Below are 124891 nucleotides of genomic sequence, written 5' to 3'. Positions count from 1 at the left end.
GGAAATCAGCAGGAGGTGCCCCAGGGTGCATGGTGGCTGTCGCCTTCCCCTGCGCCGTGCCGGGTGCCACGGGGCTGGTGGGTGCTGGAGGGTCAGACAGCAGGTGGTTTGCTCTTACTTGAGGCTAAATTTATGACCTGGAGTTGTTTGTTTCCGAGGCAGCGTAACTCTGGCTCCTGCTTCTTCTAGTGCCTTTGCCCTTTGGTTCCAACCTCCACGACTCATCTCGGTCCTGCAGCTGGCTCGCTGTGGGGCTGGTGGCGTAAAGCAGCTCCGGTGCCAGTCCGGTGGGCGGGGAGGGGACCCCCGGAGCTGTTGCGCTGGTGGTGCCTTTGGCGTCGGGCTCCTGTACGGCACCCGCGTGAGATGCTCCCGAACAGAACGGTTAGAGTAGAATAGAACAGAGTGTTCCAGCTGGAAGGGAGCTATACACGATCACCTACTCCAGCTGCCTGACCGCTTCAGGGCTGACCAAATGTTAAAGCATGTCGTTAAGGGCATTGTCCAAATGCCTCTTAAACACTGACGGGCTCGGGCCATCCACCACCTCTCCAAGAAGCCTGTTCCAGGGCTTGACCGCCCTCTTGGTAAGGAAATGCTTTCCATGTCCAGTCTGAACCTCCCCTGGCGCAGCTTTGAACCATTCCCAGGCATCCTGTCCCGCATCCCAGGCAGAAGAGCTCAGCACCTCCCTCTCGACGCCCCCTCCTCAGGAAGCTGCAGAGAGCGATGGTGCCACACACAGAGGCAAAACACGGCCGGGACCGCGGCGCCCATCGTCACACGGTTCCACGATGCACGTGGCCGAGCTGGGCAAAGTGTCGAACGCGGGCCTGGGGAGGGGGAGGCAGCGGCGGTGGGGGCACCGCCGGCCAGGGGCTGGCGGCCCCGTGGCCCCTGGGCGGCTGCAGCTGCAGAACCGCCGGAGCCCCCGCGTGTCGCAGTGCTGGCACCGGTCTGCAGCCTCCCCGGGCGAAGCGGGGCCGTTTGTTTATGAAGGGAGAGCGGGCGGCCAGTGATTGAAGGTGTTTACTGCCACGAGTAATATCTTTCCTTCGTGCCGATGTCTTTCCCCTGGAAGAGAAAATCAATACCCAGGCTAAATCTGGAGGCTTCAATATTTTTCAGAGAAGTGCAAATCAATATGGATTTCTTAACAAGTTTAATTTCAATACTTGAAAGTGCACATTCTGCCTATTTCCTGACCTTTCCAATCCTTCGGGGAGGAAGATTAAAAAGATTTGTTCAAATTCAACGAATTGAATCAGCAAATGCCCCATTACCTTGTTTTCTTTCCACCAGACCTTGATAAACAGTGTGATAGCCCGTCGTCATCGCGTGGCTCCCGGCGCCTTGCCCAGCACCATTCCCGACACCGGCCGTGCCATCCCACGCCAACCCACGAGCGAGGGCAAGCTGGGGTGTGCATCCCTATGCCGATGCCCATAGCCACCTCCATCACAGGCACGGCAGCCCAGGGTGGTGACAAAGGGGCCGGGTGTCACACGCAGATGCACCCGCTCCCCCTTCTCCACGTCCCAACGGACCCCCCCATCACAGAAAAGAACCCAGTTCTCCACTTGCTTCTGAGCAGCCTGATTTAAGGGTGCTGCAGTGCTCTATATTTATCCTACAATGCCTTCATGCAGTTTTAGATCATCGTGTGATCACAGTAAAGAGTGCAAGATGAGCGCAAGCTCGTAGGCTCCCCTGGCCAGAGCAAAAGACTTCAGGTAATTTAGTCATTGCCCTTGGGACGATCCCGCTGGACGGGAAAAGCAAAGACCATCTATCCAGTTGCGGCACTAGAGCAAGCGAGCTGCTAAGGTGAGCACCTGGTGTTTCAATGCCAAATACAACAGCGGCTGTCGCCACGGGTTACTCGCAGGGGTAAAATGGGACCCTGCATTGCGGGGACGCCGGCGTGGCTGGGTGCTGGGTGCCGCCCTGCGGCGTGGAGGGACCCACGGGTAGCGAGGGGAACTGGAGATGGCTTTCCAGTCGTTGCCGGGGTTTTGTTTGCTGGTCATCGTGGGCTTAATGTTTGTCTTTACCTCTCAAGGGAGGTTTTTAATTGCTGTAATAGAAACCCGACGGCGAAGCGCCTGCTGTCAGCCTGCAGAAGCTGGCACTCGCACAAAGAGCCACGGAGGGGAGATGTCTTCTGGGTTGTGTCTGTGGCAGATAGCTTTTCTTTTCACCCTTTTTTCCTCAAGTACAAATGTACATCAGGATAAACATACAGATTTCACCACGGTTTGCTGCAAGGGAAGCTCCCTCAGCCCCGTTCCTGCAGAGCAGTCGCCCCTTTGGCTGTTTGTTTCTCGACATTGCCCTTTGCCCTCTCTTGCTTTGATTTGTTGGGAGTTTTTTACCATTTGCAATAGCTCATGAAAGACTAGGTAAGTCCAAGCAATTTATATCTCGTGTTTATTATTTACTTGATGGACAGTAATGACTTCTGCGGTGCCATTACTGTATGTCATCTAAATCCAAATGCTGAGATGCTTTAAAGGGCAGCATTTAATTTGGGGGCTGGAATAGCTTTTCCAGCATCGTTATCAGCCGCCCTGAGTGCCTGCGCACCCGCAGATCTTCAGCTGAACCCAGCTCTTAAAAAGTCCCCAGAAAATTTCCAACAAATAAGCCTTTCACCTGCTTGCACGTTAAAGTCTCTTGGCTAACAAAGTCTTGCCCTTCTGGCATTAACCTCCCTCTAGCCACTAGAGGAGAAAACCCTCCTTGACCCACCTGAGTTGGTGTTAGAGCAGGGCATTTAGGGGCTGGGGGTGTTTTAGGAGGACGGAGGACGGGGGGTGCATGCCTGCGGCTGCACCTCTGGAGCTGCCCCGGAGCCAGGGAACACCCCCCACGCTGCTTCCTGATGGGTACCCTGGGAATGCCATGGCAAAGAGCGATGCAGGTAAGTGCGATTAGGAATCAGTCGTTGCTGGTTCTCACTGCCTGCCCCCCGGGGAGCTGGCAGCCCCCTGTGCCAGGGGAGGGCAGCTGGCACTTGGTGTAGACCCGCAAGTCCTCAGCTATGGCAACGGCCAACACGGGGCTGGGGGCTCGCGGTGGAGCTCTCGCCGCACTCTGTGCTACACCCCTCGTGCAGGTTGTGGTCAGGGGCTTCCGGGAGGTCAAATCTTTGAGGAACCAGCCCCAAAGAGCAGCAGTGGCCCCCGTGGCTATTGCACGCTGCTGGGCAGTCCGTAGGCACTGCTGCAGGAGCCCCCTCGGGGTCCCACGAGCGTGGGTGTGCGCTCCCGGAGGGGGAGAACGGTCCGGCCACGTGTCGGCTGGTGTCCCTCAGCAGGGCCCTGCCCAACCCCGTCTCGCCCTGCTGGGAGCCCAGCGCAGGCCATGCCGCAACGCTGCGACAACGCACGGAGTTACTGGCGTTGGTGTCCCTGGTGACGAGTCCCCAGGCAGCATCAGTGAGCAGGTTTATGGGAGCACGTACACGTGCCGCTTCCCTGAGGTGCCATCTTGCATAGATGCCAGCTGAGATTTTTCTTTAAATCAAGCAGAATCTCCCCTTTTTCTTAATAAGCTGATTTCTATCATGGGCCAAAAGGAACCCGCCAAAGATAAATTATTGCAGGCTTTCTCTCACCCCACCTAGCACAGGACAAGGTTGGAAACAGTGCTGGGATTTTGCAAACCATCCTCCCTTTCCATCTTTTTGCGGGTTTGCCATTACAAGCCTCGGACGGTCTCTGTCGGGTCAGCAGCCTCCTGGCGCGAGGCTCAGCGATGGCTGGGAGCACCAGCTCGAAGCACCCACAGACTGAGCCGTAGGTGCAAGGAAGGACAAGAATATGCATTATATATAGTACAGATGATCTGATTTGCAAAGTTTGTGTCTAAATGAACAGAGGATCAAATTTGCCGGTAACTGAAGTGAGTGGAAGCCTCCACATCATCGCTTGCACGAGCCTCCTCTCTAAGGCTGGCTGGCTGCACCTTTCTGCTCTCTTGTTATCCATTTACAGCGGGTTTTAGCTCTCTTATTAGGCAACTTTCTTTCCACCCTCTTTGGTTTCCTTAGTTACTCTCATTCCTTCCTGCCTCATTAGCATTCACGCCGCTGTCACAGCACTGTCCGTCTCCCGTGCCATCAGCGTCTCGGTCGGCACCAGTGCCCATGAGCGGGAGAGCCGGGCCCCGCAGGGGTGGCCACCGCCAGCCCGGTGTGTGCCCTCGCCAGGAGACCGGCCTGCCGAGGCGCGAGCGTGCACGTCCCGGCTGCCATGGTGCAGGACGACCCAGGGGCTGTAACGTCTCCAAAAAGAGCCTGGGGGGTCCGGAGAGCTTTTGCCCAGTCTCTGAGAGTGCTGCCGCGGCGCCTGCTTTGCAAACCCTCTGCTTCTGTGGGTATGTGCGTCTCCCTCGCCCCGAGAGCCACCGGGTGAAGGCTGTGCCCGCAGCGGTGCTCGGCAGTGGCTGCGACAGACACACGTGTCTCTGCCCTGGCTTGGCCTTTCTGCCTGGGCAAAGGCACCGTTGCAGTGCACGGCAAATGGTGCTGCTGCTTTCTGCCTATTTCCTCCAGCAAAGCTGGCCCCTGCGGATGGGCAGGGCTGGGTGCTGCCCCAGGGGCGCGGGACCCTCCGGTGCCAGGGGCTTCACAGCGCCGGCACCCTGGCGTTGCGCTATTGGCTCCAGCAACCAGCCTGCAACCCACAGCTCATTAATGAGTTGCTGCATCTCTGGCCTGTGATGGCAAACTGGGGAGGGGGGCTGGGGGTTCTCCTGGGAGCCGTTTGGGAGCGGAGGAGAAAAGGAAGCTTGAGTTCTCCAGCAGCAAGGGAGCTGCCGCCACCGGAGCAGCAAAAGCAGCCGCGGGAGCCTCTGGCTGCCCGGGGCCAGGACCAGACACATGGGTGGGATGGGAGCAGCACAGGCAGGACCGGCTCAGGGCTCCCGCGGGGCTGCTCGGCCCGGTGGTGATGGACGTGGACCGAGCAGCCTCAGCGGGTACACAGGGACTGAGCCGTGTGATTTGCAGTCGAGGGGACGAGCGGCCCGGGGGCTGCGGCGGGAGATGACAAGGTGCCGTCTCCTGCGATGGCAGGTGCCTGCGCTGGGACTCTTGGCTGCTACGGGGAGAGGTGGCCACTGCTCGGTGGCAATGCATCAAGCGCAGGCGTTACCGGCGGGTTGGGATGCGGTGCCAAGTCAAGCGCTGGGCGAGGGTGGGCGAGGCCAGCGTGGGAATGCCGCTGGTGCTACAAAACCCTGGCAAAGACAGCAGGTCTTGTGTCTGTAGACTGCAGGTGGTGCTGCAGGGACAGGCCCTGCTGCCCTGGGAGCGCAGGGCAGGGGCGGTGGCGCGGGAGCCTGCCATCCCCCGGGAGGACTTGGCTCCTGCTGCCCCGACCCTTCAGGCACCAAGTTCACGACTGTGGTGCCGCCCTCTGTTGGGACAACTAAAGTTTCAGCTTCTTTAATAACCTGTAGGTCTACTAGAAAACTGCAATGAGTAGCATTAAGAAGCAACTTGGTAAGTTTATTTTGATGAAATACAATAATTATCATGCTTAGCAGCTGTTGCTATTTAAAATAAGAAAAAACGGGGCTTGCATTGAAAATGTTTTGTAAACCATGTGCACCAACAATCTGTTCCAATGAAACCAGCCATTATGGAAACGGTATAATAGCAGGAGCTCATTATGGAAAGTTAAATTGCAAATCATATTTTGTTTCAAATGAGCTAGATGAATGCATAATTTGCCTCAAAGAAATAGTTTTGTAGTTCTGATCCTCCTGCCAGGAGCTGAAGCTCTTGGGCTGCAGCTGCCGGAGCGGCCTGATTGTCCATTTCAAACTACAGGAAGTTTTGGCTTCAAAGGAAGATTTGAAGCGAGAAGGAGGAAAAAAAAGAAAAAGGCAAAGGCAAAACCAGCAGCACGCCGCCACCGCCTTCTGAGCAGAGCAGTTGCGAGTGCTCAGCTGGCTTCCCGCGCGACATCCCGGTGCCTGCGGGGCTGTGCAGGTTGGGTTTAAAGGCAAACACGCCAGAGGAAGCATCCGCATGGCCGGAGCGAGGTGGGGGACTGGCCATGCGTCCCGGGCGCCGCTCTGACGGGCAGAGCCGTGCCCCGCGTGCTGCCGGGGGGTCGGGCAGGATGGAGCCCCCCTGGCAGCTGTGCTAACGGGCTGCGCGCTGTGTCCGGGCACGGCGCAGCATGTGCTCGGGTGCTGCGGGCGATGCTGCGGAGGCCGCCGAGAGCAGTCGGCTCCATCTCGCCTGGCCGCTGTAGGCGGGAGCCAGAGCAGCATCTCGCAGGCGGGGGGTCTGGGGGGTTCGCCCTGCACTCCCCCATGGCGCAGCGCTGACGTGTCCCCTTGCAGAATAAACCCCACATCCCTGCGGGACCTGCTGCAGGAGTGCGGCTGCCCGGACCGTGGCAGCTCGTGCTCGTTCAGAGCTTGCAGGGCTCTGGCGCTTGGTGGGTCGGAGGACAAAGCCATTGGGGTCGGGATATCTGACTCCAGAGCCCCCCAGATGTCCAGCGAGAGCAGCCCGAGCGCCCTGTGCCACGGCAGCAGGCACCAGCACCTCACGGAGCCGCCGCCGGTGGGCTCCCCTCTCCAAGCCCCTCCTGTGCGTTGACAAAGGGGTAATTGCCGCAGGATGCTCCCTTCGGAGGAGCAGAGCCCTTCCCGCACCGGAGCTCGCAGCACCAACTTCCAACCTAAAAATATTCCTCTTCCATATCAAGGGCATAATTTATAAATGTGAAAGCAGTTATTATCCTTTAATCGCTGGCTCTGTCCCAGTGACTCGTAGCAATCCCTGCATAGCTAGTAGGCTTGCAATAAATGCCATCGGAGCTCTGTGTTTGGGCTCATCCATTTTCACCAATTAAAAACAATAGTAAATACTCCAATGAGTCTTCAGAGGCTCATCTGCTCCTGGCCAAGGCCCGGGGGGAGCCAGTGGTCCGTTCCCCAAGGGAGCACAGCGCTTCCATGGCTGCCCGGGGAGGCAGCGCTGCCCTACTGAGCGTGCAAGCGCTGCTGAGCGTGCAAGCGCTGCACGTCCCCCTGCACGCCTCGGCAGCCTGCGGGGTCGGAGCAATCCCGCTCCTGCTGCAGTTACTCGTTAACAGCACGGAGGAACAGATGAAACAGCTGAGAAGAGCCTCCCCTGGAGCCCAGTTCTGCATGACGGGGATGTCCCCTGCATATCGATGTAAACTATGACCGCTGTGGTTTATTACCAGCCTTAAAAAAGACCATATGTAGTAATGAAACTTGGCAGGAGATCCTGACACTCACGTATAAATTCTGTGGCTGAATGGGAGCTGAGCAGCGATCCCGCAGCCTGCGAGACCCCGGGGACGGGCAGCCAGCACCGGGACGTGACGGTGCGGGGAAACGCGTGACTCCAGCCAGGAGAAGGGCAGTAGCTGGGCAGATGCGGGTTACGTTAATGGCTCTCACTAAATGCTTGTCCCAGCAGCTCTGGGCCCCAGGAGGGCTGGCCCCCCACAGCGGCCGGGCAGATGCATGCTGGTTGCTGACGGGCAGTTTCCAGCCTTGCAGCTTGTTCCCGGGAGAAGGCAGCAGTCGGGATGGCCCAAGGGTGCTGATCTGGAGGGCTGCGGGGTGCCCCCCTGGCCTGGCACTGCCACCCCGACACCGTAAGGGGCTCTCTGAGGAGCCCGTAGCACGGCGGCATCAGGGCAAGAGGGATAAAAGGGGCAGTATGGGCTGCAGCTGCACCGAGGGGCTGGGGCACCTGGCGGGGGTCAGACCAAGCAAACACAGCTGAGGCTGTGGGACCTGCTACCACCCCACAGGCTGAGGTGGAATTGAGCTTGCTGCACCCCCTTGGGTGCCCCCCCCCCCAGGGGCACCCCTCATCCCAGGTAACCCCGCTCCCCGGCGAGCTCTGCAAGCACTGTCGCTACCGGGGACGCGGCTGAGCAGAAAGTGCCAGTTTAACTCACCCCGGATAGAGGAAGCAGAGAAGCAAGAAACTGGCAGCAGGTAAAGGGTTGCTGTTTGAACCTATAAAATCAGGGAGAAAGCGTGAGCACAACGAGCAGCACTATCACCAGCTGGGATGAATGAGGAGCACGCTCTCCCCAGCGCCCCGGGGAGTGGAGACGAGCTTTTCAGAGACTCCTTAAAGGCATCATATACCTTCACAGAGAATTTCAAGCCAGTTAACCTAGCAGCAAACCAGGAAAAATAATTGAAAAGGCTAACGAGCGTTCTCTAACCTCCAAGTAAATAGCAAATATTTAAAACTGCAGGCTCTTTTTATTTTTTTTTACCTTTCTTTCTTTTTTAATGGGGGGCTTTTTTCTTGTGCAGCCTGGAGCTCGAAGGAGGTAGGTGATTTCCCTTTGCTTCCCAGTCTTAATTAGCCTCTATTTCCTGCCCCTTGTCAGCAATATGCAGACAGCTAATTACTTTTATTGCTGTCAGAGTCCTCACTGCCTGGGCAGCGTTGCAAAGACAGCACCTTCCTCCTGTCCTTTGCTGTCCGTAGCTCTGACCGCAGCGATGTCCCCTGTCCTCGTCATGGGAACGGCTCCAACATGTCCCGCTCCAGCCACGAGGCTCACGTCCCTCTCCCGTCACCCTGCAGCCCCAGGGGTTTGGGGCGAGGTTTGGTGTCACCCCAATGCGTGCAAAGCCCGCGGCTGGTGCCCGGGGGCTGTTGAAGGCAGCAGGGAGGCTGCGCAGCACAGACGGAGCGAGCTGCAGGGGCAAGGCGGTTGCGTTCGCCCCATGCGGCTGCATCCCCCTGCCCTTCGGGTGGCCGGGGTTTGGCGTCGGAGAGGCTGGGTAGCGGTGGGATGCAGGTCGGTGGCACGGCTGGAGCGGCTCGGCGGGGGGATGAGCAGCCACCGTGCTGGCCGGGAGAGGATGGGAGGGGACGGGATGGGGACAGGCACCCGCGGTGCTGGCACAGGTGGGGAGAAGCACCCTGCCCCTGCCAGGGGCGTCTTTCCAGTGCAGGCTACTCAGCCTTGTGAGGTTTGGTGCTTAAAAGTGAAATTTGGCATCTGACAGCCCCCAGCCCTCGTGGCTCCCCCTCCCAAGCCAGCGCAGCCCTCGTCACTGCTGGAGCGATTTTCTGTGCTAATCTGATGGGTGCGAGACGCGAGGATTAAGGCCCAGATCTGCCAGGCTGAGCCTCGCGCTGCAAAGACCTGACCTACAAACAGTGGCACGTGAAATGCTGCGGGTTAACAGCTGATCGCTCTTCCTCGTCGCCGGGCGGCTCTGGCGACGGGCGCTGGTGGCACAGGGGACGCGGCGCCTCTGCTCGTGCCACTGTGACGCCACGTGTCGGGAAGCGGCCGGCAGAGAGGCTGCTGGTGGGTTTTGCAAGCAGAGAAGTCCCGGAGCCTGGCGGGGAGGGCTGCAGCTTGCTGCAGGTGACCCCATCCCTGCAGGGGCACGTGTCGCACCTACCTGCACCAGGAGCCTGGTGTCGTGTGCCGGGGTCTCTCCCCAGCTATGGGTGGCTCTGCAGGACAAAGGAGCTGCCCCTCTCCCGCGTCCCTGACCGTCCCCTTGGCTCACCCAGTGCAATCTCGGGGCACTCGGGTGCCACCCGGCTCCCCGCGGTGTGCGGAGGAGCCCACCCCCTGCACCCGCAGCACGGGGCTGCCGCTGCATCCCAGCCCATCCCAAAGACAATTTCATTAAACATTAAAAACAACAGCTGCTCGCAGTATTAGGGGATGGTTAAAGACAGCAGAAGCGATTTGCAATTAAAATGTGTTTATCTTAGGAAAGAAGTCCCAGAAACTTGTAATTAAAATGTTTATACAAAGGCCAAGATTTCATAGCCCGCTTTAAAAACTTCCCTTTTGAAGACAGCAGTAGCATGGGTTAAGTTGTCACTAGACAAGAGACTAGCCGTGGCTCTCTGGGCGGTGCTGGGGACCTGGGACGGTGGTGGGATGGTGGGGCACCGTGTCCTGGTGTGTTGGAGCATCTCACGGGAGGCTGGAGCTCCCAGAGCAGCCCCATGAACCTCCTAATGTGAAAGCCCTCACCCGGCCGCTGTGCCCGGAGGGTGCTGGAGGGCGTCAGCCGATGCAGCTCCTTGCGGGGTCAAGCCGCTGCCAGGCACAACCGGGGCAGCCAGGACGGCTCCTGGCCAAGGCAGCCTGGGCTTCCACGGACGCTGCACAAGGAAGAAATAACGTGTCACTTGTGCGGTGCTGGGATGTGCCTCAGCTCGACCCCGTTGTCCCTTGGACATTCGCTTTCACCTCTGTGGGTCTGGGCTCGTCTCCAAAGGCTCTTCCAGAGGTGAGAAGCCCCTGGAGCTGCCCCCAAGGGTGGCCGGCATGTCCCAGCAGCTTGGCCACAGGTGGTGGGCTCGGTGCTGGGGGCACCCAGCCCCTGGGGGCACTGGGGGTACCCACCGCCTGGGGGCACTGGGAGCTCTGGGGACAGTTTCTTGCATGAGCAGCAGTAAATGTGCAGTGGGAGATCTTCGGGGCTAGTCTGGGCAGGAACAGCGCTCGTCCTAACTCCTGGGGGAGCAGGGCTTGGCTGCACTCCAGAGGTGTGAGTTTGGCCAGTTCAGAGTACCTGGAGCGTTGCTTTGATTTGTACCAGCTCTGCTCCTCTGCAAATCCACTGCAGCGCTGCTCGTCCATGCCGGCAATCCGTCTTGCTGCTTTCACAGGGTTTTTGTCCTTTGTTGTTGCTTTTTCTTTTTTTTTTTTAATTCTGCTTTTGCTGCTGTTGAGGTTTGCTGTTGCTTTCCCTGGTGCCCTGCAGGTGCTCAGGACACAGTGGGGTGACCGCAGGCCTGGCCAGCGCAGCCCTGGCCGCTCGCCCCATGCCCGAGGGGCAGCAGGAGGAGGCTGAAGGCTGCAAAGCTGATACCAGAGCCCAGCACGCTGCAGCCGCAGCCGAGGAGCTCAGCTCCGGGGGAGCTCTGCTTTGCTGGGACCCCTCATTGATGGCTGGCAGGGGAATGGAAACCAGCCCCCCAGGCAGGCACCGCCTGCCTCGCCATGCAGCAGCGGGGGCTGGCGTCCCCCTGCCCATGCAACCCACTGCCCGCAGGGCCGGGACGGCCACCGCCAGCTCCCCTCTGCCCACAGCCATCTCGGCCCCAGCCCTTGGGGGTTCGCTTCCCCCTGCGCAGCCCCTCCACTGCGGGAGTGAGAATGGAAGCCGAGCCTCCAGACTTGCAAACTTCTAGAAGATGCAAATACTTGCTGGGCTGGCCCTTCCTCTGCCCCACCACCAGCCTTCCTGGGGTGTTTTTACATGCTTCCAAGCCTATTTTTCATCCAGTTATGGCAGGTAGGAACTGACCTTGCAAAGCAGGTAATATGAAAACATCTCCTGATTTGGGAAGTTGTAAAACCACGGCCCCCTAAAGCTGCCCATGCTTTGTGGCTTGCCCTGTGGCAGGAAGGTCTGGGGCAAGAGCCTGAATTTTAAATCATCTTTATACTTATTTCACAGTGATAACGAGAAAAATAAATAGAAGCAGAAGGAGGGAAGCAAGCTGGCTCTGGGCAGGCAGAGAAGCTATAAATCACTCTCAGAGAGCATCCCAGAGGCTTTCACCTCAGGGTTCAAGTGCTTTTTAACCTCTCAGATCATGGAAACCCTGCAGGAACTCTTTGGCTCGCTATCATGAGGTCTTTAAGTGTCTCACAGCCCAACAACAAGCTGCAAACCCTCAGCGCAGGCTGCCTGGGGATGCAGGATCACCTCTGGCGCTGGTTAAACATCCTAACAGAAGGGATGAAATGCATTTTATATAGTGTGATCCTTTTAGCCAGCAAGGAAGGCAGCCATCCCAGTTCTCCTACAAACGGGAGCGGGCTTTGAGCAGCAGGCCAGACCTGCAGCCTGTGCTGCTGGGCTCGGAAAGGCGCCTTTTGGGCAGTTTTTCTCAGCCTAGGAAGGACGAAGAGAGCGAGTGACCCCAGTGAGGCTGCGGCCGCTGTGCCCGTCCCTGCGGGCGCAATGAGCGCTGCTGCCCGTGACCGGACCAGTCCCTCCAGCACCCTCTGCTGCGGCCGTGCCGTACCTGGGGAGCCACGCCGCTTTCCTCCCCATTCCTCGCCGCTGACTCAAGCAGCAGAGGGGCTTCCTGAGACGCTGGAGCTGACCCTTGCCCTGGGTTACCCGAGACCCCCTGGATGCCGGGGCGGTTCCGACATGCCTCGATGGTGCCATCAGCGGGGCAGCGGGCAGGCAGGGAGCCGTGCAGAGCAGGCAGGAGCCTGTCTGCCCGCAACGGGAGCGGGAGGGTGGTTTCTGCAAACCCTGTCATGTCCTTACCTTACTCGCTCTTTTGATTGATTTCCCAGGCTGGGTGTATTTAGACTGTTTATTCAGTGAAAAAGGCAAATTTGGGAAGACTTACTATTGTGCTGGCTCTGATGAGAAAACCCACTTGTCCAAGATGGCAGAGCCTCCCCTGGCACCCGCGCCGATGGGCGAGGGCTGGGCTCTGCTGGGATCTGCCCTGCGCCCGCGCTGATGGGCGAGGGCTGGGCTCTGCTGGGATCTGCCCTGGCACCCGCGCCGAGGGGCGAGGGCTGGGCTCTGCTGGGATCTGCCCTGCACCCGCGCCGATGGGCGAGGGCTGGGCTCTGTGGGCGCTGCCCTGCACCCGCTCGCCCCCCTGGTCCTCTCTGGCTGGAGTCACAGCGTGATCGGGAGCACCGGCACCCAAGGGACGCGACAAGCAGCTTCCCGGGACACACGCTGTAGAGGTGCTGGGGGTTTGGCCGAGATGCTCGGGTGCAAAGCAATGAAAAGCCGCTGCACTGGAAGCCCCTATCGATTGTGGTTACAACCTCTGCAACTGGAACAATTTGCCTTCACACTTTGAGACAAAACCGGCAGAGGTCAAGAGGCTGCAAATAACCGGCCCGGCCCCGGGGGAGCGGCGGGACTGCACAGACAGGCCCCGGGAGGAGCTTCCCAAGCAGGTGAGGCTGGCCCGGCTCGCCCTGGGTGAAGGCTCAGCACCCCACAGCCCCTCCGCTGGCAGCACCCACCCCGTAGTGCTCCTTAAGCCATCCTGGCAGCAGATGCTGGCTCCAAAACTTTAGTGGATAATAAAGAACTGCACCTTTTTGGCCTGCAATTGATGTTCATTGCCTGAGGTCGGTGCCGCTAACTGCTGTGCTGCAGCCACCACATTTTTCGCTGGTTTATTCCAGTTGCTCCATTAGCACTTTTTCCCAGCGTATGGGCACCCCTCTGTCCAGCCGTTGCTGCTCATGGGTCCCTGAGCTCTCCCGCAAAACAATTTCCCAGGGAAACAGGACAAGGACAAGGACAAGGTTCCTTCTGCCATCAGGATTACAGGTCTGCAGCGTATTCTGTTCTTTCACCCCCCCGAGAGCCAAATCACCTGCTAATTGGCATCAGACCTCAAGGCAGGGGGGAGAGCTGTGGCCCGGCAGCGGGACGGATGCGTTAGGGGCTGGTCCTGCCCAAACCCCGCTCGGGTCGGGGGCTGCTGCCCCGGGTCCCCGTGCCACCGCCTGCAGACACAGGGACACCTCAGTGCCCAGCCGATGTCGCGCTCTCCGGGGCCAGGAGCGCTCTGACAACAGAGGCACTGAGCACCGAGAGCCAAAGCCTCTCTCTAAAATCGGCATGACATACACAGGACTTGCTGCAGCTGCTGCTCATCGCTCTGTCCTATTCCTAGGTCTGACCATTATTTTAATGAGCTGCAGCAACTCATAAAACCCAGCACAGAGGAAATTATATTGAACAACTGTGAAAAGAAATCGTTTATTTCCATAACGTCTGTGTTTTGGACTGAAGGAAAAAACCCCACAAGTCCAGCAATATGACTTTTCCTGCCGAGCCACAAAGTGGCAGGCTGCTCATTAGCTCAGATCATTGCTGCTCAAAATGTAATCACTTTTAAAAACAATTAAAAATATAAAACCCCCCTGATAAGAAGTGGCAAAGGGTTTTGCACTTCCAGCGTGCCACCCACCAGCGCCCTGTGGTTTCCACTGTCATCTCTGGTCTGTCCAGCCTGCAGACACCCTAGAGCTTTACAGCGTGATTGCTTTCAGCCCTGGGTGCCTGAGGCGCCACTGAGCCTCCAGACCTTGTCCCGTGCCCCGACCTTTCCACCTCCTTTCTCTTGCCCTCTCCAGAAAAGCAGCTCCAAGAAGGGACTGGAGAGCAGGAGCCTTTCCGTGTAACGCAACTGACGGGCACAATTGAATTAGAAGCTGAAGAAGCTGCCACATTTTTGCAGGGCCTTCATAAAAGTCAGAAGTTTTGGTCAAGAACACGGATGCATGCCATGGTTACCGTTTGAGCCGGGTGTTGGACCCTCCCAGTCTTAATTACTGCGTGATCCCGCGACGGAGCCGGCGTGGAGCCTCGCAAGCTGGACTGGGTTTGCAAGGGAAGGTTTTGGTAGCGCCGGCTGCAGCCGCGGCTGGATGGAGAGAAGCGGTCGGCCCAGGAGCCAGCGCGACGGCGCATCTGCTGCAGCAGCGCACGGCACGCTGCTCCGCTCCCTCGCTGCTCTCATTAGCGGAGCCCATTAAATCTTATGCTACACAAGTAATGCGTGAAGCAAGAAGGGAAATGAGCATGAAATTCAGTTGCAAGGTTCATCAGAGCTGATGGACCTGGGCAGCCGGAACCGCCGTACCTCGAAGGAGGCTCAGCCGTGAGCCGTCAGGCTCTTCCAAGGCATTGTTAAATAATCATCTATAAGAAATGATTATTCATGAGCACAATGAAGATTATAATTTAGAATTCTTAACAATTCAGCACAGCTCCTGTTTGATGTGGTGGGGCTCTCGCAGTGCATTTGCATTAGAGAAAGTATTACTACTTCCGATGGAGGAGAAGGATTACAGGAGAAATCTGCATAAATTTACTGGTAAATGTCATTTAGCATATGTCCAAATGTAATTTATCATGGGTTTGTAGTGCAGACTGTCTGACTCACACAGGGCTTTTTATTTTTTCAATAGACAGATAAATAACCCTTGGGACAAAATTACCTCACTGAAAGGAAACTGATACTAAATCATTATTGTTCCAGGTGACCAGAGCCTGCTTGAGGCAGCCCCTTCCAGGCAGCTGCCCACAGCCCGAGGCAGGAGGGGCCCAGGCTGCGACACGGGAATGCACGGCCAGGAGGGGATGCTCGGAGGAGCCCATGCCCTTCTTCTGCCCGCCGAGCTTCGCCTCAGCTCCGCACGTGTGCTGGCAGCCTCCCCTGCACGGCAGCCCTCTCCATCTGCCTCTGGAGCGGCTCCCCGCTCCTGGCACAGAACTGTGCTCAGGGTTTCATCGCAGCTGCCGCTCTGGCCGTTGAGGACACCCCTGTGCTCCTGGCTGGCCCCTTCCCTCCCTGAAGCCTCCACGAGCCCAGCCCAGGGCCAGCCGCTGCCCGGGGGCACCGAGGGACCGGCGCCTGTGGCGGCAGCAGCCAAGCCCATCTCCTTGCAAGGGTTTCCTTCCAAGCCAGCAGCTCTCTGTTCCTACAGACCCTTTCAAGGTTTCTGTTTGGGTTAATTTCACAGCTGCTGGGGCTCATTCTGTCCTTGAGTAGCTCTCCAAAGGGATGTGTGTACCCACAGAGGCTGTTCCAGCTGCCTCGGCTTTGATCTCTTTGGTTTTCCCTGTGTGATGTAAGGCTGTTTAACACGTTGGCTGTGAGAGGGCGAGGACTTTCTGGCAGCCCAGCACTTGCCAGAGCATCAGCGGCAAGCTCTGAGCAGGTCCTGCTGAATCAGAACAGCAGCCTCATGGCTGAAGATGGACATCCATGTCCCTCCCCGGAGCCCCCAGCGTGTCCCTCCCCACAGCCCCCAGTATGTCCCTCCCCACAGCCATCAGTGGTGTTTTAATTGTGATACCAGCCGGGCAGAGGCGAAGGTTGCTACAGCAGCTGCTTCAGATGTGACAGGTGTGATGGCACTGTGACAAAGAGCTCGGTCTCCTGCCCCGTGCCCATCCTGCTGCCTCCCTGTCACTGTCTGGAACATCTCAGGGGGGCTGGGGAGAGCGGCTCTGGACAGGGATTAGGGAGCTGCACCTTGAGAACCAACTGGTCATTGGCTTCTTTGACTGTACTTTTGATAAACGCAATAAGATACACTCAAACACCCTGAGACAGGGAGGAGGGCCCGTGCACACCTTTGACAAAACTGGTCTGTAGTTGCATACAGCATGACCTTGCAAATGTTCCTGTTTTCATGAGGAAGTTAAGCCTGAGAACAGGAAATTTCAGCCTGCTTTAAATTCCAGCCCTGGGCAGGCTGAAGGCTTATGCCAAACCCCAGCGCTGCCACAACAGGCAACGGCTTCCAGCTGTCGGATATCTGTGTCTGCAGCGATTTCTGCATCTCGCCCCAGACACTCCGCTTCCACACATTGCTCCTGAGCAAGCAAATACATGCTCCATCATGACTGCCTGATATGACTTATCATCTTGTTAGCAATTAATATTAGCATGGTAGAAATTGCTAATATGTGATAGACAATAATTAGAATTCAATTTAATTGCTCAGTAGCTTTTAAACTCTGCATACAAATGTGGCTTCCACTCCCTGGATTACAGAGAATGGCACAGAAGGAGAAGGGCACCCCTGAGAGACGGGTGAGGCCAGCGCAGCCCAGCTGAGCTCTGGGGAGCCCCTTGCAGGCAGGGTTCCCCACCCTCCAGGCTGATCAGTGGGGCTGGGGACTGGCCGAGCAGCCTCACCGGGGTGCTGAGCCCACTGCCAGGGGCGGGTGCCGAGGGGAGCGCAGGTGGGCTGGCATCGGATCAGGCAGCATTCGATGCTCAGGTGTGCCTTATTGCCACAGAGGACATAGACTTTTCTCCTGCCTCTGGGTCTCAGGTGAGACTGGAAAGAGATGTTTCTCCTGCAAACAGCAGAATGCTTCATGTATACCTGCAGGTACCAGAAATAAAAAAGAAAGAGGGACCCAAAGAGCATTTCCCAGGGGTCGGCAGGGACCCATGCAGGCTGTGCTCTGCTGGTGCAGTGGAGGGGTGAGGATGCGCAGCCTGGAGAGAGGGGCCAGGCACAGGGGAGCGTGCCCTGCCGAGCCACGGCTCTGTGCAAGGCTCTAGGGCACGGGCGGGTACCGGCTGCGCACGATCCCAGCGTGATGCTGTGGCTGATGATTCCTGGGTACCAACAGGGAAATACCAAAGCAGTGTCCACGGAGAGGACGTTGTCTCTACACAGCACCAGTGTGACCAGTAACGTGCTGTGGCTAATGCTGGTGTCTGTGCTCCCAGCAAGTGTTAAGAAGCTGCAGAGTTCTGGCGGGGGCTACAAGAGCTGCTCGAGGTCTGAAAATCTGCCACAGAGAGAGATTAAAGAGGTAAGCCTGTGTATCTTGTCAAAGAGGGGGTTAAAAGATGACTTGATTGTGCTCTCCAAGTACCTGTGTGTGGAAATCTTTGATAGTGGATGGCATAACAAGTTGTTTAACTGAGACAGATTTAAGCTGGAAATAAAACATTTTAACAAAGGGTGAAATTAATCTGGGAACAATTTATGGAAGGATGTGCAGAAGGTTTTAAAATGGAGGCCACAAATAATGCTTGATTTCAGCTTGCCCTTACTGAGGGCAGTGTAGCAATGTGCACAGCGCGGTCCTGCTTCTGGGGGTGCAGAGCCGTGCTGGGGGAGGCAGGAGACCCGTGCCTCCGGCGGGGAGCAGGCTCAGGCAGGGTTTGCCCACAGGACAATCTCACACAGGCAGTGGTTCTGGGGGGGTGCAGGAGCCCCCGAGCCCGTGGAGCAGGGGATGCTGAGAGCGCTGCCTCCGGCAGTGCTGGCTGCACAAGGTGACACGAGTGCTGGTGTGACGAGCGACCCCGCGGCGTGTCCTGGAGTGCTCCCACCAGGACCTCAGCTCGCGCGTATTTATTCCCTTTTTTGAAGTGTAAGCTCAGAAGGAAAAGTACCTGCGTAGAAAGAGCTGGATGAGGCCGTTATCTCTAAGGGATTAACGGCTGCTGGTGACTCAGAACTAAGATGACTCAAAGAAAGGCAGCATCCAAGGGATAAAGTCAACCACCACGGTCCCATCATCAGCCAATTCCACAAACTCAGCACCGTCTCCTGAGTGCTTAGCGCGACCGCGCAGGGAGTTTGCAGAGGAAAAGTGCTCCATTTTGGCTCGCCCTCTCCTGAAGCTTGGCATCTGTACGTTGTGATAGCTGCCACGCACAGCCAGCCGGGCCTGGCCGGGGCTGCAAAAGGAGGGCTCGAGAGGATACAGAGAAGGGGCCTTTGATCCCTCTAATTAAATCTGATTTTAAAATGTATTATGAAGCTAAGAATTAGGAGGAAAGCTGGGCTTGCTTTCATGTGTGTGGGTGGATGTGGCTGAGAGGCTGCACAGAGGGCCGCGATTAGGGGAGGCGGGAAGGGTTTGGGGCAAGGACCTGGGAGCAGAAGGGGCTGATGAGCAGCGATGGGGACAGAGCTGTTGGTGCTCCCATGGGAGAGCCCTGGAGGTGCACGGCAGCACTGGGGAACTGCGCAGCAGCTGCCTAATTCCCTGTGGGTTGCTGCAGCAAAGCCATGGCTGCTCCGTGCCAGCAGGACCTTCACGCTCTCTGTGCTTGCTTGAGCGAGGGCACTGAGAAAGGCCACATGCGTGGGGCTGTGTTGTGCATCATCCGTTACCGGTTTTACTGCCAGATGTGACCGTGTGCGTTAACAGGGGACGTTTCCTGCCCTTGCTAAGGGAAACAACCACCCGTAACGGGCACCGGCGCCGTTGCCGGCAGCAATCGCCCCAGCAGCCGCTCGCAGGGACGGCCGGTGCCCGCAGACCCGCTGCCCTCGGGCCCCGCGCTCCGTGGGGCCGGAGTCCGCCGAAGGACACGGGTCTGCAGCGGTGACCCCCCGGGGCCACCGGGGGGCGAACTCCCACCCGGAGGCGGGGGGCTTCTGCAGCTGGAGGCGGCGCTTCGCTGGGTGCTGAGGCCAGAGCCCCTGAACCCGCCGCGCCCCGCATCGCCCGCCGCCGCCGGTCCCTCTCCCGGTGCTAAAATGACCCCTAGTGGCGGGCGGGGCCGGGGCCGGGGCCGGCCCGCGGCGGGGTGGCTCGGGAGGGAGGGAGGGAGCCTGGGGCGGGGAGGGTCGTTTTCTTTAAAAAAAAAAAAGAAAGAAAAAAACAACAACAAAAAACGCGAAGTGCGACCCCCCTCTCCGTGGTTTCCAGTTGCTGTAGAAATTCTTCCCCTGCCCAGGTTTGGGAGCCTACAGAAACACCAGCTCCACAAACCATGGCTTCTCTTCGCTTGCCCCAGTGCCATGGTGACTCTGGAGCCTACTGATGGCTCCGGCAGCAGTGGGGCTGGCTGTTGGTTGCTTCACTGGGGAGCGTTTTGGCGTACGTTTATCTGCTCGAGTAGCATCAGCCTGTTCTGCCCAGCTTCCCTCCTGCCAGCCAGGCCCCCGGCAGGAGGAGGAGGTGGACAGGCACCATCTCCTCCAGGGCCTGCCTGGTACTCCCCAAACTTGGCTTTGGGCAGTTGCGAAAGTCCTTCCCCAGTACTGCTGCGATGCCAACAGAAATGAGGTGATGGGAAGCGCTGCCACGTGTCCCAGCACAGGCACAAGTGCCACAGGGGCTGGTATTGACCAGCAGCACGGTAGGAGGCACGTCTCCGTCCTTGCTCCAACATCCCCACCTCTCTCCTCAGCTGGGTGCAGAAGTGACCCTGTCCGTGCAGGAGGCAGGCAAGAGCCCGCTTGAAAGCGCAGCCTCTGAACTGAGTGGTGACGTATTTTGCATTGCTTCATGACTGCTACTGAAGTGGCAACACCTTTGCCTGTCCCTCTCCCCAGCATCACAGCAGCCTTGAGCCTCAGATGCGAAAGGAGAGAGCTCTGAGTCACCACCATGGCCATGGGCTAAACGTGGCAGGTCTGGCCTGCTCGGCTGGGACACTCTGGGTGGTTATCTCCATCTCCTGAACTTTGCATTGCAATGGTCCTTTAGGGGAGAAGCCCAGGAGCCTGTACCCTGGACCTTCAGGCTCTTCCACGTGCCGGAGAGGCCTCCATTAGCACACCACCTTCCAGCCAGCGGGGGTCCCCCCGTCAGGGCCATGGCAAAGCTCTGCGAGCAGGGGGACAGGCAGAGGTCCTGCCTCTAGCACACAGGAGGTAGGGAGGCAAAACCCTAAAGTGAGAGGTAAACCCAAAACCCAGCCCATGGAGCGCCCAGAGACATTTTCTCGCCGGTGCTGACAGTGTTTGGAGCAAGGGCAGACCCAAAGGGACAGTCCTCTCCTCCCAGCCGTGAGCCGCCATCCTCCAGGCTCAGCGGGGCTGCAAGCCCCTAGAGCCGTTTCGTGCTGCTGCCTTTGCTGAAAGGCATCAGGCTCCTTCTTTCACGAGGTGGCAATGGTGAGTTAGTTTGGTCTTTTCTTTCCCTGAGCAGAATAATTAGTGACTCGAAATTCATTGAGCAGCAAGGTCACCCCTGGTGCTCTCCATGCTGAGAGCAGGGATGAGGTTCAGAGGTAGAGCGGTGTCAGTGACGGCGAGATAACGAGCCGGCATCTCCCCAGAGCCAGCAGATTCCCCGGAGGAAGGGGAGACATCCCTACCAGCAGCATGATCCCTCTCTGCGCCCACGATTCCAGGCACAGCGAGCGGCGAGAGGGCTGAACTCTGCCGCCCTCAGAAGAAATGCTGGCGTGCTTGCTTCCAGACCGAGCCCTCTGCTCCGCCGCTTGTCTGGTGGTCGGGTCGCAGAGGTCTGTGCTGCGATGCCAGCCCCAGAGGTGGGATCATCTCATGGCATCAATCTGCGATAGGATCAAAGGAAAAACCTCTGCAGAGGAGATCTTGCTTTAAGTTGGGATCCTGACCCAGGGAGAGCACCATCCCACCAGGACAGTCTCCGCTGTGGGGAGCATGGTGCTGGGACTGTGAGCTTTGCCTGCTTTCAGGCATGAGCAGGGGTGGTCCCAGGGCAGGCTTGTTAGGGGGAAACCTACTGATTAAGTTCTTTATATGGCTTTTATGACTTCTTGGATCAATTAGCTCTGATTATTACAGAAAAAGTTACTTTTAATCCAGAATACTGGTGATATAGGGAGGAGGTGTTTGCCCTGCTATACGTCTCCTGATTAATTTTGTGACGATGGCAAACTCCTGCTGAGGAATGAGTGCTCATCATCTTTCTGACTTGTTGATAGAGTCAATTTTCTGCCCCTTAGTACAAAGGGTAATAAATTCAGACATCCATGTGAATTCATGGCAAAGCATAAGCAGACTGAAAATTGCTGGCCTTCGCACTGAAGAGTTTTACTGTTTTACTTCTGTCCATCATGGCTCACATCTAGGGCTTTTATACATGTATATTCCTGTGAACACACTGGTGTGGTCGCCCCAGGGCTCTCGTGGGCTCAGGCAGGCTTGGCCCCGTACCCAGGGCTGAGCGATGGCATCTCCCGCCCGCCGCGGCACTGCCCGGCGTTGGGATCCGCTGCAATCCGGGTCAACGCAACTCCGCTGGTCTCCTCTGCGGGCGTGTGTGGTTTGGGCTGTGTTGGAGGGTGCAAGCAGAGCTGTGGAGGGAGCAGCTCCCAGGACCAACAGGCTCAATTGGTAATTACAGGCTGGGGTTTTGCCTGTTTACTTCCTTGTTTGTTCATCTCCCATGACATAAAAGCACAACTTTTGCAGTTTCCCTCAACTCTAAGTCCCTCGAGCCTAAGGGAGCTGGCAAACATCAGAAACTTGAAGTGGGTTGCAAATTCCAAGAGGACTTTGGAAAACAACTGAGGAGGCAAAGCAGATGGGCTGTGCCAGTGCTTGCAGACTTGTGCTGAAAGAATTTCCCAGTGTTCCAGGACACTAACACCCAGACATGCTCTGTCCAAAGGGACGGCTCTTCTGGTCAGGTTTCCACCGCTGGTCAGCTGTTGGTTCTGTGTTTCCTTGTACTTCTAGGATTTTTCCTCATTGCAATGGGCCTCCCTTATTCCCTGCCTGGTTGTGGGAGAGTTATGGGGCTGACGGTGTGCAGCAGCCTTGGTTTTCTCCCCAGAGTTCTTCATCTGGGGTTCAAACACCTGCAGCACTGATAGGCAGGAACGATGCACAAAACATGGGCTTTATTAAGATACCAAAGTTTTCTGACAAGAATTAGGGAAAAAAAGGCAGCCCGGCTGTGTAAGCCCTGGGCTGGGTGTCGCGGGGTGGCTGGGCTGGGCGATGCCCTCCCTGTTTAGGGGCCGTCGCTGTGCGCTGCTGGCTGGGCACCGCAGCAGAACCTCACTTCATCTTGAGCTCACATCTGAACTGCTGAGAGACTCCTTGTCTCCTGCTGAGAGACTCTTCTGCCTCCTAAACCTCTGGTATTTAGGTGACATTTTTGCAAAGAGATGTAATACATGCCTGTCTCTGCCACAATGGCATGGTCTAAAGTTAAATTATTAACTTAATCCATGATAAAATGTCTCTTTTATTTTTATTATTATTATTTAAAAAAAGAAACCAGACCTTTGCACAGTGCTACCCTGAGAGCACCCTGGGGGCAGTGAGCTCCGGTCTCGCCAGTGGGCTGGTTGAGGGGGTCTGTGCAAGCCCAGGTCTCAGGTGGCCGCGGGGCTCCAGGACCACGGGTGGGAACATGCCACGCGGTGAACGAGGCCTTGGGCTCTCCACGTCTGTGAGAAGATCCTGACTCCAGGGTGACACAGAGCCACCAAGGTGTCCGAGTCCACCCCCGCTCCCTGGACCTCCTGCAGGCAAGGCGGGGAGAGCCCATGCCAATCTTCAACCAGGGCAGGACGCTAACCACGGTAAAAGACACTACCTTACAAAAATCCAAAGTATTGTTTGAGCAGCGCACCTGGGAGGGGGTGGGTGTCCCCAGAAGGCTGTGGCAGCAATTGGCTTTGAGCTGGGCACAGCATCACCGCGATGCTCACCGGTGGGCGGCCAGGCTGCCCCTTCAGCCAGGGCACCGGTGCTTCCCAGGGCTCGGAGCTTTCCCAGTCCCTAGATGGCAACCTGTGCCCAGCTGGGGCTGGAGTCTGGGCCGCTTGCTCACTGAATCCTCCAGCTGAGGAGGCTGAGGCAAAACCATGGGTTTCGTTTCAGCTGGTGAAGCCGCCCAGGCGAAAGGAGCAGGGGCTGGGAAGCGAGAGGCTGCGAGGTGTTTCCTGGGGAAGGCAAGAAGGAGCAGCAGGGCGATGAAAGGTGTCGCTTTCTTTGCACCCAGGGGCTGTTTTGCACAGGTACACGGTACTGGTGCCACGTGGGGTGGCAGGGAGTTGGGACCCCCAATGTACAGGCTGAGGGAGGCACGATGCAGAGCCTGGGAACCCTCTGAAGCTGTGTGGCACTGCCATCTTACACCTGTGCCTCTCAGCCCTTCTGGAGTGACAGGCTTTCCTGTCTTCTCCTGCACTTCAAGGCTTAATTAACGTTTGAGAAGCAATTTACAGATGAAAAGCACAAACACGTAACAATCCCAATAAACAGGTTGGCCAGGAAGATGCTTTGCTGGATGTTTTATGATGGGAGGACAAGTTTCTGTGGCACTGGGGTCTCCAGCAGGGACAGAGGTTGCCTGCCTGCAGCAGGGACGTGATCTGCCCATGCAAATACAGCTGGGCTGAAATGAGTGTCTGCTACCACGCAGCTCCCGCCTGCCTCCGTGCAGTAACAGGACAAAATCCACCCAAAATATTCTTCAACGCTGCCTGGGATGCCAGACTTCCGCGGAGGCATTGTATTTTTGTTGACATGATGCACTGCAAAGGAGCTGGAGGAAGAAGTGACCCCAAGGCACGCGAGCATTTCTGGTGGTCTGTGAGAGCAGTACCAAGTCTGTGGGGAGAGTTAAATCCCTTGTTAATCTTGGGAAATACCTGTGGCGCTGCCAAAAAGACCAAAGACAGTCCTGTGAAATCAAACTGCAATTCAGTGTTGTCGGATCTCTAGGTCCTTCTCCTTTGCCTGCTGATTATATCTTCCCCCTTTCGCTTCATAAACTACAGAACAGTTCCTTGCAGATATCCATAATACTTATTAACATTTAAAATAATGAATAACACCTTACCTGTGCCCCTGGGCCCATTCGTCGCGTCCAGTGCCACCCCAGAGCCATACCTCAGCAGAGCAACAGTAGCACGAGGATGTACGATGCTGCTACATCACCGAGCACCGGCACCCTGATGCAGCGCGGCTATCGCTCCGGTTATAGACGGCTGCTTGGTGCTGCAGCCCGGGCTGCTACGGACGAGCCGGGTGGATCCTGACCTTTAATGGATTGTCCTGGAACTCTAATGGATTATTTTTTCATTAAAGAGTAACTGGGTAGTTTACAGTTCACTGGTGGGTGACAAGGCTCTGAGGAGATTTAACAAAACGAGTTTCCACATCTGGGTCATGAATTTGAATTCGGACAAGTAGATAATGGCCAAACTGGGCAATCCACTGGGCAGCCGTGGGGTAAAAGGAGCTTGCGGTCTTTCTCCAGTTCCCAGGCATGGGTACAAAGGTCATAGCCGAGTGCCTCTGCACCCTCCCAGCAGAAGGGCCAGTGATGCAATTAGGGGTGGTGGCAGGGCACAAAATAAGAGAAATCTGCTTCTTCATCCCATAATTATTCTGTATTGTTCTGAGAATAACTGGAGGATTCAGAGCTCCCCAGCTGGGCACTGAGGCCCGCACATTTCACGTGTATTCACCAGGCAGTGCCCAAACCACCATTTTTCAGTCTTGAATCACAGGATATTTATTAAAAACAAGAGGATGTGTTCTGATTAGCTTTGGTCTGTTTCTGGCAAAGTTCCTTTTAGCTACAGTGGCAAAGATAAGGAAAAGTCTGGATTTCTTTCTCAGCTGATACTGTTGTCTCAGGAAAGATATCTGGAGGGGTGGGTAGCCTAGGGGTGGTCTCACAAGGTGCGTGCCTCCCCTCCTTCGTGCCGCACTGGCATCTGGGATTCTCCCTCTGCCCTTGCAAAGGCCTTTCTCTCTTGGGAAGCTTTGGGAATCATGAAGCCAGAAGTTAGAAAGCTTTATGTCCTCTGCAAAACCAGAAGGATCCAATTCTGTCTGCTTTTATGCTCTGTAGCTGGAAAGGTGTGCTGCACGGGCAGGTGGGGACCGCAGCACGTGAGGGAGGTCCTGCCTGCACGAGGCTGGCTTAGATCTGGGATGAGCAGGGGTTTAAGCTTGCGGGTGAGAAGGGAAATAACAGAAGTGTACAGAAATTGAATCCCACAGCTACAATATGGAACTGAACCAGCTAAGGGTGGGCACAGCCCAAGTGCAGACCTCCTCGCAGAAGACCACAGTGCCATATCCGTGTGCCAGCTTTCGTTTCAGAAAGGAGTAGCACCAAAACCTTTTGGAGTCTTTGAATTACCCTCATCGTTCCCGAGGGACCAGACTTAGAGGTGGAAGAATACAGCCAAGACCATGCGTGATTCATCCACTGCTCTGAGTTTTAATGCAGTATGCCGAGGATTATACTAAATTATGAGGATTTGCTTCTTATTCTTGACATCTGTGAGCATTTGAGCAAAGTCAGCCAGAGTTCGAACAACGGTGGGGGTGCCACGCTTGGGAAGTATGTTGGTTTATGGCAATAAACGTAAATGGTCTGTGGATATAAAGGCTAAAATGGAAATTTGGTGAATGTGATGTGCTTACTGTGTACAGATAGACATTGGCGTGCTGGTTCCAAGATCAGCTTTCTTCCTTTATACAGCAATGCAAAAGTGCAGACTTTTGCATGATATTCCTCTTGTCTAATTAGACGCCTTCATTTACCACCTTCTAGGCTCCAAACTTTGATCATTGTGCTCAAAATGTAATAATTAATCAATGGTAATAACTTGGTGTGATGTGGTGGTAAGACATGGTTTGGTGTGTCTGTGCTGCACGTGCATGGGGCAGAGAGAAGCTAAGCAGAAGAGAGCAGGAGCAGATAAGAATCAGTTTTGGGGTTGGTTTGGTTTTGGTTTTTAAGCATATTAATGACATTGTCATCCTTAATTAAAGCTTAGCTTTAACGAGTGCCTGCTCACAGCAGCTGTGCTACCTCGGCAGCTGCACTGATGACACCGAGCTGGGGAACTGTGATTGAGAGAGCAATGTGGATATTCCAGCAAAACTGGCCACGTGGGCCCTCGGCTCTGCAGGCGGTGATCCGGGCTCTCAGGCCCTGCGTGCTCGTGGCAATGCAAGGTCCTCTTCTCTTGTACAGACTCACAGCTAAAGTTAAAAAAACAAAAAAAAAGAAGTAGAGCCTTTGCTCCTGACAAAACAATCCAAAGCAGGAAATGCAAATACATGCCTTCCCACTATGCCAACCTGCTTATTTGCATGCCCTTTTCCAACAGACCTGCTCCTGTGGCTACGAAGCTGTCAGAAACAATTTGTCCCTTCCGGTTTTGTGGGGGGGGGTTTTGATTCTTTTTGTATTGCTTAGCTGTACAACAGGTACTTTGCAGACACTCAGGAACAATTCTGGCTCAGGCAGCCCTCAGAATTTCAGGATTAAGGCAGCACGGACAGCTGCGCTCAGCAAAAGGTGCTCAGTACAGCACAGCAGGACTGCACAGAGATAATCTGTTTCCTAATCAACAAAGTGGTAAATGAGATGAAGTTCCTGACACAGCTCCTAATAATCTGTAATGGTAAAACACTGGAACTGCATTTTTAAGCTACATTAAAACAAATAGTTTGTCTTTATTGTTCTTTTTTAACTAATGTGTATGACCTAAAGCAGCGACAACAAAACTTGGGTAACCCATTTTAGGTTGTTTTTGTAGAACTTAGAGGACAATTTACTGCTGAATGCATTAGAAAGAGTTAAAAGTCACGCAATGAACTTAAAGTTACAAAAATAGTCTTGATGCCAACAGGTGTGTGGAGAACACCAAGCCTTAGCGCTGCTCTCGTTTTTGAATGACTTTCAGAACAGAGCCCAGCTCGCTCTGAAAGCCACAGGGTATTTCCTCACCTCCCTAGGAGTTCCCAGTTTGATTTTTGAAGTTATGAATGTGAGTAACTGAGAATATTTTCTTATGTGCTGCAACAGCAAGCTAATTGCTTGTTATGACACGAGCATTTCTGCTGAGTGTGATAAACATTGTTTAACAAGCATGTCAAACCTTTTGTGTAAGATGAATTTGTCTAAGTAGAGATACGGCAGCATTGCCATGCCGGCAGGATCTGGTCGCACATCCTCCTCTGGGTGCAGCTGGGCGGCTGCTGCCCTGATGGCCGCCTTTAACTGCCCGCACCACCCTCCTGCCAGAGGTTACTCCTCCGACCTCGCAGCTCGGCTGCCGGAGGGAGCATCCCTCATCCTGCTTCGGTCTGAATGAGCAGTGGTAGCTTGAACAGCCCGAGCAGCAGATCATCACCACGTCAGGCCATTTTGGCTGAGATGCTTGAGGGAGCAACCAAGCAGGTTCTGCTGGACTCTGGAGGGGGTTTAACCTTGGGCAGGGCAGGGCTGGGCAGTGCTGCGGAGAGCTGGGAGCTGTAAAGCCATCGGCCACCTCGGACTCATTATCTCCTGGCTGTGAGAGCAGACCCTAAGGCCGGGCTTCATCAGCCACTGCGTTCATTTTAGGACACCTAACACTGGATCAAAAGGGCTGAGACAACACGATGCAATGTGCTGACCTGGCACAAACTCTGCTGGTACAAATTTGTTCTGAAGTTTATTGAAGACGTAAGCGTGTCCCATCAGACCTTACCCAGATAGGCATCATCTGCCGTCCAGCAGCCCTCAAAAGCCAAAGGGCAGCATAAACACGGTATGGAGCGTGCTGTCTGAAACGACGCGGTATGGCTGTGTCCGCATCTGATTCAGGACAAAGTTACACAGCACGTGAGCCACAGCACACAGGTCTGGCACTTATGTGGAAGCTGGTTCAAAAAACGGTAACCTGGGTACACTGACATTCTCAAATTACTGAAAAATAAACCCAAGAAAATCTACTCCCCCCTTTCTAATGGAGACAAATCGTTTCACCCAGACCCTGTGTAGTTTGGAGACCCCATACACCTGACAGTCTTCTTGTTCATGCAAATCCTTTTTCCCCTGGAGTGGATGAAATCCCATAGTTTCCCGTAGGGTTCAGCTATCAGAAGTTTCCTATCCTAAAATTTTAGATGGGAAGTGTTTTTTCCCAAGCCTGTTAGTCTTCACTATTTTTACTTTAAAAACATACTTGTCTTTGTATTAATTTTTTTGAGACAGCACTGTGCCGGCTGATATTCAAAAGGTTTTCTCTGTAAACACTTGCAGCCAGAGGATTAGAAAATAAATATTTTTAAAGTGAAAGATTGTACTTTGTAAGTTTGAATAAATGGGTTGGATGTGCAACCAGTACATAACTTTAAACAGTTGGGGGTATAACCATTACATTAATAAAACTATGAAATCCAAAAGAAGGTGACTGATATTAAGTGTATAATTTTCCGCAGTATATTAGCGGGGAAATAACTGGTAAAGGAAAAATGAGGATTCATACAGAAACGTGCATGGTATAAATTACTTGATCATGTAAAAAACTTGGATGCCTGGAAAGACAGTAAAGTATGCATCTTAGATTTGTGGAAATAACAAATAGCTCCTTTACTAAAAAGCAATAATCTGCATAATGAAACATTAATAGACATTTTACATTGCAGTCATTGCCTGCATAATGAAAACTGTAAGATGATAATGATTTTTCTGTCCTCACATAGTTTATTTTGCTGTTTACACACAGCGGTTAATTTCCTCATTCCTGCTCCTCAAGTTCTATTCCCTATTCTAATTAATTTCTTTCTCATTTCTAGTCCAGACTAACCATCCTTCCCTTGGAAAAAAAGATCATTATCTAGCCCATTTGAAATCTGCTTTCATCTGTTTTATCGGTCACCCCATCAGACACATCTGTGATATCGGGGTGATGTTTGGCTGTGTGTCAGTAGCATAACTGCTTTGTAAATTCAGTCATTTATGTTTTCTTGGGACATTTTGAGATGCAGACACAAAGATACAACAGTATTGTTGTCATCCGTGCACGATTCACCAGTGCCAACGCACTCCCAACATCTGCAGAGCAGTGCAGGACGGGGGCGTGTGTGGCGAGGGGGATCGCTCCTCGGCCGGGTGCCTGGCAGCAGCGGGGCTTTACCAAACTGTTGCTTTGGTGTGGCCCCTCCGAGCAGAAATGGAAACCGAATGACCTGCTGTGTCATTTGTTCGCTAATATAGGAAACAAGGGAAACGCTGCTGTTGTTTCTCACAAGCAAAGTGGGAGGTTGGAGCCCCCAGAAGCTCGTGTGGTGCCAGGAGGGATGTCCCCTCCCTTGGCTGGCCCTGCGGCGCAGGCAGCCAAGTGCCACACAGCAAAGCTGCTGCCTCTCATGCAGGCTGTCCTGCCCTGGCTGTCTGCTGCAGGAGGGGACAGCAGGTGGTGGCAGCCTGGGGGGTGACAGGAGGGACACCGGGCAGTGGCAGGCCCGAGGGGTGACAGGAGGGACAGTGGGCAGTGGCAGGCCCGAGGGGTGACAGTAGGGACAGGGGGCAGTGGCAGGCCCGAGGGGTGACAGGACGGACAGAGGGTGGTGACAGTAGGGACAGCGGGCAGTGGCAGGCCTGAGGGGTGACAGTAGGGACAGCGGGCAGTGGCAGGCCTGAGGGGGTGACAGGAGGGACAGTGGGCAGTGGCGGGCCGGGGTACAGCGGCAGTGGCGCGGGGCAGCGGCGGCGCGTGCCGCCCAGCGCTGCCGGCCCTCCCCTAGGGGGCGCTCGCCGTTTGGACGAGGAGGGCGGGCCTTTTGTCATAATGCGCTGGGTCACGTGAGGCGCCCGGGGTGAGGGGGGTGGTGGGCGGGCGCGGCGCGCGGTGGCGCGTGCGCAGTGGGGAGCTCGCGGCGGCCCGTGCGATTGTCGGCCGGGAAACCCCTCGGCGGGAGACTGAGGCGGGGGCGCCCGGTCGCCATAAGCCAGCGGTGGGGCCTGGGAACGCCGCGGGCCGGGGCGGGCGCGCAGGCCGAGCCGGAGCCGCTCCCTGTCGTCCGTCCCGCGCCGCGAGGAGGAGCCCGGCGGGCGCCGCCGCGGGCCAGCGACGATCGCCGAGGGCCGGAGCCGTTGCGGGGGCGGGGGCCGGGGCCTGGCAGCGCCGCCGCCGCGATGGAGCCCTGAGGCCTCCGCCAGCCCAGCCTGCCCGAGGTCGCGGGGCCTGGCCATGGCGGAGGGCCGCGGCCTCTGAGCGCCGCCGGCCCCTCGGAGCCCAGCCTGCCCCGGCCGCGGGGCCTGCCCCGAGCCGCCGCGGCCCTCACCCGCCGCCGAGGCCGCGGTAGCCGCCGCCGTCGCGGAGCGAGGCCACCGCCCGGCCCCGACCATGTCGTGCGTCCATTACAAGTTCTCCTCCAAACTGAACTATGATACGGTCACCTTCGACGGCCTCCACATCTCCCTGTGCGACCTCAAGCGCCAGATCATGGGCCGCGAGAAGCTGAAGGCGGCCGACTGCGACCTGCAGATCACCAACGCCCAGACCAAAGAAGGTGCGTGGGGGGGGTCGGGGTCGAGCTCTTTGTGGGCCGTTCCCCACCCGGCGTGAGCCGGCCCGGGGGCACCGCGAGGGCCGGCGGCGCCGGGGATTACGCGGGGTGGGAGGCGGTAATGCGATTTGGCCGCCATGGGTAGCTGTGGCTTGTGTTGGGGCCTCGCACAGCTGCTCTTCGGGAGTTGCTGTTGTGGCGAGCGCCTCCGGAGCCGTGTTTTAGGCACGGAGCTGGGCGCAGGGGAGTACGTGGTTGGTGTGCGACGTGTAGCGCTTACAAACGTTTTGGTTTCCTGGAACTCTTCTGGGTGAAATGATAAGGAAACGTGGGAGGATATCTTATAATAACAAACTGGCCAGATTTCTTTGAAATCTGGCGGAGAAAGCTGAAAGTGATAGAAATAGAACAGATGGCTAATTTGAAGAAAGTGGTTTTGGTGACTTAATGTTGTCTTCAACTTCTTTTACCCCATTTCACTGGAAAGCTGCTTTCGTGCCCGTGGCAGAAACTGCTCGCTAGCAACATTTTGGATCAAGAGTGTATCTGTGAGTTATGCAGACCCTTTAAAGCCATCTTGCACATAAGTGTTCTCTGTATCTAAAAACTACGCTTTGGAATTTCTTGTTAATGTAACTTCTTTGCTCTGCAAAGACATTGTCATTCAGAGGCAATTGAGCTTCGTCCTTCATTTCTAACCTTTTGGCTTTTTTTCCTGGTACTACGTGTTAACCATATCAGGGCAATAGTGAAGTTGTATGACAGAACATCTGTGGTGAATATATGTAAGAAATGTTCTTGGAGAAGTCATAAATTCTTTAGAATCTAATAAACGGTGCTTGATTCTCAGAGATAACAGTTTTGAATTCCTTTATGATATTTCAGTTTGGTAGTCTGCCACGTTGGTAAGTTTGAATGTGATTAAAGACTTTGGGATGTGACTTTTTGGAAATAAAAAAGAACTGTAAAGTGTTTTCATTCCTTAAAAATTAAATTTTTTCTCCACCTGTGGTTGTGTGACACACTTAAAACAGTTGTCTTTTTAAAATGTGTACTGGTGGTTTTGTCTTTTCCTGTTTCATGTATTAAAGCTTAGAATAATACGTACACAGCAGTAACTGTAACTTCAGCCCTAGCCTTTAAAGTGGTCAGACCTAGAGCTCGCTCCTTATCTTACAGGTATCTAAACTATTTTCAGGAGAATGTCTGTGAAGAGACTTAATACCCCAATCTTAGGGACTGTAGGTATATGCTGGATTGCATGACGTGTAGGTAGAGAAACATTTCAGCAGCCTTGAATTTTTCTAGTAGCATTGAAAAAAAAAACACTAAGAGCTTTTGAAAAATGTTAAATTTGCTGTCAGGGCTTTGGTGCAGAAGGGTCTGTGTGTTTTGTCTCCAGCTGCTAATGCCCTTTCAGCTTCACACATGCTAGGAGGCTGAATGACCAGCTGGCTGATGTCACTGCTGTGACAGTTGGGCCTATGTAAAACAGGGCCTTAAAACCTGGGTGTTGGATGGTAATAAACTGCGATGGAGCCCAATTATTATCACCAGGAGAAAAAACCGTTTGAAATAGGCCAAACACGTGGATTCTGTTACAGCAGGTGAGGAACAGAATGTAGAGCTTTAGAAGAAATATTTGTGCTCATAAATACGTTACCCTATAAAGCAGTACTCTTAATATGCATAATACCAGTTTTACCAAGCGCGTTGCTTTGTTCTCGTACCTAATCAGAACCCAGTGAAGAAAAAGTATCTGCTTCCCCAGGTCTGTTAAATGTGGGGTTGCCTAGAGGTGAAGTTAAGAGAACTATCTTTCATACTTTAAAGAGCATCACTCTGGTTTAACAGGGAGAAGATGCTCCTGCAGGTAGGTTGTGTTGGACTTTGGCCTTTGTAAAATGAGCATAAAACTTTAAATCCTATTAGTGACGTAGATGCTTACTGAAGTAGTCGTACGGGTGTTTTCCATGTGAAAATGCAAAAAAAAAAAATCCCCCAGTGGTTTTCAGAGCAGACCTAGAGAATTCATTTCAGTGCAGCATATATGTATGCCAAATTTTTGGCTTATATGCATAACAATGAATTTCAGTTTATTGATGAGATGTAGATGCTTAAATTCACTTTCAGAAGATACAGGAAAAATCTAGACCTGGATATTCTGCCGAAATGGATTGTTGGGAATTCTTACATGTGGACATAAATTGTTGGGGTTTTATAACTCTGTCTGCGCAGGAGTCCTGACTAAATGTTAATGGGATCTTGGGGAGAGCAGAGTGAGCCGTGAGTGAAGGTAGCCTGCTTGTTCAGATTTTTCCAAGCCCTCTAACCTTTCACGGTTCAGTAACCGTTACTTTTCACAGTGGAAATCTAGTAATAGAAGCAATACTAATGTAAGCTAGAAATAACCAGGATTTTAAATACCAGTGTTAAAAAAAAAAAAAATTGTGATGGACTCTAAGATGCTGGGAAGGCAAAATGGGTAGTTGGGACCTCTTTTAAAAGGGAGGGGCATGTCCTCTTCCATACTTACTGTAGAGGCATGTTCTCTAAAGGCAGAATTCCCTTTGAAAAGCCTGTGCTCAGGAATGATGCACTTGGACTTGTCGCCTTCTATTTTGATCTGAATTTCTTGACCTGTCTTTTATCATAGACATTCTCCCAGTATTGCAGAAGGACTGCAGACTCCAGAACTCGGGTTTCTTGAGTGCTCTTTCCTGCCCTGTAACGTTCTGACTCAAAACACTTGGAGAATGTGCTGGTCTGCTTATCAGGCAAAACACAAAAATATAAAACCAAAAATGTGACTCTGAACTGGTCTTAGATTAACAGTTTGAAGCAAGAATAGTGCTCTTCTGAGACTGCCTCTTGAACTCAGAACTTGCCCACGGTCAGTGTTGCAGCATGCGCTTCACAGTTTAGTAGTACCATGATGCAATGTCTTCAAAACAAACTCATGCTAACTCGGAATGAAATCAGTGGGCCTCACAGCTGATGTCTGTCTACTGGAATGTCTTCAACACTGTGCAGACCTGGCAGTTTAGAGAAGACATTTAAGCAACTTTTAAACCTGGCCCTTCACTGTGCCATTTTGTGCCGTGGTGCTAGTGTGGGGGATTACTTTGGTTACAGCTCAAAGCCCAATTAATTCTTGGGCTGCCATGCAGCATTATTATGTAGAGCTTTCAGGAAGGAGATGGAGTTCCCCATTTCCCCGGTCGAGTTGAGGGTAAGCCACTGAAAAAAGATGATTCTCCAGTGGAGCTGGTGCGCTGATGGACTGGGAGTCAGGTGCTCTGGCTCTGTCAGCAGCAGGTTTGGGGCCTCTCGGGGCTGTGCTGTCAGCTGAGTTCATATCCCTTGGCCAGGTGCTCAGGGCAGGCTCAGTCTGGTTCATTACCACTGTGTCTCCAGCATTGCTTTCGCTTTCCCAGTCCCACGCTGAAACAGCAAGCGGTGCCAGTGAGACATTAAGGCATTGGGTGGTCTGTATGATCAGATCAATGATTGAAAGTGCGCTAGATTTGATTGACTCATCCTCTCAAAGCAATGTAAGTGCTCTTTTGGGGCACAGCACTGTATGATAATAATACAGATGAAAGTTCTGTGAACCGCTTGGCCTGTGGAGCTAGCTAACTCAAGGAATGATTATACACCAGTTGTAGGCGAGATCGCTAATACCTATTCTGGTGGAAGCTGAAAATTCAGAATTAGTAGTCGAGTCTGTTAATGAGGATGTTTCGAGGCAGTGCTTTCAGTGCCAGCTCCACAGACGACGTGTTTGTTGCAAAGCGTGCAAGTGGTGTTGATTAGAACAGTTAAAAACTCACATAATGAGAAAGCATATTTTTAAGCGCTAGGGAGAAAACGTGTTCTTGGGAGTCACCCTGTTTTCTGGTAGCAACAGTCTGGCACGTTAGTAGTCATTTTCATCTCTTATTCTGCACATCTTTCCCCCAGTAGCAGAATAGCTGGATAGGAAGGCATCTCAGCCTAATAAAGGCTTTTCTTTGTCATTTCACATAGAGTCTTGCCTTCTGATTTACTTCTGTTCTCATGAGCTTCTGTACTTTATCTGGGTGGAAATACTTGCCTAGTTAGCGCTCAGAGAGGCGCTTTTGCGGTGCTGTCAGACTCAAAATGGTGGATTAAAGCAGGCCGTAAAATAAACGAGGAACTATTTTCAGTAACTCATTTATAGCTTGCACATGACACAAATTATTAAAGCTAGCACATTTTCAGAATTATAGGTGAATTTTAAAATTGTGCATTAAAAGTGAAGCAGTATAAACTTCAGAGCATAACCTGAGCTGTTTGGGTTTTTTTGCAGGAAGAAGGTTGTGGACACTGATGCAACTGTTGATTTAAGATTTCCAAGTCAGTAAGAGGCAGCAAAGTAGCTATTGTTTAACTTGCCTGCCTCCATTCATTCCTTGAAGTACTTCCTTCCCTCGACTCTTTCAAGCATACTGTTTTCTTGTAGATCAGTTTTAGACTGTTCTGTCTCTTCTGCTCTTGACTTTAATATAACATCCAAATCTCCCTTTGCTTTTGCAAGCTTTCTGAGTTAATTGAATCCTTCTTTTTAAGCACAGGTCAGATTGACAAAAGCCCAGGAGCCAGATCCTGGCCATCACTGTCAGTAAGTCAAGTTCTGTGCTAAAAGGGAGTAGGAATCAACAGTGTTGTTACCTCCAGCTGTGTTTAATGTTTCCATTGCAGCTCTGCTCGGACGAGTGTGCAGAGTAGCCTTGTTGGGCACGGTGTTGCAGCTCCCGTTGCAGGTGTTGAGTCACGTGGCGAGGCAGAGTGACACAGCTTTGCAGGTCCTAGTAGATGCCAAGTCCCTGCTGCGGGATGTTGCTCCCCGCAGGGAACAGGTTCCGGCTGGGAGATGCCAGTTTAGTCTGAGAGCTGTTCGACTAAGCTGGCATCCGTTAAATTCAAATCAAGCAAACAAAAATTTCCAGAAACTTCAGAGATAGTGCTTCAGCTTTAGTCCCTTCCTATAAAAAAAAAAGTTAACTTCTTAGTCTACATTGTTTGACTTCACCTTTAGTAAAATTTCATGATCAAAATGAATTTAATAGAGGAGCAGGAAAAATAAATTTATTTAAGCCAACTGATATCAAGTCCCTCCACAGGATGAACTCAGCAATGTACTCTGCTGTATATAAACACTCTTCCACAAATTCTCTGACTTGGGGACCAAGCTAGTGTGATATTTCAAGTACCAAATACAAAGAGGTGCTGTGACAAGTGTCCTATGCAAGTAAAGCCTTTACTTCAAGCTATTGTCCCTCTTCAGCTGATCTGTTTAAATGTGTAATGATTGACTTTTAAGGTGAATTCCTTTTTCTATCAGTCTGTTACTGGAGGGCTGGAGCTCTCTTCACAGCGCACTTAGCAAGCGGGCTGAAAACAAGCAGTATATACATATACATGCAAGGATAGGGTATTCAGGAGGCAGGTGTTAATGCTTCTCTTCTAATGGTCAATTAATTGTCACAAAATACTGAAAGGACTTGCCTCTCTCTTTGTTTGCATCATACACCTGTTGTGTGTGTTTAGATTGACCTCTGCAGGCTTGCATAGGTTGTGAATAAAAGCACTCTTGCTGTCCTCATCTGTACAGCCTCTTTCTAGGAGGGATGCTGCTACTTGTAATCTTCTGCAGGGGTACTGCAATCCTCTGTTCTGCACCAGCGTAGCAAACTACTGCCTTTTTGTGGAGCCACTGTTGCTTATCCTAGATCTCTGAAGTCTCCCTCCAGCGGTTTGTGACCTGCACCAGAAAGAATACTCTATGACTCCATTCAGCAGGTAGCAACAGCTGCTTTGGGCTTCTAGAACTGCAGCCAGCATGATCTGCGGGTTGTTTGTCTGGGCCTCAGAACTGTTTGAGCTCCTTCTCCACCAAAAAGTTCCAGTGCAGGCCTTTCTTGAGAGGTGGCTGTGTAATGGTTAGATTTTTCCTTTTGAGAAGAGCCCTAGGGGCTGGTTTCAGGCTATATGAATTCTGTAAAAGCTTCTATTTTCATTGTTAGTAGGCCTTCCTCCATTGTTAAACTGCTCTGTAGTCCAGAGGAAGATTGCTGTTTGGTTCCCTGGGGGGAGGTCAGGAATTAGTTTCAGCTACACGATTTCTCACTTCTCCGAAGAAGTGTTCTGTCATTTGGAAATAGAAGGAAAAATTTCATATCACTGTTGAAATGATGTCTTCTGGTAGGTATGTTTTGCTCTAAGAGAGGTTCCTGTCCATAGGAATAGTATTCTCAAAAATGGAGCATAAACTGTGAAATGTTCATGTTTTGTGTGTGATCACTGGGCAAAACCACCCTGACAGAGCTTGACTAGACATGCAGCATCTTTGGTTTTCAGACCGTGGTTCCGATTTGGTCTGCAAAGGTAAGGGCTTTTAATATTTAAAACTGTAGGCAGATTGCAGGGAATGGCTGCAGATAGTGCTTTAAAATATTTAGTCATACCCAGCTTGTATAAGCACAATACAAAAACTGGTTCTCGTGGAGATCTCTCTGCATTTTAAGCTTACTCACTCCGAGTGTCTCAGGTAGTTGGTTTTTTTTTTTTTTTGCTTGCTTGCACCTTATGTAAAAGGTCTGAATGCTTTCCTCCTCTTCGGAAGGTTAATGTGGTGTAAGCCAAAGCAAAGCACAGGTAGCTTCAGGCATGTGCTGTTTTCAAAAGGCTTTTCAAGGCTGTCTTCATAAGCAGTTTGGTTTGAGCGTCTCTGCTCTGCAAAAAGTTAATCAGAAGAATTTGTGTCCCTTTGGTTAATTCGAACTTGATGATTAGCTTAAGAGGGAAGATACCACTTCAGCTGGAGCTAATTCTGCCCTGCTTGTGAACACAAGCTCAGAAACCCCGCGGTGTTTCTGTGATCCCAATTCTAGCGCTGCCTGTTTTGTTTCCATTTCGGTGTAAAGCCCTGAGCAGCTGAGAAGTGTGGTTGTTGATGGATTAAGCTCCCAGAAACAGACAGCGATGGCAGGCTCTCTTCTGTGTGCTGTCAGTTGTGAGCACTAGCAGCACAGGTGAATCGTTTGTATTAACAGCCCTGAAAGCAATGGCGCGGGGTTTTCCTGCTTTAGCTAAGTGCTTGTCCTGTTGCAGTACAAGCTAGTCACACTTTAGAATCTGGTTTATGCCGGTGAGACTTTGCTGTGGTTTTTCTCCATAGACCTATTGGTTTTGTAGCTCAACAGAAGCAAAAGCAACTTAAGCTAGATCGGGAAAGAACCTCACGCTCTCCTTTAGTGACCTGTGAGACCGTGTATTTTGCTGTTGGCATGCAAACTATTTAAAGAAAAAAAAATTTGCTGTTTGTGTTTAATTCTCAAACCTGAAAATTTCTTGAAATGTACTGTGAGTGTGTTGAGACGATAAAAGCACAGTGTTACATCTGAAATTCTGCATTCGTACCTGTAAAGGGATTCTCTGAAGTGCTGTGTAATGACATACTAATATGCATTCTTACGAACGGACTAATGTTTTTTCTGTACTTATGTTGTTTTCAGAATACACGGATGACAGCGCGCTGATTCCTAAGAACTCGTCGGTGATTGTTAGAAGAATTCCTATTGGAGGAGTTAAAGCTACCAGCAAAACATATGTTATGTGAGTATCCATAAAGCATTGTATTCTCTGTTAGGGGTTTCAGTGTGTTCAATTTAAATGGATACTAGTATACAGAGGCATTCAGGTTCTAGCTTTCTTGTTAAAGCTGCTGTTATTTTTATTGTAATGGGGTAGATTTTAATGGGTCTGTGCCAGAGAAGACCCACATTTTTAGGCCTGCTGGGACACGGGGTTTCAACTCCCAACAACAGTTCTAAGATGATTCTCTCGGTTTGTTCTTGGGGTTGGTTGTTCTGAGACCCAAGTTATAGATCCTGTTTCCTCTGGGTGGAGAGATTGCTTATTATATGTGTCTGCTTTTATTGCTTTAATAGTAAAGACAGATACACACTGTAGTGTAACTTGGAATTTGTTCCATCTCGGAAGTGTCTGATTGTCAGTGTTTGACTATTTCTTGTATTTGGGGGAGAGGGGGTGGGATATGGCAGATATTCTTGCCCCGCAAATCTGGGGGGGTTGCATACTAGCTATAGAGGAAAGACCAAGGGTTGCCAGCAGGCGAACCATGCAAACAGCAAGTTCCATTTGTAAGTGATTCCTACTAGTTTCCTAAAGACAACATCTGTTTCAGGCAAGAGAAAAAGAGTGATAACCTGAAGCGTGTTGCCTTTTGTGCAAGTATGATGAAGGAATAGTTAATCCTTTCCAAACTTGAAACTCAGCAGTTTATCATGTTACCAAATGCTACTAGTTATCTTTCTGACTCTCTACCCTAAGCTGATACCTGTGCTCCAGGTTTTAATTCTGTATTCCCAAGGTTTATGGAGCACAGAGAATTGGATGTATTGATCCAAGTTAGAGCAATTCAAGTGCAATCCTGGCTACAGGATTGTTGCTGTCGCTTATGTACTCATACAGACCAGTTCTATATCAGCTATGTTAGCGTTGTTTGAACAGTCATGTTTTCCAGCCTTCTTAAAGATATGCCTCTCCACCACAGTTAGTAGATGTTATTAGCCTGTGGTTTTGCCATGTCTTTCTAATGTTGGCTCTCAGTAGAGTAGACTGAGTTACAGTGTGTCTTGAACAAACAGTACAGCAGCATCCAGGTACCCATGAAGCATTTGCAAGCAAAAAAACCCTGGAATTTATGTGGCTCTGCATGTAAACTTTGAGTGTATTTCTGCAGTAGTTGTTGCAGTGCTTTCAGATGCTCCTTATTAATTCTGGACGCCACAGCGTTGTGCTTCTAAACATGGCCTTGTTTCAGGGGTTAATTGAAATATGTATGTCGATGCATCATCCTCCATTTCTGGTTGGGTGGCACCCTCTCCTGGTATTGTAATGCTGCCCTAAAATGAGAGGAGAGGTGTAGCTAGTGTCAAAGGCCAGATAAATACCGGTATGTGGGGAAAAGGAAAGAATGGCACTGCTGTTCTAACACGGAACATTAACCAGGCAGATGAGCTTTCTGTTCCTTCAGCTGGAGACATTGTAGAAACAACTGTTAGAGTGGCTCATGTCTGGGAATGAGGGATTTATGTGTAATGGTGGAAAGGCCTTTCAAAATGCATTACTCGCCTTGTAGTGTGTTCTTCAAGGTAAACATGTGAAGAAACCCTTGTGTGGTCATCTAAAGTGCTTCCTTGTACTTCCTCACTGTCAGGAGGTACGTGGCTGTAATGGCGAGCCTGGGGGTGTTCTAGCAGTGGCAGCAAGCACGAGCCTTTCTGTTTGTGCATAAATTCCACAGCAGCCTTTGAACTGCCTCTGCTCATGGGACGCTTTGGATGATGTATGAATTGTTTGTTAATGCTGTCAATGGTTGCATGTCTGATTTGTGATGAGTAGCATGCATATACAGATCAATGAGTATGTGGAATCTCAGGAAGTTTTCAAATGTATTAAATATTTCCTAAAATACTGTAGCATTTTCAAGATTATCATAAAGCAAATTCTGGCAATTAAGACCTTTTTTTTTGTCACAGGACTCCTAAATCGCACAAAATCGTAGAAACTGCTTTCAGGTGACATTTCTACTACTATTTTTAGTCGATATAGCATATGTAACACGTTTAGTATTTTGACACTTCCATGGCTAAATGTAGTAGATATCTGAACACAGGGCTTGGGCTTCCACAAAGAAACACTGTTCTAAAGACGATGCTGCTGACACTTCTGTTATTCCTTTGTCAGATGACTGATTTTTTTTTTCACTCGAGTAAACTTGTGCTTGGAAGTGTCTAGACTATCACTGTTGGTTCTTAGGAACTAAAGTACGTTCTGGTGCCTGTTTGTAATAGTAGGGATCTACAGACTGGCTAAAGGTACCTTTGTATTCTGATGGTTGATTATTTAAGAACGCAAGAATTGTAGTACAGACTCTGTATTTTTGATAATTACATAGCAGAGACAAAATACATGAGGATTTCCTCTTGCACTGTTGTGTTCTATAGCTGTAAGTCTTAGCGTAATTTGTGATAAAGTAGAAATGTGAAATTTTTTTGGTGTTTTTAAGTTGCACTGAATGTACCAAGAGAGAACAGTTTATGTATATGAATAAATTTCCACAGTCACTAGACGATCGGAGCATAATGTTTTGATGTTCAGGTTTTATAATGTTTTCACTGCTTGATGTTGGGTTACGAGTGCTTTATTTTAAATTCTGATCACCTTTATTTCTTCTTCTAGAAGTCGAACTGAGCCAGTGAGTGGAACATCAAAAGCAGTATGTAAAAACACAATCTCACACTTTTTTCTACACACTGCACTTAATTCTAAACAATGTAGCCTTTTATTAATTTTCCAAACATTAACTTAATATATTTTCCAGTAAAATATAGTATATGTTGTGAATACAATGTATTTGATTCAGCATAGTAAAAACTGAGTAATGCCATCATTTGCACAGTTCTAATGTGAATATTGGTATTTGTGCCCAGTAATGCATTGTATTTCATCTTGACTATGACTAGACTATTTCCTGTATGACTCTGTGTTGTACAGATAATGTATGATCATTTTTAGATCATGTAGGTTCAAGGTTTGCACAATTGAACATGGTGCCATGTTCTACATCTGTCTGTCTATAGCTAGTAATATGTATGTTTGTATAGGTTGTTGTGTGCTTTTTGTTTCTTGCAATAAAAATTGTTTGGAGTGTATTTTTTGCCATTTTCACATTGTATCACTTAGCTTTTGTTTTTAAATACTTTTTTTGCCTAATGGTTTTTGAAAATGTTATCAAAAACCACTGAGAAACCATTATTGTTAAACTTGGTACTGTTTCTTACTTTTGACTTGGGGGTTCAAACAAATACCAAACCCAACATATCCCCTACGTTTTGAGGACAGTTCTGTGCAGCTAAACAATTCCTTTTCATGTCCTTAAATATTTGGGTATTTGTTCCTGTATCATTGAAGTGATATTGTTTGGGCCCCTCTGAGTACATAAATGTCTTTAATAGCTTGCCGTGAATTTTAAGTATCGTTGCTACGCAAAGTGGTATTCTAAAGTTCTGCATTTGCTCTTTCCACTTTATCAGATGACGCCGTTTAGTTTAATAGTTCGTCTGCAAATGAAAATACCTAATGCAAGTGTTGGCACAAGGTTAGAGCCTGGTGCCTTTGTGGGACAAAGCCCTGTGATTTTTCTTAACTCGTGCCTGCAGTCCATTTTTGGATCTGGGTGACCTCAGGGTTGGATGCTGCTGTAATTCCCTAAAGGCTAAGCCTTTCTTTAGTATACCACCGCTTTGAATTTGCATTTGGAAGAGGGGCAGCATTTTTCTTCAGGTCTGAAAACTCTGTTGTCCTGTTGCTAGAATATAAATGAGTAACGCACGGAAATACTTGACTGGTAATGGTCTAGATCTTGATTTGCCACTTGGGTTGAATACTGTGTGTAACTACGCATTTCAAAACAATCCTTACAGTTATAAAACTTACTATTTGGTCGTTTTTATTTTTCATCTTTATTTTAAGTATAACTGCTTTTTCTTCACTAGAACGGTGTGAGGCATTACACTAACCCTGGATCATTGGATCTGATCTCTTGATAAGCTGTTAGGGTAACTTAATCTAGAAATTCATGAACCCTGGGTCTGTGTTCTGTGAAGAATACAGCCTCTGATTCTCGTGGAATGGTATACAATCAACTTAAAATTGAAAACTCTTTGTATGTAGGTCTAAAACCACTTAAGTCTAAATCTGGATCTGCAATTCTATTGCTGATTGATTCTGATTCCTTTTTGGACTTGAATGCCTCTCATTGTGAGTTGGAGTTAGTTTAACTGGCCCAGTGACCCTAGTAGTTAATGTAATGCATTGATGTAAACCACGTTTATAGTATTTGATCTAATTCAGATGGGTTTTTATTTCTTGAAAACAGTTATTTTTCTTTTTGTTTACTAGCATGTGTATAAACACAAATCACATGTTCATAAATAAAGTTAACGTTCTTTTAGCCTCGTGTGTTCCCTGGCATGTCTGTATTACATTTTGAAGTAGCATCTTACCATGAGCTGACGGAGATGTCTCAGAAAAGAAAGGAAAAAAAAAATCCTGGAGTGGGAGGGAGGAGTTAGTGTTAGAACTCATTAAATTAAATGAAAGGCAAAGCAAAACCTCTCCCTTCTTGTTTGCTCAGACTGTACCGGCTTTGGGCTGTGGGTAGGCATAGGGAGGATGGAAGCCTTGCCTCTCTCTTGACAAGCCCTTTCTCTCTCAACCCTGTAAAAGCACTGCAGCCTCGGGTGCTTCTAGTGCTGGAGGCACAATTAGGTTTCTCTTAAAGCTAACTGAGGTCTTGGTCTGAAGGGTGGGGGTTTTGTTTGGTACACATATTTCTGTATCTAGTTCAGAGCAGAACCTGGATCTTAGTGTGGCAGGAATAAATCACTGGAAAGCTTGCCAATTGTTGTTGAACAGTAAAGCAGCAAAATTAAAATTAGTGAAGATTTTTTTATAAAGGATGCACAACAGCTCATACTTTGAATATTTCTTCATTGTCTTGCTTTTACGTTAGCTGTCATTCTACACTTGCAAATTTGTGCTGCTCTCCTGCTGTAGCTACAAGCAGATTAAGGAAGTGGATCTCCTTTGTTGTAGTCTTACTATTTCAGTTACTGCAAGGATCTCTGATTGGTGTTTGTCCTCAGAGACTGCAGAAATGCAGAGTCATGCCCATTGTTTTAGCGCTGTCAAGCAGAACTGGGATCCTTCCTGGCTGAATCTTTAGTTTAGCCAAGCTATCTATCGGGTTTTAGGAAACCGCTGTAATTTAAATGTAGCACTCGAGCAGTGAGATCAGCCATTTCCTCCTATCTTCTGTCCGTTTCCCACTTGCTTTGTGTTAGTTTCTGTTTAGACTTCTGTTTGGAATGGGAGTTAATACATTGACTTATTCTGGGGTTTTTGGGTTTGTGTTTTTTTTTTTGTTGGGTGGGTTTTTCACCCCAGATCTTCTGCAGTGTTATCTTAGGGTTGTATACAAGTTTCATGGAGATGTTGTTTCTGCTTGACTGATTTGAGGGATTGGCAGGAAATACTTCAGTAGAAATTTAAAGGGGGGGAAAAAAAAAGACCCATGAATGTAGGATCTTTGGAAGACAGCTTTGGGCAGTACTGAACAGTATGTTAATGATCTATTTGCTGCTTTTGATAACTGTTTAGTAGAAAGGAGTGCTATCACCTCCTTAAGAAATCAGATTGTTGCCTGCAGGCCGTATAACAACTGCTTTCTTAAAAAATACAAGAACTGATTAAGAGTTTGTGAACTGCTAGGTTTCAATTACTGGTCAATGCTAGAGTGTTTAATGCCAGACTCCAATAGGGAGCTTTCCTAGTTTCTTGTTTGCTTCTGAAAAAAACACAGAATGAGGGTGGTTGTGCCTGCCGTGAGAGAACATAGGCCTGTTTTTCCACATGTGAAAAAGAGTGGCATATGGAGCATGAAGCTTCAAAATACTTGATCAGACTTCCTTCTTAACAGAACTAGGTACAAAATGTTCTGAAAAAGGAGAGTTGAGTCTTATGGTAAGACTGGCAATGGAAAGAAGGTCTCTTTTTTCCAGCTCTGGCTGTTCCTCTCCAAAGGCACGTTTTCAAGAACTTTTTGGTTAGTGATGCAGTCATGTTATATGTGCTTTCCTAAACATACAGAGCAAGAGTGATAACTGGAGGGAGGAATCATCTGTGCGTAGGTACTTTTTCCCCAGTGTCTGCTAAAACTTGAATTCTTCCACTACATTAGGTAATAAAGGACTAGAGCTTTTTCCAAGGAGGGGTATTAATCTCTTCTGATTAATTTAGTGATCTTTTGAGGAGAGCTGTTTGGTTTACATTGTGAAATTTTATTCGACATTTCTGAACAACTTAAGACATAGTAAGCAGTGATGCGATTGTCTTTCTGATCATGTTTTGCTAGTGTAAGCTTAACGGCTGCTTGTGACATAATGTAATTCAGTATACTGGAAAAGGAGCTGGAGAAGGGTTTACCCTTTTTACTTGTGGAAAAACTGCACTTCAGCCTTAGTTCTCAATAAGCGCAGCAGTCCGTGAATAACTAGTGGACTTCATTCCTGCAAGCTGTGCCAGTGGGTAGCTGGGAGGGAGGAGTGTGGTTGCAATGGAGAAAACAAATACAGGATCGTGCTCTGAATCCATGTTTTCATTGTCAGGAGTATGCTTTATACTTTCTTGCTTTTGTTTACTTAGTACTGGGCTGCTATTAAAAATTGGTTTTAGTCTGATAGCAAGGAAATTCTCACACTTCCCAACCTGATTTGGATAGTATGGCCTGTGGTCTAACAGAATACGAGAAATCGGTTTTCTCAGTTTTTATAGGCTACTCTGTCATGATAAACACCTTTAAATAATTTAAGCAGGTTTGTTTTTTTTCTATACAAAGTGTTGGGTTCCTCTTATGGCTGATGTTTGGGGTTGGTGGGGTTTTTGGGGCTTTGTGGGCTATGGTGAGTTGGCATTTTTAAACTTCCTGAGAGTATGGGTAGAGTTCATGTTTCAGGGCTGATATGCCTGTGCTTTATTCTGACATGCAGCTACTGTGTTCATAAAAGCATAACCATGTGCATTATAAATGATGAGACATGAACTGATTAATTTACAAACTACACTGAAAATAAGTTTCCTGTAGTGATGCATCCTTCTCAAACTCAATTTTTTTTCATCCTTTTTAAAGGATTAAAAAATTGACAACTTCCTTGCCCCTTTGACGTTTAAGCAGTTGTGAGCATTTGATAAGGGCCCCGCTCTGAGACACTCTGGAACAATAAGTTGTTCTCAAGAGGGTTTGGTTATTAACCAGATAGGCACTCTTAAGCTGTCATAGGTTTGGACTTTGTTTTGAACAAATACAAGTTACGCTAGGTTGGAAATGCCTTTCAGTGACACTCAGTGGATATAGCGCAGGCTTTCAGACTACAGTAGAGGTTAACTGTTGCTATGTTTTGATTGTAGAACTTGAATATGTGTTTAATTTTTTGTGAACAGATTGATGACTCTTCTGCATCTATTTCTCTGGCCCAGCTTACTAAGGTATATATATATTCTTGTCAAATACTTTAAAAAAAAAAAAGTGTTTGCTTCATATTTTTAAATATTACACTGTGATCTATAGCTGGATAACTGTTGTAATTTGAACAAAAGTTTAATTTTTAATAATTTCAAGTATTTTAACTTTAAAATGTGTGTATATTTTGATACTATCCTGTAAAGAGTAGTTCCCAGTTTGGGAAGATAGAAGGGGAGTACCTTATCAGCCTCAACATAATGTTGCAGTATTACTCATCTTCAAGACACAAAGAAGAAGCACTTCAGAAGCTGTTTACCGTTTTTCATACGTTTCGTTAATTTTGCGTTGGAAACTAACACAATTTTTACAGAAGAATTTAATTGGCTGTAAGTTATGGACATTTCAGGGGGTTGCAACAGCCAAAATAGAAGCATTTCTGTAACATGGACAATTGCATGGCTATTTTTGAATTTCTAGTCATTATAGTTATAGATCCAGTCTTTGAATGCTGCACAGTTTCATAAATTGTAGTATATCTACAGTGGACAACACAATCTAATTTGTTTGAACGCAGACTGTAAATTGTGTAAATGTACCTAATTGTTTATAGGAATATACCAATGTGTATGTGTGGCATATTAGCAGATGTGACCTTCTGAAACTGTTGTAATGCCATGTTTTGCTCTGGAACTGCTTGCATTTTTTGCTCAACAATGTGTAACTCTGTCTGGGAAAGCACTAGTGATTGCACTTTGTGAAAGGCGTAGTGCTAGCCAAATAAATTATTAGTCCTAAAAGTCACCAAGATTAGAGAAGGCAGGGCCTAATGCACAGGAGCTAGTTCTTTCGTCTGAAAATGAAGGCTGGAGTTCATTTCCAAGAAAGAGAAAACTCTTCCCACTGGTAACTTCTTCCCTCTCTCACTGCAGACATTAAATGGTGGACATTTGGCCAAAAAAAACCCTAGTTTGGAAGGTAGCCACCAGCAGAAATTGGTCTCCATTAGTGCTGTCCCTAAACGTGTCCTTGGTTCTGTAAACTCCTGTGTAGTTTTACTCTAAAATGTTAAAAACTGTCCAAGTGCTGTACACAACTAAGCTTTTGAGAAATTTAAGTATTTCAGAAAAATACAGGATCAAAACATAAAGCAGCTCAAAACTGTTACTTCAACCTCGCTAGTGCAGGCTGGCTCAGCATGGAGGCGATGTGTTAACAGTTCTCTGGTTTATTATTACTCTGTATGAAATGCCATCTTTGAATTTTGGTCTATTCCTACTAATGTTTTTGTGGTTTTTGATGTGTTTTGTAAACCGTTTGGGTTCAAACAAATTAGTCAAGTATCTGTAAAGTTTTCTGTAAATGTTAATGGAAATGATTTCATAGCTGTTGATCTGGATTATGTTACTGTTGAGAAAAAACTGTGTATATGAAACAACCATTTAATAAAATGTTGAAACTAGTTGGTTGCTTTTGTGAATGAATGCATCTAAAAACAAATACATGAGTGGCTGATCTGAATGCTAGGTGCTTGAAGGTCCAAATAATTTACAGTCACTCCCTTAGACCCTGCTTGTATCTGGACTAGTGTGTAATAAAAACATGTGAACAAGTAATACTTAAAAATCAGCTGTCTTCAATAATTTGAAGATCTAGTTCTGCATAAGGTTTATATTGCAGTTTGCGTGTTAAAAGGACACAGCTAACTGGAAAAAAACCGCAGGTTTTGCTTACTGTAGTTAAATCACTTAACACGAAGAAGTCGGGGGGGGGACCATGCAGTTTGGACTGCCTACAGCACATGGTGGTCAGATTTCTGCTGAAAGGAATCTCTTGTCTTGCTGAGGGATTATGGAAAGCTTGATTCCTTGTAATGCGTCTGTGTCTGAAGCTGAATTTCAGTAAGCAAAAACAACTTCCCCGACTCTGAAGTTGTGTGTCCTTTTAACCTGCAAAATGTAAATGCCGATACTTGCCTGCATCTTTATCAATTAAATGTACAGTGGATATATTCTCCTTCAAATAGTCTGGAGCTTCAAAATCCATTTAAAAATACCGGCTAGAATATTTTTTCTACACGTAGCTTCAGTCCACTTTGAAGAAAATTGGATTGGTTACACGAGTCTTTGTGTAAGGTACAAACAGAGCCTAAGGTTTGGAGTGCCCAAGAATGTTCTTTTCAAGTAGGTTAACAGGCACATAAACATCATGTAATGGCGTAAGGACTCCCCAGAATCTTCAGGACAAATATATTTTATATAAGCAGCTGTTTTCATGCAACCTCAGCTAGCGTTGTGCTGCTCTTTACAGGATTGGATGAGTGGTGTTGTCTTTGGCTGTGTGGGCTTAAATGTGTTTCTAATGTGTGTGTCAAATAATTACCTGTTAAACAGACTGCCAATCTGGCTGAAGCCAATGCTTCCGAAGAAGATAAAATAAAAGCTATGATGACACAGTCTGGCCATGAATATGATCCGATCAAGTAAGTGTTGAGAATGTCAAATCTGTTTTTTGAAGATCATGGAAAAAATTGTACGGATGTTTGCTTTAACAAGAGAGACACATGCATCCCTTTTTCTTTTTTTTTTTTTTTCCCCAAAAACCTTAGTTACATGAAGAAACCCTTGGGTCCACCTCCACCATCGTATACTTGCTTTCGTTGCGGGAAACCTGGCCACTATATAAAGAACTGCCCAACGAACGGGGTAAGACTGGGGGGGACTTCTGGTGTTACTTCATTTTTTATTTTTTTTTTTTACCTTGCAGTTACTTAACCAATACATGAACATTCATATTACGACTTGTTTCTCTTGGGGTGAAATACAGAAATTATATGGCAGTGTTGCACAGTGTTTCAGAATTCAAGGGAAACCTGGAGTTTTAGATGTGAAATTTCCTTTGTTTTTTCCCCTGTAGGTCGTAGGCATTAAATATGCCTATAAATCTTCCTCTGAACTTTCATGTATACTTTGATATATTTTCATATTATTGGAAAATTTGCTCTGTTTTTAACTCTTTTTAATGGCAGTTCACAGTTTTTAGTATTTCTTATAAAACGAAGATGTCTGTTGACCCCATCTATTGAACACTTGTGCGTTTTAATTACCCAAGCCTCTGGCTGGGTATTTGTGCCGTTTAATGTTAGTCACTGAACGTGTGTGTATGCACGAGGTATGAATTCAGCCTTCATATCTAGATGGTGAACACAAGTTTCTCGGTGACTGATTCAGAGCACTGAATTAAGCTCTCCCTCTGAATCGCGTTGGAGGAGGAGCAGGTTTGTGTCTCTCCTCTGAGCGGATGGTGAGCTGAGGGGTACGTCACCCTTAAGGAAACAGAAGTGAAGCCAAAGAACGTCGAATGAGTTCGAAACACTGCTCGGGGCTCTGGAATGTCCTGGCTATATTCACTTGGGGGGAAAAAAGTATTTTAGTTGAGCAACGCTTATGCTAGGTAAAAGGAGAAGATTAAAGGTATTTGCTGCTTAAAATCATTACTGAAATCTCATTTTAAGTGTGGGTCTTGAGATATGTCTGCATTTCTTTTCTTAACAGGACAAAAATTTTGAGTCTGTTCCCAGAATTAAAAAGAGCACAGGCATTCCAAGGAGTTTCATGATGGAGGTGAAAGATCCCAACACGAAGGGTGCTATGCTGACAAACACTGGAAAATACGCGATACCAACTATTGATGCGTAAGTATGGAATTAATCGGGCTGACCAAAAAGTGAGCAAGGGAAACCACGCATAAACACCTGAGTGGCAGCGCAGCCAAGCTGGCCAGCATTTGTAATTACAGGGGAGGAAGCATCGTCGTTGTATCTTAACCTTAAAATCTGTGATGCTTTCTGATACTAAAATAGGGTGGTCCAGTTGTTCATAGCCTGGCAAGTTGGTTGACCTTGTGGTGTGCTAAGAGCCTGTATTTCTGCAAAACCTTTGTGGTGTTTATAGTCGGAATTGTTCTCTTTGACAGCTTGTTTTGCTTGTTTGGTGTTTCAAAGGCTCCTTGCAAAATTTAACAAATAGCTGTTGGACTGAGATTTCCTTCCCCTCTGACTTTTATCAAATCCCATGTGTAGAACAGACTGAAGTTTTCCTGTTGCTATAGACGTCAGAAGATGGTACTGTGTGCTGACAAGAGTGGCTGTTCTAAAACACACCTGGTAGCGCTTCTGTTTTTCTGCCTCGGATCTCCTTTTGTAGAGGCTGTAACATAGACTCCTTCTATTTATAAAATGTAATTACTCGGAGATGACCAGCTTTATCCTGAGCCTGCAATTTACATTCACCCTCTGGCAAAGGAGAACTGAGATTCATTTCACCTGATTTCTAGCTGTCAAAAAAATATTGTTCTAGTCTGAGCTAATTTCTGAGTTGATACAATGAATGGGAGAGTTCTGCAGCAGGAAAATTGTTCCTCCCTCCCTCTTGTAGTGTTGTGGGTATAGAGAAGTAGTTTAAGCTAAATGCCTGTGCTTTAGAAGGCTGGTGTGGAGTGAGAATTCCATCTGTTCTCTGCCTTTGATAAAATCCAAAGCTTGGAAAAGTTTCCCTTTACCCATCTTTAATTTTTTTCTTTTTTTTCCCCACCCTCTCTCCAGGGAAGCTTATGCGATAGGAAAGAAGGAAAAGCCTCCCTTTTTACCAGAGGAGCCGTCCTCCTCCTCAGAAGAAGATGATCCTATTCCAGATGAGTTGTTATGTCTCATCTGTAAAGATATTATGACCGATGCAGTTGTTATTCCCTGCTGTGGGAACAGTTATTGTGACGAATGTAAGTGTGATGTGTGTCTTTGTTAATTTAAAACATCACATCTGACATTTTGAAAGCAGAAATAGGAGATAACAAAATTACTGTGTTACCAGGTCCATTTAATACTTAAGTATACTCTGAACAGGAAAGGACTCTTTGTATGTATTTAAAACAAAAAGAGGCAGAAAGCCTTTTTCACTTTTTGCGTATCTAGTTAAATCCTCTTTGAATGCGGAAGAGCGAGTATAAAAGCGCATAACTGCGCAGGTGATTACAGTAGTAGATACCGAGTGCATTTTTTTTTGCTCACAGCCCTTTCTCTCATGCAAAGTTACGTCTCCAGCTCTGGTGACTTACTGTTGTCTGCAACAAATGGGTGGTTGGGCGTTTAATCCGCGTTCTGCTCCGCAGGAGAGTTGGTTAAAGCCTTCAGAACTCAAACCTACAAATGTTTTTTTTGAAATTGTTTAATTCGTTAACCTTGAGGTTGCTGGCGTCTCACTGCACTAGATAGTGGAAAAAAAGACACGGCCTACTTTGTGTTGTCAAATGTTACCATAGTGAAATATCAAAGCTGTGTAGTTATTTGCTACATACTAGAAGTTTTTTACACTATTGAACATTTATAGCTTCCTGCGCTCAGTTAAAGACTGTATTCACCCATGAATCATACATGTGTTTTTGTATTCGATTACAACCCCAAAATTTGCCTTAGTTTGGCTAAAAACTGTTTCGATGATTCTAATTATTCGCAGGTATTAGAACAGCATTACTGGAATCTGAGGAACATACGTGCCCAACGTGTCACCAAACAGATGTTTCTCCTGACGCTTTGATTGCCAACAAGTTCCTACGCCAGGTAACAGGATGGCTTTTACGTGAACAGTTTGTAAGAAAAGTCTATTTATAAAAAGCTGAAAGGGAAGAAGATATTAACTGACATCCCCTTAAGCAAGGGTAAATTGAATTAGGCTAAATTTACTTTTCAGATACACTATCTGTTGTTACAGAAGCTTACAACTCTTTAGCGACCATCTAGCGAATTCGGGTCACGCTTTTGTTTAATAAGGTTGCCTTTCAAATTCGGTGTTAGCACTGAAGTACTTTACAAACGGGAAGCCTGAGTTACCAGACATTAATATCAGCGTTTAATGTGATGTGCTTCTATACCTGTGTGCTGCTTTATTTTAGGATTAATAGCATTTACAGGAATGCGCGAGTAATTTTGCTCTCGTTCATCCATCTACCGAAGTTTCATACTACCTTTTTGTAAATGTTTTTCTGCCTCTAGGCTGTTAACAACTTCAAAAATGAAACTGGCTACACGAAAAGGCTCCGTAAGCAGATTCAACAGCAACAGCAGCAGCAACCGCCACCTCCGCCACCTCCACCACCCCTAATGAGACAAACGATAACACGTAACCTGCAGCCTCTACTCCGGCCAACAATTTCCAGACAGCAGGATCCACTAATGATACCATTAGCTTCTCTGGCTTCTCGTTCTGCTGCTTTGTCGTCGCTGGGCCCTGGTCAGTCATCTGTGGCAGCTGGGCTGCCAGTAAATCCGTCTTCTGTCGTCGTCTCTGATCTCCCTCCAGCAGTGTCCCTGTCTCTCCGTGGTGAAAAGCCAGATGGACCTTTTCGGTAAGTAAGTCTGTAGATGTACATGAACATAAAAGACACCAAAACACTTAAGTTGGATTCTTCGTCTCGAGCTTCTCTGCTAGCGATCTATATATCATTAGTGACAGTTCCAGATGATTGTGGGAGTTCTGGTTTTTGTTTTTACTTTGAATGAGAACACTTTAGTAAGTGCCTCATGCAAGAATTTTCAGAAGTACTTCTTGTTTGGTTCCTTTATCCGTCATTCAGTACAGGTTCACCTTGAAAGAGGAACTTTTTTCCCTAGGAGCCCCTTGCTTTTAAGTGGCTAGCAATTCCTAAAGCAACCATGTAGCTATGTCAAACCATCTTGGGTGTGGTATTTTCTCTTTAGTACTGAGGAAATAGTATTTTCACGAAAAGTCTAAAAGTATGATTGTAGGTAAAATTGACCAGGTGTTTTCACGTAACTTTTTTTCTACAGTATTCCTGCCATCAATATGATAAGTCAGAGTCATCCGCAGTAATACACGGTGTAGCCAGGGACGCGTAGTAAACATTGAAACACTGTAAATTTGAGGTATTTACAAACATGAAGGTGTAAGTTTGCAACCCAGTGAAGTCATATGAAAATACATGAAAAATCTGTACTGTTGTTTAGGGCTTATATTCTTTCAACTTCATGCCTTGCACACAAACAGCCACTCTGTCCAGAAGACTGTCAGGCTCAGCTGTACCCTTGAACACAAAGGATCACAATTCAAAAGAACCTCTAAGGCAGCCTCTGAATTAGCACATAAACATTTCCTAACAGCATTTCAGTTCTTGCATCTTCCAAAACTGAGATTCAGTGTGTGGGTGAACCATACTCTAATCCTTCCATGTGCAGTTAGCTCCAGAAAATATTTTTTCAGCAAGCTTCCTCTTCAAAGGCCACTAGTCTGCGGAGACTTCTCGGCACGCTTCATTCGGAATCAGCCAACTTCACTTTTGTAAATCTGATTAAGATTATTTTTTCTTTTTTTTTCCATTTACAATAGTCAACCTTTTCTCACCTTAGACTTTGTGTTTCCAGCAGCACTTCAAAACAGTGTTTGAATAATAAAACATGTGGGTTTTGTTGTAGTGATGCCGATACGGTCATACCTCCTGCTGCTCTGGTGACTGCCGCCGAACTTTCTAAATCTTCCTCTCTGTCAATCACCAGTTTGTTGGAAGAGAAGGTAAATTTCATTTCAACATCTGCAATGATTCTTGTATTTTAGTAGAGCTTATTTTCTAACTGTTTGCATTTATGCACAAGGGCTATCAGGTTCCGGTACTGAGACAACCAGCGTTACCAAGTCTTCTGGGCCCCCAAGGACAATCAATTCCCACAACTGGTGAGTAACTATAACTTGAGAATTTCTTCTGAAAGATTATCTTCACATAAACTGAGTAGGGTTTTTTCTTTTTTTCTCTCCCCACTCCAAAAGGTCATCCAATGAGAGCCAGTACAATTCGCTCAGCAGGTGGCAGACCAGGCTGGGAACTGTAAGTATTCCACAGAAATTCAATATATTACTACTTGTAACCTCTTAAATTAGGCCATAACACATAACATACACAACAGCTGATTTGTGATGAAATAAGTATGCACAGATAGTTGTGGAGAATACAAGTGGTAATTAATTTTTAAATGGCTTAATTTGAATTAGCTTTAGCAAAGGAGACCTGTGCTTGCAGTAAGATTATTTAAAATAAAACTCCAGTACATAATTGAAAAGAGGACTCTGGAAAATGAACGCTTTTTGAGGAAACCATAATTACATCTGAAAATCAAATATAATTAAAAGATCAGATGGAAAGCCCCCCTTTTGATTACTGGCTGAATACGGCTGAAGAAATTGATTTCCCAATAGAAATCAGCCTCCAACATTCTTTTTTTAACAACTTAGTTGATACCGATTGAGCAAATTATTGGAAAAGTCAGTGCTGTTAATTTATGACAATTTTAATTTCTTCCATTTGGTCATCTCAGACAGCCAAGCTGCTTTCTCTCAGATGGAGAGAGAGGAGCCTGTTCTTTCTGTTATTGCAGTGTCAGGTTAGCCCTTCCTTTTGGTATATATTTGTTATGGGTAGATCGTAAGGGTGCATTGTGCTTTTAAAATCTTAAAGGTAAATCAAAACAAAACGCAGGATCCATCCCACAGATTATGTAAAATCTCAAATTCTGTAAGCAAGAAGCTAACAATTCAGGGATAAGAACAGGGAACGGTTTTGGGTAGGGATGCGGGAGGGCAAGTATGAGGATCAAGAAATGAGTATAGTCTCCAGTGCACAGAAAGCAGGGAAAAAATGCTTGAGAACCAGAAGTGCTCGCCACCACGCTCCCGCTTCATTCGCTTTCCTCTTCAAGATCGGGGCAGAGTGTAACAGACACGTTTTTGGATTCCTTTAGTTCAAATCGAGGACGCCCGCACAGTGAACGTGCCCAGAGGACTCAGGCCCCGACACTACCAGCATCAACACCAGTCTTTGTGCCTGTGCCTCCACCTCCCTTGTATCCTCCACCACCCCACGCACTCCCTCTTCCACCGGGGGTGCCACCACCACAGTTTCCTCCTCAGTTTCCGCCTGGTCAGCCTCCATCTGCTGGGTACAGTGTCCCCCCTCCAGGATATCCCCCAGCTCCTGCAAACATGTCATCAGCCTGGGTACCAACAGCTGTACCAGCGGCTCATTCAAATACCATCCCAACGACACAGGCACCTCCTTTATCTAGGGAGGAGTTTTACAGAGAGCAGCGGAGACTTAAAGAGGAGTAAGTATTTGGCTCAATGAAGCCGCGTTGTTTTTCATTTTTGTGTTTCGGTAGCGTGTCAGACTGCGGTTACACTAAAGTGCATCTGGCATAAAAAAAAAAAATGACATAGTGGTTTTTCCGATATACTTTTTCGTTGCAGACGGTAAACATGCAAAGCTAAACCAAGACAAATGTAATTCTAAAACTTTCCCTAAAACTTTTAGGAATTCTAAACTGTTTTTGCTTAAATAGGATGTTCACCTTTTGCATTTGCATGCAGTATACGTTTTCTCATATTGGCCATGTTTTGTTTCTTAATGTCTTTTTGTAATAAAGGTCAAACTATAATTGTAATAAAGGTCAAACTTATTTTAACAGGGAAAAGAAAAAGTCCAAACTTGATGAGTTTACAAATGATTTTGCTAAGGAATTGATGGAATATAAAAAGATTCAAAAGGAGCGTAGGCGTTCGTTTTCCAGGTAACTGCTTTACATGTCCGTAATGGAGAAGCAGATTGTCTAGAAGAATCAGGAGGAGTTCCACTCCACCTCTCTATCGTTAGATGGATTGGATGATGCGAGGGATTAGCAGTGATCGCTAGCTCAAACACGGCAGAGGTTACAGCTGGCTGAGAGTTACAATTGGGCAGCGGTTGTTAAGGAACAGGTGTCTTTTCCTAAAGCTTCTCTGCAGTGACACCCTTCACCTCCTGCCAGCCGTGAGAGGCTGGAAACTGAATAGGTGGAGTTGCTGGATTTTCTGCGTCTCCCTATTCTGATTGTAACCATTACCTGAAAGCACTTCGGAGGAGATGTGCGAGAGGAGTTGTCTTCATTCCCTCTTTCGTTTATCTCATGTGGATACATGGAGAGATCTTAACCTGGACTGCAGACTGGTGGCTTTCGCTAGTGTTTTGTTGACATTGTTAAATTTTTCTTAGGAATTTAAAGATCAGGCTTGTTTGTAAGGAAATCTTAAACTGGTGAAGGACTTTGAGAGAAGGAACAATGCTAATGAGCATATGTGGAATAATGTGGAATTAAAAGAAAAAAAAAAAAAAAACCCAAAAACTTGTGAAGAAAAGACTCAGGGTAGCTGATGTTTTCTGTCCCCAGAAATCACTTGGGCAGGAGTCTGAGTAGGTCTCTCTTAGTAATGCTGTCAGTATCTTTCCTAGAGTAATGGCACTGAGTCCTCCTAATAGAGGCTGAGTTTAGAAGCTTTTAGATACGATATTTCTTGAGAGCGGTCACTAGCCTTGGTTAGAGCTAGAGGTGTGTGCAAACTTTTGCTAGGACATCTGGCTAGAAACGTTGCTTAAATAGCCCTGCATGTAGGATCGCAGTACAAGTATTTTGCATCCTGTACAAATTGCCAAATAACTAGTGAAGTTAAACAGCCTAAGCTGGCATTTTAAAATTGAGCTTTACTGTCTTCAGGCTAAATCGTGTTTTCTTGATGTTTGATACTGCACTGTAGCCACTGAGGCTTGCTCTTTTTGCGTCTTGCTGCAACAAAAATGATTTGACTGCATGTAGTTGCTGAGTAGTGAAAGATGTCCGTGTTCACATACCAGTAGAGGCCAGTATACACCACCCTAAATCAATCAATAGCTATGGCAGTTCATGTGATAGAAGTGAGTGGAAATAGACTTACCCTTCCTGTATGTTTTTACACTAACAAAGCAGCAGCTGTTCTGTCTTGTAAGCAGAAACTTTTACATGTTATCAGTTTCTTCAATTTGCAGTAGTATTATGTCAGCAGCTGAAAGAAGCTTTGACATAAGCATATGGAGAGAGGAAAAAAAAAAAAACCAAACCAAATTTGGGAGGAAGAAAATTGGGGAGAGTGACTGTTTAGAATTAACTTCATTTATGGGTTTTTTTGTGTTGTGTTTTTTTTAAGGTCCAAGTCTCCCTATAGTGCTTCATCTTACTCTAGAAGTTCGTATACCTACTCCAAGTCAAGATCAGGTTCTTCCCGCTCTCGCTCCTACTCTCGATCATTTAGCCGTTCCCATTCTCGTTCCTACTCACGATCGCCACCATATCCAAGGAGAGGCAAAGGGAAGAGTCGTAACTATCGCTCTAGGTCCAGGTCACACGGTTATCACCGTTCAAGGTCAAGGTCACCCCCATACAGAAGATACCATTCTCGGTCAAGGTCTCCAGTATTTAGAGGCCAGTCTCCCACTAAACGGACTATACCTCAAGGGGAAGGAGAAAGGGAATATTTTAACAGATACAGAGAAGTTCCACCCTATGATATGAAAGCTTACTATGGCAGGTCTGTTGACTTTAGAGATCCATTTGAAAAGGAAAGATACAGAGAATGGGAAAGGAACTACAGAGAATGGTATGAAAAGTTTTACAAGGGCTATGCTGTTGGTGCTCAGCCTCGACCTCCAGTAAACAGAGAGAACTTTTCTCCAGATAGGTTTGGTCCACCTGGGACCAGGCGAGAGAACTCGCCGTACGCTCGGGGACGTAGGGAGGATTATCCTGGTGGGCAGAGCCACAGAAATCGTAATATTCCTGGAAATTACCCCGAAAAACCTTCTGGAAGAGAGAGCCATGGCATCAAAGATCCTACAAAATCAAAAGAGAAGGAGGTGGAAAACCCACTGGGAGATGGCAAAGGAAATAAACATAAAAAACACCGGAAGAGAAGAAAAGGGGATGAGAATGAAGGATTTCCCAATGCTGAGTTGTTGGAAGGCGCGAGAAAACCAAGAGAGCCAGCTGCGGCAGAAGACGTTAAAACAGACTCTCTGTTCATGCTCCCAAGCAGAGATGATGCCACCCCTGTGAGAGATGAGCCTATGGAAGCAGATTCTATTGCTTTCAAACCGGTGTCTGAGAAGGAGAAAAAAGAGAAGGATAAGCCAAAAGCAAAAATTGACAAGACGAAGCGGAAAGTAGAAGTGGCTGTTCCTCCGAAGAAAGACAATACAGTAAAACCAGCTAAAGCCTCCCAGGAGAAGGCGGATGCCGAGCGTGAAAAATCGCCTCGAACGGAACCTCCTGTGAAAAAAGTGAAGGAGGAGTTGCCAAAGACAGACAGTGTTAAAACATCTTCCTCTCAGAAGGATGAGAAGGCTCTTGGTACCCCACGGAAAGTTCACCCAAAAGTGACAAAAGATCACCCAGAAACCAGACCAGCCAAGGAGGAAAAGGCAAAGAAAGACCATCCAAAAGAAACCAAGTCAGAGAAGCCCTCCAACAAAGAGGACAAGTCAAAAAAACCTGCTGAAAAAAGCAAACCTTCTGATGCAAAACCCGAAAAAAGAAAAAGAAAAGCAGATGAAAAAGTCGATAAAGAACATGAAGCCACTTCTGTAAAGGCCTCTAAACCAGAAACCGCTGAATCGAAAACATCGCCGAAGGGGAAGACGGAGCCCGATGGTGAAAAAGGAGAGCGAACTCCAGAAAAGGATAAATCTGCTTTTCTTAACAACCCTGCAAAAAAGATTAAACTTAATCGAGAAACTGGCAAAAAGATTGTGAGTGGAGAGAACGTGCCACCTGCAAAAGAACCTGCTGAGAAACCTGAGCCCAGCAGCAGCAACAAAGTTAAACAAGAAAAAGCAAAGGGAAAAGTGAGAAGAAAAGTAACAGCAGCTGATGGATCTGGTTCAACTCTTGTAGATTATACCAGGTACCTCATCGTTTCTTTTCCTGTTCTTCCTTTCCTCCTCCCCACCCAGAACATGTAAGATTCTTTATGGTGACTAATGAAAGGCACCGCTAAATCCGTGCTAACTGAGCGAACAGTCTGTGATCTTCCCTGTTAAACTGTAGTTGGGTCAAAATCCAGTTCTGCTGAGACAAGCAGTCAGCGCTGCACAGAAAGCGAATGAGGTTAATTCATTGGTGGGCTCTTTGACCCTTAGTTCTGCAAGTTTCTTTGCCCTCTTCTTACTCAATATATGTTGAGTACTCCTTTTTGAGGGGTCCCCTCTACGTCTTCCTTCAAATCCAGCTTACTGCTGAAGGCAGGCTAACAGACACATATATATATATATATACACACAGACACATATATAAAATATACCGTGCAATATTCTGCGTCTTAAAAATTGCAAGGTTTCGTCAGCACGACATGAAATTATACCTTGCAGAAATAGCAGCTTGGTTGCCAATATGTTGTACTGATCTTTGCTGTGACCGCAGTGCCATGTTGACACTGCTTCCAGCTCAGTGCCAACTTTTTTTGGCATTTACCTTGGAGATGTCTCTTCTATATTCCTCCTTGTGACATGGGGAGGGAGGAAAAAGCGTTCTAGTGTGGACCTGTTACTACTTACATTTCAGTGTCTAGAGAAGCAGGACTATGCAAAGTCAAAACATTCAAGACATTGCCGGAGACTTAAGATAGTGTCTTGATAATTCTAAAGGTTTTTAAACCGTACATTTTTTCTAAAGAACAATACTGGGACATGAGGATAAAACTTTGGTTGTGTATCCCTCTCCATATTTGCTTGCTTACATGTTGCAACAGGAATGTATATCTAATTTATCTGCCATTGGTAGAAGTAGGACATGAAGGAATTACCAGACCAGACAGTCCGCAGTCTGATAATCTTGTGTCTTTGTTAATTAAATGTATAGTAGGAAGATACTAAAGATACTGATTGCTCATAATCTTAGCTAGTGGACTCATCCTTTCTCTTGTCTGTTCCCTTAACTGAACATATTTTGGAAAAATACTGAAGATTTAGGATTGAAACAAAAGCCGTTTATAGAACGTTACAAAAGACGGCGGTGTGTCTCTCTCACCCATCAGTAACGTGTGCTTTTTCCCTCTTAGCACTAGTTCTACTGGAGGAAGCCCCGTTAGAAAGACTGAAGAGAAGCCAGATACAAAACGAACTGTCATTAAGACCATGGAGGAGTATAATAATGATATAACAGCCCCTGCTGAAGACGTCATTATTATGATCCAGGTCCCTCAGTCAAAGTGGGATAAAGATGACTTTGAGTCCGAAGAGGAAGACATTAAATCTACCCAGGTGCCTGCAAACGTAGGAAAACCTGCTAGTGTTGTAAAGAACGTGAGTGCAAAGCCAGCGAACCCCGTAAAACACAGTGAGAAGGAGACGGAACCTTTGGAGAAAACACAGAAAACAACAAAAGAGGCAAGTTATGAAAGCTCCCAGCATGATGCAAAAAGTTCAAAAAGTTCCGTGTCGAATGAGAAAGGAAAAACCAAAGACCGGGATCATTCTTCGTCAGACAAGGACACTTCTGAGAAGAGAAAGAGCAGTGTTCAGCCAGAAAAAGACCACTCGGAACGTGCGACCGAGCAAGGAAATGGAAAAAATGTTTCTCAATCTTCCAAAGACAGCAGGTCTTCAGAGAAACACGATTCTAGCCGTGGATCCACTGCTAAAGACTTTACCCCGAACCGAGACAAAAAATCTGACCACGATGGCACCAGAGATCATTCTGGTTCCAAGCGGAGAGATGAAAAGAGTGAATTAGCAAGGAGAAAAGACTCCCCTTCTCGAAACAGAGAATCTACATCGGTACAGAAGAGTAAGCCGAGAGAAGAACGAGCAGAGCCGTCCAAAAAGGGCGCTGGAGATGCCAAGAGGAGCAGCTACAGCCCTCCGCGTGAGCGGAAGCAGACTGACCACAAAGCTGCTCACGATTCCAAGCGTACGTTGGAGGAGCACAAACCTCCGGATAAAAACCCAGGAAAAGAGAAAGAGAAGCACGTGCCAGAAGTAAAGAGCAATAAAGAGAAAGAGCCAGCTGGTAATAAACCACCTGTGAAACAAGAATCCCCAGATGTAAAAAACGAGAAAGAGAATGTGGCTGGACAAAATGATAAAAGCGCTGTCAAGCCCAAGCCTCAGGTAAGCAGCTCCTCACGGCTCTCTTCTGATCTGACTCGAGAGACTGACGAGGCAGCGTTTGTACCAGACTACAACGAAAGTGACAGTGAGAGTAATGTATCTGCGAAAGACGAGGATGCGGCAGGAAAAAATGCGAAAGAACTGAAAGAAAAGGCTGTTGAGAAGGCGAAAGAGGAGACAGCAGCGCCCGCTGCGGCTGCCCAGCCCGAAGCCAGCCGAAGTCAAAGCCAGAGCAGCCCCAGCGTTAGCCGCAGCCGGAGTCAGAGCCCTTCCGAGAGTCAGACTCGAAGCCACAGCAGCAGTGCCAGCTCAGGAGAGAGCCAAGACAGCAAGAAAAAGAAGAAGAAAAAGGAGAAGAAGAAGCACAAGAAGCATAAGAAACACAAGAAGCATAAGAAACACATTGGAAACGAAACGGAATTGGAAAAGAGCCAAAAACACAAACACAAGAAGAAAAAGTCGAAGAAGAGCAAAGATAAAGAGAAAGATGACCAAAAAGTGAAATCTGTCACTACATAGGATGACAGATAATTAAAAAATGACTTAATTCCTAAGTCATCTGTATTAAATTTTGTTAAAATGTAAACGAATTCAAGCGTTGTAAATAATGACATGAAAGACCCTGTGCTGCACTTAAAATATTGCTGCTTGATTATTTGATTTTTACATCAGAGCTTTATAAAAGTGAACATTTTGTACAGAATTGTGAGTTGTGACCATGTAACATGAAAGGTTTTGCTGGGGCATCTTATTTTTAACCACCGTTAATTAGTTTGGGTGGAGTTTACTGTACTGTGAAAATTTTCACATTTGAATTTTTTTTTAATTGCCTGGCAGAAGAAGCTGGTATCAGTTATAAAATACCAGCAGAATGATTTGCAGAATACATTACAGCCCTGTTATGTCACTTTTTGATTACAATAAAAAGTTTTCAGTAAACTACCCAATGTGCTGAGGTTTCCGGTGGTAGCTGAACGTCAGCAGGGAAGGGACCCGTGACAGACGGCGGCCTCCCGGGAGAGCTTGCTGGCGGCCGGCGCGTACGGAAAACACCCCATCAGCGGGTTTGCTTTTCGAAAGGCAGGTAGGACTTCGCAGCTTTTGAAGGGGCGCCGCGCGGGGAGGGGCCGCCAAGAGGCGCGGGGTTTTTCAAGGGGCCGAGTGGACCTTTTTTATACTGGAAAAGGCGGCGTGTGGGCCCCGAGCGTTCAGCCCCCCGTGGCGGCGGGTACCCGCTGCGGAAAATAACGTTGGGTTTGAAGCTGGCACATCTCAGCATCGCTCCAGCCTGTTTAGAAAGCTGTGGTCATTTGCCAGCAGGCATCTACGCACGTTTTAGGGTGCCCCGTCCTTTGTGCTTCCTCTCATAACGATGCTGATCTCCAAGAACTGTATGGTTTTTAAGTAGAAGCTTTATGAATAGCATGTTCATGTAGTGGTGCTACACGATACAAAACTACCCTTCCATTAACCGTGGGCTTCAGGGCATGAGCGTGGCAGCCAGAAGAAAGCCCCCAGGAGAGGCAGGCTCCTGCTTTAAACTGCTTCGAACAATGACAGGGAATCTAGAAAATGTAGATTTAATGAGCTTCATAAATTTTAAGACGGGTGTAAATAAAAAAATAAAGGGGAGTGGTGGGTGTTGCCCACCTGTCAGCCAGCACGTTAAGAAATCCTTCTCGTGCATTAGGGGCGTAACATCCCGGTAATGACCAAATTCGGTAGTGGGAACCCTCGACTCTGGCTTTGGGATTTGCCCCAGGAGGGCTCGGTTTGAAAGTTCCATAAATTAAAGCAGCATTTCAGGGCTGCCTGCTTGTGGAGGCTGGTTTGTTCAAGAAGTGTCGTCGTCTGCAGGTGCCGTTCCTGGGGTGTTGAGCAGTACAGAAATAGCAAATTAATAATTCATCTTGCTTTCCAGAGCGGGTGGCTGTCACATTTTAAAAACGGGGTTAGAGACGGAGCAGCCTGCGCTTCTGACGGTTAAAACAAGAACAAATGAGAATTTGCACTGGATTTCACGGCCTGGAGTTTGTGCCTTTCCCTGTCGAGGCGTTCGTGGTGGGTTTCGGGTGTGCAAGGTAAAGCAGGCTTCCTGATAAAGCCGCCCAGATTTTCACATCCTGGAATCAAAAAGCACACGTCCGTGAGAGCCGTTAGCTGCGCTCGTCCGGCTCTTCCCACGCGTGGCCCGGGGAGCTCGTCTCACCGCAGCGAACGCGTGCCGGGCAGACGGGGGTCGGAGGCAGCCTCCCGCTCTCCCTTGGCATCGTCTGTGCTTGTCGCGACGACGCCAGCCAGGATTTATTTTGCACCTTTCTCGATGCACAGGCTTTGGCCTAATGAAGTACAGAAAATTGAGGGCTTGGTGGAACGGGGCGCTGGCCTCAGTTGGCGTGTGTTAAGTGTGCTTTGTTGTCAGGCTTCAGAATAGTGAGTAAATTCGCACAGAAATAAAATTTTTTTGATGTTTCTTTATGGAATAGCTCTGTAAAACCGGGCAGAATGGTGTATTTTTATATAACCTTGTGCTGAAAAAGCTGTAGCCGATGCCTGGCTTAATCTCAACCTCTCCTCCGCCTTCAGAGCACTACAGCAGCATTGCTGGTGATTTTTCAGTCCCCTGTGAACTCAGTTTACCCTGCACATGGAGTTTCTCACGATGACTTTTTTGCCAGTTTTCTGAGCTGAAGGCACCTGGAACGCGGTTATGCTCAGCCTGAATAGGTGGGGTTTGCTTACAGTCGCGTTTCACAGCCTTCCGACTGGGTTTCCGAAGTTCCTGTGCAGCACCTACACATGGGGCAGGTGCTGGCTCAGCGACTAAATGTAGTATGTTCCGTGTGGAACAAATAGCGCGTGGCCGCCTGCTAAAGGCGAGCGATCGATCGCAGATCCTGCGTCTGCCCGCAGAACCCGAGGGCCAGCCCATCTCCCCCGCCTTCGGCTGAGGGTTTGAGCGTACCGAGAGGCAGCAGCTCTTAAGCTGGAAGAGCTCAGGTGGGAAAGAAGGTGCTGTGAAAATCTTAATGACCGAACAGGAGCTACCCCGAGGTGGGCGACAGGTTGTCATCCACGACTCGGAAATAAAGGAGCTGGGGAAAAAGAAGGCGAGGGCGTAAGGCACAGGGTGGTGTCGTGTGTGGGTAGAGGGAAAATTAAACCTAGGACACAGTGGATTTTAGTTAGGACCCCTAATTGTTTTGCATTTTAAAAGTAAAGGCCAGGAAGGAAGAGCTTCTAGCCCTTGTTTAAGGAGAGAGGAGTAACGTTGAGAACAGTAGTGGCAAATACGCCTTTCCTTAGCCTTCACCAGAAAAGTTTGATTGTAACTGGCTTTAGGGGAATTCAGTTTAGTAAAAGGCAAGGATCACAGGCCGGAGAGAAGAGCGTGTTACACGATGTTCGGGTAAAACTCTGCTTGAATGGTAAAGGTACCAGTCGAAGTGCTTTTTTTTAAACTGAGGGATGGCGTTGTGTCTCGGGTGACTGAAGAGCAAACCTCGTGCCTGCCTTCAAAGGGGAACAGGATCGGAACGTATTTACGTACTTGTGGTACTATCAATCCAAATTTGCCTGAATATTTTATAGCATATAAACACACAGGAGGTAACAGGGTGAAGAGCGGTCGTTACCGAACCGAAGAACAAGGGCCGGAGCTGACCCTGTCTCCGCAAGCCCTGGTGGCTCTGCTGCAGGGGGGCACGCCGAGGCAGCCCTGGGCTCCTGCGAAGCTGCTCGGTGTTGGAACACCAAGGGGATCGTGCCCGGGGTCTGGAGTTTGTGCCCTCAGCCCGAAGCTTCGCAGCCCTGCGCTCCCTGCGCCGCCAGGGACGAGGGGCTTGCAGGGAGCTGGGACAGCCTCGCTGCGCCCGCAGGGCACGGGCACGTTAAGCCTGAGCTTTGACGTGGCACTATTAAGCCTGAGGTGCAGGAAGGGAAACCAGGGGCTGACTTTAATACTGATGCTCGGTGAGGGTGGTGAAGGGCTGGCCTGGATTCTGCCAGCGGCTGCAGACCCTCCTGCGCTGAGCACGAGGCAGGCATGCACCGGCAGGTCTGGGAGCTCAGCCTGGCGGGGGGCACGTGAGCCGAGTTCTTCACAGCTTCTGCAAGTGCTTTTTCTGATTCAAAATGGGGTTTTGTAGGTGTGATTGTGAAGAGGGGGGTGGTGTTGGTCGTTTGCCTAAGTTGTATTGTCTGATGGGAAACTGCCAAAGTGAACAGTGGGCACGGGGGGATGCTGTGGGAAGCATGAGGGTTCCTTCCTTACAGGTGGGGAAGACAAACGTATTGGGCACCTGATCTGCCCCGGAACAAAGAATGAAACAAGTAATTTGAGCCTATGACTGACTTATCACTGGAACAGAAATGGTAAGGTGCGAAATCCCGAATGCCCCCGCTTAGCCAGAACCACCGGAGGGGCTGCACGGTACTTGCCTGCAGGCTGAATAACTGCAAGACCAGGTCCTCAGGTCAGAGCAAGCTGCAGAGGCCAACCCTGACGCTGAGAGCCGGTTAAAGAGGGGCTTAGTCTACAAAATCTTGACGTTTACTCTGGGTGAGAAGCATCTGGCTGTCGGGGCTCGATGCCCCTCGCAGTCGTGTATTCTTTAGTAGCTTTTAGGTTTTCTTAAATAGCAAAAGCAGCGCGTGCCTGCCCAACCTAAAGGGGTTGGACGTGCAGCTCACCCCGCTCATCATCAGAGCAAATACTGGGGTTTGTGGAAGGAGGGCGATGGAGATTAATTTCTGTATGCAGCCTGGTATCCTCCAGGACTGTAGCGTTTGTTACTGAACTTCTTTGGAAGTTCCTGATTGAACCTAAACGCCAGGCAGAAAGCACGGCTTTTGAAGAAATGGTTGCCAAATTGTTTCTCGTATTCTTGCCTGGCAAGCTGAAGGGCTCGCTCTCTAGCGGCTGGGTTTTATGTTGAAATGGGATCAACTGAGATTTGCTTTTTGCACCGTTGCCCTGGAACTGGGTTCCATAGGAAGAATTTTAATATAAAATAATCACGTTGTGAGCTTAGCCGTCCGCTCGGCACGGATCCTGCGTGAATACAGCTGCCGTCAAGCCGTTCCGTCTGCAAAGCCGCCGGAGCAGGGCGCGGGGCTGGCGATGGGGTGCTGGGGAGCGGGGCTGGGTCTGGGCAGCGATCGCACCCCAGGGCTGCTCCAGCGCCGGTGGCTGGTGAGGAGGGACCTGGCAGGGAAGGTCACCTCCTCGTGGGCACCAGCCCGGGGCGGCGGGGGGCAGCTGCTGCCCCCTGGGTTCAGTTAACAGGTCAGGAAGAGAAAGCAAAGGCAGCCCAAGGTTGAAGGAGGCGACACCTCTGAATGAGACTAATTAAAAGGAAGAGATAATCAAGGCCTGGAGCTTTCAGGAGTCCCGCTGGGCTGGGGGATGCTGGGTGAGCTGGTGGGGGAGTGCACCTTTCAGGGGAAGGAGGCTCCCTAATTAAAAAGGGAGAGCAGCACTCGGCGGTGGGGGCTGGTGGAAGCTATTGGGGCCCCGCCGGCTTTGGGAGCGTCGCTGTCACGTAGCTGCTCCGCTGCGCGAGGGTCCCGGCGCGGCTGGGGCAGGGGAGTGGAGCCGGACCCCTGCCCGGGGTTGATGAATGATTAACTCGTTCAAGAAACAGGCAGTAAAGCTCATGCCTGGTTGGAGGACGGATTCACCTGCTCTCCAGCTCCAGGACGATTAATCCAGGGCTCGCACGGGGAAGCTGGGCTCCGGCTGAGAGGGTGGCTGTGGGGTGCCAGGGTACTGGCCCCCGGGAGGTCCGGCTGGGCTGGCAGCACGGCATGGAGCTGGATATGGAGGCAGAGAGAAGGGTGCTCCTGGGGCAGAGTTCTTGTCCCAGCCCCGTGGGGGGACCTGGTGGGGACATGGCAGCCCTGCCCCCCCGACCCTGGCTCGCTTCCGGGGCCCCACCGCCCCCAGGGAGGAGGCAAGGGTGCAAAAGCGCCGGGGCCGCCTCGTCACACTGCTCAGCTCCTAATTACGGCCCGTGGTCTAAGAGGTGACCCACCAAGGCAGGGTCCCCAGTCCTGGCTGGGGGAGCAGCCCCCCACCCACGGCCGGCGTGGGGGGTCCCTCTGCTCCCTCCGCACCTCCGGATGCACGCCCCGGCCCCGAGCAAACCCACTACCCGCCCAAAGCCCGCCTTGTGACGCGATGCGGCGGGTTTTGCGAACAGAAGGCGTTGGTTTTGCCAACTCGACCGCTGATCTCGCCCGTCCTGGGCAGACGCAGCCTCCTCCCACCCTGCCAGGAGCCCCCCTGCCCGCGCCCACACATGACACACTGCTGGAATTACCTGCGATTGGTCCTGGAGCTGGGAAAACTCCCCGGAACAAGTTAGTGATTTTTGAACCAAAGCTAAAAATTGCAATCAGTTTTGTGTTTGGGACACTTTAGGGCTTTTTTCCATTCGCTATTTAATTTCTAAGCTGTTTAGCCCCATTTGCGGCCGTGTAATTGCGTTGTGTGAGCGATTCCTGGGTTTGCAGAATTCCTCTGTGGAGGTAATAGAAACCTCCAGCTTTGTGACCGCTGCGCTGACCTGCCTGGGCAGAGCCAGCCCCTGAAACGCGTATGCTTATAGCGTGAGTGTGTGGAAGAGCCGTGGTTTTTTTGTAAGTCTTTCTTTGCAAACGATTAAGATTTTTGTTGCAATTTACATTTTGATCGGAATCTAAGCCAGTACTTTAAATTGTTTTCACAGACCTGGATGAAATATTGCTGTGCTAGGTTTTGATTTTATTTTTTTAAATACAATTTTCAGCAACAATATTGATTAAATCTTTTGTGATAATGCCAGAGAATCAAATACGTGAAGAACAGGAGAAACAGCTCAGACTTTCCCATTCCCACAGTGCCCTGAGAGGGGCAGGTATTTAATGTGCGTGAGCCTGTAACTTCAGAAAGGACACGGTCTTTGCTTCCAGTTATGAATTTCACATCTTATTTTCTATTTCCCATATCTATTTCTATTGTCCAGACCCCCCCAATCCCCATCGGTGTGCTCAAATTATTCGTAAATATAATCTGATAGGAAATATTTTATGAAGATAATGCCTCTTCCTTATCTCTTGTTTATTTTCTACTGCAGCTGTGGTCCTTGCAGATGAGCTGCATCTGAACGATGTGCTCTTACTCCTGAAACGTGCATTTATCTTTATCTGTTCCCTTCTAGCTGAAAAATACATTACACGTGAGGGCAGAATAAAATAATACAGCAGTCACTGTCTCTTCCAAAATACATTTAATGTTTTAAATGTCTGCAGATGGGTTTCTCTCTCTCTGGATGCCGAAGAGGGGAAGCCGTGGGCTCCTCGTTATCCGTCACTTCTTGGTTTTTGACACCGCTCGCGCTGAACACATTAATTACAGTTATTTAAAGCTCCGGGAGGTTTCTCCTTTAAACATCCAAACCTTTTTGCTGAACTAAAGCCGTTCGTGAGGTTTCGCTGGCGTCTGTCGAGCGCCCTGCCCTGCCCTGCCCGCAGCTGCTCCATCCCCGCGCAGAGCCGGCGCTGCGCGGTGAGCTGACACGCTGGTATTTTCTTAAAGACAGCAGGTAGAGCAGTTTGCTTGGGTGTAATGTCTTTCATTTAGCCTCCCTAATGTATAATCTTGGAGTCAATTTCAATTAAAAGTGAAATGTTTTGATGATTCCCAGCCTTATTTTAATTCCCCTCTGTGTAGAATATGCTGTAAGTTGATAAAGCATAAAACCAGGCACCGCAAAGCCGGCGCAGGTGCTTCCTCATTGCCTTGTCCAGGGGGGCACCAGCTTATAAAATTAACAAGCTTGCTTTTGTCCAAAATCTACCTTTTTGGGCTTTTATTTTTTGCTAAGTATTTGGTGTCTCTCCAAGCGTTTACCTGCAGCCCGTCCCGGCGTTAACACCGCTTCTCCAGCCATGTTCAGTCCCGTTGGCTTTTGGCTCTTCTCTGGCACAAAACCAAGCCCAGACAAACAAGGAAACAAGGCAATGGCACCAACCCCGCCGGCCGCCTCAGCCGGGCACCGGCACCCCCTTCCCACCGGCCGGGTCTGGAAAGGCAAACCGGAGCGCTGGGGGCGCGGAGGGGCCGAGCCCCCTCCCGCGGGGTCTCTGTTCATCCCGGGGAGGTGCTCCCCCAGCGCTGCTCCGGGGCATCTTCTTTGTTTCCCATCGGCGCAGTGTTTCTTTGCAGGAAACATATTTTCCCGTTCCTGGCCTGACTTCCCAGATGCTGTGTGACACCTTCAACCCGCCTCGGTGGCTCGCTTCCTTCCGCCGGCGCGCGTCTCCCCGCCGGGCACGCCTCGAGGACGCGGGGTGTCGGTGCCTCTGCTCGCGGGTAAGAGCGCGTGGGCGCAGGGCACCGACTCGGAGCCGCCGTGTTGCACGTGGGCTCCCGCAGCGTTCACGTTGGCTCGGTGTGTGCGGCAGATGAGTTGGCGGCGCCCGCCCGGGGTGGGCATGCGGGGCATGCGGTGCCGGCAGGACGGCTGCTGGGTGAGCCACGGTGCCCTCGTAGGCAGCCCCAGCTCCGCAGCGCGGTGGGGACGACGCCTTTCCAGACCCATTGCGGCTGTATCCATCGTCCGTGCAACAGCAAAACAACGCTCTGTTGGGTTGGGCCGGGCTTGTCTGGGCGGGGGAGATGGCGGGAGGGTTTTGGAGGAGGACAATGACGACGGTGATGAGGAGGAAGATGCTGCATGGAGGGACAGGGTGCCTGGCAGGACTACGGGGCTTCGGCTGCCTTTGCAGAGCTGCGGGGGACGCCTGGCACCGGCGCTGCCCCAGCTCGGCAGGGCTGACGTCACCGCCCGGCACGAGGGACCGATCGCGCTCGCTGCCGAGCCTGTGACCCGGTTTCCCTCCCCGCGCAGCGAAGGCTTCGCTCACAAATTCAAAGCCCTAATCCAGCAGAGCCCGCCCCGGCCGGTGCCTCCAAACGCCCTCATCCTCCTCCGCGAGTGGAAATGCCTCCGCGAGGTCCGTCAACGCCCGCTCCTTCGAGAGGTAAACGAGAGTTGAATAATTAGCAACGATGCGTTCGGCGGCGAAATTCCTCAGCTTTAATTTATATCCGCTCCACTGTTGCGCATCCCAGCCGGGCTGGGCGGGGGGAGGCGGGATGGGGCAGCTCTGGCCGGGCACTCGCCCGCCCCATCACCCCTCCGTGGGGCCGGGGCAGGATGAGGCTTCCGCGGGCGCTTTCCCCATCCAAATTTCATGCATGCGTAAGCGCGCACGTCTGGGCTTTGTCACCCTTTTGTGAGCGAAACGGTTGTTTGGTAGCAACGAGCAAGGGCTCCTTGCCAAGTCTGCCTAATTAAGATTAAGCATATGCAGATTTGCCTTGTTTTCGGCTAATGACAGCTGCAAACAATTATTTGTCATGCTCGCTGACTGTTGATTGGTAAAGGTGAGGACTGAACGCGGTCTGCCTTTGCGCGGCGGCGCTGCCGGCCGCGAGCGGTGTCTGCCACCCCGGCGCCCGGTTGCTGCTCGGGGCTCGGCCCGTGACCTCGGTGGTCCCCGGCGGCGCGGGTCAGCCCTGCCCGAGGGCTGCGGGGCGGCTGGCTTGGGCATCGCCCCCGTAGCTGGGTTGGGATCGGCTGGCGGTGGGATTGGTTTATTTGGTTGTGTTTTCAGCATTGCCATCGGCGTAGACGCATCGTGACGTTTTCACAGGAAAAATAAAGATGTCTGCAAACGTATCTGACGTCTGCAGTTGCCAAGCCAGCAGCCTTCATCAATTTTCTGCAAGCTGAGAACCAAAGCAGAGACTAAATGAGGCGGGAGGCTTCCCGCCCGCAGTCCTGCTCTGAGCGCAGCTCAGGGAGCGCCTTGGCATCCCTCCAAAATGCCTGGGCTTTTTAAGGACATCCTTAAAAAGAGCCTGATTTCCTTTTATTTTTGTTATTATTATAATTACGATGATGAAAGGAGAGCGCCTTTTTGACAAAAGGATGCCTGAGCAAATGAAATACTCTGTGTCGCAGATGAAAACACGCTGCGTTGTTTTAAGGACGGCGTGGAAATGAGGACGTGGTGAAAAAATAGTCACTGCCGAGGTATAATTATGTTCTGTTTGGCACACGCCCTGCTCGGTGCTGTGTGCCTCGTGGACGCGTGCGCTCTCACAGCCTCCCCTGCTCCGGTCTGCAGCCCCAGGCCCGGCAGCCGAGCCCGGCCGAGGTGGATGCACGGGGGTCTGTCTTCAGATGCATTCAGGATTCCTTCCTGTGTGTTTCGGCTGATTCCTGTAAATCTCTGTTTCTAACCCGGGGCAGGGGTGGGACCCCTCCAGCCCCAGGGGACGGCCAGGGCAGCTCCGGCTCTGCCCCACAGGCTTGGGGCAGCCTGAAAGGTGGGTGCCGGGGGGGGGGCTGCGCCCCCAGAGCTGCTCGTCTGCCGGCTACGCTCAGGCTGCCCATGTTGGGAGTTTGTGTCCTCGACCATGAGGGCCAGGAGCAAACTGCGCTTGGAAGCAGAGACAGGCTGACAGGCAGCAGCCCCGAGGAGGGGAGGAGGCAGAAGCACCCCCGACCCACCCGCAGCCCCAGCCCTCCAGCCGAGGGCACCCCGTACCCAGCCCCGGTGCTCAGTGGCCGCGTCTCCTGCCCACCAAGTCCTCCGCTCTGACACGAGCCCGCGCTGCTCCCACGAGGAGCCGAGTCAAACGCTCAGACGCTTCTGAGAATATTTTGGAGCGTTCCTGATTTTAATTGGGTTTACTTAATTATTATTTACTTTGACTGAAGAAACTGTTGTATTTAAATAACACTGTTTTTGCCAAAACGCTGTCACGGAGAAGCTGCTTTCCCTTTAGGAGCCCTCAAACATGGGCTTCCATCCAAGCCCCTCGGCTCGGCAGCGCGTGGAGCATCATCGTTTGTGCTCCTGCTCCTTCCCTGCCGGGAGCGCAGCTCTGTGCTAAGGTGAGAGCAGGCAGTGGAGAGGGCGAACGGGAGCTTTGTGCCGTTTCCAAATGCACCTTTAGCACTTCTTGTTGGAACCTGGCAGGGCTGAAGGTCTCGTCTGCGAATGTCCTGCGGCTGGTCAGACCCTGGTGTGCCCTGAGGAGTTTGTGAGGCGAAGGGAGAACAGGTCCACAGGGCATCTGCAAACGCGGGAAGGATAAACGACTGCACTCGGAAGGCTGGTGGGGAAGAAAGCTGAACCTCGAGGGGTGAAAAGCAGTCCGTAATTATAGATAGCAGCAATAACCAGCAGTTGCACTGAACTATGAGCAGACACATTCTCATTTCAAATCATAGCGTGGGGCTGCTCTTTGTTGCTTCTTTTTTTTCTTGTTTCTTTTTTTTTTAAATCACAGTTAAACATCATCCAACTCCTCCTTGGAGCTGGCAACGCCAGCTCTCAACAGCAGCGACTTCCACCCACCGCCGATGCTTTGCCATCCCGCGGTGCGGGGCAGAGCCAGGCAGGCGACGCCCCACGGGGACCCCCGGCGCTGCCGCTGGGCCGGGGGAGCGGAGGGTCTCCTGCGCTTCGGGATTTCTCCACTGTGCCGTGGGCAGGGCAGCCCCAGGCAGGCGGTGTGAAATCCTGCCTCTGCTCATTTGGGCATCCAAACTCGTTGACCCAAGAGGGGCCAGGGTTACATTTGGGATCCTTGTTTGACAACGGGGCCCCTTCCGTATGTCAGCTCATGTGCCGTGAGGGCCCCGGCAGCTCGGGAAGGCTGAGGGGAAGCAGCGGGTAGGAAGGTACTGGGCATCTCAGAGGATGGAGCCCAGCAGCCCTGCATTAGGTTATTGAAACAGCCTTTCTTTTAAAAGCTATGAAAAAAACTAGATCCTGGGATAAATGCATGTCTGCAGCAAAGCGGTGCTTTCCTCCCTGGTCAGGGTTGCTCTTCAGTGTGGGATACGCTGAAGCTCTGATGTTTTGACGTTGGCTAATGTGCATCTTGTATCGTCCTGCTATCGCTGCCTGGCGTATCGGCAGGAAATCTGCAGCCGTTACACAGAGGAGGCAGGAAAACCGTCATTTGTATGTGACTGTTTTCTGATTCAAGCTGCTGAATATTCAACAAAAATCATTTGTGACCTATATTCAGCGTAATCGCTGTTATTGCAGGGTAGGTAACGGAAACGTCGCTGCAAGCACCGCAGAACGCGGGCCTTGTCTCTGCATCGCGTTGTGCAAAAGGTAGTTGGGAAGGGGAAGGAGGCAGCGATGGTGCAGCAGCCTCCGGCCGCTGTGCCGGCCTCTCCCTGCTCCTGAGCCTGCCCTTGGGGAACTCCTGCTTCCCAAAATCTGGATGTAAAGAGCGTGCAGTTCTGAAGAAAATACAAAGTAAATCTGAGCGTTGGAGGCAGTAAATCCCACCGTGGCGCTCGGCGCGTGGAGGACCTCCGTGCCCGGGGCTGCCCAGGGGACGGGGCGTTTGGGGCTCCCCAAAGGTGTGTTTCTGGCTGCGGGGCTGGTGCTGGGGAGCCTCGCCCCCCACCCCTCAGACCATTTTTCCCCCCGTTTGCTCAGATCGGCCTGAGCCGCGCTCTGGCAATGGGTGTTGCTGCCCCTTGCAGCCCCCCGGCCCTGCTGCTGCCGGGCTCGGGGCTGGGGCTGGCGGGGGGCTGCGGCAGCGGCGCCTTCCCCCCAGCTCGGCAGGGCTCGGGCTTTCCCAGCCTCGCAGGGACGCACCCCTGTGAAAACACCGTCCCTTCCAGCATCCGTGAATGATTTTTGCACCCAGGAACACCACTTTTCTATCATTTGGTCTCCTTATTTGGTATTTCTTTAATAATTAGTGGCAGATTTTGTACTTATGTTTGCAATTATCTAAATGCCTTTGGGACATGTTCTGCCAGATAATTGAATCTCCTTGGTATGTGACTGCAAAGATATTGTTAGTGAGCGCGGGCTGGAGCCGAGGAATGTTTTGCTGGCTTTTGGTGTCACGTTAAGACAAATTAGCCTTTTTCGTTTTAAAAAACTGATGGAAACAAAGCATTTTGCTCCGCTCTCCTCAGCAAAAGCTTTGCTAGAAGCCTGTACTGGAGAGGGAAATACGTTATTATTAGTAATTAACTGGATGTACGTTTTAATTCTATGCCGTGGTTCTTTCCTGGGCTGCAGCAAGTCCTCCCCGTGCCCGACTCGCAGCTGCAGTGACTACCGAAGTGCGAGGTGCCGGCAGGGCGGGGAGGAGCGGGCCCTGCCTTGGCAAGACGGTGGAGCGGGAAAGTGGGGTCTCCGGCCGGACAGACGGATGCCTGCACGCAGCCTTGCTGGCGGGAGCAGGAGGGGGCCCCCCGTGCCCGGCACCCCCACGCTGGCGCTGCCCGGCCCCCCGGCCGCTGCCGGGTCCGTGCGGGGCGCACGACCCCGTCCCTCGAGCGCGCTCCTAATGTTTCACTTTTTCTGTCTTAGCCTATAACATCGGGATTTGAAAGGAAACCTCCCACCTCAAGTGCCGTTCTTGAGAGTAAGTGCGAGCTATTTGGTTTCTAAACCATGCTAATTTAGGGCGATTCGGTGAAATCCTTTCCATCAGCATCGCTGTTTCTCGTAGGGCCTGGGGAGGCAGGGGATGCGGAGGCTTGGCGGGATGCCCCGCGTTGGCCACAGCCGGGTGTGATCCTCAGCCCGAGCTGCTCGGAGCCGACGTGGCCTCCCGCAGCACAGAGCCCACGTTAAACGCTTGGGGTTGCTCAGAAAACGTTTTTCTCACTTTGCCAGGTTTCGGCCAGGTCAAAGCTGTGTGGTCGCTGGCCAGTGAGCTACGGAGATGAGGCTTTGGGGTGTTGCTGCTGCTTTTCTGTGCCCCAGGCTGGAGGCAGCTGGCAGGGCTGGTGCTTCGCGCCCCTGCGAGACCCTCCAGCTGCCTCTCGGGCTGCAGAGCCACCGGGGCAGCTGGCGGCAAGGGGAGACCCACCACGCTCCAGCCGAGTAAGCTTGTGTTGTGCTTCGACGCAGGTAATGGAAGAATTGTCAAATCGTGCCCAGGAAAATGTAACCGGGGATCTCGGAAGCGGAGAGGAACAGGTAAGTGGTGCGACCCACGGCTCTGCCTCCGCCGAGCCCCTCGGGGCAGAGTGGGAGGAAGGGTCCCCAGGCGGAGGCAGTGGGGGAGCAGCTCCTCGCAAGCTGAGCCTGCCGGCCATGGCAAGTGCCACAGGGGGATTGGAGAAACCAAAAGGCTATGGTTCCCTTCACTCGTTGCACCTTGGCTTTATCGGATGTCTTCCCCATCCAGCTCATCCCCACTGCAAAGAGGGCCCTTTTTGCAACGCCTCAGCCGGGCGGGGATGGCCCCTGGCTCCCTGCGGGGATTTCTCATGCCCCAGACCGCCCCAGGTCCCCGTTGCACAGAGGCTGTGCAGGGTCGGGAAGGACGGGGCTTTTCCTGCAGGGCCGAGAAGGTCCCCGCCGGCAGCTCAGGGTGGGTCTCCCTGCACCGGGCAAGGGGCGCATCCCCCCGGCCGGCGGCTCCGGCCTCGCTCCTCTGCCCGCTCGCACGTGGGGTGTTGAGGAAGGGGGGAAAGGCATTTTGTGGGGAGGGACAGCACAGGGCTTCTTTGGTTGCAATTTGTTTGCAGGCTGATTTTAAAATTGATCTCGGTCTTGCACGAAGGCAGTCAGGGCAGGCGTCGGCTGTGACAAAGGAATGGCATGATTTCGGGTCTGGCTGCCGCTGGCTCGGGCGTCGCGGGGGCCGAGATCGCTCCTGCGGGCACCCCCGCGCCGGACCCTCGCGCTGCTTCGGTCCCTGGGTGAAGGCAGGCGGACGCGTGGCTCCGGGGAGGCTCTGTGCAGAGGATGTCGTCTGCTCCTAGTGAGGGCTTGAATTCATAAACAAAAAGAGAAACTGACACAAATCAACCCATAAAAATTAATATGGACAGGCTGGGTCTGCCCCAGCGATAGCTCAGCACTGCGGATGTTGAACCAGCCTGCTCTGAATGATGGCTCTTCTGAAGTGTCCTTAGGGTTGCCAGGACTATTACTCATCTCACATTACTTTTTCCCCCCAAATATTGAACGTTCTCCTTTTTAAAATACGGGTGCAATTTGCCTCATGCTGCACCCGTCTCCCTCACAGCGCCGGGCTGGGCGGCCCCGCAGAGCGAGCGGGAGCTGCTGGGCTGCTGCGGGCAGGGGACGGGCGCTGCGGGGAGGCTGAGCACGCTGGGGCAGCGTAAGGCACCGGCGGCCGAGCGGGTCAGGCCTTTTCTCCTCTGGTCTCCCCCCTTAGCGGGCTGCGGTTCGCTGGGAGATGCAAACAGCAACTGAGGGCTGGCCCCAGAGAGGGTGAAGGTGCAATTTGCTGTGAAGCACAGTTACCGGGGGCTGATCTGGGGTGGTTTGTCCCGTGGCACAGGACGGGGTGGGGGATGAGCCTACGGCTTGTCCTGGTCCCGGCTCTCACCGTGGCCGTGTGGGCTCTGCTTTGCCAGGCGCCCGGCAGCCGGCTGATGGGGATCTGAGTCTGTTCGTCAGTGCAGGCAGTGGGAGTGGGCTTTTCTCCAGAGCTTGTCCTCCCCAGAAAGTGAGGAGGGTGCAACAACCGTAGAAATCTACTGAAGCTTCAGTGCCAAGCAACAAAAAGTAGAGAACTCTGCAAGGAACACTTCTCAACACACGGCTGCACAGCTGCTGGCCTCACACCAGTGGCTGCTCTGGAGCCGGAACCTGGAGGGGTTTACGCTCCATAAATTAGGGAAAATTGCCCTAAATTAGGGAAGATTGCTCTTCCTAGGTTTCTGTGGGAGAAAGGGAGCAGGGTGTATGTGCAAACCCGCCCTGCCTTTGCAGCTCCCTGCCTCCGGCTGCCGCCTGCCCTGTGCCCTTGCAGGGATGCCGGGATGCTGGCAGAGGGGCTGGCACTGCCCCTTCCCTCGGGAAAAGCACTGGTGGTCCCTCTGTGCTGGATGGCTTCGCTCCTCCTTCAGGTTCGGTGCTTAGTTTGCTTTTCTTTTAATCTCCCCGTGGCTGGGACGCTGGTGGGGTCCTGTACACCGGAGCTGCTTGTTTGTGGCTGTGCCAGCTCTCACCCGCGGCCGGGATGCTCTGTGGCAGTGGCTCGGCTGGCGCCACGTGAAGGCGAGGAGGAGCAGGGGGTGGGTACCCGCCCTTCAGCTGCTGCCAGAGGCTCGGGGATGCCCCTGCAGCCTGGGACAAACCCTCTGGGTGTCTCTTTGCTCATCTGAGCAGGTCAGGGCATTTGATTCCCCCTTGACAACCTGACCGGTGCACGTATCCCTTGGATAGCTTCTCCTCCACGGAGGTCCCGTAGCCACCGCCTGTAGGGCAGCTGTGGGGAGGGATGCTCAGGCAGCCCTGTGTGCCCAGATGGCCTCGGAGGGGATCTGTGAAACCCCACAGGGCAGAGCATCCACAAGCACCACTGGTGCAGAGGCGGAGGCCTCTGAGCATCCGTGTTGTGTAGCCTCGAGGCGCACCAATGCTCCGTGTCCTGCCAGCCCGACCGAGACCTGCCGCTGGCCCCCGGCCCGTGCGTGGGAGCTGCCCTTGCCAGAGGGATGCCTGGTGCGGGGTTAACAGCATCCCAGTCCCCCGGCTCCCTGCTGAGCCGTCCCCCCACGCACCTGCGCTTCGTCCCAGCCACAAAGCAGTTAATATTTGTTGATCTCGGCGGCGTGCTCGGTGCTCTGCGCGGCTCTCGGATGCAGCGCGATACTCCCCGGTCTCCAGGGATCTCGTGGCATTTTGCCCAGATGGCATCGGTCTGTGTCTCAAGGACATAACACGGCGCCTACGGCTCAGTGCAGCAGCGCTGGAGTGACAGATGAAGCCAGGGCGCTCCTTCGTCTCTGCCGAGAGGGAAGAAAAGCTCCTGAAAATGCCGGGTCTCCAGCCAGCCGCTCCCTTTCGCCTCCACGAATGAGCCGGTACTCGGCGTCCGCCCGCGTTGCTTCGTGCAGGGGCAGCGCCGGCCGAGCACGCGGGGTCCCCTCTCCCCGCGAAGGAGAGGGCACGCTCTGCTCCGTCCCCTTCCGCTGGCAGAGCAGGTAGGTGAGACATCCCCGCCGTGCCCAGGCCACCGTGCGCCCGCCGTGCCCTGCTCTGTTGCCTGCCGCATCCCAGCATCATCCCTGCCCTGGCCCACGTCCACCCGTTGGCGGCGGCGATGCCAGCATCCCGCCCACAGTGTGCAGGCGGGCGGGGGAAGGCGCTCCTGCTCCCTGGGGAGGGCAACTCCTGCCCGCTCCGCTGCCCACCCTGCATTTAGCCACAGGCAGGGCGGGCGGCCCAGCAGGCACCGGTGGCCTGGTGGTACCATGGCTCTGCGGCAAGAGGCCGGGGTGTGGCACGGGACATGGGCAAAGCAGCTGGGTGTGGGGCAGCGGGTGCAGCTGGGGGGCTGGTGTGGCTGCCCGGGGCTTGGGTTGGGGCAAAGGCGTGGGCTGAGCCCACACGTTTGTTTTCGGTTGTGTCTGCCACGTCCGGGGCATCCCAGCAGCTGCGCGGGGAGGGGGGCTGCAAACCTGCGCCAGCGCAGGAGCTCCTGTTCCATCCACAGCCTGTCCATGGGGGGAGGCCGTGAGCAACGCCCTAGGGACCCTGCTCTGTGGGCTCTGGCTCCCCCCGTACTGGCTCACCCTGACGCTGACAGCACCAGCGTTGTTAAATCCTGCCCTCCTGGGCCTTCGAGCATCAAGATGTGTGTGATCTCAGCGGGTGGCAGCACGAGGGACAGCGTGGTGTTTCAGGGACAACCAGAGAAGTGTTTTGCCGCACTTGTACCACAGCCATGGCTGGGTGTGGGGGGTTTCACAGGGCACCAGGGGCTGTGCGTGCACGTCCTTCCCACCTCGTGCCCGCAGCATGGCCGTGACACCAGCCGTGTCCTTCCTCAGCTGAGCTCTCTCCGTGTATTGGCCGGCTGGAGCCGGCGGGGAGGTGATGGTGCGGGGACAGGAGCGGCCCGGCCCCGAGCAGGAGCGTGCGGGAATGAGCTGCTCCCGGGTGGGAGCTACAGCCACGGGTCACCCGTTCAGTGGCAACGGTGTCTTGGGGAGGGACCCACCATCAGACGATGGGTGACAGCCACTTGCGCTGCTGCGGGGTCCCGAGGCTGATGGTTGTCCCTGTCCCTGTACAGGTGGGACCCTGTGCTACAACAGCGCGTGCGGGAGAGCTGTGTTCCCATGTCCTTCGGTGGGCGCGGGTCTGAGTCTGGGGGGGACAGCGGTGACCCGGTGTGCGGGGTGGCTTCTGCGACCCCCCCGCCCCTGGGGCCAGGCTGGCACGGCAGAGCTGGCCTGCGGGCGCTGAGCGCTGCAAGTTGCCTGATCCCAGTGGTTTTCCACCCGTTTTGGATCTCCCGGAGCAGGACAGTGCTGGCATTGATTCCCCTCCCCGTCGGCTGAGCCGCCTCCTCTTGCACCAGCTCAAAGCCCCCCACGATGCTCAGGGAACCGCGGCGAGCCCCCGTTACGGCAGCGGCACACTCCGAATTAACCAAGCGCATCCCGCCAGCGGCAGCGAGGCACTGGCCCCCCTCGTGCCCTGGCATGCGGCGAGGTGCCGGCACGGCCACCGGCACGCTGCCCACACCCCGTGCCGGCAGCGTGCCGTGCCGGGAGCGGGAGCTGCGGCCGCCCGGCACCCCTGCGCAGGAGCCACTGCTTCCCTGCTGCGCACGCAGCTGATTTAATACAAAATGAAAATTGGGTTTGTTTTACTCTTTCCCCCCCCCCCTTTCCTCAGTGTGTGTCCAATCGAGTGTTCCCTCGCCGCGGTTCGTTAGAGCCTGGCACAGCCGCAGACACCGTTCCAGTGGCTGCCGTGTGCCGGGAATGCCAATGAAGCTGCCGGCACGCCACACGCAGCAAACTGCGGAGTGTGTTTGTCCTGAATGCAGAATAATTAATGGTTTAGGGGGATCAAGTGAATTATGCTGGAGCTGTTGCCCAATTAGTTAAACTAATTGTGAAGTAAGGAGGGCTACCAGGGAACCCGGCGTCCCAGGCGCCCCGCGGCGGCCCTGTCGGCGCACAGACCAACCCCGCCGCAGGGACGGGGCCGTACCCGGATCCTCTCTGCAGAGCTGAGGTGTCCGGGTTTGCCGTACTGCTCGGTTTTCATAGCGGAAAATTGTCTCATTTCTGTATCTGGCTTGTGTCGCTGTGTATGTGCAGAACTAGATTTTACGTCCCAGCCCGTGGATGCCCGGCGGGGCTGTGGCTGGGTGGGAACCCACCCCTTTCGCGAAACACCACATCCCCCCTTGCCAGGTCTGGCCCCCCCGGGCGGCCGCAGCCCCTCCGCGCGGGGGATGTCGTGACTCCCGCTGTCCTTGCCGACAGCGTGCGCGGCGCCCGCCGGTCTCACAGGCGTCCAGGGGGAGGTCGTGTCGGGGAGGGGAAGAGATGTTTATTGGTGGAATCACAGAAATGCATGCGCCCTGCTACTCTCTGCTTGAAATTAAGAAAAATTTCAAACAATGCAAAATTCTGCATTTCATATGGCAGGAGCGAGCCTTCCGAAGCTTCCTGCTGCTAATTCTGGCTGGAAAAATACGGCAAAACCATATATGTATTTTTATATATATACATACACACATTAGGGTCTCTAGATGGGTGGGGGAGCGCCCTGCGTGCTGCGGCACCAGCCCTGGGCTTTGTCCGGCGGCGCGGCAGGGACGGGTGGGCGCTCATTGAGTTGCGCTCCCCCCCCCCCCGGCCCGTATTCGCCGTGACAGATTACAGCTTGATAGAGCTGCAAACACCGAATAGCAACAGAGGCGTCAATTTAGTTATTAACAAAGGATGGTATTCAAATGGCGCTGGCACGGCTCCAAGGCGCGGGAGCTTATGAGGAGCGCGGAGGGTGTATTAAATATTCATCGAAATCTTGGCATTTCATTCCCATCTCTCGCTCTCCTGCCCCCCTCCATGCGTCTCCCCCCCCCCCCCAAATTATTTGGTTCTAAAGGTTAGAAGCCTGCTTCAAAAATTAATTATTTCATTAACGCGTTATAAATTAGATTTTTACAGCGAAGTATTTTAGGGTCGACACGAAATGGGTCGTAGTGGCACTTCATCAGGTTTGCTCGTCACGTGAGCCCTGACCCCGGGCACGTGACGGTGCCGACCGATGCTCACGAAAGCATGTGACCCTAAATGCTACGTGAGCTCAAAAAAAAAAAAAAAAAAAAAAAAGAAAAAAAGATTTAAATACAAAAATATAAGCAGGTTTGTCTCCTGCCTTCACCTGCCCTGTTGTAGTTGAGCCGTCCCTGCCACCCGGCGTCTGGCGGGCGCGGGGAGCTCCGTGCCGCCGCGGCGCTGCGAAACCCTGCCCTCCGATTCGGCACCACGGCTCCCCGGTTGGTAAGTTAACAGATACTTCCAGCAATTAATTGGTGCGGCTCTGCCGGCGCTGCTCATTAGCATGCAGGGCGCGAGCGGGCGCTCCGCCGCGTGCAGCCTCGCGCCGCCGCCGCGCCACGGGAACCGCTCGCCGGCCCCGACAGGCCACGGCACTGCCCTTGGCGGGGGCTCGGGGCGGGAGGTCGTGCACCGAGGGCTGCGTGGGCTCGCCGGCCCGTGGCGGCGTCTCTGTCCTCCCGCATCCCACTGGCTGCCGCCGTGCGAACATTGCGATGCTCCACCAAGGGCTCCTTGCGGGCGGGGGTCAGGGCGCCCCGCGGCCGACGGCTTTTAGTGCCTCCACGCTAGGATTTAAAAAACATGTCCTGAGTGGGGTGGGTTTGGGGGGGGGCTCTTTCCCTTTCCTTCCACAGCCGAGGGGTCGTTGGCGCCGGATGCTCGCAGGGCCGGCGATCCGCGCCTGCCACTGATGCTGTTCAGCCCCACCGGCGCTGGGCTGCCGCTCCCAGACAATGCAGGTTTTATTTTGGCGCTCGGCCGGTGCCTCGGCGCTCCCCGGCGATGTCCCCGTTGGGGTGGAGCCGCCGTGCGGGAACGGGGGCTGAATCCGTAATGCTGGGAGCGCCGGTGCCGGCACCGTGCAGCCCCAGCCTGGAAGGGGCCGGAGGGAGCCGGCTGCCGCTCGGCGGGCGCGGGCGATGCCGGCCGCCTGTCATTAGGATGCAGGTCCATCGCCATCTCCCTGGAGACCATGGGAAAGGAGGGCTGGGTGAATCGGTGTCTGGTACGGCTGGCAGCCGTGCTGGGAAGAGGGCAGCTGTGTGCAGGCACTGAAGGGCACGGATGAATTACTGCCCCTGTTCAGGCACCAGCCTTTGTTCCCCGCGCATTGTCAGCAGAGAAATGGGAGAGAAAAGTAAAATGGCTCGGGCGCAGCCCGCGATGCGGGGCAGACAATGGGCCGGGCCCGGCTCGCAGCCCGGACCGCGCCGCAGCGGCCGCTGCAGTTTTAAGCATCGGTAACAATTTTTTTTTTTTTTTTTTTTTTTTGTCCTTGAACTAATTATCCACAAAAGCTCTTTTGAGCTGACACCGAATATGAATTGCCATTCTGGTGTGGTATTGTAACTGTAGCGATCCCATATTTAATACTCAGGGCATTCCCGGGCGATCATTAGTCCCTTTGTGCCGCTGAAGGAAGCCATATGTTTCAGAGACATCTTTAAAGATGCTTGCAGAAACAACAAAAAAAGGGATTTCTGTGTGTAGCTGAATGCGGCTGCCAATCACCCGGCGTCCCGCGCCTGCTCCCTTGTGCTTGCCTGGAATGCGAGGTGGCGGAGGCGGCTTCGGTAAATACGGGCTCGTGTTTGTAGTCGGGATTTGCCGTCTGGGGGAATGAGCTATGCAAGCTTTTAATTGGCACGAATGTCCGCCCTGCCCCTTTCTCACATTTGCTGGCTCTCCCAAGTCTTAACTCTTTTTTAATTCGATCGCGAGGAAGCGGCTTCCGCGGCGTCGCTGCTTGAGAATAATTTTTCTCCGCTGCTCATGCAGATTTCTTTTTTTGACTTGCAGCCAGCTGTCCCCGCGAACGAGCACTTAAACAAACAAACAAGTGACCTGGGCCCTGCCGCGCCGCGCCGTCCCCCGACTCATTTCTCCAGCTCTCCCCGTAGCAGTTTGCTCAGACCCTCTATTTTTATTCTGTTTAATTGGCTCCGTAATAGTTCTGTGGCAAGCAATTCTGCTCCCATCAAAACCTGCTCATGTGAACGTTCCCCTGTGGTACGAAGGAGATAAGTAATGAGGAAAATTAATCCCGGTCAGCTGCAGGGGCCCCGGCGCAGGCGCGCGCGGCCGGGCGGCAGGGCTGGCTGAGCCCCACGCGGTCGGCCGGCACAGGGGGTGCGACCGGCGGCCAAGGTGGAGGTTTTCAGGGAAATAACCCAGGTCGCACTCGTTGCGAGGAGTACAAGGCTGCGGCCGCCGCCAGCCCTGCAGAGAGGTCGTGTGGAGTCGTGTTCAGCTGGTTTATAATTTGCAAGGGCTTTTTGAGTGCCGGGGTCCCGGGGCGGCAGCAAGCCATGCTGCGGGGAGCCCTGCGCCGGGGCTGGGGCGGCTGCAGAGCCTGTGCTCGGGTCACAGCCTGCGCGTCTCCCCGCCGGGCACCTCGGGCTCGCCCACGCCCGGAGAGTGGGTTCCTGGGGTCCCTTACACGGGGTGATGGAGAGGGCATGGTGGAAGCCCCCGGCCAGCCTGGCGTCCCTCCACGTGCCGTGCGGAGCCCCCCACGTTGCACACCCACTCCCTGGTGAGAAGCCCCTGGCCCGTGCGGCCTCGCCGCCGGTCTTGCCGCGCCGGGAGCTGCAGGCACGGCTCCTGGCGGGTGTCAGGACATCGCCGTCGCCTCTCGGCCAGGTGCCTCGGGGGAGCAGGACCACCCCTGGGTGCAAACCTCCAGCTGTGCACTGGTAGTGCTGGTTGGCAAGCGGGGCGGCCGAATTCCACTGCAGCAACACCCCAAACCACAGTCGGGCTCGGGCTGGCCCAGAGCCGTGGGGTGGTGGGTGCTCCCCAGCTGCATGCAGGGAGCCTTCCTCCCCTCTCCTCCTCCTCGCTCCCATCGCCTGTCTCTCTGCTGTGGAGCTGTCGAGGGGGGCTGACAGCAAAGGCCCATCTTGTCGGGACTCCCCAGGGAGGACAGGCTCCCAGGGCTGTCCCGAGTGCTTTTCTTTCAGGCTTTATTGCTGCCTTCCAGAGCGCTTCACATGCAGATCACTCTCCTAAAGAGCTCAGAGAGCCGAAGATCAGCAGAGATACCCCATGCAAAGAGGGGACACAGTCACCCTCCAGGAGGCAGGTGGGTGCCAGCACCAGGGACCTTCCGCCAGGACCAGGGACCTTTCCCTGGGACCCTCCCGACCACTAGGCTCAGATTTGCCCAGGTGCTCCGTCCACACGGACCTCGTGCGTTGCTGGACCCCGCTGCCGGCTCCGCTTCTGAGTTTGCTTCATCACTGCAGCTGCTGCTGACATTAAACATTTAAACACAAGAGCTGAAACCCTGTAGGAAGCCAGAACTCTGCCGAGAGCCCCAGAACCTGTCCGGGCCCCAGAGTTTCCCAGCCCTTGCACAGCCTGGGCGATGCTGCGCAGCCTGGGCGATGCTGCACAGCCCGGGTGGCTCCAGCCGGGGAGCTGGGTGCTGCCTGGAGCTGAGAGAGCACCGGAGAGCAGCCCACCTCCATCAGCATGAGGAATTAAGAATTAATTCAACAAAGGCTGTTAACAATGGTCAGTAATTAAGGCGGAAGCCGGCAAACGGAGAGTTTGCTCTGTGTGGCACCGCCGGGAGGCTGGTGGAGGAGCGGGGTCAGGGCGCATCGTGCTGCGGCGGGCGTTTGGGCGTGCTTTTGGGGATGCTGATGGAGGGGGAAGGGGTCCATGGGCGGACAGCCTCACTGCTGCTCATGCCTTGGGAAGAAGGGCCATGAGGATGGTCCTGGGCTCGGCACAGTGCATTCAGCTACAGCTGAATTTTCTCAGAGATCCACGCCTGCGTCTTCCCGTCCTATTGACAGGGGACACGAAGAGCAGCTTTTTCTTTTCCCCTTTGTGGCAGGTCCTTGTCCCCTGCAGAGAGCTGAGCAGCCCTTGGGAGAGCAGCCAGTTCTGGGGATGGTTTGAAGGGCCTTTGCTCCCTGCACAGGGCAGGGACGGATGGGACCCCAGGCGGGAGGAGCTGTGGCGAGAGGAGCAGGCTGTGCAGCTGGGGAGGCGAGCAGCAGGCAGGGGCAGGGTGCACCGAAGGCGATTTCACAGCTAAGGGTCTGGCTGGCACTTCTTGGACTATGGTTTTATTTCTTCTCCTGCTCCTCTTCTCTCAGCCTAACGAGCCCAGTTCCCCATCCTCCGATGGCCCTCGGCTGCCCCTCCGCTGCCCATGTCCTGGACATGCATCCTCCAAAGCTGGGCCCGGTGTGGCACCGAGCCGAGCAGGACGGCAGGGCTTTGCGGCAGCGCATCCTGCTGTGCTGCCCTTTTCATAGCCAAGCCCCAGGCGTTTGTGACTGCTGGAGCCCTCTGACAGGTGCTTGCTCCTTTTCTGAGTCCAGCAGCCACCTTGGCTGCTCTTTGAGGGGTCCCCCAGGCCAGGGGGCTGCCTCCCATCGAGGGTGAGGACTGCACCAGGCTCGCTGGCCGAGGCTCTCAGTGAGCCCCTCGCCCCGGTGGGGTCGTGGCGATGCTGCAGGGCACCTGCGTGAGTCTGTGTGCGCTGCACACCGGGGTGAGGCATGATTCGTAACGCCAGCAGCTGCCTGGAGCCACATCTCACCGCGCTCCAGCACTGCCACCCCCGCGTCCCCGTGGGCATGGCCGAGGTCTCAGTAGAGGCTGGTGTGGACAAACCTCAAGCATTTGGCAAATGCATGTGAAAAGCAGCGGAGCCCACCTGAGAGGGGCTTCTGGGGTGGGGGGAGCAGCCATCCCCCTCGCAGACTTTGTGCTCAGCCTCTGCGAGCACAGCGGGGATGCGGGGGGAGCCAGGGCAGGCAGAGCTCTGCAGGCACCCTGTGCGCTGCTCCGCGCCCAGCATAGGCAGGGCTCGGCTGGGGTGTCCGCTCCGGCCACCAGCTGTGAATGGCCCCAGTTTAAATCTCAGCCTGGGCACGCTGCGTAGGATTGTCTCTGTGGGCTTTCTGTTTACTTCTGCTCGTGAGATTTATGCCCAGCCTTCTCTTGTGCTGGAGTAAAACCCGGGATCCACTTCTTCCCAGGATGCAGGGCCACATGCTGTAGGAATGAATCTAAGCCCACATGGGCAAAGCCCATCTGTGGTCCCATTAGAGGAGGGTCCCCGTTCCCCTGGCACTGGGCTCAGCTCCCAACGGGCAGCGTCTCCTTCTGCAGTGCCCCAACCCCTCCAAGCACTTTGTCTTGTTTTAAGCAACAACCTGTGCCCTGCAGCCCCTGCCCCGCAGCCCCTGCCCCGCAGCCCCTGCCAGGCCCTCGACACCCCTCCAGAGCCTCAGGCCAGCCCCGCATCCTCTGCCCTGGCCTCCCAGCACGGGGCTGGGGCACCCCCACTCCCCCCCGCTCCCCACCAGCCGGGGGTAGCCCGATCCGGACCCTCAGCTCCAGGGGTCCCCGACTGCTCCGCCTGTTCTCCAGGTTCCCCATCAAACAGCCAGTGCACAAAGCAGAGCTCTCCATCTTGATTTAATAAGTATCTGGAAATGTCATAAAAGACGTGATAATAAAATATCAGATGCAGGAAAATGACTAGCCAAAAGGCATTTAAAAAAGGGAAGAGTGTAAACGCAGTAGATTAAGACACTAATTCCCATCCCTTGTATGTTCTCCATCTTTCCTGTGTCTTGACAGACAGAAATAAATGCCCCCTCTTCCTGCGAAGCACTATCTGCCTCTTTGCTGTATTGTAACCACAGGGTGCCCACAGCTCTAACAGCCCATTTATTCTCAAGCTTTGATGCTTTATCACTTTCAAAGGAGCGGCTGGGCTAGTTCATCATGCATTCCCACGGCAGGCTTACTTACACTTAAAGGGCAGGTAGAATTCTGATGGTAATAGCTAAATTTGATTTTTGATGCTCTGAAGTATCTCTGCAAATTAAAGACCTGCAATTTGTGCCTTTGTTTAGACCATGCGAGGAGGGAACAGGTACAAAGACAAAAACCAAAAAGAGAAATAGTTCACATGAGTTCGGAGGCGCCAGAGGGTCCCTCTGTAACTCGGGCTCTGTGAAGGTAAGAGCTGGGAGTTGTTGGGTTGTTTTTTTTTCTTGTAAATGTAGCTTTAAACCAAACAAAATGCCAGTAAATTCCCAGCCCAACACCAGTGCAATAAATAAAGGAGCCAGATCAGCAGCTAAGTGATGGATGTGTTAATGTTTTAATAGGCCGACCACCTCATAAATAATTTGCTCAGTTCTAGAGTAATTGACCTGGTCACAGTGGTAATAAAGGGCTGTCCCCTGGGCTCTTGTTCAAAGGTTCAGCAAACCCTTCCAGAGGAAGTCTTAAGTGGCTTTTAACAATATATATTTTATACTGTTACAGTCTAGTGCCCTGCTAATTCCACAGTCAGTGCAAACACCATCAGTTCAGCTCCGTGGATATTTCAATTAAAAATCCCCAGAAACGATAACCGAGAGTGACTTTTTCCAGTTGAGCTCTTTCTTTGCTCTCCGGTGAGCGGGGACCTGCGTGCGGAGCCTCCCGTCGCCCAGCGTGCCTCGGCGAGCAGGGACGGAGCCCGCGGCAGTGCCCGGCACAGGGGAGCGGCGGCGGGTGGCCAGGCTGGGGGCGGCTTCACGGGAACCCACCGCTGCAGCCGGGCCACCGGGGACAGGTCTGCGGCCACCGGCACCGGCCGTCCCGAGCAGCCGGAGCCCAGCCTGGGGACAGGGGATGGGGCTTTTCCAGGGTGTTCCTCCTGCATACTGGCTGTTCTGCTTGTGTAGTGGGTACTCCTGTGGCATCCTGGGTATCCCGCTTGCGTACTGCGAGGTCCTCCTTTATGCTGGATATTCCCCTTGGGCGCTGTGTACCACTTTCCAGTGCTGGCACCGGGAGCAGCCTTACTCGGCCTGAGGCAGGACTGCTGCCTTATTATTAGGATTTCTACCCTTTGCCATCGTGGGGTCAGGCAGTTCATGGCACCTGCAGCTCTATCTATGGCCATGGTGTGTTTCTTTTACATTTTTCCGCGCTGTTAATTTGAGCTTAACAAAACTCCGCTGCGTCCCCACAGGTCGATGTTGTTTTAACTGCGTGGTGATGCGGGATTTGTCCCACCAACCGCTTTGCTCTGTCTGTGGGATGGGCCAACGTGGTTGTGTTTCTGTAGCTCCAAATCAGGAAGCAGGACCTCCGTGGGGACGGGGCTTCAATGGAGAGAGGCATTTTACCTGCCCGGCGTGGCCTCTGCGGGTGATGCTCCTTGCAAGATGCCATGGCCAGGGTTCGATGCCTGAATTAACCGGGAGAGGAATGGCCCATAGCCGGGGGTCTGCGGGGACACCAGCGAGGGGCAGTGTGCTGGCAGGTTTCTTCATGGAATCACAGTGTCTGGGGGAAACAAAAGCCCCCGTGGGTGCCCGCTGGCAGGCGGGGCGCTGCTGCCATCGATCCGGCAGCGCCCGTCTTGGAGAAGGGACCGTGGCCAAGGGGGGGCCAAGCGGGAGAAGGGCGTTGACCATGGCTTTGCATATTTACTTTGCCACGTGCTGGCATGCTGGCTGTGCTCTGTGCCCGCTATCGTGCTGCACTGGTGGCGAAGCCTCCCCTTCCCTGGCAGCCGGGAGCGTGGGCACGAGCAGCGCCGCTTCGCCGAGTTGGCAGACATCACACCAGCCGTGGTGCGGTGGTTGGCACCGTGCTTTGCCCTCTGCTTCTCTGCAGGGACTGCTGAGCCTGGCCCCACATTGCCAGGGCTCCCCGGGGCACCCACACTCCCGCAGCAGAGCCCGGGAGCCCCTGGCATCCCCTCGCCAGAAGCGTCCTTCCTTCTGAACATCCCTTCTCCTCTCCGCCTGCCCTCCTGCACACCAGCCTCATCCCAATAATCAGAGGCAAACGTGGCTGTAATGAAAACTAAATTTAATATCGTTGCCCCTATTTTTTGTAAATTAGTGTAACCATCAGCTACAGTGTAAATGACACCTAATTACTGTTTGGGGAAGTTCACACAGAAGTGCTTAGCTGTGAGGTGATCATAGGGAAGCACCGTCAATGACGGAAAACGAACAAGATGCCGGCTGTAGGAAACTGTAATTACAGAGGACTGACATACTGTGAGCTGTTTATGATAATGAAGTGGTGCATCAAATCAAATTAACCTTAGTTATTTAACACAGAACGCACCGAGGACTTGTCTCAGTAGATGCTACATCCAAAACCGGAGCGGTCGCTGAAGTCAGGAAAGTGGCTCAAATGCAGGCACGGGCGGTCGCTTTTGTTTAAGCTATGTTTAGTGAGCGTCCGCTGCGGCGTGCCGGGGCGGCTGGGCTGCACGATGGCGAGGGCTAGTGCAGGCAGAAAGCTGGCAGAGCTGCTGCCGACAGCCTGGGATGCCACGGCGCTGCCGGGGAGCCCCGCTGCCGGCTGCGCGCTGGTGGGGAAGGGCCCGCAGCAGCAGCATCGCTGAGCGAGCCGCCCCAGCCGCCGTCGCCTCCGCGCCCCCGGCCATGAGACCCTTCCTCCGCGCTGCGCCGACGGCCCCGCGCTCGCTCGCCGCTGGAGCGTTGCCAAGGCAAGGTCAGTATCCCGCCCCGGGAGGAGGTAACGAAAGCCGGGGGAGTTTTCCCTTAGTCCGGCGGGGTCTGGCTGCAGGGCAGCAGGATGCTCCCCTGCCCGGTGTGCTGGGCACGCCGCCGGCCGCTCCTGGTGTTAAGGCGAAGGATGCAAGTGCCACTGTACTCGTGTAAGAGGGATTCATTTGCCCGTCTCTCTTCCCCACGAAGGCTGCGGTGCTCGCTGCTGGAGGAGCGTTCCCGTTGGGATCCCTTCACACTGACGGGTGAGTAACCTTTCAAATTAACCCAAACGCTCTGTTAAAGATTAATGAGCTTTCTAAACAAGGGTCCCTTCTGTGCACCGGGGTCTTTGCAGCGCGGCACATTCCTCTCCGCCGGAGGAAGGGATTGCCGCGCCGCAGCCGGGGCTCTGCCGTGCCGGAGACGCCGGCACAAGCTCAGCTGGGCCGGGGGTGCTCCCGAGAGCACTGCGGCGAGGGGCAAAGGGGCAAACACACTTTATGACAGCGGTTCTGTAAATAACGTTAAAAGGCTGTTTGTGTCAGTGGCGTTTCTTTGGTTAAAAGGAGGTGGGAGAGCGCCGGCGGTGGGGCCGCTGGCCGGGCTCAGGTGGCTCAGGCGCCGGCAGAGTCGGGCTGGCTTTGCAAGGCAGGAGCGGTTGGTGTGGGCAGCGAGGGCTGGCACAGCTCAGCCCTGCACTCGTGTTGCTGGGGCAGAACTGAAGGGTGAGAAAAGGAACCAGCCTGATTAAAATGCCTCTTGCCCTGGCTCGTAGTGTCCACGACCTGACGGCCTGCTGGCTTTCCCAGTGCCTGATTTGCTTCTGAACATTTTGTTATGGGTTGTTTCGAATCGGTTAGAAAATATTTGCTTAGTACCCTTCGTGCCTGTGGGGGTCTCTGGGAAGCCTAGTCCCTCCTCAGAGATTCCTCTGCAGAACTTCCCACTTGTTGGAAAAACACAAACTGCTTCTCCAGCGAAAGGCTTTCCTCTGTGTAATTCAGAGTGGTTGATGGATTTTGGAGTACCTGCAGTCAGATTCTTCCCAAGCTATACTTTCGCTTATCTTTCTCTTTAGTGGATTTTTTTTAAAAAAAATGTTTACTGTCCTTCCTACTTTCCAGCAAGAACAGTTTTCATCCACAGATGCGTGCCCACCCCCCCGCACAAGCGCAGGTGCTCAAACAGGCAGCAAAGGGCCGAGCAGGCAGTTACTGGAAGTGGGTGACGCCGCGGTGGCCTTTCGGGGGGCAGCCAGGCATCTCCCAGACGCTCCCCCCGGCGTGAGTCGGGGCCAGGCGCGGGGGCCAGGCGGGCACCAGCCAGCTGGGAAACCAACTGCCCGGCACGGCTCCCTGCCGGACCGCGGGATCTCGCCCGATGTCATTTGCAGTCGCACTGAACCGCACGGGCACGGCTCCCAGCCCTCTGACCTTCAGCCCTGTCCTGGCGGCTCCCCTGTGTATAAATTAGCGCCCCAGGTGTCATCCCCTTAATTCCTCCTCTAATGCTGGCTTTGAGTCCCGGTTCATGGTGGAAGGCGCCGGATTTTGTGGTTATGAGTTAATTTTGCTTCTTTCCATCAATATGAAAATGCTTTGTGAGTCCTGAGAGTTAATCACTATTGTAAGGGAATAAAACGAGGAGATTTTTCTCTAATCCCCTTTAAATGGCCTCCAAACGAGGGCTCGAACAAAGATGACTAATGACAGACATGATTAAACTCATTTAGTAGGTGAAGATTTGATGGGATCCCTCCCAAGCTCAGGTATGGCCTTGGGGGACCGGGCACTAACTCTCCGTGCTGCAAACGCAGAGCTCCTTGCTGTCATACTTAAATTAAGCAAACTCATTATTTTTTGGTTTGTTTTTACCAGAGGATTTCCTTTTTTTATTGAAAATATTTTTGCCTGTTTTCTGCAAACCTTTTAATTACCACTGCCGCTTATAGTCTCACTAAAGGGATACTAAATCCAGATTCACTTAATGGCCGGCTACATCCCTCGTACCTTACCCAATACTCCCCGCCAAGGGTTCCCTCTGAACATGCGTTTGTCTTCCAAGAACTGATAACAGTAATGAAATATGAAGTCAATGAAATGTGGCTGAGGACTTCTCCAAAGCAGATGCATTCGGCTCTGGAAGCCTGTTGCCATAAGCTCCGGTACCGGGCGCGGGACAGCTGAAGTCTGGTTCCTTTTGGATAAAGCACAACCACAGCGCCGGTACCGGGCGGGGAGCAGGCGTCGAGTGGGCGCAGCCCTGCGGCCCCTGAGCCAGCAGAGCCTGCGGCCCCTCGGCGGAGCCCTGCGACCCCTCGGCGGAGCCCTGCAGCCCTCGGCGGAGCCCTGCAGCCCCTCGGCGGAGCCCTGCGGCCCCTTGGCGGAGCCCTGCAGCCCCTCGGCGGAGCCCTGCAGCCCTCGGCGGAGCCCTGCAGCCCCTCGGCGGAGCCCTGCGGCCCCTCGGCAGAGCCTTGCAGCCCCTCGGCGGAGCCCTGCGACCCCTCGGCGGAGCCCTGCAGCCCCTCGGCGGAGCCCTGCGACCCCTCGGCGGAGCCCTGAGACCCCTCGGCGGAGCCCTGCAGCCCCTCGGCGGAGCCCTGCAGCCCCTCGGCGGAGCCCTGCAGCCCTCGGCGGAGCCCTGCAGCCCCTCGGCGGAGCCCTGCGGCCCCTCGGCAGAGCCTTGCAGCCCCTCGGCGGAGCCCTGCGACCCCTCGGCGGAGCCCTGCAGCCCCTCGGCGGAGCCCTGCGACCCCTCGGCGGAGCCCTGCAGCCCCTCGGCGGAGCCCTGCGACCCCTCGGCGGAGCCCTGAGACCCCTCGGCGGAGCCCTGCAGCCCCTCGGCGGAGCCCTGCAGCCCTCGGCGGAGCCCTGCAGCCCCTCGGCGGAGCCCTGCGGCCCCTCGGCAGAGCCTTGCAGCCCCTCGGCGGAGCCCTGCGACCCCTCGGCGGAGCCCTGCAGCCCCTCGGCGGAGCCCTGCGACCCCTCGGCAGAGACCTGCAGCCCCTCGGCAGAGCCCTGCGGCCCCTCGGCGGAGCCCTGCGACCCCTCGGCGGAGCCCTGCAGCCCCTCGGCGGAGCCTGCGGCCCCTCGGCGGAGCCCTGCGACCCCTCGGCAGAGCCCTGCGGCCCCTCGGCGGAGCCCTGCGACCCCTTGGCGGAGCCCTGCAGCCCCTCGGTGGAGCCCTGGACCCCTCGGCGGAGCCCTGCAGCCCCTCGGTGGAGCCCTGGACCCCTCGGCGGAGCCCTGCAGCCCCTCGGCGGAGCCCTGGACCCCTCAGCGGAGACCTGCAGCCCCTTGGCGGACCCTGGACCCCTCAGCAGAGCCCTGCAGCCCCTCGGCGGAGCCCTGGACCCCTCAGCGGAGACCTGCAGCCCCTTGGCGGAGCCCTGGACCCCTCGGCAGAGCCCTGCAGCCCCTCGGCAGAGCTCTGCGGACCCTGAGCAGGGCCAGTGGCCCATGCGCCCCGCGGCTGCCGGCGCAGCGGCGACAGGTGTGAGGTCAGGGCAGCATCGGGTCCGTCCTGCAGCGCTTGCCGCTGCGATGCAGCTTTGGGGTGCAAGCTCTGCCCCCTCGGTAATCTCCTGGCAGAGCAGAGGTATAGCAAGGCTGATGTGAGGCCAGGCAAGATGCACGTGAAAGACCGAGATGATAATGGGGTTTGAATGCAGGCTCCACTTGAACGACTCTTGAGTCGAGCTCCTTTTGTGGCCTTGGGCATCTGCAGAGCTTTCCCATGCTCCAGGCCTCCAGTAGGCCACGCTGCTTATTTCTCTGGGTCTAGAGTGCATAAATTAGCTACAATTTATGAATTATTTGTAAACAGTTGAATCTGACTGTTCAAGACTGTTATTATTAACACATATTACTTTCAAACTATCATGGTTTTGTCAGGGCACGAGGCATCCCAGCTGCGCTTTCCCCGCACAAAAGGCGTGTGTATCCTGGCGGCTGTGCTGCTGTCGAACCGAAGCCGTCGGTGGAAGACAGTAAGGGGCGGCCAAACAGATCGGCCCGACAGACAACCCCCGCGGCTTGGCCGGGACTCGCATCCCTCCGCGCGTTACTCGTAATTGCTAACTGCTGTTTCCAGCCAGCGAAGCAGGACCTTGCTCAGCCCCGCTCCCCTCCCAGTACCAGGGAGGGCTTTATTTCGGTGCTCACCCTCCTTGGTCCACGCACGGGCACAGGCTCAGCGCCGGCTGGCTGGTGGCATCGCCGCAGCTGGGATCCCCTCACCAGGGACAGCTCGTTCGCAGCAACACACGGGGATTACGTTGATAGGGAATACGTGTGTCCGCAGCGAGGACTTCAGGCGGCGCTTGCAGCAGCGGTGGTGGAATCGAGTTGTGTAAACACGTTTGATGTAGGGAGTGAGACGCGCGGGGTGAGCTGTGCGCTGGGAGCAGCCGCCTGCCCCCGGTGGGGCTAGCCCGCTGCCGACGGGAGAGCTCCTCTGGCCGCCTCTGCTGTGCTTTACTGTGTGCTGCTGCCCTGGCAAGTCCCCGTCACCTCCCCGTCAGCAACGCGCCGTCCTCCAGCCCTTGCCTGGGCGCCTCCCCCGGCCTCGCATCGCTCCTGCTGCCCCTCCTGCCCCTGCAGCACCCCCTCCGCCCTGCTGCTCCCAGGGGTGCTCGCCAGCCTGCCCTCAGTGTCCCTGACGCCCTCTTCTTTCTTTTCTTTCCCTTTGACCACCCTTGTGCCTTTTAGGAGGCTCCCCAGCTGCCACGGCTGGGTTTCCCCTCTGCCGTCACAGCGAACGCCGGCCGGACTGAGCTCATGAGGACGGCGGTGCCCGGGGAGGAGTGCTGAGCGGGCACACTGCTGCCACGCTGGGTTTAACTAGTCCTGCGTGTCACCCTGCATCACCCACAACTTCGGGTGGCACGCGGTCACTCCTCCCCTGGCTCACCCCTGGTGACTTCGGGAGCACCTCGGGCTCTGGCACGGACCCCAGGGACGCACGTCTGTCCACCTCCTTCCTCCCTTAACCCAGCGCTTTGCCTTCCCGTCGCTCCCTGTGCTGGGCTCTCCTCCCTTTGCTTTAAGGATTGCCCTCGCCAGCGAGCACGTGTCACCCATTCCCTGAATCCCTGGGGGAGCTGCGGCCCCTCACCCTGCTGCTCCTGGGTAACGACACCGCAATATGCTTTCGCTCACCAAACTGTGAGTGTTCTTACATATCACGGACAGCAATAGTTCCCCTTCTAGACCTATTAAAATACCAAAACCTACACGGAGAAAAGTGTAAGAATATGCAGGACAAAAATTAGGGTGTCCCATCCTTTCTCCGTAATATTGGGAGTGATTAACGTGACACTATCGCTATCCATCTTGCTTTTGTTTAATTATCATTTTTGTATTGTTCGTGTCTCTGGAGACCTGATCTGGCGGGAATGGTTTGATGGATTATGTATGAAATCCAGGTCAACACGTCCAAGTATTACTGCCTCATAATTTGCTGCACCACAGAGGCCAATATAGATGCCTTGTGTTATTAATTATACCAATATATTTTCATGAGTAATGTGATTAATTAGGCTGTATATATTACAGTTGCAGGCCTGTTCTGTTGCTGTGTTTGTTCTTGGATGGAGGTGGCTGGCTCAGAGAGCAGGCAGCAAAATCTGTGGCTTGGACTCAGTCTCGTTCCTTCTCTTCCAGAGCGTTCAGGGGAAAAATAAAATTCCGTACGCTGCACTTCATGTGCCAGGGAGCCACGAGGCAGCGGGGGAGAGGAAAGCGGGGCTGCCTCCGGCCGCGGTCGCCCACAGCTGCAGGGCCGTTGGTCCTGGGAGGGGACGGGCGCTGCGGGGCTCTCCTGGCTGTGCTGAGATGGGCACCTGAGATGCTGCCCGGGCTGGTTCCGGGCTGCAGCGTCAGCTCCCAGGGACCAGGCAAATCCCTGGCTGTGGCAGGACGAGCAGGGAGATGCTGAACGGGCCGGAGGGGCCCTGGTGGGAATCCTGCCCCGGGGCTGCCCGCACCACCCCGTGCACGGGGGCCGTCGGGATCACACCGACCGCACCGCCCGGGCTGGCCCCGCCGGCGCCTCAGAGCCTCGCTCTTGGCACCGCCGCGGTGAGCTACAACGGGAATAAATCACGGAGACTCGTCCGCTCTCGCTGAACTTCTTAAAGAAGTGTATCAATGAAGTCATTCCTGTAACTCATTTTTATTTTCCTTTTACAAGCTAAAAATACGGGATCTAAACCGTGCCGAGTGTGCCCCGTGCCGCTGGCTTACGACACCTGCGGAGCTCAGGTTCACAAAGCGGTTTTCACCTGCTACAGGCGATAACCTGATAAGCTGTTGTCAGTCAGACAGGATGAAGAGTTTGCAGCTTTGCTGCAGTGTGAAAATATTCACAGAAAACCAGATTGTTGACGAAAGCAGCAGCTTCCCCACCTTGCTGGGCACGTTTGCTTGGCGTCGGGGCTTCAGGTTCCCTGGCAGCCCATGACGCGCGTCCCTCGCCATGCCACAGCTGGCACTGGGACCTGGGAGGTCCGTGGCCCCCCAGCTCAGCACCAGCAAACCCCTGCAAAGCACGGTGCTGGCCAGCCGGAGCCGGGCGCTGCCGGGCCTCCCGTGGGGTGAGAGGAACCTGTGCCATGTTTTGTGCCCCTCGCTCTCAGAGCTCCGCTCCCGGCATCACAGCGGAGCTGAAACCTCTTCTGTCTTTTGTCTCCATAAAGGTCAAAGAAGAGTCATCGTCCTTTAAGTGCCAAGAAGAGGCCTTCCACCCCCTGGTGCAAGAAGACTTTGAACAGTAAGGCAGCTGCTTTTTCTTCCCGAATGGTTGCTGCTTGATTGCATGTACATTGATCTTACGCCGGCCGTTTTTTTCCTTCTTGTCATGAGTTTGATTGCAAGGGTTTGTTTCTTTGCTTTTTCATGTAATTTATCCCTGGCAGTCACACAAACAATCATGTCGGTGATGGGGTATTGTCCTGTCCTCCCAGCGATGCTTCAAGATCTCGAGTTGCAATTTTCCCATCAAGTTATCCCTTCAGTGGGCATGGCAGGAACCGGGGGAGGGTAGTCCTGGCTTCTTCGGAGCCTCACTAACCCCTCTGAGAGCATCTGGGAGCCCTTCTTGCAGAGGCGAGGGCTGAACTGCAGCTCCATGACTGGTGGTCCTGCCAGCACCCAGCCTGGGGACCAGGGCAGTTGCAGCCCGCAGGCGGGGGGACCCATTTCTGTGTGGTTTTACCGTCTCACTGTAAGGGGCTGACGTGTGCGCCTTGGGGGACTAAGGACAACGAGCTGGCAGCGTGCAGGGTCAAACCCAGTGTAATTAAGGAGGGCAGAACCACTGCTCCAGGTGGTCCCCTTGCATCCCTGCCTGCAGAGGGAAGCAGGTACCTGATCCTGTTAAAGCTTCTGGCATTTCCAGCGTGCCCTTCTTGCACCTTGGGGTGAAACACAAAGCTTTTGCAGTGCTTTGGTGAACGCTGGAGGAGGCAGAGCCCCCGGTCGCTGCGTCACCGGCCGGCTGCCCTGTGCGGGAGGGCGGCAGAGCCCTGGCGCGGGCTGGCTCGCAGCTGAAGCGGCAGCGAGGGGATGCTTTGCTGCATGGTTTCATACAAAGGCAGAGAGCGGCACAGACACGCACCAGGTCAGCTGCGGCTGTTTGGCTGTGCAGGACCTTGATTTAATTATGCCAATTGTTGCAACTGGCACCCAGCCTGATGTGTGCAATCCCTGCCAGATCGCTGTTACGGGGCTCCAGAAGCGCTGTCTGTCTGCGGCTCCCTGCAGCCGTCATTCGGACTGTACCGTCAGGCTCGGGCGCCCGGCGCTTCCCAGCCCAGCAGAGCCCCGTGGTGCTGAGGAGGCTCATCGCCTCCGCCTTGGCACGGCCAGCAAAGCCCCGGTGCAGGGGCTGTTGTACAGGCAAAACTGTGCCTTAGCTGGGATCGCCGATCCCGCGTGGGAGGTGGGAAGAGACCCTGCCAGCAGCTCTGGGGATGGTGCACGCCACCAAAAGCTGCCCGCGCCGGTCCTGCGCCGCGGCCACCGCAGGGGCAGGGGGTGCGGGAAGCCCGGAAGAAGCGCGGTGGCACCGTGCTGCAGCTGCCCCAGTGGCAAGGTGACAGCCCGCCGGCACGGTGGGGACGCGGAGCAGCGTCAGCCATAAATTAGGCACAATGAGGGCAGGCTGGGACACAGTAGCTGGGCTCGTTACCGAGGAGCTCTGTCTTCTGGTCCTGCTGCATATTTGTTTGTCCTGAGCGATGGGGAGTGCGAATCCCCCCTCGCCAGCAGCCAAGGGCAGGCACAGGTGCCACAAGAGCCTTTTCCAGTTACGGGCACAGCATCACCCGTGGAGAAAAGCAGCATTTGTGTTTCTCCTCAGGTCTCTGAAGTAGTTTGCGCTGTGTTTCTGAGTCCCACCCCTCTTCCCCGCCACCGGGACACACCAGGAGGGAAATAATGCAATGGGGAGCCCTTCCCTGGCTGGGGGACCTGTGCTGAGTTTGGACGGATGTGTGTGCCCTGCCCCGTGTCAGAGCACAGTGCTCGGGTCGCAGTGAGGATGCTCCCCCCCTCCTCATCCCCATTGCTGCCTGGAAGGCACTGGGGACCTCAGCATGAAGTGAAACCTTCCCGAGATGGTCCTGCTGCAGGGATTCACCCATAAGCCAGGGAGGAGCCTCTTTTAGTCTACTTTAGTTCTTGGGATTGAACCCCTCCCCCTGGAACAAGCCTATTGCTGAAAATGCCTTTTAGAAGCTCCGGTCACAGTCAAAACTAAATCAGAAAATGAACTATTACTCAAAGTGACTTGGAGTTGCTTAAGATTTATATGCTTTGGGCAGCTGGAGCTCCATTTGCCAGGATACCTGGGGAAGCCTCCACCACTAGCCCACCGTGACCGTTTGCAATTTCACACCACTTTAAACTCGCTCTCATTGAGATTGGGGAGATGAAAAATGTCTTTATTAAGGGAAGTCACAGGTCCCTGATTGGCTGCTAAATGTGTTTTAATGTGAGCGGGGAGGGGGAGCCACGTCGGTCACCGAGCTCCCGCGGGAGCCTGGCAGGGCACAGCAACGCCAAACAAAGGATTTCTCTTTGGTTTTTCTGCTGCTTTGACCATCTCGTGAGGGTTGGTGGCATCTACTCTGGGCCAGCAAGGTGGCTTTGTGAAGTCTCCATCGGCCCGCGGCTCAGCAGGTGTGGGAGGAGGTGCCCTCCGCTCTGCAGCTGCTGTGCTGGGTCCAGCGGAGCAGTAAAACATGGGGAAAACGGGGAGAGCACAGGGCTCAGGTGGCCCCGCAGGCCAGGACTCAGGTGTGCGTCCCATCGCCGCGCGACACAGCAGGTATTCCTGTCCCCTTCCTCTGGGGCTCTGTTTGTTCCTTCCCCATAAATCCACGGTAGCCCCATTATAACACCTCCTCCTGTTCCCCTGCCCAGGACCTGCGCAGCTGCTCTGCAGGGAGGTGTCCCAGGACCAACGAGCACCCTTTTCTGCAGGGACAGCAGAGGATATCCCAGAGCACTAGTTTGTTTCTTACTGTCTTTATGTGTTGGACCATCTCCGGCTGCTGCGGGCCCTGCTGTGCCCACCTCTGGCTGAGGCACACCTTGCTGGTACCGGTTCACCTAAACCACGCTTACTGAACGGTATCAGTGGGAATACGAATCTTTACTGGTGGGATCCAAACCAGGCAGGATGCAAATCTTTGCAAAAGACATAAATGAGGAAAGGAAAACCTGCCTGGGAAGGCCTTGCTGGCGACGCTTCTCCTCGCCGTCACCCGATGCAATCGTAGGGATGCATCCAGAGCTCGGGCTGCGTTACCCGGGAGAGCAAACCCCCACCTCCTGCTCACGGCTCTCAGCAGAGCATCTGCAGGGTCTCTCCCCTGCAACTGTGCAGTTGTGCAGCTGTGGGGGATGCCACCACGTTTTGGAGAGGGCGTGCCTTTTGGCACAAGCCCCGGTGGCAATCACGGGCTCACTGGGCACGTGCTCCATGTGGAGCCCCTGACAGCGTGGTTCTGCTGGTATCTCCTAACGCGTGACCCTCTGTACCAGATACACGTATGCACACGCGTGTGCAATGTGCTTTAATAACGTACTCAGTTAAACACGCCATTATTTGTGCCCCTACAAATAAGAGTCGCGGTGGCTGGTCTCCCTGGGCGTCCGGCAGTGGCTCACGCCCTGAGCAACTCCCACGTGTGCAGCAGACGCGGAGTGGCGCGGGGAGGTGTTCGTGCTTCCCGCTGCTCTTGTTTCTCCAGCAGACCTTTGTGGGTATTCACTCCCTAATGATCGGCTATTCTTGCGTTTCTATCTTTACCCCAGGAATCATGCACTAAACCTGGAGTGAAGTCAAGCACAGACCCTCCTCCCAGCTCATCCAGCCACACGGTTTACAAAAGGCTCTGTTATTATCCCCGCATCCACACTCTCTAACCCTGTAATTAGATGCTTAGGCTATGATTGCCCCATTGTCCGCTGGATGGGTTTAATCATTCTTTTCTCCTACAGTGGCAATTTTGTTCCAATTAATTATTTCAGTTTGAACAGCAATAGCTGGTTGAGTTTAGAGAGAAATTAAAAGGGTAGAGAAGGATAATGAAGAGTGAGCTAACTAGGGAGAGACTGCAAACAGGGCTGTGTGTATCCCTGCTTCTCTTCCAGGCTCTCGCTTGCTCCCCAGAGAGCTTTCTGGGGCTGGAAAATGTCCTCCCTGGAAATGAGGATCCTGCGTGCCACAGAAGCACTGCCTGGCTTCATCCCTGCCTGGGAGGTTCGTTACTGGGTCTGATGGGAACAAGAAAGCGTGCTCCCAGTCCAGCCTGGGGGTGAAACTGTTTCCCATTTAGGGTTTAATCAGTGTGCCTTAAAACCTGGTAGAGGCAGGGCAGGTTGCGCCGTATACCTTGTATTTTCCTGGCCAGCGAACACGCATCCCAGTTCAGTCCCAGGTGAACAGGACCTGTAGCTGCTTCCCATGAGACTCTCCTGGGAAGCAGCTGCACAGCGATGCGATGCACCAGGCAGGACCCGTGAAAGCAAAACAAGGTGCAAAAGAAAAGTGATGTCTGGTCCAGCATTTGTGCATCAGCACCTCCTGGGAAAGAGGAAAGGCTCTCTGTAGTCCTAGTTCTCACCAGACCCCAGATGGTTTTCAGAGCAGCATCGTTTTCTCCCCGTGAGTGGACCCAGCTCTGGGCCGGAGGAGAAGCAGCAGGCTGGGACCCGGCTGCTGGTGGCACCCCGGAGCTCTCCCAGCCCTGCATCCCTCCCTGCCCGTTGAAGGCAGCGGGCTGCCCGTCAGTGGCACTCACAGCTCTGCCGTGCCTGTGTTGTCAGCCATGCGGCATGTTCACAGCGATCTGCAGAGCAACATCTGGTCGTGTTCCTTCCCTCCCCGAAACATCTGGCTGCTTGGCTAGTGAACAGATACAAGCTGCTGTCTGAGGGCCAGATGCAGGCAGCGTGTCCCCCGCTCCTGGTTTGAAGTGCCACGGAAAATGGGACCAGGAAGGAGGGACGGTGTGTGCGGGGAGGCTCCGTCGCTCCGTTGTCCCGGAGTCTCTCCTTTCCCCGAGCCTGTGGCAGCGGGGCTGCGCTGTCACCCTCCTGCCCAGCCAAAGCTGCTGCTGCAGCGGTGACGGTGGAGGCAGCGGCTGGCAGGGCGGGAGCAGGGCAGCACCGGCTGGGCACGGCCGCGGGGATTCTGGATCCGTCCGTGGCTCTCAGTGCAGCATGAAGAACCAACCACAGCCACAGCACCCCTGTGAGTCCATCTTGAATGCTTCGGGCCTCGATTACTTTTAGACAGCCGTGTTTTTTCCTATTGGTATGGGCAGAAATGAGCCCATGCCCAGCCCTGGGATTAGTTCAGCCAGCTCTGGCTCTGCCTCCCAGAACAGGAGGGGGTTTTGCTTTCATGGTCACAGGCTGGGAGAGAGCATCCTTTGCTTCGGGCTCTGCTCTCTGGCCTCGCCAGCCAGGGCAGGGGCTCAGCACCACCGTGGGTGCCCAGCGCTGGTGCTCAGCCTCTCGCATGGCCAGTGCTCCACGAGCTTTTTGTCCCAGAACAAACCCAAAGGTAAGGGGGGGTCACAGATCCAGGGCACGCTCGGGGGGCAGCCCCACTGCTGGAGGGGGATCTGCAGTGGCTGCTGCTCTGGCCAGTGCTGGAGCCGCCAGCCAGGGAAGTAAGGCTCAGAGGAGCTTTCTCACCACGCTAGACCGACCCTAAACACCTCTATAAGATACATTAAATCACAGCCAACGGCAAACCGCGATCACCAAATCACACATTAATTCAGTGGAATTACTGGCGGGCACGGGAGCCGTTCTCAGGGTGATTTGGGATGCGACTGATTTGGATTTTAAAAAAGTAAAAAAAAAAAGTAAGGTTAGACAAGGTTTTGCAGGGAGAGAAAAAAAAATTAATGCCTTTCAGGAGTTACAAAAATGCTGCCTGTGCAATTCATGTATAATTCAATGAATTCCAGAGTAGTTTGAATATTTAAATTATGTATGATCAAAGCAATAAAGAAACCTGCATTTCCTCACTCCAAGCCCCCCAGACATAATGGTCCCAAGTGTCCCCTCCCCAAAAGGCAGCTCCTCGCTTCCACACTCCCAGATCTATTGAGCCTCATCGCTCCAAAGAAATTGAGTTCGACTGGAAAAATACGGCCGTCAAGTGCAACCGCTGTTCTTTAATAAATCCGTGATGCATTGCATCTCCAGCCAGCGCCGTTGCCAGGGCGATGGTCATTGCCGCCGCTGCAGGGCAGGCCTGGGGAGGGGTGATGGGCACGGAGCGGGGGCAAAGGAGCCCCGGCACAGGCACCCCACGCTGCCTGCAGCAGTGCCTGGGGAAGCAAAGCTCCTGCAGGGGAGGACGGTGGCAGGCAGCCGAGCTCCCACCGCCGGCACAAGAGGACGGAGGGGTCTCTTCCCCCACCGCTGCCTTTCTTGGGGTCTGTAGAATTGCAGCTCCGGCTTCGCTGCATGTCCCCTTGTGTTTCTCCGTGGGCCTGGGGATTGCTGGTCCCATCCTCCCAGCCCCCGTGGATGTGTCCGGCTCCTCTCCCGGCTCTGGGGCCGGGATGCGGCAGCTCCCCTCCTCTGGATGCTGCCGTGGCCAGCCGGGCCAAGGGAAAAAAGGAAAAAAAAAACAGCAAAATGCTCCCCCTGCCCCTCCCCCTGCCCCCTCACCAGATGCTGTAAATTTTCATTAGTATTCTGTAATTTAATGGTCTATTCCCAAGAGAAAATTAGTCTTCAATTTACAAAAAAATCCCTGTTAATTTAAGCGTAATAGTAGGAGAGTGATGCGAGCGTTGGAGCCCTGTCCCGCACCTCCCACTCCGGAGCCTTGCAAAGGGCAGTTACGAGGGAGAATTTTAATAATACACTGAAGTCCATTTGAAATCTCCAACGAAGATTGCATAGAGGTTCCTGGGGGCAAGAAAAGCAATTTCCTCCTGAAACAAGAGGTTATTTTGAACCAGGCAAACACACCGATTCAGCTGAAGGCGGATGCTGAAAGCCTGGGAGAGGCAGGAACGCACCGGGCTTGCCGTCAGCGCTCACCCGGACGGCGGCTGCCACCGAACCATCCGGCTTTTAAAATGTCAGCCGGTCCCAGGGCCCTGCAGCATCCTTTGCAGAGCTGCCCCGGGCAGCACGCCCCTCCGCCAGCCGAAACGTGGTCACTGGCTTAGAGAGGCGCCGCGCCGGCGCTCATCTGGAGACGCTGCAGGTCCCTCTGCGCCCACCCAAGGCTCGGGCTCTGCGCCTGCCTGCCCTGCCAGCGCTGCCCGCCATGGGACGAGGGCGTCTCGCCCCCCACCTCGCCCTGCTCGTGCCCGGGGTGGTGGGTAAATCCTGAGCGTCAGTGGAAGCCATCCCCTCTGCAGATATTGAGACAGGTGATGGAGGCTTTGCTCATTAGAGGCTGTGGCAAAGGGTAGGTGCTGGGAGTCTCCGTTCCGGGGAAGAGCTGCAAGGGGAGTTCATTAACTTGAAAAATTGGGTCCAGAGGGCTCACTTGTCTGGTATCAGTTCACTGTTTTTTCTAGTAATGTGGAAAATGAGGGAAGGGGATCCGAGCCTCTTCTCAGTGACCGTTTCTCTGATTTACGCCTTTCTCATTCATGCCCTCTCATTCAAATTGCCTTTAATAGTGTTTATTTTCCATAGGTCTTAAGCCTGTCCGTGTGGACCACAACCCTTTGCTCCCGTGATCCTGCGCTCATGGGACAGATCAGACACTGCTATGCATTTTTTCACCCCAGCAGCACAGGGATGCTTGCTAAGGGGCCCATGATACTGTCCTGGTCAGGCCAGGGCGCTCCGAGAGCAAAGCCTGGGGAGGATGGAGAAGGGGGCTTTCGGCTCTTCATCTACCTCAGCAGCCAAAGGCTGCTGTTGGTGGGACAGGGAATCGTGGGGTTCAGGGCTTAACGCCCTGGCCCTGGCCCAGCCTCGACTCTGGCTACGGTGGGTGCCGCCATCCACCATAGCCCCGGCGCGGCACGCACCGCAGGGCGCTGCCGTACGGGCTTCCTCCCTGGTTTTCTGCAGGAGCCTGGTTTGTGCCCCCCCTCCCCGTTGCCTCCCCTCATTCCCCGGGGTTGTCGTGGGCAGCGCCTGCTCCGAAACATCAGGCACGGCTGATCCCAGAGCTCCGGCACGACCGCTTGCGCGGGGAGGTGCCAGACGCTCTCTGCATGGAGCGGCTGTAACGTCAGCTGAACCCTTACTTGGTGATTTCCCGTGGTTTTCTGAGCAAATTTATGGCAGAGACGGTTGAAGGACACCCCCTCCTTGCAGGGCAGCCCCTCCCGAGCTGTGCAGATGCAGAATTCCCCGCAGACACGCAGCTGCCTTCCCGAGGCTCGCCCCACGCAGGGGCTCGCTGCCAGACTCATCTGTCTTGAGCATCACGCCTGTGGCAAGCCGGGCTTTCAGCAGTCCCGCTGGCTGCGTGCCACCCCCTCGTCAGCCCTGCGCCTGCTGGTGCACGGACCCGTGCCAGAGCCGGCTGAACTCCCCCGAACGTCAGGCTGAGCTCTCTGTGCCGCCGAGCAGAGGCAGGAGCCACCGTCACGAGCCCTCCCAGAGCCCCCCGAGGCTGCAGCCGGGGCCGGATCAGCACCCGAACGAGGGGCTTTACGGCTCACGGGCTGCAGGCGCTCTCGCTCCAGCCAGCGTTGCAGGGCGTGCTCCCGGCGTGCCTCCCTCCACCCCGCCCGCAACAAAACCGACAATTAATAAAAAGCGTTAAGAGCAACCACGTTAATTGCGTCGTGCTATTAATGAGGCAGAGTTGTCAAACCGCAGCAAGTATCTGCGTGGCAGCCTGGAGCCATCCCCTGCCCACGCGCTCCCCGGCCCGCGGCGGGTAACGGCGTCGTTGCCGCGCCGCGCTGGCCGAGAGGAGGGCACGCTTTTAGCCCAGCTCCCGTGGAGGAGGCGAAGGCGCGGGCTTGGCCGCGGGAGGCTGCCGAGCCCCGGTCAGCGGGTCTGCCTCCCATCAAACGAGAGTTTAGCGTCTCTGCTAACTGACACAAACGTAAATAATGGTCTCTTCACAGCCAGCCGTTCCCCGAGATGTTGTTAAATTAGAAGGGAAATCTATTTTCTCTTCAAAAAAAAAAAAAGCAAGCGAACTCAGTGTTAAATATAGATATATGATATGTAAATGAATCTGACAACTGAGTGAATAAAAAATGAAGGTTTAAATTATTGAAGGGTAGGAGGAGACGGCGCATGCAAACAGCATTAATGTGGAAAGAGGAAGCTCTCTGAAGAGGGAAAGGAGGTTTTGAAACATAATTATTTCTTTTAAGAAAAGGGCTACACATTAAATAAAAGCCAACAGAACCGCACATATTTATTTCAAAGGGCTTGCTTTCCATCCCGTCGCTTTATTCTCCTGGCTTTTTTTTTTCTTTTCCCCCTGCAAAGCAATGAGAGAAATTGAAGGCTACTGAATTTTTTAGCTTTAATTAAAATAAGATAAATTAACTTTTGATTGCTACACGAGAACAAACGAGTCCCAGAGATGGCCGATCACAGGCTGCTATTGCGAGGGCGGCGAGAAGGTGTTTGCTAATTGATTGGGTGGGAATGGGGCTCTTTGGCCTTCAGAGCCACTGCAATCGCAGCCGGGTTTATCACAGCCCCCTGGAAGCGATGGAGGCTTTCAGCATGATTGCAGAGACCGCGTGGACTTAATTTAAATGGAAAAATACCTGCCTCGAGATTTTGGCCCGCCAGAAGGAGTTAATTACACTTAAGTTGTGAAGGCACTCGGGTTGCTTTCGCTGCCGTTCCGCCGCGCATTGCCGAGAGCGCGAGGGCAGGAATAAAAGGGAGCGTGGGGCCGGGCTGAGCTGGCTCCTCTGCCCACGACGGCCGCAGGGCCAGGCTGCCGGAGCATTAGCAGTTCAATATTGGAAGTAGAAAACTAGCTGGTTATTTTTATCAGCGGTAAAGCCGACAAGGAATTCTGGCGGAATAGGCACTCTGCGAGCACAGTAAATGTCTTCATTACCTTCCGCGCAGCTATATTTATGCCTCTCTGACCCTCTTCAGGACTGACAGGGCAGGTTATGGGTTTCCTTTTCCTAATTCAGTACATGATGGCTTGGGACGAGTTGTTAAAGCTATAGATCAAAATGTCATTTATTAGAAAAGTGCCTCCCCGGGGATTCTTATCCTTCGTTTATTATTTGTCCTGTGCTGGCAGTGTGCTCCGTTCTGTCTAATCTGTCTTTCTAGCCATTTATACAGCCCTCATCACGGCAGCACCTGAGTGCCTCCCATTGCTTAAAAAATGAGGTTTTCTTTCCCGCTCCCTCCCCTGCTCCGCAAAGCCAGTGAGGGCTTCGGGATTTAGGAAGAGCGCATGGGATTTATTTTCCCATTCACTTCCCAGATATCAGTGGTGAAGGGCCCACCCTGCCCCCCATGGCGGAGGGGGGCTCTGGCCCCGGGGCCTCGGCGGGGTGATGTCCAGGAGCTCTCCCCACTGCCTGGGATGCTGCTGTCACAGGTGCTTCGGCGGCGGGTGCTGTGGCGGAGCAGAGACCTCCGGGTGCCCTGGCGTCCTCTCCATCATGTCACTCTTCACCGGCTTTACCCCCCGCCTGATGCGGGCCTCGGGCAGGCAGAGGTGAGGGCAGGGGGTGTCTCCAGCCCACGGTGGGGGAGCCCCACATTCTCCCCGCCTCAGCCCACATCCCAGCAGGGCACAGGAGCCATTCCCATGGACTCGCAGCCTATTCGGACAGGACACAGGAGCAGCTTTTGAGCTTTAAATGATAAATCACCTGGCAGCGGTATCAGACACACAAATCGTGTTCATCACCACAAACCATTTATGAGCCAAAATTTGTTGGAATAATTCTGCAGTGTGACTGTGACGTCTTGCAGATAGCCCGACAGCTCTGCAGGGGCTGGATGTGCCGAACGGGTTGCAGAGTCAGTATCGCCACCCAGGCCGGTGCAGCGGGGTGTGCGCCTGCTGCATTAACCGATTCAAGCAATTCCTCCCCTCCACAGACAGCTTTTGCATCGATGAAATGAGGAGGGAAGAGAATTCCTCCTTGGACCCCCCTATTTTCACCGCCAGCTTGAAGGATGCCATTCCTTCTGCTTGTCCTCTCCCGAGGCCAGCAAATACCCTCGGCAGCGGTGGAAGCTGTAGGTGCGCACACACCCGTGCACCACAGACTGGCCCTAACTTGCTTAGGCAGCACAAAGCTCTCCTGAGTAGAGGAAGACGGCACTGGCAACGCACCGACAAATTCTGCCATGATTGAGAGAGACTGTGATTTTGCCGTTGAGACTTACTTGCAGGACTCCACAGCCAGCCCCAGCGGCGCAGGCACCCCCAGGCAGCGCCCGGCTGTAGCTGTAGCACCCACCTCGCTCACGCCGGCGTCAGACCGGCCTGGCAGGGGCCCTGGTGGGCTCCGTGCAGCTTTCGGAACAGCTCCCGTCTCGAGTCTAGGAAGTCCTCCATAGGATTATCTCTCTCACCTTTAAACGCTTTCTGCTACTCGAAGCTTTAGCCTTGGGAAGCTCTCCCTCGGAAAGTCTGTAAGGATGCTGCCCTTTTCACTTCTCCCCATGGTACCCGAGTACCCGACGGGTGTGTTTGTACAGCTGTGGGAAGTGAAGCCGATAAACACCTAACCCACAGCTACAACAGAGGCTAAACCCTGCCTTTCCAATGGGCTGAATGTATAAAACGCAGAGTTCATCACGCTTCTCAGGGCGCTCAGGGCTCTCCTTCCGTTTCCCATAGTTTTTCCACCCACAGTCTGACAAACAGAGATCAGGCTCCCCGGATCACGGCCCCTCTCCTGCCTGACCTGCCTTCACTCTGCCCCATCCTAAGGCTCTCTTCTCTGGGCGGCCACCGCTGCGGCTCCCCCGTGGCATGCGGCACCCTTGCTTCTCTGCCTTACACCCGGAGAGCTGCACAGAGTTTGGAGAAAGTGCATTTCCTCCGAGCTGAGATGCCGCTTTGCTCTGCCCAGGTGAGAGCTACTGTCCATCTTCCACAACCGACCTATTCATAGACGAGCCGCCCTGTTCTCCCGCCTGGTCCCTTGCTCCGGGGAGCACGGATGAGGACCATGGTGGGGCACCTCTTGGGGCCAGCCTGGTGCTCGGCAGCCCTGCAACAACCCCCAGGCTTCCACCTTTCTGTTTAAAGCACGTGTGCTTTCTGAGAACTCCCTTCTCTGTCCTCGCCCACCAGGACAGCCCGGGTCCCGGGCAACGGTGTGAGGAAGAGCCGGCATCTGGTCCTGCTTCCCGGGTGCAGCCTCCTCTCTGGGGGGCTCAGCTGGGTGCTGGTGGGACCAGTGCCCCCACCTCTCGGCTCCCGTGGCTCCGGTGGCTCCCAGTCCATCCCAGTGCAGGTCCTTTCTTCCACCGGTTCGGCCGCCGTGTCTCCATGGCAACACGCTCTCCCTGCCGCAGAGGCATCCTTGGCTCGCCACTTCCAGCCCCGCATTTGTATTCCCAGCCTTTGTCTCCTGCTCGGCGCTGGCAGCCGGCCAGGCCAGGCATCCATTTCAAAGCAGCCTTTGTTTTATTGGCGAAATCGCCGGTCAGAAATATATGTGATTTGATCAGGGCGAGAGCACTTTGTTTCTTTGCTTTTCTTCTTCCCCACCCCTGGCCAACGTGCTCGGCGGAGCTGGCCGTTACCTGCGCGCGGGGAAAAGCCCCACAGACAGCAGATCGCTCTGCTAAGAGCCTGCAAAAATGGGTCTGCACCAGCTGCAGAGTGTTGGACAGGCAGCAGCAAGCAGGGGGGAGACATTTTCTTTATCTCTCCCGCTACCTAGGCATATCTGAAATTTTCTTTCACAGTCAGACGTGTCATTTTCAGAGCAACCCGGTCCGTGAGGTTCAGATGCAGCTCGATTTGCTGAACTGCAGATCCCAGCAGCTGAGACCCCCAGACCCTGGGCAGGGGAAAAGGGGAAAAAAACCACTTGGAGTGAGAGAGGAGCCAGAAGCCAGGATCCTGCCACCACTTACTGCCTCTTCCCTCCTGTGGCTGCCTGCGCCCGCCAAGGGAGGCAGGGTTGAAGCCACCTTGCTGGAGGGCGTGATCTGTTAATCGCAGTATCCATCCTTGTTTCTAGGGGAGTTCAAGGCTTAGAAAATGTGATGATATTACACATCTGCTTAAGCGTGCAAAGATATAGGCAAAAGTATGCACCTGCATATGTAGGCATGTTGATGCAGGTTTAGTGGAGACCTTGGTTTCCAGGCGCTGTGGTCCGTGGCTCTGGCCGACCGTGGAGGTCCTTCCCCAGGGTGCGGGGAGGCAGCCAGGAGGGGACACAAAAGGGGGCCCCAAAAGAGGGCAATGGTGCATCGTTGCCGAGGACCTGGCACTCCCCAGGGCCTCCCTGAACGCTCTCAGAGCACGAAGGGATGGGAGAGGATGAAGGAGAGGGTGGCTGGAGAACAGCGAGAGTTCGTTAAGGGCAGAAACAGAAGCCATGTATCTTAGCCTTGTCCAGAATATCACCAGGAGCAGCCTGTCCTCTGAAAAAGGTGTCCTTGGAAGGCAGCAGGAGCTGGGCAGCCAGTCCCATGACGGTGGCTGCAGGGAGTTTACCCGGCGGCAGAGGGAAGGTTTCCAGCCCTGAGAGGACCCAGAGGAGTGTCCGGGAGCACCGGGCCAGTGACAGGCACGGCAGCAGGAGCTCTGCAGGTGGGCTGCCAGGGAAAAACAAGGGCAGCTTATTTAAAACAAAAGCTCAAGTAAAAAAGAATACGCCTTTCGTAAGAGATGTAAATGAAAATAGACAAAAACGAATTAAATACTTGGGATATACTCTGCAATTTTTGTCAATTCAACACAGATTTGGAATGAATTAGATTAATGCACAGCGCATCTGGTAACTGGGAAGGTGGAGATGTCAGTGTCAGTCCAGAGCAGCAGACCTCGAGTCTCTCCTCTGTTATCAGAATAACGCTGCAGTCTGCCTTATTCTGTGAATCTCTGCTGTCCTGCACCGATATGTGGGCATACCAAATAACTATATTTTCAGGTGTGTTTAGGAGCAATTTAAATAATCAGGACTTTAAAATTAGCGTTCTTTGAAAACTAATCTCCAGACAACCTGTGTCCTCAGCTGATGTGCACGAAGCCTGCATGATGCAGCTTTGTAATGCACTGGATGCCTGGAGCAAAACACCACTCCTGCCCGGAAGAAATGGGGAGGTTTGCATATGCCCGCTCTACAGGGTATACTGTTCAGACCCACTGAGCATTTGGGCTTGCTTTCTTGACTGCAAATCGAAATACCAGCCCAGCTGCGGGGAACGGCGCCGGGAACAGCCAGCTCTGTCTGTCCAAAGCTGAGTCTTCTGCCCTGCTGCTCTGGGGAGCGGGAGGGACAGGGACAGCCTGGCTGCTGCTGAGCAGGGTTGCAGCTGGAAGTGGGCATGGAGGTATTGGCCTCAAAGCTCTTGCAGGAAAGACCTTTCATCTTACTAAACCTCAGAGAGTCTTCTAAGTTATTTACTGCATCATTATGGTGAGACAAAAACCACTCTAGCATTACAGTTCCTGTGACACATTGCGCTGGAGTCACGGTGTCACCCTAGATGTTTCCTACATCCCAGCTGACTGCACACCGTCCAGCTCTGCGTGCGAATAATTGAAGGGGATGGTGTGTGCCCGTCCTCTGCGGCCCGCCCCGTGGCTCCCCTCTCGGGCGTGGGAGGGCACGGGGGAGCAGGACAGCCTCCCTGCAGGACCAGGGCAGAGAGGCACCTGCAGCGACAGCTCAGCTCTTCAGTAGCCCAAACTGCCCTGGAACGACTGTCAGAGAGGCTGTGTGGCTTCTTCCCAGAGCACACGTGCCAAGCAGGCTTGCTTTGGCTTCCAGGCAACGCCTCGCCCAGGACTGCCCATCTTTTTAAAAGCAAAAGGAGACGAGCCCGTCCCTGGCAGAGGGGAATCCGTGCTGCTGCTGCGGGCTGCACGGCTCTGGCAGGGCAGTGGATCTGAGAATGAGGAGTCAGGAGGGAGGCAGAGGCAGCGACGAGGCACCTGGTAACACGTGCAGGTGTGGCTCGTTTCTAAATGGTGGCCAAGACAAAGCCAGGGATTGGAGGTCTTTAAAAGGAAGCCTGAGAAAAATCACAGTTCTTAATAAATCAGTGCTATACCAACAAAGGTCTATGCCAGCCAGTTGGTGCTTACCACCTATTTTAAAAAAAGCAGCCAGCCAGCCACTCTTCACAGCTCTGGTCTATCAGCCTGCCAGGTACCCAAGTCTGGGGCACGGGGTCCGGATATCCCAGCTTGCTTTCTCTTGCTGATCTGGAGTCGTGTGCTGGGCTGGGACTGAGGCTCCCGGCTCCGTGCCAGCGCGATGCTGCCCATCACCGGGGTCCTGCCACGGAGGCGGTGGCTGTGCCGGAGGGGAGCCCTGCCCGCGCCGCAGCAGGCGGCACACCGCCAACAGGGCTGCGGGCAGCGGGGGCGAATCTGGAAAAGCTAATTGGAACAGGTAATTAAAATGTGGGGTTTTTTTCCCCCAGATTCCAATATACATACTTATAAATGGTTTTAAGTGAAAGAAAAGCATAGCAAAGCAACTACACCTCAGCAGAGCTACTGATACATGTAGGTATGTGGAACAGGGAGCCCTTTTACAGAGCCAGCAGTGAGCCTGTTCTTGTGTAGAAATAACTGTACAGGGCTACTTCTGGGCCCATTGGTTTATCATTCCAGATCCTGTAAGTGATTGCATTTATTCATCGCAGCCTGTTGTACAGCACATCCTCTCACACCCCAAAGCTTCACGGCTGATCCTAACTGCTGTGGAAGATGCACAATATCAGATCATTGCTGGACTGATTAATAAACAATAATAACCAGGATAAATCAAAGCAGCTTCTTTAGGCTAACATGCTGCCCTTAAAGCATTGTCTCAGTCTCTGAGGTGAGGAATTAGCTGGCCGGCATTTGGAAGCACAATGCAAAATCTTGGCTTTCATTTGATGACCAAAAACAACGGCTGCATTTAAGCCTCCCACCTCAGTCACTGTCACCAGGAGGTGGGAAAAGCCCCTCTGGGTTTGTACAGATGGAAAGAAGTAGGACCAGAGCCTAGACTTTGCACAGACCTGAGGGTTAAAGTCACTTTTCCTAAAGCTTAATCTTGTTTGCATGTCTCCTGCTTGGAAAGGCGACTAGAGAAAGTTATTTTCATTATATAGCAGAGGCAATAAGCTATATAGTAAAACTTCACTTAAGTCGAGTTTTAGGATTTTTTTGCTCTTCCGTACACAATGTGACCTTTGCAAACGTTAAGAAATTGAGGTGTGTTGTGTGTTTATGAACTCTTGTTGACTGGGACCACGTACGGCTGGGAGAAACAGGAGCACCCGAGCTCAGAGTCGTGCAGGAAGACCATGGCAGATGCTGGCTGTGGCCCAGCACGACAACTGCTGGAGGTGCCTCCCAGGCAGCACCGACTCTTTGCAGGAGGACACTTCCCCACCCGGAGACAGCCCCAGGAGGTAACGAGTGCCAGAGCTCATGCTGTGGTCTATGGCGCTGCTCAGTAATGTGTGTCCCGGCCCCATTTTATTCTCTGTAATTACGAAATGAATCGCTTTCTGAAGCCTAAACCAGAGCATATTTCTGGCACAAAAAGAAACGGTCTGTGGCAGAATAGAAATAATTTGTGCTATTGTAAGTGAGAAGTGCAAAAGAAATAGGTGAAATCTTCTGTTAATCTGGTGCTGCGTTGAGAAAGGGCAGTTGTTGAGTTAGACAATCAATAAGCATTGATTACAAAGCGGCTTATTCCTGTTAAACATGTTAGAGGACAGAATAAATATACATAAACAACAGCACCTGGCCAGGCAGGGTGTGCGTCCCTCGAGGGTCTTTCCATGTTGGTGACCCCCTCGGTGCTCCAGTCGCTCCCGTCCTTCTCCCATGGCTCCGGTGGTTTCTCTGGAGAACTGGCTCACATCTCTCTCGCCGGTTCACCAGCCGGGATCAGTCGTGGTGGAGGGGCCTGAGCTCTGCCCTGAGTGTAGCCGGTGGGGTGGAGGAGCTTGCAGGACTCCTGTTTGCACGGGCTCCTGCAAGTTACGGAGCCTGTGGCAAATTACTGGGACTGAGGGCGAGAAGAGGGGGGGAGCACTTTTGACCACACATGTCATCCACATCTTCTTGCTGGTGGAGAAGAAGGACAGAGGTTCATAGCTCTGTGGGCTCTCCAAATAGTGCCCCACTACATTCTGAAATTGTCTTTTTATTTAGTAAAAACCTAGAAACACGGTAGAAAAACGACACCTGTGAAAGAGACGCCAGCCCCCAGTGACCAGGCAGGCTCTGCCGCAGTGGCAGGCGATGGACGGGGGCTGGACCCTGCCGCTGCACCAGCTCCTCGGCGGGGGGACCCTCCGAGCCAGGGGAAACCCTCCTACCAGCCTCCATGAGCCATCTGGACCGGGCCATGTTTGCTAACGCCTGAGCAGTGCGGGGTGCAGGAACTGACAAAAAGGGAGAGACACAATAAGCCCATCGGTGTGATTTTCTTTTGAAGTGCAATGCAGCCCTGGTAAATAAATAAAGATTGGAAACGTCTATTGCACTGCACCACTTAAGAGACCAGGGATGTGAGGATGGCGTAATTGGCTGGATACAGAGTGAAATCCAGGCTCAGCGATTCCATTTTGCGGTTGGCAGCCTTCCCAAACGCAGATCAGGGAAAGCGAGTTGGACTAGCTTTAAAACACAGGGAAATTCTTTATCTTTTATAATTTTTTGCTGATTTAAAGGGTAGGATTGAATTCTCATTTAATAACCCCAAGTGCCTGCTCTCCCCTGCTCTGATCACTCTGTGTAGCGGTGATAATGCTGGAAAGGCGCTGGGAGCCTGGAGGCAAGGCAGTGAATTTTCTTCTCCTCAGCACTGATCTAATGACTGTTTGCTGCTGCCGCCTGCGAAATAGGCACCGACTGTTTAATCATGAGCCTTAGCATAAGAGTCTGCGAGCTGTTTTCCAGGTCTGTTTGGAAGGCAAGCCGAACGCTTTCTGTCAGCAGCTTCCAACCTCGTCATTTGTGTTTTTTCCTCCTAATTGTGGATCCTACAGAGACTGAAATGTTCCTCGCTAACGTAAATAGTCCGGTTGACTTAACTGAGCGGCTCCTGGGCCGGCATTGTTTTTATGAGTAAGCGTTGCCTCTTCGGTACCTTTATATCGCCACCTCTTACCATCGGCTGAGCTATTTTTAAATAGCTCTAAAAACACCTCCTGTAAATAAAGCCTCTACGATGAACAAGGGAAGGAGCCTCCTAGCAGAGTAACACACAGAGCCTCTGTGTTAATGAGGAGACTGTTTTCCCTTGTCTGTCAGATCAGCTCATTTAGATTATTTAAGTCAAGTGCAATTTTGAAAACAATCTGTTTTGCTCGTGACAGCATCTTCATTCTGTATAATGATGCTGAATGTAACAAGCGGCAAAGGGTTATTGACGGCAAATTCTCCACTTCCCCAGGCCTGCGCTTCTCACGTCGCCTTATAAAAGCAGCCCCTTGCTTTATTTTCCCCAGACATTAAGCAGAAAGTATTTTCTAACATGTCGGCTTTTCCAACTCCATGCTGAAGCCTTCATTCTGCGCGAAGCCTTGACAGCAAACTGCAGATAAAGGGGAAGGGTGGAGGGGATGGGAAACATTGAAATGGCGCCAGCTCGTTTTTAACTATTTTTAGTCAGTACATTTCTCTGTCTTCTGCAGTTTATTCTCTCGCTCCAATTATATGAAAATCCTAATTAAAAAGTTAATGGGGATCTGAAGATGGGAGGACCCGCGTGTGTGCCAGGCTGGCAGGGGGCAGATGGCGGCTGCTGTTGCTGGGAAAAGGTATTTGGGGATCACTGCCCAGAAGGGCATGTTTACCAAGTGGTAAAAATGTAACAGCAAAAATCCATCTTTGGCAGCTGCCTGAATGCGGGGCAGGTTGTTTGCCCTTGGATAGTTGTTCCCATTATTTCTAATTTCATGTATGACCGTAGTGCTGCGGAGCCATTCAAATGCACAACAGAGAAGTGGCTGACAGTCTAACCGCAGTGCTAACAACACGAAACACAAAGCTTCCCAAAACCCAAACCTCGGCTGTTTTGCTTAGGCCAGAGCGGTCAGACCGGGGAAGCAGCGGAGCCTGCATCTGTGCTGGGAGAGATGCCGGCCAGCGTGGGAAGGGTGTCCCCGGCACAGGGAGCCTTCGCTTCCATCCCTTCCCCACAGCAGAGTCAATCTCCGGCTCGATGCATGTCGGGGGGTTCCCCTGTGATCCCTACGCACCACAGCTCCTCCGCTCGTCCTCCCGGTCCCGTCAGCGGGAAGAGCTGCAGGCAGGACAGGATGGTGCCCGCGGCACTGGCCAGAGCCCAGCTTCTGCCACCAGACATGGGGCAGACCAGGAGCCACAGCCGCAGCTTCCAAACACCTCCCTTCTCGCCGGGGGAAGGGGAGCAGGGGTGGATGGACGTCTCCAGCAGGCGCAGCTGGCAAACATCTGACCGAGTAATTGTCTACCACAGCAAAAATGCGCACGGGGCGTTAGCCTGGGTGGACGTTAGGTGATGCCTATCAACGTGCTGTAACGTGTGTGAACGCTTCTCTAAGGACAGCAGTGACAGGGTCTGGAGGAAGGGTTGCTGGCGGCATGAAGTGGATTCCTCCCTGCGTACGGTACCCGGAGCATTCCTTCCCCACTGGGGAAGGTGGTGGCCTCCTGGAGACAGTGGGCCCATGAGGAAGAGAAGCGCCGACATTCCATAGACGGGCGTTAAGGATTTATCTGCTCTTAAGCTGAAATCTGCGCCCAACCCAGGCTGTTACATATGTCTTTTTAGGTGCAGAGGTGTGATTTTCCTGTCCCTTTGCTGGCAGAATCGGAAACTAGGACCTTAGCAGGCAAGTCCTGAAGTCCAAGCTCCAGGGAGCACAAGAGTAAAAGAACAAAGAACGAACTAAAAAAATGCAGTAAACAGGAGAGAAGGTGACCCAGACCTTGGCTCCCAAATAACCTTACACTCAACAGAACATGTATTAAAGCTAAAGCCAAGAGTGGGTGACTAACACTGGACATGTTCTGGAGGTGACCCGATGGGATTGCCTTGCTCTTGGGAGCAGCGAGGGAATCAGAGGGGACAACCGGAGCTCAGAAGACACAGGTAGAGCATGGGCCTCGCAACAGTTCTTTGGTGGACAACGCCTCCTGGAGCTGCTCGCCACCACCCGCCCTCGCTTTTGTCAGGAAGCGGGCACAGCTGGCAGAGTTCAGGTGTGCGCCATGCTACACTGCCGTGCGTGTCCCACAACAGCTTCTGCGAGGTGACAACTCAACTGGTGAAAGCTGAACTGGGAGCAGAAGGCCAGAAGTGTGCAGTTCTGCAGCGCTGGCAGGGCTTAAAACAAGGGGAGGCTACCCAGTGCTGCTTCCACCCAGCCACCATGACCCCTTGAGTACTGCTGCTTTGACCAACAGTCTTTTGTAGGGGTGACATTCAACCTTCTGGTTCCCCGTGAAGAACAAGTTCCTCCAGTTTGAGGGTGCCTGAATTTCTCTAGTGTACGCAGTAGTTCACTGGCCAGTCCCATATGTGTAAGAACTTAGCTGAAGGAAAGAGTTATGTGCGAGGGTGAAAGAGGTAGGTTCACGACGCTGATGCGAGAAGGAGATGATGGGATAAGCAATAGGGGGTTAGTTAACGCAGCAGATTTGCTGACAATGTATAACCGGCTGTAGTATTTGAAAGGCAGAATGGAAGCAATTGCTGCAGCGGTCTAGTCGCTAGGAGCACGTGCATCAATAAAATTAGAGAACAATCTAAAATAATAAAGCAAGCTACAGACCTTGACTATGACTTTTATTGACAGTGGCATAATACAGTTAACAAAATGACATAACAGGCATGCATAATGCATTTATTAGCCTTCGTAACTGAGGACAGACTTACAGCAGCCCTCCTACATCAAGTGTAGTCCCTTTAAAGGCAGATAAAACAGGACTGCTGTGAACGAAACGGTAACAGGAAGCTGAATCGGACGTCAGGAGATAACGGCTTTCAGTTACACGCTATGACATGACAATCCAAACTTTTTCATATGCAGACAAATAAACAAGATCAAAATTAACTTACAAGTTATTAATAGAAGCTGAGAAACTGATTTCAAATTGTCCGTGCCCTTTTAAGTACACGGAAAATAATACAATCACTTTATGCATGTGCATGTTCGGCTCACAGCAACGCAAGCTATATTATCAAGCCTCTAAGAAGAGGACAAAAATACCCTTACTGGCTATGATGCATTGTCATAAATGCTCATCTTTAATAATGTGGGATCTTCTTCAGCTGAAAAATACTTTAGTCCATTCATGCTGGCAGAAAGATGGTTGCTATTGCAGCAGATTTCCAGAGACAATTGCTCATTTGTCCAGGGCGTCCATTTATTTTACAGGTGAATAAAATAGCATTCATTTTTTAACTAGCATTAATAAGAATGGTAAAGACCAACTGAAACTGGGCTGGTAAATATTTGTGATAATGTGCAAGCTGGATGCAAACAGAGAGCAAGAACTCCCCTATGCCAACAAAACCACTTTTCTCAGTAGCTCTTACAATAGGGCAGACAGGACGATGCTTATTTCCATGCGAACAGTGGAAGGGAGTTGAGAAGAAAATGAAATTCAAGAACAGTGCTGTCGGCACGTGCAATAACAATTCTTCCCTTCAACAGTAGCTGTGCAAGCTGCCGGGTGTGTTCAACCAGTGCTTTAGAACTCGGTGCAGCGATGCCAGTGAGCAGCCTTCTCACCGGCAGCTTCACTGCGAGCCAAAGTAACCCAGCCCTGCGACCAGACAGCATATATCAAAAGCTAATAATTTTTAAACAAATTTCAATAGTTTCACAATTGAATGTTTTTTTCAAGATTGTTTTGCAGAGATGTAGCTGCAAGTATGGCACATCCTCAGTACCATTGTACCTGGTATGGCGCTAATTCCATCCCAGTTCAAATTTTCTAACCAGAAACCTATTATCTGTAGTCACTTTTTTATTATACAGTTTGCTAAGAGGGGTGCTTCTGCATCTTTTGAATAATTTTATCCTGTATGCATTGGAACTTGGAAATAGAAATTAGCCATAATGTTCTCAAACGCAGGCATGTTAAATGGACTCAGGAGTTTAAAAGTAGTATTGCAAGCAAGCGTCCTATTCTATATGTTTCTTATTTACACCAGTAATAAGAGTTTAAAGTGCTCTAACGGAACCTGAAATATTAAAAAATACTTCCTTGCCGTTATTTGTTCTGTGGACTTGGACAAGGCAAATGAAATCATTTCACTTTCGTTTTGAGGGATTTTCCAGTTCCCACCTCTGCGGTGTTTGGGCTGTGAAGACCTCACGCAATGCTAGCTCCACCTTCTCCACAGGGAAGTGCCTCTGAGAATGCAGATCTCTACTGTGAATTTGTGTCTGCTCTCAGCTTCACTCTTTCCTGACATTACAGTCCTTCATTCTCTCCCATTATTCCCTGTCAGTCCTTTGACTGGTTTGTTTTTTCTAAATTAATTTCTGGGGTAATTTTACTGACGTCAAGTACAGCAACACAGACTGCGGCTCATATATTCTTCCCTCTTCATTTTATGTATTTGAAGTTACTATACCTCTGTGTACTTTTTGGATTAAGCTTTGTGTTCACATAAATCAATTTCTCGCTGGGTTTGCAAGGGCCGGATACTTTTCAGTTCCCTCTGTCAACCTAATAAAGTCAGTGGAAGGATAAAAGAAAGGCCTGTCTTGCTGTATGGTGGTTATTTAGACATTAACACTTTCCCTCAGTCTTGGTGACACCCCAAAGCTTGGAAGAGAGCTGAGCACGCCAGCAGTGCCCAGGAACTGGAAGAGCTGCACCACGCAGGGGCAATACGCGTGGAAACATGGGTTATGTTCCTGTCTGTGTCTCGCCCTGCATCGCTCGGGGAAGCGGCTGTCCTCTTCCGTATGACAGAGCATCCTATGGAATACGACAGATGCCTCATTGCACGAGATACCGCTTGGAATTACGTGTGTTTTCAGGAGAACCACGGTGACGCACTCAATCCAAAAGCGATGCCCTGGCCGGCGGTCACAGCGCACCGCGAAAGTGGCCCCGTCCCCAGGCACCCTGGGGGTGACTGCGGGGTGACGGGGCTGCGCCGCTGCGGGGCGGCGAGGCGGGAACCCCGCGACCTCGGGATCCGCTCCCGCAGCGCAGGCAGCGCCCCCCCGGGCTGTCACTGCCCGCTGCCGCCCGCCCGGGGCGGGGGCCGGCGGGGCCGTGCGAGCGGGCTCGGCCTCCCTCGAGGCCGGCCTCCATATCGGCGCGCCGCCGCTTCGCCTCCCGCCGCCCCGTTGCTAGGGCGGTTGCTGCGGCGCCATGTTGGGGCAGCGCGGCGCCCCGGAAGTGCCGCGCGGGGCGGGGTTTCCCTTCCTGCGCGGCGGGGCCGGACCGGGCCGGGTTAGGAGGCAGGAAATGGCGGCGGTGCTGCAGCAGCAGCTGCCGGGCCCTCCCGCTCCGCAGTGCCGGGCCCAGGCCGCCTAGAGCCGCCGCGCCAGCGCCGGGCCCGGGCCGCAGCCACGCCGGGCCGGACTCCGAGCACTTTACATACATGAGGTAGCGGGCGGGGCCGGGGAGGGAAGGGAGGGAAGGGAAGGGCGGGCGCCGCCGAGCTGAGGCGCCAGCGGGGGCCCGGCGCCGCGGGCGGGGGAGGGGCCGGGAGGCGGGGGGGACCCTCCGCGCCCCGGGGCGGCCCCGCCGCGGCCCGGGCTGGGGACGGGGACGGGGGAGGCGGCGGGCGCCCCGCGGGAGCGGTGCCCTCCCGGGCGGGAGCGGGGCGGCAGCGGCGGCGGGGCGGGGGGGGCGGCCTGAAGGGACCGCGGCGTTCGCCCCAAAGCGGCGTGTTCTCTTCGGAGCTGAGCTTCGACCCCCGCCCCGCGTTCCTGCGTGCTCCCGCGGCGCCGGCAGCCCCGTCAGCCGCCGGGCTTGGCGGGCTGAGAGGGCAGGGAGGCTTCCCCGCCGCTCTGCCTCGCACGGGTGCTCAAGCCCAAGTGATGCAGCAGAATTGTTTTCCTTAAAGCGCTTGAACCGCTAAAGTAGAGGCTGTGCAGTAGCGAAAGGTTAGCTGGTGTTGGTTATGCCCCGCTTGCCTCCCTGTCCCCGGGTAAACATATCACTTGATTGCTTGGCAATCTGTGGTCTCCCCGTTTCCTCCCGAGATACCAACATATGGAGCTCAGCGTGTATCTTAACCCCGCTCCAGTTTTATTTTTTGCTTTGTGCTGCATTACTGTTGACATGGAAACCAACACCACTTTCTGTTCTAGAGAATTGGAAGCTAAAGCTACCAAAGAAGTCGAAAGAAAACTAAGCAGGTAAGGTACTCATTTAAATTCACTCCTACAGTTTGGAACAAGAGTTGGCCTTGGGCTAGAAATCATTGTGGGCTTTATCTGGAGCTGTAATCTCATGTTAATTGTAAGGATAAAAAAACCCCTGAATTTGAAAATGTCCTCTATTGCATAGAGAGATCTCTGCAATTTTAATTAGTTCTATAGACTAAACACGTTTTTAGCATAGTTTCTTTTGCATAATAACAGTATTAGGATCTGTAATAGAATTTCTTTAATAGGGTAGGGTTTTTAAGAGAAAAATAACTTACTTTTCTCTCCTAAGTTGGAATACCTAACAAGAGCTAAAAAATGAATGAAGGATTTGTTTGGTTTTTTCCTACACAGTTCAGGCAAATATTATTGGGAGGCAAGAAGTGGTTGGTTTTGGCAAGAAACTTGCTTTGAACTCAAATAAACCGTATAGCGCCATATAACTGCCAAGTTTTTGCCTCTCTTTCCATGAAGTGTTGGAGGCAGTGAATTTGCCATTAGCACGTAGTTTGTATTTGAGAACTTTGTAGGCTGGGCAGTTCCTTTTTCACATCACTTAGCTCGTGAGTAGAGTTAGAGTTATGTTGAATTAAGCATTCTGTGCCAGTAAAATACATCAGTTTTGTATTTAAGAATTTGTTTCTTCTGCACCATTTACTTTTAGTATGGTGACTTTCCTGCAAATATCTACCTCTTTCTGTTGTCTACATTCTTTGTTTTTTACTTTTGTCCTACTTTCTTTTTGTGTTCTTTTTCAATGAGACCTTAAATGGACTTTTGCTCGCAAACTTTTAAGGGGACTTCTTCTAGGGCCATTTGAAATGTGCTGAAACCCTGCATATAGCTGATAGAATATTAGTTTCTGGTACTTTGCTTTTTTCCTTATTTACCATGCCTAATCATTCTCCAACTTCCCGACTGATTTATGATTACACTGTGAAAACTGACTGGCATTCCCCTGCTGTCAGTGTGTGTCTTTTCTATTTTTCTGTAATATGCTTAAGCATTAATAACTTTTCCCATTTTGTTGCTGAAATATATGGAATCCCTAAGATACACTTAGCATATTGCTTTTAAATACAATGTCAAGGTTGTTGTTAAATGGACTTTACTTGGAGAGATTAATTTCAAAATGCAACTCGCTAAGTAATCTGTCCACAAAAGGTACCAAAACACCATGGCGGGAATTAAATCATTGACATTCTGTGGAAAGCACTCAGCGCGTGCTTGGTGCCAGAAGCGATTTCAGAACTGTTATTATTCAGATGGACAGAGTGCTAAGTTCAAAACAATATTCTGGTGCAGGTCTCAGAAAGTCAGCAGATCTCTTGTCACTCTGGCAGGCGGGGCAGATAGTGATGAGAAGTGAAAGTAAACTACAGGACTGCCTAAACTCAGTGCTTCCTGAGGGTCGGGGACAGAACAAGGCTTGCTGAGTAAATTCTGATACAGAATGGGTCTCCGTGTTTTCTGACACGGAGGTATACGTTTTATTCATTTAAAAGATTCAGAACTGGGTTTAAGTTAATATACCAGTTGTTTTCAGAAAGCTGTATTCTAACTGGCTTATGTTTAGTGAGGGACTTGTCGTCATGTGAGTGTATAACTTGATAAAACTGTGGCATGCCTACTCTGGGATAGGCCTGATTAATTGTTTTACTGTTGTAGAGCTCAACAGATAGCCCTCATTCTTTCTCTGATGTCATTATTTATGATCTTATTAAATTTGTAGTGACCTAGCCAAATTGTGAAAAAGCAAATATGTTTTCCTGGGAAAGGTAAATAAACCTATGCTCCGGTTTTCGTTCATCTAAAATGGCATAGTGTGTAAACACTGTCAACTCAATGGGTTGGTGGCGTTGCTTCATGTAAGTTCTGAAGTCACCTTTGGAGTTTATGCTTAAAATTAATGGGTAGCAAATACTCTTTTTTAATATTATTAGGAATATTGGCCTAGACTGTAGGTTTGTAATAGAATAAGTATTGCAGCTTTTGCTATAGCTTGCTTATCCAGTTGTAGTGACTACTGGTTTAAACTCAGGGTTAGCAATTTGGCTTGTTTGGCCTTTTGGAAAACAAACTTCATTTGGACTCTGTTCTCTTTAAAATGCGTCCATGTCTGTCCTATGCAAATACCCCAGTCTCAAAAATAACCATAGTGCACGATTTGCAACAGTAATTCAAATCAATCTGTCGCACGCTGTATTGCTGTGTAACATTACCAGTTAAATGTCACCCGTTCAGCCTACCTCTGAGCCAGGGCTGTCCATTATTAACTGGAGAAATGTAAGGCTTTACATTTGGTTAAAATTGGGAGCAGTAAAAACCACCATTTAGTTATTCTGATTTAAGAAATAACTTTTTAATTCTGTTTGGTAAACAGGGCTTTCCTGCCTCATTTATGTGGAACTGAGAGAAGGTAAATATCGGAAATATGTTCACAATATTTTTTTTTTTCCAAACACAGGAGTTTGACTCCCACTTCACGAGCATGCAAACTGTAGGGAAGATTCGCACACTGCTTTCATTTACCTGTGTTTCTGCTCCAGAGATTCCATCTGCATCATTTGCAGACTGTCCATGTTCTGGGAGAGCAAACTTTCTACTTAAAATCATGTATACCTCTAGATTTCATCCATGTGTTCTACTAAGTTACTACTGTACAATTTTATTTTTCTGGTTTTTTTTTTCACTCTTCCATGTTAGAATAACCACTGCATTTCCAAGAGGCTTTCCTTATTTGCTGTAGAAGAAAAATGAGATGGGTCAATGTTAGGGGTGTAGAGAAACAGGGAGAAATGTAGTCATTTCTGTTGGTATTTAAGCACTTGATTTTTCTGTTGGGTTTGGGGGTGGTGGTGGGTTTTTTCTTGATAAACTTCTTATGGGAAGGCTTCTGCTGTCAAATGGGAAGAGTTTATTGCGAAGAGACAGCATTCTGTTCATATTTTTCAACACCTGTAGAGATGCTTAGGCAAAATTATGCATTCCTTTCTTCTCTACGCACACTTTTTCAGGTCATGCCTAATTGTCAGGTTGTCCCCATAACTTGCAGGTAACTCGCATTTACCTCTCCTTTGTCTAGTCTTACAGCAAACCCCCACCGTGCAGTATACTTCTCAGCTGCATTAATAAAACTGAAGCAGTCTAGAGTGTGGCTGGTCTTAGGGTTAAGGTGCTGGACTTCGCAGTTGTTTAGGTTTGTGCATCTGTTACAGATATGCTGCAGGACCAGTGTGATTAGGGAGAAGCAGTTTAATATATCTTTCTCGGTTCCCCATTTGTTAAATGAAGATAGGGATTGTTTATTGCTGCTACTGAAGTCCTGTTTATTTAGATGATAAATTTCTTGGGAAAGAGATTTCTTTTGCACGCTTGTGTAGCTGCGAATGTCTGAGATGAAACTTCAGGGCAAAACTGTAACACAAACATTATTCCAGAACTGTGGTGTATTTTATTGTGCTTGTAGTTTGGAACAGAGCTCTGTCGAGCAGCTTCTGTGTTAGGAAAATTGGGGAGATGAGTGTATCCCAAGTAATTGGCAGTGGTAGACATGGTAGTTAGGATTCTATCACTCCACTTTTAAGGCGATAATTTAAAGACTGAGGTATTTAAAAGCAAAAAAAGAAAGTAGCTGACACTCATCAACTAATAAATTATTCATTGAAGTAATTGTTGCAGTTTTTAGCTTGGCAGCATGTCTTCTATACATTAATAGCAGGGAAGAATTAACACACACACACGACATCTGTAAACAAGTGCTTTTGTTTTGTTATCGGTGCCTGAGGCTTGCTTTGCTCCTGTGTAATATGCTGAGTGGTTTTAGTTGCCAAAGTGTTTCCATGTAAGGCACTGGTTGGTTTTGTGGGTGGTTTTTTTGTTAACTTCGAAGTACGGGTTTCTGTTCCATAAACATGCTGGGTTTGGTATAGTACGCTGGCTTGAGGGAAGCATTGATAAAGGAACTAGAGGATCCATTTTTAATCAAAATCCACATTTTTTATAATTGATTCTTGTTTAGTAGAAAAGCTAGCTTTTTTTTTAATAGAAACTGAGAAGGAATTTTTATTGGCAGTTGTATGTAATTGCATACTTCCAAAAAATTTAAGATTAGGGAACTTGTAGGTCAGAATACAGGAAAACTATCAAAATTTAGTCTCAGCAGTATATTTGAAAGACTGTCTGGAATATTGGACATAGGTTGAATACGTAGCGCATGCATATGTGTTTACCATCTTTGCAGAATTGTAAAAGATCTTTCAATTCCAGGTACTTAAATGTAGTTGCCTGGCAGTGTTCCACCTGTAGCATTGCGAGTTAATTTATAACTAGAAGAAAAGCAAATGGTGGAAAGGATTTTTTTCTTTTTTAAATGTATTTTACATATTTTTCACTGGGAATTTTAGAGTGGTTTCAACAGCCACTGTGTATAAACGCTTCTAATTCTTACTTGTATGTTTACTCCATGTACTAAATGAATAAAAAGTAAAAAAAAAAATAAATCCATAAATAGTTAACGCAGAAGTTAATGGCTGGAGATTCAATAGCAGGCATGCTATCAGTGTCTCCTGCGTCCTGCTGT

At 52.0% G+C, this 124891-nt stretch overlaps 2 protein-coding genes and 1 long non-coding RNA gene across 14 annotated transcripts in view; all 3 read left to right on the top strand.

Annotated features, from left to right (window-relative positions):
- Positions 1-30233: 30233 nt before the first annotated feature.
- On the top strand, positions 30234-61626 carry RBBP6 (RB binding protein 6, ubiquitin ligase). Of its 5 annotated transcripts, none has more exons than XM_075104580.1 (18): positions 30234-30548; positions 38087-38186; positions 40136-40174; positions 40839-40875; positions 45660-45704; positions 48072-48160; positions 48287-48383; positions 49233-49372; positions 50282-50454; positions 51189-51292; positions 51725-52077; positions 53162-53258; positions 53339-53417; positions 53511-53568; positions 54479-54841; positions 55202-55303; positions 56730-58481; positions 59634-61626. In XM_075104580.1, the coding sequence occupies exons 1-18, from the start codon at positions 30383-30385 to the stop codon at positions 61201-61203; spliced, it is 5364 nt and encodes a 1787-aa protein (XP_074960681.1). In that variant the 5' UTR covers positions 30234-30382; the 3' UTR covers positions 61204-61626. The 5 variants fall into 5 exon arrangements, with proteins under 5 accessions (XP_074960681.1, XP_074960683.1, XP_074960684.1 ...); XM_075104584.1 differs by lacking the exon at positions 30234-30548 and adding an exon at positions 30991-31093; XM_075104582.1 differs by lacking the exon at positions 40136-40174.
- An 11982-nt stretch (positions 61627-73608) lies between these two features.
- On the top strand, positions 73609-99409 carry LOC142062952 (uncharacterized). Its single transcript, XR_012662588.1, has 4 exons — positions 73609-74152; positions 74644-74712; positions 96006-96079; positions 98734-99409. It is a non-coding gene; the product is annotated as an uncharacterized LOC142062952 (long non-coding RNA).
- Positions 99410-119380: 19971 nt separating this feature from the next.
- TNRC6A (trinucleotide repeat containing adaptor 6A) overlaps positions 119381-124891 on the top strand; it is a 53664-nt gene continuing 48153 nt past the window's right edge. For 3 of the 8 annotated variants that reach the window (XM_075104576.1, XM_075104574.1, XM_075104572.1), the window contains exons 1-3: positions 119386-119542; positions 120253-120300; positions 122693-122728. In XM_075104576.1, the coding sequence (XP_074960677.1) occupies positions 119538-119542; positions 120253-120300; positions 122693-122728 (89 nt within the window). In that variant the 5' untranslated portion in view covers positions 119386-119537. Of the gene's footprint in view, positions 119543-120026; positions 120046-120208; positions 120301-122692; positions 122729-124891 lie in introns of those variants that run through there. The other 5 variants (XM_075104570.1, XM_075104569.1, XM_075104577.1 and 2 more) reach the window with 4 other exon arrangements.

This window comes from Phalacrocorax aristotelis, chromosome 10 (genome assembly GCF_949628215.1).
Source record: "Phalacrocorax aristotelis chromosome 10, bGulAri2.1, whole genome shotgun sequence".
Classification (NCBI taxonomy): domain Eukaryota; kingdom Metazoa; phylum Chordata; class Aves; order Suliformes; family Phalacrocoracidae; genus Phalacrocorax; species Phalacrocorax aristotelis.
The sequence above is the reverse complement of the archived record's forward strand: the minus strand, read 5'-3'. Positions and strand labels throughout refer to the sequence as shown.

What these genes read in the sequence shown, in the direction of transcription:
- RBBP6 (XM_075104580.1), top strand. Translation starts at nt 30,383, where the DNA reads ATGTCGTGCGTCCATTACAAGTTCTCCTCCAAACTGAACTATGATACG. An exon ending in CCAACAAGTTCCTACGCCAG is followed by an intron (nt 51,293 to 51,724) that starts GTAACAGGATGG and finishes TTCTGCCTCTAG; the next exon opens with GCTGTTAACAACTTCAAAAA. An exon ending in CCAGTTTGTTGGAAGAGAAG is followed by an intron (nt 53,259 to 53,338) that starts GTAAATTTCATT and finishes TTTATGCACAAG; the next exon opens with GGCTATCAGGTTCCGGTACT.